Genomic DNA, 144,179 nt, shown 5'->3' with positions numbered 1-144,179 from the left:
GGGCCAAAGGAAATATCCTCCGATAATAAAGAGAAAGAAGCTTTCTGAGAAACTTCTTTGTGTTCTGTGAAATCATGTCACAGAGTTACAGCTTGCCCCTCAAGAAGCCTTTCGCTAAGACAGTTCTTGTTGAAATGGCAAAGTGATATTTGGAAGCCCATAGAGGGCTCGGGTGAAAAAGGAAATAACCTCAGATGAAATCTGGAAAGAAGCTTTCTGAGAAACTGCTTAGTGTTCTGTGACTTCCACTCACAGAGTTACATCAGTATTTCGTGGATCTCATTGCTAGCCTTATTTCTGTGGAATCTGATAGCAGATATTTCGGATCCCTTTGAAGACTGGAGGGCCAAGGAAATATCCTCCGATAACATAGAGAAAGAAGCTTTCTGAGAAACTTCTTTGTGTTCTGTGAAACAATCTCACAGAGTTGCAGCTTTCCCCTCAAGAAGCCTTTAGCTAAGACAGTTCTTGTGGAATTGGCAAAGTGATATTTGGAAGCCCATAGAGGGCTATGGTGAAAAAGGAAATATCCTCAGATGAAATCTGGAAAGCAGCTTTCTGAGAAACTGCTTAGTGTTCTGTTAATTCATCTCACAGATTTACATCTGCATTTCGTGGTTCTCTTTGCTAGCCTTATTTCTGTGGAATCTGAGAACAGATATTTCTCATCCCTTTGAGAAATATAGGGCCAAAGGAAATATCCTCCGATAACAAAGAGTAAGAAGCTTTCTGAGACACTTCTTTGTGTTCTGTGAAATCATCTCACAGAGTTACAGCTTTCCCCTCAAGAAGCCTTTCGCTAAGACAGTTCTTGTGGAATTGGCAAAGTGATATTTGGAAGCCCATAGAGGTCTATGTTGAAAAAGGAAATATCCTCCGATGAAAGCTGGAAAGAAGCTTTCTGAGAAACTGCTTAGGTTTCTCTTCATTCATCTCACAGAGTTATATCTGTATTTCGTGGATGTCTTTGCTAGACTTATATCTGTGGAATCCGAGAACAGATATTTCGGATCCCTTTGAAGATTATAGGGCCAAAGGAAATATCCTCCGATAACAAAGAGAAAGAAGCTTTCTGAGAAACTTCCTTGTGTTCTGTGAAATCATCTCACAGAGTTACAGCATCCCCTCAAGAAGCCTTTCGCTAAGACAGTTCTTGTGGAATTGGCAAAGTGATATTTGGAAGCCCACAGAGGGCTGTGGAAAAAAAGAAATATCCTCACAAAATCTGGAAAGAAGCTTTCTGAGAAACTGCTTAGTGTTCTGTGACTTCCACTCACAGAGTTACATCTGTATTTCGTGGATCTCTTTGCTAGCCTTATTTCTGTGGAATCTGAGAACAGATATTTCGGATCCCTTTGAAGACTGGAGGGCCAAGGAAATATCCTCCGATAACAAAGACAAAGAAGCTTTCTGAGAAACTTCTTTGTGTTCTGTGAAATCATCTCACAGAGTTACAGCATTCCCCTCAAGAAGCCTTTCGCTAAGACAGTTCTTGTGGAATTGTAAAAGTGATATTTGGAAGCCCATAGAGGGCTATGGTGAAAAAGGAAATATCCTCAGATGAAATCCGGAAAGAAGTTTTCTGAGAAAATGCTCAGTGATGAGTGACTTCCACTCACAGAGTTACATCTGTATTTCGTGGATCTCTTTGCTAGCCTTATTTCTGTGGAATCTGAGAACAGATATTTCGGATCCCTTTGAAGACTATAGGGCCAAAGGAAATAACCTCCGATAACAAAGACAAAGAAGCTTTCTGAGAAACTTCTTTGTGTTCTGTGAAATCATCTCACAGAGTTACAGCTTTCCCCTCAAGAAGCCTTTCGCTAAGACAGTTCTTGGGGAATTGGCAAAGTGATATTTGGAAGCCTGTAGAGGGCTATGGTGAAAAAGGAAATATCCTCAGATGAAATCTGGAAGGAAGCTTTCTGAGAAACTGCTTAGTGTTCTGTTAATTCATCTCACAGAGTTACATCTGTATTTCGTGGATCTCTTTGCTAGCCTTATTTCTGTGGAATCAGAGAACGGGTATTTCAGATCCCTTTGAAGACTATAGGGCCAAAGGAAATATCCTCCGATAACAAAGAGAAAGAAGCTTTCTGAGAAACTTCTTTGTGTTCTGTGAAATCATCTCACAGAGTTACAGCTTTCCACTCAAGAAGCCTTTCGCTAAGACAGTTCTTGTGGAATTGGCAAAGTGATATTTGGAAGCCCATAGAGGGCAATGTTGAAAAAGGAAATATCCTGAGATGAAATGTGGAAAGAAGCTTTCTGAGAAACTGCTTAGTGTTCTGTGACTTCCATTCACAGAATTACATCTGTATTTCGTGGATCTCTTTGCAAGCCTTATTTTTGTGGAATCTGAGAACAGATATTTTGGAACCCTTTGAAGACTATAGGTCCAAAGGAAATATCCTCCGATAACAAAGAGAAAGAAGCTTTCTGAGAAACTTCTTTGTGTTCCGTGAAATCATCTCACAGAGTTACAGCTTTTCCCTCAAGAAGCCTTTCGCTAAGACTGTTCTTGTGTAATTGGGAAAGTGATATTTGAAAGCCCAGAGAGGGCTATGGTGAAAAAGGAAATATCCTCAGATGAAATCTGGAAAGAAGCTTTCTGAGAAACTGCTTAGTGTTCTGTTAATTCATCTCACAGAGTTACATCTGTATTTCGTAGATAGATCTCTTGCTAGCCTTATTTCTGTGGAATCTGAGAACGGATACTTGGGATTCCTTTGAAGACTATAGGGCCAAAGGAAATATACTCCGAAAACAAAGAGAAAGAAGTTTTCTGAGAAACTTCTTTGTGTTCTGTGAAATCATCTCACAGAGTTACAGCTTTCCCCTCTAGCACCCTCTCGCTAAGACAGTTCTTGTGGAATTGGCAAAGTGATATTTGGAAGCCCATAGAGGGCTATGGTGAAATAGGAAATATCCTGAGATGAAATCTGGAAGAAGTTGTCTGAGAAACTGCTTAGTGTTCTGTTAATTCATCTCACAGAGTTACATCTGTATTTCGTGGATCTCTTTCCTAGCCTTATTTCCGTGGAATCTGAGAACAGATATTTCGTATCCCTTTGAAGACTATAGGGCCAAAGGAAATATCCTGCGATAACAAAGGGAAAGAAGCTTTCTGAGAAACTTCTTTGTGTTCTGTGAAATCATCCCACAGAGTTACATCGTTCCCCTCAAGACGCCTTTCGCTGAGAGATTTCTTGTGGAATTGGCAAAGTGATATTTGGAAGCCCATAGAGGACTATGGTGAAAAAGGAAATATCCTCAGATGAAATCTGGAAAGAAGCTTTATGAGAAACTGCTTAGTTTTCTGTTAATTCATCTCACAGATTTACATCTGTATTTCGTAGATCTCTTTCCTAGCCTTATTTCTGTGGAATCTGAGAACAGATATTTCGGATCCCTTTGAAGGCTATAGGGCCAAGGGAAATATCCTCCGATAACAAAGAGAAAGAAGCTTTCTGAGAAACTTCCTTGTGTTCTGTGAAGTCATCTCACAGAGTTACAGCTTTCCCCTCCAGAAGTCTTTCGCTAAGACAGTTCTTGTGGAATTGACAAAGTGATATTTGGAAGCCCATGGAGAGCTATGTTGAAAAAGGAAATATCCTCAGATGAAATCTGGAAAGAAGCTTTCTGAGAAACTGCTTAGTGTTCTGTTAATTCATCTGACAGAGTTACATCTGTATTTCGTGGATCTCTTTCCTAGCCGTATTTCTGTGGAATCTGAGAACGGATATTTGGGATCCCTTTGAAGACTATAGGGCCAAAGAAAATATCCTCCGATAACAAAGAGAAAGAAGCTCTCGGAGAAACTTCTTTGTGTTCTGTGAAATCATCTCACAGAGTTACAGCTTTCCCCTCAAGAAGCCTTTCGCTAAGACATTTCTTGTGGAATTGGCAAAGTAATATTTGGAAGCCCATAGAGGGCTATGGTGAAAATGGAAATATCCTCAGATGAAATCTGGAAGGAATCTTTCTGAGAAACTGCTTAGTGTTCTGTTCATTCATCTCACAGAGTTATATCTGTATTTCGTGGATCTCTTTGCTAGCCTTATTTCTGTGGAATCTGAGAACAGATATTTCAGATCCCTTTGATGACTATAGGGCCAAAGGAAATATCCTCCGATAACAAAGAGAAAGAAGCTTTCTGAGACACTTCTTTGTGTTCTGTGAAATCATCTTACAGAGTTACAGCTTTCCCCTCAAGAAGCCTTTCGCTAAGACAGTTCTTGTGGAATTGGCAAAGTGATATTTGGAAGCCCATAGACGGCTATGGTGAGAAAGGAAATATCCTCAGATGAAATCTGGAAAGAAGCTTTCTGATAAACTGCTTAGGTTTCTCTTCATTCATCTCACAGAGTTATATCTGTATTTCGTGGATGTCTTTGCTAGACTTATATCTGTGGAATCCGAGAACAGATATTTCGGATCCCTTTGAAGATTATAGGGCCAAAGGAAATATCCTCCGATAACAAAGAGAAAGAAGCTTTCTGAGAAACTTCCTTGTGTTCTGTGAAATCATCTCACAGAGTTACAGCTTTCCCCTCAAGAAGCCTTTCGCTAAGACAGTTCTTGTGGAATTGGCAAAGTGGTATTTGGAAGCCCACAGAGGGCTGTGGAAAAAAAGAAATATCCTCACAAAATCTGGAAAGAAGCTTTCTGAGAAACTGCTTAGTGTTCTGTTAATTCATCTAAGCGAGTAACATCTGTATTTCGTGGATCTCTTTGCTAGACTTATTTCTGTGGAATCTGAGAACAGATATTTCGGATCCCTTTGAAGAATATAGGGCCAAAGGAAATATCCTCCGATAACAAAGAGAAAGAAGCTTTCTGAGAACCTGCTTAGTGTTCTGTTAATTCATCTCACAGAGTTACATCTGCATATCGTGGATCTCTTTGCTAGCCTTATTTCTGTGGATTCTGAGAACAGATATTTCGGATCCCTTCGAAGACTATAGGGACAAAGGAAGTATCCTCCGATAACAAAGAGAAAGAAGCTTTCTGAGAAACTTCTTTTTGTTCTGTGAAATCATCTCACAGAGTTACAGCTTTCCTCTCAAGAAGCCTTTCGCTAAGACAGTTCTTGTGGAATTGGCAAAGTGATATTTGGAAGCCCACAGAGGGCTGTGGAAAAAAAGAAATATCCTCAGAAAATCTGGAAAGAAGCTTTCTGAGAAACTGCTTAGTGTTCTGTGACTTCCACTCACAGAGTTACATCTGTATTTCGTGGATCTCTTTGCTAGCCTTATTTCTGTGGAATCTGAGAACAGATATTTCGGATCCCTTTGAAGACTGGAGGGCCAAGGAAATATCCTCCGATAACAAAGACAAAGAAGCTTTCTGAGAAACTTCTTTGTGTTCTGTGAAATCATCTCACAGAGTTACAGCTTTCCCCTCAAGACGCCTTTCGCTAAGACAGTTCTTGTGGAATTGGCAAAGTGATATTTGGAAGCCCATAGAGGGCTATGGTGAAAAAGGAAATATCCTCAGATGAAATCTGGAAAGAAGCTTTCTGAGAAACTGCTTAGTGTTTTGTTGACTCATCTCACAGAGTCACATCTGTATTTCGTGGATCTCTTTGCTAGCCTTATTTCTGAGGAATCTGAGAACAGATATTTCTCATCCCTTTGAGAACTATAGGGCCAAAGGAAATATCCTCCGATAACAAAGAGAAAGAAGCTTTCTGAGAAACTTCTTTGTGTTCCCTGAAATCTTCTCACAGAGTTACAGCTTTCCCCTCAAGAAGCCTTTCGCTAAGACAGTTCTTGTGGAATTGGCGAAGTGATATTTGGAAGCCCCTAGAGGGCTACGGTGAAAAGGGAAATATCCTCAGATGAAATCTGGAAAGAAGCTTTCGGAGAAACTGCTTAGTGTTCTGTTAATTCATCTAAGCGAGTTACATCTGTATTTCGTGAATCTCCTTGCTAGCCTTATTTCTGTGGAATCTGAGAACAGATATTTCGGAACCCTTTGAAGACTATAGGGCCAAAGGAAATATCCTCCGATAACAAAGAGAAAGAAGCTTTCTGAGAAACTGCTTAGTGTTCTGTTAATTCATCTCACAGAGTTACATCTGCATATCGTGGATCTCTTTGCTAGCCTTATTTCTGTGGATTCTGAGAACAGATATTTCGGATCCCTTCGAAGACTATAGGGACAAAGGAAGTATCCTCCGATAACAAAGAGAAAGAAGCTTTCTGAGAAACTTCTTTGTGTTCTGTGAAATCATCTCACAGAGTTACAGCTTTCCCCTCAAGAAGGCGTTCGCTAAGACAGTTCTTGTGGAATTGGCAAAGTGATATTTGGAAGCCCATAGAGGGCTATGGTGAAAAAGGAAATATCCTCAGATGAAAGCTGGAAAGAAGCTTTCTGAGAAACTGCTTAGTGTTCTGTTAATTCATCTGACAGAGTTACATCTGTATTTCGTGGATCTCTTTGCTAGCCTTATTTCTGTGGAATCTGAGAACAGATATTTCTCATCCCTTTGAGAACTATAGATCCAAAGGAAATATCCTCTGATAACAAAAAATAAGAAGCTTTCTGAGAAACTTCTTTGCGTTCCATGAAATCATCTCACAGAGTTACAGCTTTCCACTCAAGAAGACTTTCGCTAAGACAGTTCTTGAGGAATTGGCAATGTGATATTTGGAAGCCCATAGAGGGCTATGGTGAAAAGGGAAATATCCTCATATGTAATCTGGAAAGAAGCTTTCTGAGAAAATGCTTAGTGTTCTATTAATTCATCTAAGCGGGTTACATCTGTATTTCGTGGATCTCTTTGCTAGCCTTATTTCTGTGGAATCTGAGAACAGATATTTCTGATTCCTTTGAAGACTATAGGGCCAAAAGAAATATGTTCCGATAACAAAGAGAAAGAAGCTTTCTGAGAAACTACTTTGTGTTCTGTGAAATCATCTCAGAGAGTTACAGCTTTCCCCTCAAGAAGCCTTTCGCTAAGACAGTTCTTGTGGAATTGGCAAAGTGATATTTGGAAGCCCATAGAGGGCTATGGTGAAAAAGAAATTAACCTCAGATGAAATCTGGGAAGATGATTTCTGAGAAACTGCCCAGTGTTCTGTTAATTCATCTCACACAGTTACATCTGTATTTCGTGGATCTCTTTGCTAGCCTTATTTCTGTGGAATCTGAGAACAGATATTTCTCATCCCTTTGGGAACTATAGGTCCAAAGGAAATATCCACTGATAACAAAGAGAAAGAAGCTTCTGAGAAACTTCTTTGGGTTCCATGAAATCATCTCACAGACTTACAGCTTTCCCCTCAAGAAGCCTTTCGCTAAGACAGTTCTTGGGGAATTGTCAAAGTGATATTTGGAAGCCCATAGTGGGCTATGGTGAAAAAGGAAATATCCTCAGATAAAATCTGGAAAGAAGATTTCTCAGAAAATACTTAGTGTTCTGCTAATTCATCTCACAGAGTTACATCTGTATTTCATGGATCCCTTTGTTAGCCTTATTTCTGTGGATATCTGAGAACAGATATTTTTTATCCCTTTGAAGACTATAGGGCCAAAGGAAATATCCTCCGATAACAAGGAGAAAGAGCTTTCTGAGAAACTTCTTTGTGTTCTGTGAAATCATCTCACAGAGTTACAGCTTTCCCCTCAAGAAGCCTTTCGCTAAGACAGTTCTTGTGGAATTGGCCAAGTGATATTTGGAAACCCATTGAGGGCTATGGTGAAAAAGGAAATATACTCAGATGAAATCTGGAAAGAAGCTTTCTGAAAAACTGCTCAGTGTTCTGTTAATTCATCTCACAGAGTTACATCTGTATTTCGTGGATCTCTTTGCTAGCCGTATTTCTGTGGAATCTGAGAACGGATATTTGGGATCCCTTTGAAGACTATAGGGCCAAAGGAAATATCCTCCCATAACAAAGAGAAAGAAGCTTTCTGAGAAACTTCTTTGTGTTCTGAGAAATCATCTCACAGAGTTACAGCTTTCCCCTCAAGAAGCCTTTCGCTAAGACAGTTCTTGTGGAATTGGCAAAGTGATATTTGGAAGCCGATAGAGGGGAATGTTGAAAAAGGAAATATCCTGAGATGAAACGTGGAAAGAAGCTTTCTGAGAAACTGCTTAGTGTTCTGTGACTTCCATTCACAGAATTACATCTGTATTTCGTGGATCTCTTTGCAAGCCTTATTTTTGTGGAATCTGAGAACAGATATTTTGGAACCCTTTGAAGACTATAGGTCCAAAGGAAATATCCTCCGATAACAAAGAGAAGGAAGCTTTCTAAGAAACATCTTTGTGTTCTGTGAAATCATCTCACAGAGTTACAGCTTTCCCCTCAAGAAGCCTTTCGCTAAGACAGTTCTTGTGGAATTGGCAAAGTGATATTTGGAAGCCCATAGAGGGCTAAGGTGAAAATGGAAATATCCTCAGATGACATCTGGAAAGAAGCTTTCTGAGAAACTGCTTAATGTTCCGTTAATTCATCTCACAGAATTACATCTGTGTTTCGTGGATCTCTTTGCTAGCCTTATTTCTGTGCAATATGAGAACGGATATTTCAGATCCCTTTGAAGACTATAGGGCCAAAGGAAATATCCTCCGATAACAAAGAGAAAGAAGCTTTCTGAGAAAATTCTTTGTGCTCTGTGAAATCATCTCACAGAGTTACAGCTTTCCCCTCAAGAAGCCTTTCGCTAAGACAGTTCTTGTGGAATTGGCCAAGTGATATTTGGAAGCCCGTAGAGGGCTATGGTGTAAAAGGAAATATCCTCAGATGAAATCTGGAAAGAAGCTTTCTGAGAAACTGCTTAGTGTTCTGTTCATTCATCTCACACAGTTTCATCTTTATTTCGTGGATCTCTTTGCTAGCCTTATTTCTGTGGAATCTGAGAACAGATATTTCGGACCCCTTTGAAGACTATAGGGCCAAAGGAAATATCCTCCGATAATAAAGAGAAAGAAGCTTTCTGAGAAACTTCTTTGTGTTCTGTGAAATCATGTCACAGAGTTACAGCTTGCCCCTCAAGAAGCCTTTCGCTAAGACAGTTCTTGTTGAAATGGCACAGTGATATTTGGAAGCCCATAGAGGGCTCGGGTGAAAAAGGAAATAACCTCAGATGAAATCTGGAAAGAAGCTTTCTGAGAAACTGCTTAGTGTTCTGTGACTTCCACTCACAGAGTTACATCAGTATTTCGTGGATCTCTTTGCTAGCCTTATTTCTGTGGAATCTGATAGCAGATATTTCGGATCCCTTTGAAGACTGGAGGGCCAAGGAAATATCCTCCGATAACATAGAGAAAGAAGCTTTCTGAGAAACTTCTTTGTGTTCTGTGAAACAATCTCACAGAGTTGCAGCTTTCCCGTCAAGAAGCCTTTAGCTAAGACAGTTCTTGTGGAATTGGCAAAGTGATATTTGGAAGCCCATAGAGGGCTATGGTGAAAAAGGAAATATCCTCAGATGAAATCTGGAAAGCAGCTTTCTGAGAAACTGCTTAGTGTTCTGTTAATTCATCTCACAGATTTACATCTGCATTTCGTGGATCTCTTTGCTAGCCTTATTTCTGTGGAATCTGAGAACAGATATTTCTCATCCCTTTGAGAAATACAGGGCCAAAGGAAATATCCTCCGATAACAAAGAGAAAGAAGCTTTCTGAGACACTTCTTTGTGTTCTGTGAAATCATCTCACAGAGTTACAGCTTTCCCCTCAAGAAGAATTTCGCTAAGACAGTTCTTGTGGAATTGGCAAAGTGATATTTGGAAGCCCATAGAGGGCTATGTTGAAAAAGGAAATATCCTCAGATGAAAGCTGGAAAGAAGCTTTCTGAGAAACTGCTTAGGTTTCTCTTCATTCATCTCACAGAGTTATATCTGTATTTCGTGGATGTCTTTGCTAGACTTATATCTGTGGAATCCGAGAACAGATATTTCGGATCCCTTTGAAGATTATAGGGCCAAAGGAAATATCCTCCGATAACAAAGAGAAAGAAGCTTTCTGAGAAACTTCCTTGTGTTCTGTGAAATCATCTCACAGAGTAACAGCATTCCGCTCAAGAAGCCTTTCGCTAAGACAGTTCTTGTGCAATTGGCAAAGTGATATTTGGAAGCCCACAGAGGGCTGTGGAAAAAAAGAAATATCCTCAGAAAATCTGGAAAGAAACTTTCTGAGAAACTGCTTAGTGTTCTGTGACTTCCACTCACAGAGTTACATCTGTATTTCGTGGATCTCTTTGCTAGCCTTATTTCTGTGGAATCTGAGAACAGATATTTCGGATCCCTTTGAAGACTGGAGGGCCAAGGAAATATCCTCCGATAACAAAGACAAAGAAGCTTTCTGAGAAACTTCTTTGTGTTCTGTGAAATCATCTCACAGAGTTACAGCTTTCCCCTCAAGAAGCCTTTCGCTAAGACAGTTCTTGTGGAATTGGAAAAGTGATATTTGGAAGCCCATAGAGGGCTACGGTGAAAAAGGAAATATCCTCAGATGAAATCTGGAAAGAAGCTTTCTGAGAAAATGCTCAGTGATGTGTGACTTTCACTCACAGAGTTACATCTGTATTTCGTGGATCTCTTTGCTAGCCTTATTTCTGTGGAATCTGAGAACAGATATTTCGGATCCCTTTGAAGACTATAGGGCCAAAGGAAATAACCTCACATAACAAAGACAAAGAAGCTTTCTGAGAAACTTCTTTGTGTTCTGTGAAATCATCTCACAGAGTTACAGCTTTCCCCTCAAGAAGCCTTTCGCTAAGATAGTTCTTGCGGAATTGGCAAAGTGATATTTGGAAGCCGATAGAGGGCTATGGTGAAAAAGGAAATATCCTCAGATGAAATCTGGAAAGAAGCTTTCTGAGAAACTGCTTAGTGTTCTGTTAATTCATCTCACACAGTTACATCTGTATTTCGTGGATCTCTTTGCTAGCCTTATTTCTGTGGAATCTGAGAACAGATATTTCGGATCCCTTTGAAGACTATAGTGACAAAGGAAATATCCTCCCATAACAAAGAGAAAGAAGCTTTCTGAGAAACTTCTTTGTGTTCTGTGAAATCATCTCACAGAGTTACAGCTTTCCCCTCAAGAAGCCTTTCGCTAAGACAGTTCTTGGGGAATTGGCAAAGTGATATTTGGAAGCCTGTAGAGGGCTATGGTGAAAAAGGAAATATCCTCAGATGAAATCTGGAAGGAAGCTTTCTGAGAAACTGCTTAGTTTTCTGTTAATTCATCTCACAGAGTTACATCTGTATTTCGTGGATGTCTTTGCTAGCCTTATTTCTGTGGAATCTGAGAACAGATATTTCTCATCCCTTTGGGAACTATAGGTCCAAAGTAAATATCCACTGATAACAAAGAGAAAGAAGCTTTCTGAGAAACTTCTTTGGGTTCCATGAAATCATCTCACAGACTTACAGCTTTCCCCTCAAGAAGCCTTTCGCTAAGACAGTTCTTGGGGAATTGTCAAAGTGATATTTGGAAGCCCATAGTGGGCTATGGTGAAAAAGGAAATATCCTCAGATAAAATCTGGAAAGAAGATTTCTCAGAAAATACTTAGTGTTCTGCTAATTCATCTCACAGAGTTACATCTGTATTTCATGGATCCCTTTGTTAGCCTTATTTCTGTGGATATCTGAGAACAGATATTTCTTATCCCTTTGAAGACTATAGGGCCAAAGGAAATATCCTCCGATAACAAGGAGAAAGAGCTTTCTGAGAAACTTCTTTGTGTTCTGTGAAATCATCTCACAGAGTTACAGCTTTCCCCTCAAGAAGCCTTTCGCTAAGACAGTTCTTGTGGAATTGGCCAAGTGATATTTGGAAACCCATTGAGGGCTATGGTGAAAAAGGGAATATACTCAGATGAAATCTGGGAAGAAGCTTTCTGAAAAACTGCTCAGTGTTCTGTTAATTCATCTCACAGAGTTACATCTGTATTTCGTGGATCTCTTTGCTAGCCGTATTTCTGTGGAATCTGAGAACGGATATTTGGGATCCCTTTGAAGACTATAGGGCCAAAGGAAATATCCTCCCATAACAAAGAGAAAGAAGCTTTCTGAGAAACTTCTTTGTGTTGTGAGAAATCATCTCAGAGAGTTACAGCTTTCCCCTCAAGAAGCCTTTCGCTAAGACAGTTCTTGTGGAATTGGCAAAGTGATATTTGGAAGCCCATAGAGGGGAATGTGGAAAAAGGAAATATCCTGAGATGAAATGTGGAAAGAAGCTTTCTGAGAAACTGCTTAGTGTTCTGTGACTTCCATTCACAGAATTACATCTGTATTTCGTGGATCTCTTTGCAAGCCTTATTTTTGTAGAATCTGAGAACAGATATTTTGGAACCCTTTGAAGACTATAGGTCCAAAGGAAATATCCTCCGATAACAAAGAGAAAGAAGCTTTCTAAGAAACATCTTTGTGTTCTGTGAAATCATCTCACAGAGTTACAGCTTTCCCCTCAAGAAGCCTTTCGCTAAGACAGTTCTTGTTTAATTGGCAAAGTGATATTTGGAAGCCCATAGAGGGCTAAGGTGAAAATGGAAATATCCTCAGATGACATCTGGAAAGAAGCTTTCTGAGAAACTGCTTAATGTTCCGTTAATTCATCTCACAGAATTACATCTGTGTTTCGTGGATCTCTTTGCTAGCCTTATTTCTGTGGAATCTGAGAACGGATATTTCAGATCCCTTTGAAGACTATAGGGCCAAAGGAAATATCCTGCGATAACAAAGAGAAAGAAGCTTTCTGAGAAACTTCTTTGTGTTCTGTGAAATCATCTCACAGAGTTACAGCTTTCCCCTCAAGAAGCCTTTCGCTAAGACAATTCTTGGGGAATTGGCAAAGTGATATTTGGAAGCCTGTAGAGGGCTATGGTGAAAAAGGAAATATCCTCAGATGAAATCTGGAAGGAAGCTTTCTGAGAAACTGCTTAGTGTTCTGTTAATTCATCTCACAGAGTTACATCTGTATTTCGTGGATGTCTTTGCTAGCCTTATTTCTGTGGAATCTGAGAACAGATATTTCTCATCCCTTTGGGAACTATAGGTCCAAAGGAAATATCCACTGATAACAAAGAGAAAGAAGCTTTCTGAGAAACTTCTTTGGGTTCCATGAAATCATCTCACACACTTACAGCTTTCCCCTCAAGAAGCCTTTCGCTAAGACAGTTCTTGGGGAATTGTCAAAGTGATATTTGGAAGCCCATAGTGGGTTATGGTGAAAAAGGAAATATCCTCAGATAAAATCTGGAAAGAAGATTTCTCAGAAAATACTTAGTGTTCTGCTAATTCATCTCACAGAGTTACATCTGTATTTCATGGATCCCTTTGTTAGCCTTATTTCTGTGGATATCTGAGAACAGATATTTCTTATCCCTTTGAAGACTATAGGGCCAAAGGAAATATCCTCCGATAACAAGGAGAAAGAGCTTTCTGAGAAACTTCTTTCTGTTCTGTGAAATCATCTCACAGAGTTACAGCTTTCCCCTCAAGAAGCCTTTCGCTAAGACAGTTCTTGTGGAATTGGCCAAGTGATATTTGGAAACCCATTGAGGGCTATGGTGAAAAAAGGAATATACTCAGATGAAATCTGGAAAGAAGCTTTCTGAAAAACTGCTCAGTGTTCTGTTAATTCATCTCACAGAGTTACATCTGTATTTCGTGGATCTCTTTGCTAGCCGTATTTCTGTGTAATCTGAGAACGGATATTTGGGATCCCTTTGAAGACTATAGGGCCAAAGGAAATATCCTCCCATAACAAAGAGAAAGAAGCTTTCTGAGAAACTTCTTTGTGTTCTGAGAAATCATCTCAGAGAGTTACAGCTTTCCCCTCAAGAAGCCTTTCGCTAAGACAGTTCTTGTGGAATTGGCAAAGTGATATTTGGAAGCCCATAGAGGGGAATGTTGAAAAAGGAAATATCCTGAGATGAAATGTGGAAAGAAGCTTTCTGAGAAACTGCTTAGTGTTCTGTGACTTCCATTCACAGAATTACATCTGTATTTCGTGGATCTCTTTGCAAGCCTTATTTTTGTAGAATCTGAGAACAGATATTTTGGAACCCTTTGAAGACTATAGGTCCAAAGGAAATATCCTCCGATAACAAAGAGAAAGAAGCTTTCTAAGAAACATCTTTGTGTTCTGTGAAATCATCTCACAGAGTTACAGCGTTCCCCTCAAGAAGCCTTTCGCTAAGACAGTTCTTGTTTAATTGGCAAAGTGATATTTGGAAGCCCATAGAGGGCTAAGGTGAAAATGGAAATATCCTCAGATGACATCTGGAAAGAAGCTTTCTGAGAAACTGCTTAATGTTCCGTTAATTCATCTCACAGAATTACATCTGTGTTTCGTGGATCTCTTTGCTAGCCTTATTTCTGTGGAATCTGAGAACGGATATTTCAGATCCCTTTGAAGACTATAGGGCCAAAGGAAATATCCTCCGATAACAAAGAGAAAGAAGCTTTCTGAGAAAATTCTTTGTGCTCTGTGAAATCATCTCACAGAGTTACAGCTTTCCCCTCAAGAAGCCTTTCGCTAAGACAGTTCTTGTGGAATTGGCCAAGTGATATTTGGAAGCCCGTAGAGGACTATGGTGTAAAAGGAAATATCCTCAGATGAAATCTGGAAAGAAGTTTTCTGAGAAACTGCTTGGTGTTCTGTTCATTCATCTCACAGAGTTTCATCTGTATTTCGTGGATCTCTTTGCTAGCCTTATTTCTGTGGAATCTGAGAACAGATATTTCGGACCCCTTTGAAGACTATAGGGCCAAAGGAAATATCCTCCGATAATAAAGAGAAAGAAGCTTTCTGAGAAACTTCTTTGTGTTCTGTGAATTCATGTCACAGAGTTACAGCTTGCCCCTCAAGAAGCCTTTCGCTAAGACAGTTCTTGTTGAAATGGCACAGTGATATTTGGAAGCCCATAGAGGGCTCGGGTGAAAAAGGAAATAACCTCAGATGAAATCTGGAAAGAAGCTTTCTGAGAAACTGCTTAGTGTTCTGTGACTTCCACTCACAGAGTTACATCAGTATTTCGTGGATCTCTTTGCTAGCCTTATTTCTGTGGAATCTGATAGCAGATATTTCGGATCCCTTTGAAGACTGGAGGGCCAAGGAAATATCCTGCCATAACATAGAGAAAGAAGCTTTCTGAGAAACTTCTTTGTGTTCTGTGAAACAATCTCACAGAGTTGCAGCTTTCCCCTCAAGAAGCCTTTAGCTAAGACAGTTCTTGTGGAATTGGCAAAGTGATATTTGGAAGCCCATAGAGGGCTATGGTGAAAAAGGAAATATCCTCAGATGAAATCTGGAAAGCAGCTTTCTGAGAAACTGCTTAGTGTTCTGTTAATTCATCTCACAGATTTACATCTGCATTTCGTGGATCTCTTTGCTAGCCTTATTTCTGTGGAATCTGAGAACAGATATTTCTCATCCCTTTGAGAAATATAGGGCCAAAGGAAATATCCTCCGATAACAAAGAGAAAGAAGCTTTCTGAGAAACTTCTTTGTGTTCTGTGAAATCATCTCACAGAGTTACAGCTTTCCCCTCAAGAAGCCTTTCGCTAAGACAGTTCTTGTGGAATTGGCAAAGTGATATTTGGAAGCCCATAGAGGGCTATGTTGAAAAAGGAAATATCCTCAGACGAAAGCTGGAAAGAAGCTTTCTGAGAAACTGCTTAGGTTTCTCTTCATTCATCTCACAGAGTTATATCTGTATTTCGTGGATGTCTTTGCTAGACTTATATCTGTGGAATCCGAGAACAGATATTTCGGATCCCTTTGAAGATTATAGGGCCAAAGGAAATATCCTCCGATAACAAAGAGAAAGAAGCTTTCTGAGAAACTTCCTTGTGTTCTGTGAAATCATCTCACAGAGTAACAGCATTCCGCTCAAGAAGCCTTTCGCTAAGACAGTTCTTGTGCAATTGGCAAAGTGATATTTGGAAGCCCACAGAGGGCTGTGGAAAAAAAGAAATATCCTCAGAAAATCTGGAAAGAAACTTTCTGAGAAACTGCTTAGTGTTCTGTGACTTCCACTCACAGAGTTACATCTGTATTTCGTGGATCTCTTTGCTGGCCTTATTTCTGTGGAATCTGAGAACACATATTTCGGATCCCTTTGAAGACTGGAGGGCCAAGGAAATATCCTCCGATAACAAAGACAAAGAAGCATTCTGAGAAACTTCTTTGTGTTCTGTGAAATCATCTCACAGAGTTACAGCTTTCCCCTGAAGAAGCCTTTCGCTAAGACAGTTCTTGTGGAATTGGAAAAGTGATATTTGGAAGCCCATAGAGGGCTACGGTGAAAAAGGAAATATCCTCAGATGAAATCTGGAAAGAAGCTTTCTGAGAAAATGCTCAGTGATGTGTGACTTCCACTCACAGAGTTACATCTGTATTTCGTGGATCTCTTTGCTAGCCTTATTTCTGTGGAATCTGAGAACAGATATTTCGGATCCCTTTGAAGACTATAGGGCCAAAGGAAATAACCTCTGATAACAAAGACAAAGAAGCTTTCTGAGAAACTTCTTTGTGTTCTGTGAAATCATCTCACAGAGTTACAGCTTTCCCCTCAAGAAGCCTTTCGCTAAGACAGTTCTTGTGGAATTGGCAAAGTGATATTTGGAAGCCGATAGAGGGCTATGGTGAAAAAGGAAATATCCTCAGATGAAATCTGGAAAGAAGCTTTCTGAGAAACTGCTTAGTGTTCTGTTAATTCATCTCACACAGTTACATCTGTATTTCGTGGATCTCTTTGCTAGCCTTATTTCTGTGGAATCTGAGAACAGATATTTCGGATCCCTTTGAAGACTATAGGGACAAAGGAAATATCCTCCCATAACAAAGAGAAAGAAGCTTTCTGAGAAACTTCTTTGTGTTCTGTGAAATCATCTCACAGAGTTACAGCTTTCCCCTCAAGAAGCCTTTCGCTAAGACAGTTCTTGGGGAATTGGCAAAGTGATATTTGGAAGCCTGTAGAGGGCTATGGTGAAAAAGGAAATATCCTCAGATGAAATCTGGAAGGAAGCTTTCTGAGAAACTGCTTAGTGTTCTGTTAATTCATCTCACAGAGTTACATCTGTATTTCGTGGATCTCTTTGCTAGCCTTATTTCTGTGGAATCAGAGAACGGGTATTTCAGATCCTTTGAAGACTATAGGGCCAAAGGAAATATCCTCCGATAACAAAGAGAAAGAAGCTTTCTGAGAAACTTCTTAGTGTTCTGTGAAATCATCTCACAGAGTTACAGCTTTCCACTCAAGAAGCCTTTCGCTAAGACAGTTCTTGTGGAATTGGCAAAGTGATATTTGGAAACCCATAGAGGGCAATGTTGAAAAAGGAAATATCCTGAGATGAAATGTGGAAAGAAGCTTTCTGAGAAACTGCTTAGTGTTCTGTGACTTCCATTCACAGAATTACATCTGTATTTCGTGGATCTCTTTGCAAGCCTTATTTTTGTGGAATATGAGAACAGATATTTTGGAACCCTTTGAAGACTATAGGTCCAAAGGAAATATCCTCCGATAACATAGAGAAAGAAGCTTTCTGAGAAACTTCTTTGTGTTCCGTGAAATCATCTCACAGAGTTACAGCTTTTCCCTCAAGAAGCCTTTCGCTAAGACTGTTCTTGTGTAATTGGGAAAGTGATATTTGGAAGCCCAGAGAGGGCTATGGTGAAAAAGAAAACATCCTCAGATGAAATCTGGAAAGAAGCTTTCTGAGAAACTGCTTAGTGTTCTGTTAATTCATCTCACAGAGTTACATCTGTATTTCGTAGATCTCTTGCTAGCCTTATTTCTGTGGAATCTGAGAACGGATATTTGGGATTCCTTTGAAGACTATAGGGCCAAAGGAAATATCCTCCGAAAACAAAGAGAAAGAAGTTTTCTGAGAAACTTCTTTGTGTTCTGTGAAATCATCTCACAGAGTTACAGCTTTCCCCTCTAGCACCCTCTCGCTAAGACAGTTCTTGTGGAATTGGCAAAGTGATATTTGGAAGCCCATAGAGGGCTATGGTGAAATAGGAAATATCCTGAGATGAAATCTGGAAAGAAGTTGTCTGAGAAACTGCTTAGTGTTCTGTTAATTCATCTCACAGAGTTACATCTGTATTTCGTGGATCTCTTTCCTAGCCTTATTTCCGTGGAATCTGAGAACAGATATTTCGGATCCCTTTGAAGACTATAGGGCCAAAGGAAATATCCTGCGATAACAAAGGGAAAGAAGCTTTCTGAGAAACTTCTTTGTGTTCTGTGAAATCATCCCACAGAGTTACAGCGTTCCCCTCAAGACGCCTTTCACTGAGAGATTTCTTGTGGAATTGGCAACGTGATATTTGGAAGCCCATAGAGGACTATGGTGAAAAAGGAAATATCCTCAGATGAAATCTGGAAAGAAGCTTTATGAGAAACTGCTTAGTTTTCTGTTAATTCATCTCACAGATTTACATCTGTATTTCGTAGATCTCTTTCCTAGCCTTATTTCTGTGGAATCTGAGAACAGATATTTCGGATCCCTTTGAAGGCTATAGTGCCAAGGGAAATATCCTCCGATAACAAAGAGAAAGAAGCTTTCTGAGAAACTTCCTTGTGTTCTGTGAAGTCATCTCACAGAGTTACAGCTTTCCCCTCAAGAAGTCTTTCGCTAAGACAGTTCTTGTGGAATTGACAAAGTGATATTTGGAAGCCCATGGAGAGCTATGTTGAAAAAGGAAATATCCTCAGATGAAATCTGGAAAGAAGCTTTCTGAGAAACTGCTTAGTGTTCTGTTAATTCATCTGACAGAGTTACATGTGTATTTCTTGGATCCCTTTGCTAGCCTTATTTCTGTGGAATGTGAGAACAGATATTTCCGATCCCTTTGAAGACTATAGGGCCAAAGGAAATATCCTCCGATAACAAAGAGAAAGAAGCTTTCTGAGAAACTTCTTTGTGTTTGAAATCATCTCACAGAGCTACAGCTTTCCCCCAAGAAGCCTTTCGCTAAGACATTTCTTGTGGAATTGGCAAACTAATATTTGGAAGCCCATAGAGGGCTATGGTGAAAATGGAAATATCCTCAGATGAAATCTGGAAGGAAGCTTTCTGAGAAACTGCTTAGTGTTCTGTTCATTCATCTCACAGAGTTACATCTGTATTTCGTGGATCTCTTTGCTAGCCTTATTTCTGTGGAATCTGAGAACAGATATTTCAGATCCCTTTGAAGACTATAGGGCCAAAGGAAATATCCTCCGATAACAAAGAGAAAGAAGCTTTCTGAGACACTTCTTTGTGTTCTGTGAAATCATCTTACAGAGTTACAGCTTTCCCCTCAAGAAGCCTTTCGCTAAGACAGTTCTTGTGGAATTGGCAAAGTGATATTTGGAAGCCCATAGAGGCCTATGGTGAAAAAGGAAATATCCTCAGATGAAAGCTGGAAAGAAGCTTTCTGAGAAACTGCTTAGGTTTCTCTTCATTCATCTCACAGAGTTATATCTGTATTTCGTGGATGTCTTTGCTAGACTTATATCTGTGGAATCCGAGAACAGATATTTCGGATCCCTTTGAAGATTATAGGGCCAAAGGAAATATCCTCCGATAACAAAGAGAAAGAAGGTTTCTGAGAAACTTCCTTGTGTTCTGTGAAATCATCTCACAGAGTTACAGCTTTCCCCTCAAGAAGCCTTTCGCTAAGACAGTTCTTGTGGAATTGGCAAAGTGGTATTTGGAAGCCCACAGAGTGCTGTGGAAAAAAAGAAATATCCTCACAAAATCTGGAAAGAAGCTTTCTGAGAAACTGCTTAGTGTTCTGTTAATTCATCTAAGCGAGTAACATCTGTATTTCGTGGATCTCTTTGCTAGACTTATTTCTGTGGTATCTGAGAACAGATATTTCGGATCCCTTTGAAGAATATAGGGCCAAAGGAAATATCCTCTTATAACAAAGAGAAAGAAGCTTTCTGAGAAACTGCTTAGTGTTCTGTTAATTCATCTCACAGAGTTACATCTGCATATCGTGGATCTCTTTGCTAGCCTTATTTCTGTGGATTCTGAGAACAGATATTTCGGATCCCTTCGAAGACTATAGGGACAAAGGAAGTATCCTCCGATAACAAAGAGAAAGAAGCTTTCTGAGAAACTTCTTTGTGTTCTGTGAAATCATCTCACAGAGTTACAGCTTTCCCCTTGAGAAGCCTTTCGCTAAGACAGTTCTTGTGGAATTGGCAAAGTGATATTTGGAAGCCCATAGAGGGCTATGGTGAAAAAGGAAATATCCTCAGATGAAAGCTGGAAAGAAGCTTTCTGAGAAACTGCTTAGTGTTCTGTTAATTCATCTCACAGAGTTACATCTGTATTTCGTGGATCTCTTTGCTAGCCTTATTTCTGTGGAATCTGAGAACAGATATTTCTCATCCCTTTGAGAACTATAGATCCAAAGGAAATATCCTCTGATAACAAAGAGTAAGAAGCTTTCTGAGAAACTTCTTTGCGTTCCATGAAATCATCTCACAGAGTTACAGCTTTCCTCTCAAGAAGCCTTTCGCTAAGACAGTTCTTGTGGAATTGGCAAAGTGATATTTGGAAGCCCATAGAGGGCTATGGTGAAAAAGAAATTATCCTCAGATGAAATCTGGGAAGATGCTTTCTGAGAAACTGCTTAGTGTTCTGTTAATTCATCTCACACAGTTACATCTGTATTTCGTGGATCTCTTTGCTAGCCTTATTTCTGTGGAATCTGAGAACCCATATTTCGGATCCCTTTGAAGACTATAGGGCCAAAGGAAATATACTCCGATAACAAAGAGAAAGAAGCTTTCTGAGAAACTTCTTTGTGTTCCGTGAAATCAGCTCACAGAGTTTTAGCTTTCCACTCAAGAAGCCTTTCGCTAAGACAGTTCTTGTGGAATTGGCAAAGTGATATTTGGCAGCCCATAGAGGGCTATGGTGAAAAAGGAAATATCCTCAGATGAAATCTGGAAAGAAGCTTTCTGAGAAACTGCTTAGTGTTCTGTTAATTCATCTCACAGAGTTACATCTGTATTTCGTGGATCTCTTTGCTAGCCTTATTTCTGTGGAATCTGAGAACAGATATTTCGGATCCCTTTGAAGACTATAGTGACACAGGAAATATTCCTCCCATAACAAAGAGAAAGAAGCTTTCTGAGAAACTTCTTTGTGTTCTGTGAAATCATCTCACAGAGTTACAGCTTTCCCCTCAAGAATCCTTTATGTAAGACAATTCTTGTGGAATTGGCAAAGTGATATTTGGAAGCCCATAGAGGGCTACGGTGAAAATGGAAATATCCTCAGATGAAATATGGAAAGAAGCTTTCTGAGAAACTGCTCAGTGTTCTGTTAATTTATCTGACAGAGTTACATATGTATTTCGTGGATCTCTTTGCTAGCCTTATTTCTCTGCAATCTGAGAACCGATATTTCGGATCCCTTTGAAGACTATAGGGCCAAAGGAAATATCCTCCGATAACAAAGAGAAAGAAGCCTTCTGGGAAACTTCTTTGTGTTCCGTGAAATCATCTCACGGAGTTACAGCTTTTCCCTCAAGAAGCCTTTCGCTAAGACACTTCTTGTGGAATTGGCAAAGTGATATTTGGAAGCCCATAGAGGGCTATGCTGAAAAAGGAAATATCCTCAGATGAAATCGGGAAAGAAACTTTCTGAGAAACTGCTTAGTGTTCTGTTAATTCATCTCACAGAGTTACATCTGTATTTCGTGGATCTCTTTGCTAGCCTTATTTCTGTGGAATCTGAGAACAGATATTTCTCATCCCTTTGGGAACTATAGGTCCAACGGAAATATCCACTGATAACAAAGAGAAAGAAGCTTTCTGAGAAACTTCTTTGGGTTCCATGAAATCATCTCACAGACTTACAGCTTTTCCCTCAAGAAGCCTTTCACTAAGACAGTTCTTGGGGAATTGTCAAAGTGATATGTGGAAGCCCATAGTGGGCTATGGTGAAAAAGGAAATATCCGCAGATAAAATCTGGAAAGAAGATTTCTCAGAAAATACTTAGTGTTCTGCTAATTCATCTCACAGAGTTACATCTGAATTTCATGGATCCCTTTGTTAGCCTTATTTCTGTGGAATCTGAGAACGGATATTTCAGATCCCTTTGAAGACTATAGGGCCAAAGGAAATATCCTCCTATAACAAAGAGAAAGAAGCTTTCTGAGAAACTTCTTAGTGTTCTGTGAAATCATCTCACAGAGTTACAGCTTTCCACTCAAGAAACCTTTCGCTAAGACAGTTCTTGTGGAATTGGCAAAGTGATATTTGGAAGCCCATAAAGGGCAATGTTGAAAAAGGAAATATCCTGAGATGAAATGTGGAAAGAAGCTTTCTGAGAAACTGCTTAGTGTTCTGTGACTTCCATTCACAGAATTACATCTGTATTTCGTGGATCTCTTTGCAAGCCTTATTTTTGTGGAATCTGAAAACAGATATTTTGGAACCCTTTGAAGACTATAGGTCCAAAGGAAATATCCTCCGATAACAAAGAGAAAGAAGCTTTCTAAGAAACATCTTTGTGTTCTGTGAAATCATCTCACAGAGTTACAGCTTTCCCCTCAAGAAGCCTTTCCCTAAGACAGTTCTTGTGGAATTGGCAAAGTGATATTTGGAAGTCCATAGAGGGCTATCGTGAAAATGGAAATATCCTCAGATGAAATCTGGAAAGAAGCTTTCTGAGAAACTGCTTAATGTTCCGTTAATTCATCTCACAGAATTACATCTGTATTTCGTGGATCTCTTTGCTAACCTTATTACTGTGGAATCTGAGAACGGATATTTCAGATCCCTTTGAAGACTATAGGGCCAAAGGAAATATCCTCCGATAACAAAGAGAAAGAAGCTTTCTGAGAAACTTCCTTGTGTTCTGTGAAATCATCTCACAGAGTAACAGCATTCCCCTCAAGAAGCCTTTCGCTAAGACAGTTCTTGTGCAATTGGCAAAGTGATATTTGGAAGCCCACAGAGGGCTGTGGAAAAAAAGAAATATCCTCAGAAAATCTGGAAAGAAACTTTCTGAGAAACTGCTTAGTGTTCTGTGACTTCCACTCACAGACTTACATCTGTATTTCGTGGATCTCTTTGCTGGCCTTATTTCTGTGGAATCTGAGAACAGATATTTCGGATCCCTTTGAAGACTGGAGGGCCAAGGAAATATCCTCCGATAACAAAGACAAAGAAGCTTTCTGAGAAACTTCTTTGTGTTCTGTGAAATCATCTCACAGAGTTACAGCTTTCCCCTGAAGAAGCCTTTCGCTAAGACAGTTCTTGTGGAATTGGAAAAGTGATATTTGGAAGCCCATAGAGGGCTACGGTGAAAAAGGAAATATCCTCAGATGAAATCTGGAAAGAAGCTTTCTGAGAAAATGCTCAGTGATGTGTGACTTCCACTCACAGAGTTACATCTGTATTTCGTGGATCTCTTTGCTAGCCTTATTAACGTGGAATCTGAGAACAGATATTTCGGATCCCTTTGAAGACTATAGGGCCAAAGGAAATAACCTCTGATAACAAAGACAAAGAAGCTTTCTGAGAAACTTCTTTGTGTTCTGTGAAATCATATCACAGAGTTACAGCTTTCCCCTCAAGAAGCCTTTCGCTAAGACAGTTCTTGTGGAATTGGCAAAGTGATATTTGGAAGCCGATAGAGGGCTATGGTGAAAAAGGAAATATCCTCAGATGAAATCTGGAAAGAAGCTTTCTGAGAAACTGCTTAGTGTTCTGTTAATTCATCTCACACAGTTACATCTGTATTTCGTGGATCTCTTTGCTAGCCTTATTTCTGTGGAATCTGAGAACAGATATTTCGGATCCCTTTGAAGACTATAGGGACAAAGGAAATATCCTCCCATAACAAAGAGAAAGAAGCTTTCTGAGAAACTTCTTTGTGTTCTGTGAAATCATCTCACAGAGTTACAGCTTTCCCCTCAAGAAGCCTTTCGCTAAGACAGTTCTTGGGGAATTGGCAAAGTGATATTTGGAAGCCTGTAGAGGGCTATGGTGAAAAAGGAAATATCCTCAGATGAAATCTGGAAGGAAGCTTTCTGAGAAACTGCTTAGTGTTCTGTTAATTCATCTCACAGAGTTACATCTGTATTTCGTGGATCTCTTTGCTAGCCTTATTTCTGTGGAATCAGAGAACGGGTATTTCAGATCCTTTGAAGACTATAGGGCCAAAGGAAATATCCTCCGATAACAAAGAGAAAGAAGCTTTCTGAGAAACTTCTTAGTGTTCTGTGAAATCATCTCACAGAGTTACAGCTTTCCACTCAAGAAGCCTTTCGCTAAGACAGTTCTTGTGGAATTGGCAAAGTGATATTTGGAAACCCATAGAGGGCAATGTTGAAAAAGGAAATATCCTGAGATGAAATGTGGAAAGAAGCTTTCTGAGAAACTGCTTAGTGTTCTGTGACTTCCATTCACAGAATTACATCTGTATTTCGTGGATCTCTTTGCAAGCCTTATTTTTGTGGAATATGAGAACAGATATTTTGGAACCCTTTGAAGACTATAGGTCCAAAGGAAATATCCTCCGATAACATAGAGAAAGAAGCTTTCTGAGAAACTTCTTTGTGTTCCGTGAAATCATCTCACAGAGTTACAGCTTTTCCCTCAAGAAGCCTTTCGCTAAGACTGTTCTTGTGTAATTGGGAAAGTGATATTTGGAAGCCCAGAGAGGGCTATGGTGAAAAAGAAAATATCCTCAGATGAAATCTGGAAAGAAGCTTTCTGAGAAACTGCTTAGTGTTCTGTTAATTCATCTCACAGAGTTACATCTGTATTTCGTAGATCTCTTGCTAGCCTTATTTCTGTGGAATCTGAGAACGGATATTTGGGATTCCTTTGAAGACTATAGGGCCAAAGGAAATATCCTCCGAAAACAAAGAGAAAGAAGTTTTCTGAGAAACTTCTTTGTGTTCTGTGAAATCATCTCACAGAGTTACAGCTTTCCCCTCTAGCACCCTCTCGCTAAGACAGTTCTTGTGGAATTGGCAAAGTGATATTTGGAAGCCCATAGAGGGCTATGGTGAAATAGGAAATATCCTGAGATGAAATCTGGAAAGAAGTTGTCTGAGAAACTGCTTAGTGTTCTGTTAATTCATCTCACAGAGTTACATCTGTATTTCGTGGATCTCTTTCCTAGCCTTATTTCCGTGGAATCTGAGAACAGATATTTCGGATCCCTTTGAAGACTATAGGGCCAAAGGAAATATCCTGCGATAACAAAGGGAAAGAAGCTTTCTGAGAAACTTCTTTGTGTTCTGTGAAATCATCCCACAGAGTTACAGCGTTCCCCTCAAGACGCCTTTCGCTGAGAGATTTCTTGTGGAATTGGCAACTTGATATTTGGAAGCCCATAGAGGACTATGGTGAAAAAGGAAATATCCTCAGATGAAATCTGGAAAGAAGCTTTATGAGAAACTGCTTAGTTTTCTGTTAATTCATCTCACAGATTTACATCTGTATTTCGTAGATCTCTTTCCTAGCCTTATTTCTGTGGAATCTGAGAACAGATATTTCGGATCCCTTTGAAGGCTATAGGGCCAAGGGAAATATCCTCCGATAACAAAGAGAAAGAAGCTTTCTGAGAAACTTCCTTGTGTTCTGTGAAGTCATCTCACAGAGTTACAGCTTTCCCCTCAAGAAGTCTTTCGCTAAGACAGTTCTTGTGGAATTGACAAAGTGATATTTGGAAGCCCATGGAGAGCTATGTTGAAAAAGGAAATATCCTCAGATGAAATCTGGAAAGAAGCTTTCTGAGAAACTGCTTAGTGTTCTGTTAATTCATCTGACAGAGTTACATGTGTATTTCTTGGATCCCTTTGCTAGCCTTATTTCTGTGGAATGTGAGAACAGATATTTCCGATCCCTTTGAAGACTATAGGGCCAAAGGAAATATCCTCCGATAACAAAGAGAAAGAAGCTTTCTGAGAAACTTCTTTGTGTTTGAAATCATCTCACAGAGCTACAGCTTTCCCCCAAGAAGCCTTTCGCTAAGACATTTCTTGTGGAATTGGCAAACTAATATTTGGAAGCCCATAGAGGGCTATGGTGAAAATGGAAATATCCTCAGATGAAATCTGGAAGGAAGCTTTCTGAGAAACTGCTTAGTGTTCTGTTCATTCATCTCACAGAGTTACATCTGTATTTCGTGGATCTCTTTGCTAGCCTTATTTCTGTGGAATCTGAGAACAGATATTTCAGATCCCTTTGAAGACTATAGGGCCAAAGGAAATATCCTCCGATAACAAAGAGAAAGAAGCTTTCTGAGACACTTCTTTGTGTTCTGTGAAATCATCTTACAGAGTTACAGCTTTCCCCTCAAGAAGCCTTTCGCTAAGACAGTTCTTGTGGAATTGGCAAAGTGATATTTGGAAGCCCATAGAGGGCTATGGTGAAAAAGGAAATATCCTCAGATGAAAGCTGGAAAGAAGCTTTCTGAGAAACTGCTTAGGTTTCTCTTCATTCATCTCACAGAGTTATATCTGTATTTCGTGGATGTCTTTGCTAGACTTATATCTGTGGAATCCGAGAACAGATATTTCGGATCCCTTTGAAGATTATAGGGCCAAAGGAAATATCCTCCGATAACAAAGAGAAAGAAGGTTTCTGAGAAACTTCCTTGTGTTCTGTGAAATCATCTCACAGAGTTACAGCTTTCCCCTCAAGAAGCCTTTCGCTAAGACAGTTCTTGTGGAATTGGCAAAGTGGTATTTGGAAGCCCACAGAGGGCTGTGGAAAAAAAGAAATATCCTCACAAAATCTGGAAAGAAGCTTTCTGAGAAACTGCTTAGTGTTCTGTTAATTCATCTAAGCGAGTAACATCTGTATTTGGTGGATCTCTTTGCTAGACTTATTTCTGTGGTATCTGAGAACAGATATTTCGGATCCCTTTGAAGAATATAGGGCCAAAGGAAATATCCTCCGATAACAAAGAGAAAGAAGCTTTCTGAGAAACTGCTTAGTGTTCTGTTAATTCATCTCACAGAGTTACATCTGCATATCGTGGATCTCTTTGCTAGCCTTATTTCTGTGGATTCTGAAAACAGATATTTCGGATCCCTTCGAAGACTATAGGGACAAAGGAAGTATCCTCCGATAACAAAGAGAAAGAAGCTTTCTGAGAAACTTCTTTGTGTTCTGTGAAATCATCTCACAGAGTTACAGCTTTCCCCTTGAGAAGCCTTTCGCTAAGACAGTTCTTGTGGAATTGGCAAAGTGATATTTGGAAGCCCATAGAGGGCTATGGTGAAAAAGGAAATATCCTCAGATGAAAGCTGGAAAGAAGCTTTCTGAGAAACTGCTTAGTGTTCTGTTAATTCATCTCACAGAGTTACATCTGTATTTCGTGGATCTCTTTGCTAGCCTTACTTCTGTGGAATCTGAGAACAGATATTTCTCATCCCTTTGAGAACTATAGATCCAAAGGAAATATCCTCTGATAACAAAGAGTAAGAAGCTTTCTGAGAAACTTCTTTGCGTTCCATGAAATCATCTCACAGAGTTACAGCTTTCCACTCAAGAAGCCTTTCGCTAAGACAGTTCTTGTGGAATTGGCAAAGTGATATTTGGAAGCCCATAGAGGGCTATGGTGAAAAAGAAATTATCCTCAGATGAAATCTGGGAAGATGCTTTCTGAGAAACTGCTTAGTGTTCTGTTAATTCATCTCACACAGTTACATCTGTATTTCGTGGATCTCTTTGCTAGCCTTATTTCTGTGGAATCTGAGAACCCATATTTCGGATCCCTTTGAAGACTATAGGGCCAAAGGAAATATCCTCCGATAACAAAGAGAAAGAAGCTTTCTGAGAAACTTCTTTGTGTTCCGTGAAATCAGCTCACAGAGTTTTAGCTTTCCACTCAAGAAGCCTTTCGCTAAGACAGTTCTTGTGGAATTGGCAAAGTGATATTTGGCAGACCATAGAGGGCTATGGTGAAAAAGGAAATATCCTCAGATGAAATCTGGAAAGAAGCTTTCTGAGAAACTGCTTAGTGTTCTGTTAATTCATCTCACAGAGTTACATCTGTATTTCGTGGATCTCTTTGCTAGCCTTATTTCTGTGGAATCTGAGAACAGATATTTCGGATCCCTTTGAAGACTATAGTGACACAGGAAATATTCCTCCCATAACAAAGAGAAAGAAGCTTTCTGAGAAACTTCTTTGTGTTCTGTGAAATCATCTCACAGAGTTACAGCTTTCCCCTCAAGAATCCTTTATGTAAGACAATTCTTGTGGAATTGGCAAAGTGATATTTGGAAGCCCATAGAGGGCTACGGTGAAAATGGAAATATCCTCAGATGAAATCTGGAAAGAAGCTTTCTGAGAAACTGCTTAGTGTTCTGTTAATTTATCTGACAGAGTTACATATGTATTTCGTGGATCTCTTTGCTAGCCTTATTTCTGTGCAATCTGAGAACCGATATTTCGGATCCCTTTGAAGACTATAGGGCCAAAGGAAATATCCTCCGATAACAAAGAGAAAGAAGCCTTCTGGGAAACTTCTTTGTGTTCCGTGAAATCATCTCACGGAGTTACAGCTTTTCCCTCAAGAAGCCTTTCGCTAAGACACTTCTTGTGGAATTGGCAAAGTGATATTTGGAAGCCCATAGAGGGCTATGCTGAAAAAGGAAATATCCTCAGATGAAATCGGGAAAGAAACTTTCTGAGAAACTGCTTAGTGTTCTGTTAATTCATCTCACAGAGTTACATCTGTATTTCGTGGATCTCTTTGCTAGCCTTATTTCTGTGGAATCTGAGAACAGATATTTCTCATCCCTTTGGGAACTATAGGTCCAACGTAAATATCCACTGATAACAAAGAGAAAGAAGCTTTCTGAGAAACTTCTTTGGGTTCCATGAAATCATCTCACAGACTTACAGCTTTTCCCTCAAGAAGCCTTTCGCTAAGACAGTTCTTGGGGAATTGTCAAAGTGATATGTGGAAGCCCATAGTGGGCTATGGTGAAAAAGGAAATATCCGCAGATAAAATCTGGAAAGAAGATTTCTCAGAAAATACTTAGTGTTCTGCTAATTCATCTCACAGAGTTACATCTGAATTTCATGGATCCCTTTGTTAGCCTTATTTCTGTGGAATCTGAGAACGGATATTTCAGATCCCTTTGAAGACTATAGGGCCAAAGGAAATATCCTCCTATAACAAAGAGAAAGAAGCTTTCTGAGAAACTTCTTAGTGTTCTGTGAAATCATCCACAGAGTTACAGCTTTCCACTCAAGAAGCCTTTCGCTAAGACAGTTCTTGTGGAATTGGCAAAGTGATATTTGGAAGCCCATAAAGGGCAATGTTGAAAAAGGAAATATCCTGAGATGAAATGTGGAAAGAAGCTTTCTGAGAAACTGCTTAGTGTTCTGTGACTTCCATTCACAGAATTACATCTGTATTTCGTGGATCTCTTTGCAAGCCTTATTTTTGTGGAATCTGAGAACAGATATTTTGGAACCCTTTGAAGACTATAGGTCCAAAGGAAATATCCTCCGATAACAAAGAGAAAGAAGCTTTCTAAGAAACATCTTTGTGTTCTGTGAAATCATCTCACAGAGTTACAGCTTTCCCCTCAAGAAGCCTTTCGCTAAGACAGTTCTTGTGGAATTGGCAAAGTGATATTTGGAAGCCCATAGAGGGCTATCGTGAAAATGGAAATATCCTCAGATGAAATCTGGAAAGAAGCTTTCTGAGAAACTGCTTAATGTTCCGTTAATTCATCTCACAGAATTACATCTGTATTTCGTGGATCTCTTTGCTAACCTTATTTCTGTGGAATCTGAGAACGGATATTTCAGATCCCTTTGAAGACTATAGGGCCAAAGGAAATATCCTCCGATAACAAAGAGAAAGAAGCTTTCTGAGAAACTTCTTTGTTTTCTGTGAAATCATCTCACAGAGTTACAGCTTTCGCCTCAAGAAGCCTTTCGCTAAGACAGTTCTTGTGGAATTGGCAAAGTGATATTTGGAAGCCCATAGAGGGCTACGGTGAAAAAGGAAATATCCTCAGATAAAATGTGGAAAGAAGCTTTCTGAGAAATTGCTCAGTGTTCTGTTAATTCATCTCACAGAGTAACATCTGTATTTCGTGGATCTCTTTGCTAGCCTTATTTCTGTTGAATCTGAGAACAGATATTTCGGAACTCTTTGAAGACCACAGGGCAAAAGGAAATATCCTCCGATAACAAAGAGAAAGAAGCTTTCTGAGAAACTTCTTAGTGTTCTGTGAAATCATCTCACAGAGTTACAGCTTTCCCCTCAAGAAGCCTTTCGCTAAGATAGTTCTTGTGGAATTGGCAAATGATATTTGGAAGCCCCTAGAGGGCAAAGGTGAAAAAGGAAATATCCTCAGATGAAATCTGGAAAGAAGCTTTCTGAGAAACTGCTTAGTGTTCTCTGACATCCACTCACAGAGTTACATCTGTATTTCGTGCATCTCTTTGCTACCCTTATTTCTGTGGAATCTGAGAACATATATTTCGGATCCCTTTGAAGACCACAGGGCCAAAGAAAATATCCTCCGATAACAAAGAGAAAGAAGCTTTCTGAGAAACTTCTTAGTGTTCTGTGAAATCATCTCTCAGAGTTACAGCTTTCCCCTCAAGAAGCCTTACGCTAAGATAGTTCTTGTGGAATTGGCAAAGTGATATTTGGAAGCCCATAGAGGGCTATGGTGAAAAAGGAAATATCCTCAGATGAAATCTGGAGAGAAGCTTTCTGAGAAACTGCTTCTTGTTCTGTTAATTCATCTCCCAGAGTTACATCTGTATTTCGTGGATCTCTTTGCTAGCCTTATTTCTGTGGAATCTGAGAACGGATATTTGGGATCCCTTTGAAGACTATAGGGCCAAAGGAAATATCCTCCGATAAAAAAGAGAAAGAAGTTTTCTGAGAAACTTCTTTGTGTACTGTGAAATCATCTCACAGAGTTACAGCTTTCCCCTCAAGAAGCCTTTCGCTAAGACAGTTCTTGTGGAATTGGTAAAGTGATATTTGGAAGTCCATAGAGGGCTATGGTGAAAAAGGAAATATCCTCAGATGAAATCTAGAAGGAAGCTTTCTGAGAAACTGCTTAGTGTTCTGTTAATTCATCTCACAGTGTTACATCTGCATTTCGTGGATGTCTTTGCTAGCCTTATTTCTGTGGAATCTGAGAACAGATATTTCTCATCCCTTTGAGAACTATAGGTCCAAAGGAAATATCCTCTGATAACAAAGAGAAAGAAGCTTTCTGAGAAACTTCATTGTGTTCCATGAAATCATCTCACAGAGTTACAGCTTTCCCCTCAAGAAGCCTTTCGCTAAGACAGTTCTTGTGGAATTGGCAAAGTGATATTTGGAAGCCCATAGAGGGCTATGGTGAAAAGGGAAATATGCTCAGATGAAATCTGGAAAGAAGCTTTCTGAGAAACTGCTTAGTGTTCTGTTAATTCATCTAAGCGGGTTACATCTGTATTTCATGGATCTCTTTGCTAGCCTTATTTCTGTGGAATCTGAGAACAGGGATTTCGGATCCCTTTGAAGGCTATAGGGCCAAAGGAAATATCCTCCGATAACAAAGAGAAAGAAGCTTTCTGAGAAACTTCATTGTGTTCCATGAAATCATCACACAGAGTTACAGCGTTCCCCTCAAGACACCTTTCGCTGAGAGATTTCTTGTGGAATTGGCAAAGTGATATTTGGAAGCCCATAGAGGACTATGGTGAAAAGGGAAATATCCACAGATGAAATCTGGAAAGAAGCTTTCTGAGAAACTGCTTAGTGTTCTGTTAATTCATCTCACAGAGTTACATCTGTATTTCGTGGATCTCTTTCCTAGCCTTATTTCTGTGGAATCTGAGAACAGATATTTCGGATCCCTTTGAAGGCTATAGGGCCAAAGGAAATATCCTCCGATAACAAAGAGAAAGAAGCTTTCTGAGAAACTTCCTTGTGTTCTGTGAAGTCATCTCACAGAGTTACAGCTTTCCCCTCAGGAAGTCTTTCGCTAAGACAGTTCTTTTGGAATTGACAAAGTGATATTTGGAAGCCCATGGAGAGCTATGTTGAAAAAGGAAATATCCTCAGATGAAATCTGGAAAGAAGCTTTCTGAGAAACTGCTTAGTGTTCTGTTAATTCATCTGACAGAGTTACATCCGTATTTCTTGGATCTCTTTGCTAGCCTTATTTCTGTGGAATGTGAGAACAGATATTTCCGATCCCTTTGAAGACTATAGGGCCAAAGGAAATATCCTCCGATAACAAAGAGAAAGAAGCTTTCTGAGAAACTTCTTTGTGTTTGAAATCATCTCACAGAGTTACAGCTTTTCCCTCAAGAAGCCTTTCGCTAAGACAGTTCTTGTGGAATTGGCAAAGTGATATTTGGAAGCCCTTAGAGGGCTATGCTGAAAAAGGATATATCCTCAGATGAAATCTGGAAAGAAGCTTTCTGAGAATCTGCTTAGTGTTCTGTTAATTCATCTCACAGAGTTACATCTGTATTTCGTGGATCTCTTTGCTAGCCCTATTTCTGTGGAATCTGAGAACGGATATTTGGGATCCCTTTGAAGACTATAGGGCCAAAGGAAATATCCTCCCATAACAAAGAGAAAGAAGCTTTCTGAGAAACTTCTTTGTGTTCTGTGAAATCATCTCACAGAGTTACAGCTTTCCCCTCAAGAAGCCTTTCGCTAAGACAGTTCTTGGGGAATTGGCAAAGTGATATTTGGAAGCCTGTAGAGGGCTATGGTGAAAAAGGAAATATCCTCAGATGAAATCTGGAAGGAAGCTTTCTGAGAAACTGCTTAGTGTTCTGTTAATTCATCTCACAGAGTTACATCTGTATTTCGTGGATCTCTTTGCTAGCCTTATTTCTGTGCAATCAGAGAACGGATATTTCAGATCCCTTTGAAGACTATAGGGCCAAAGGAAATATCCTCCGATAACAAAGAGAAAGAAGCTTTCTGAGAAACTTCTTTGTGTTCCGTGAAATCATCTCACAGAGTTACAGCTTTTCCCTCAAGAAGCCTTTCGCTAAGACTGTTCTTGTGTAATTGGGAAAGTGATATTTGGAAGCCCAGAGAGGGCTATGGTGAAAAAGGAAATATCCTCAGATGAAATCTGGAAGGAAGCTTTCTGAGAAACTGCTTAATGTTCTGTTAATTCACCTCACAGAGTTACATCTGTATTTCGTAGATCTCTTGCTAGCCTTATTTCTGTGCAATCTGAGAACGGATATTTGGGATTCCTTTGAAGACTATAGGGCCAAAGGAAATATCCTCCGAAAACAAAGAGAAAGAATTTTTCTGAGAAACTTCTTTGTGTTCTGTGAAATCATCTCACAGAGTTACAGCTTTCCCCTCTAGCACCCTCTCGCTAAGACAGTTCTTGTGGAATTGGCAAAGTGATATTTGGAAGCCCATACAGGGCTATGGTGAAAAAGGAAATATCCTGAGATGAAATCTGGAAAGAAGTTGTCTGAGAAACTGCTTAGTGCTTTGTTAATTCATCTCACAGAGTTACATCTGTATTTCGTGGATCTCTTTCCTAGCCTTATTTCCGTGGAATCTGAGAACAGATATTTCGGATCCCTGTGAAGACTATAGGGCCAAAGGAAATATCCTGCGATAACAAAGGGAAAGAAGCTTTCTGAGAAACTTCTTTATGTTCTGTGAAATCATCCCACAGAGTTACAGCGTTCCGCTCAAGACGCCTTTCACTGAGAGATTTCTTGTGGAATTGGCAAAGTGATATTTGGAAGCCCATAGAGGACTATGGTGAGAAAGGAAATATCCTCAGATGAAATCTGGAAAGAAGCTTTATGAGAAACTGCTTAGTTTTCTGTTAATTCATCTCACAGAGTTACATCTGTATTTCGTGGATCTCTTTCCTAGCCTTATTTCTGTGGAATCTGAGAACAGATATTTCGGATCCCTTTGAAGGCTATAGGGCCAAAGGAAATATCCTCCGATAACAAAGAGAAAGAAGCTTTCTGAGAAACTTCTTTGTGTTTGAAATCATCTCACAGAGTTACAGCTTTTCCCTCAAGAAGCCTGTCGCTAAGACAGTTCTTGTGGAACTGGCAAAGTGATATTTGGAAGCCCTTAGAGGGCTATGCTGAAAAAGGATATATCCTCAGATGAAATCTGGAAAGAAGCTTTCTGAGAATCTGCTTAGTGTTCTGTTAATTCATCTCACAGAGTTACATCTGTATTTCGTGGATCTCTTTGCTAGCCGTATTTCTGTGGAATATGAGAACGGATATTTGGGATCCCTTTGAAGACTATAGGGCCAAAGAAAATATCCTCCGATATCAAAGAGAAAGAAGCTTTCGGAGAAACTTCTTTGTGATCTGTGAAATCATCTCACAGAGTTACAGCTTTCCCCTCAAGAAGCCTTTCGCTAAGACATTTCTTGTGGAATTGGCAAAGTAATATTTGGAAGCCCATAGAGGGCTATGGTGAAAATGGAAATATCCTCAGATGAAATCTGGAAGGAAGCTTTCTGAGAAACTGCTTAGTGTTCTGTTCATTCATCTCACAGAGTTACATCTGTATTTCGTGGATCTCTTTGCTAGCCTTATTTCTGTGGAATCTGAGAACAGATATTTCAGATCCCTTTGAAGACTATAGGGCCAAAGGAAATATCCTCCGATAACAAAGAGAAAGAAGCTTTCTGAGACACTTCTTTGTGTTCTGTGAAATCATCTCACAGAGTTACAGCTTTCCCCTCAAGAAGCCTTTCGCTAAGACAGTTCTTGTGGAATTGGCAAAGTGATATTTGGAAGCCCATAGAGGGCTATGGTGAAAAAGGAAATATCCTCAGATGAAAGCTGGAAAGAAGCTTTCTGAGAAACTGCTTAGGTTTCTCTTCATTCATCTCACAGAGTTATATCTGTATTTCGTGGATGTCTTTGCTAGACTTATATCTGTGGAATCCGAGAACAGATATTTCGGATCCTTTTGAAGATTATAGGGCCAAAGGAAATATCCTCCGATAACAAAGAGAAAGAAGCTTTCTGAGAAACTTCCTTGTGTTCTGTGAAATCATCTCACAGAGTTACAGCTTTCCCCTCAAGAAGCCTTTCGCTAAGACAATTCTTGTGGAATTGGCAAAGTGATATTTGGAAGCCCACAGAGGGCTGTGGAAAAAAAGAAATATCCTCACAAAATCTGGAAAGAAGCTTTCTGAGAAACTGCTTAGTGTTCTGTTAATTCATCTAAGCGAGTTACATCTGTATTTCGTGGATCTCCTTGCTAGACTTATTTCTGTGGAATCTGAGAACAGATATTTCGGATCCCTTTGAAGAATATAGGGCCAAAGGAAATATCCTCCGATAACAAAGAGAAAGAAGCTTTCTGAGAAACTGCTTAGTGTTCTGTTAATTCATCTCACAGAGTTACATCTGCATATCGTGGATCTCTTTGCTGGCCTTATTTCTGTGGATTCTGAGAACAGGTATTTCGGATCCCTTCGAAGACTATACGGACAAAGGAAGTATCCTCCGATAACAAAGAGAAAGAAGTTTTCTGAGAAACTTCTTTGTGTTCTGTGAAATCATCTCACAGAGTTACAGCTTTCCCCTCAAGAAGCCTTTCGCTAAGACAGTTCTTGTGGAATTGGCATAGAGATATTTGGAAGCCCATAGAGGGCTATGGTGAAAAAGGAAATATCCACAGATGAAAGCTGGAAAGAAGCTTTCTGAGAAACTGCTTAGTGTTCTGTTAATTCATCTCACAGAGTTACATCTGTATTTCGTGGATCTCTTTGCTAGCCTTATTTCTGTGAAATCTGAGAACAGATATTTCTCATCCCTTTGAGAACTATAGATCCAAAGGAAATATCCTCTGATAACAAAGAGTAAGAAGCTTTCTGAGAAACTTCTTTGCGTTCCATGAAATCATCTCACAGAGTTACAGCTTTCCACTAAAGAAGCCTTTCGTTAAGACAGTTCTTGTGGAATTGGCAAAGTGATATTTGGAAGCCCATAGAGGGCTATGGTGAAAATGGAAATATCCTCAGATGTAATCTGGAAAGAAGCTTTCTGAGAAACTGCTTAGTGTTCTGTTAATTCATCTAAGCGGGTTACATCTGTATTTCGTGGATCTCTTTGCTAGCCTTATTTCTGTGGAATCTGAGAACAGATATTTCTGATCCCTTTGAAGACTATAGGGCCAAAAGAAATATGTTCCGATAACAAAGAGAAAGAAGCTTTCTGGGAAACTTCTTTGTGTTCTGTGAAATCATCTCACAGAGTTACAGCTTTCCCCTCAAGAAGCCTTTCGCTAAGACAGTTCTTGTGGTATTGGCAAAGTGATATTTGGAAGCCCATCGAGGGCTATGGTGAAAAAGAAATTATCCTCAGATGAAATCTGGGAAGATGCTTTCTGAGAAACTGCTTAGTGTTCTGTTAATTCATCTCACACAGTTACATCTGTATTTCGTGGATCTCTTTGCTAGCCTTATTTCTGTGGAATCTGAGAAGAGATATTTCGGATCCCTTTGAAGACTATAGGGCCAAAGGAAATATCCTCCGATAACAAAGAGAAAGAAGCTTTCTGAGAAACTTCTTTGGGTTCCATGAAATCATCTCACAGACTTACAGCTTTCCCCTCAAGAAGCCTTTCGCTAAGACAGTTCTTGGGGAATTGTCAAAGTGATATTTGGAAGCCCATATAGGGCTATGGTGAAAAAGGAAATATCCTCAGATAAAATCTAGAAAGAAGGTTTCTCAGAAAATACTTAGTGTTCTGCTAATTCATCTCACAGAGTTACATCTGTATTTCATGGATCCCTTTGTTAGCCTTATTTCTGTGGAATCTGAGAACGGATATTTCAGATCCCTTTGAAGACTATAGGACCAAAGGAAATATCCTCCGATAACAAAGAGAAGGAAGCTTTCTGAGAAACTTCTTAGCGTTCTGTGAAATCATCTCACAGAGTTACAGCTTTCCACTCAAGAAGCCTTTCGCTAAGACAGTTCTTGTGGAATTGGCAAAGTGATATTTGGAAGCCCATAGAGGGCAATGTTGAAAAAGGAAATATCCTGAGATGAAATGTGGAAAGAAGCTTTCCGAGAAACTGCTTAGTGTTCTGTGACTTCGATTCACAGAATTACATCTGTATTTCGTGGATCTCTTTGCAAGCCTTATTTTTGTGGAATCTGAGAACAGATATTTTGGAACCCTTTGAAGACTATAGGTCCAAAGGAAATATCCTCCGATAACAAAGAGAAAGAAGCTTTCTAAGAAACATCTTTGTGTTCTGTGAAATGATCTCACAGAGTTACAGCTTTCCCCTCAAGAAGCCTTTCGCTAAGACAGTTCTTGTGGAATTGGCAAAGTGATATTTGGAAGCCCATAGAGGGCTATGGTGAAAATGGAAATATCCTCAGATGAAATCTGGAAAGAAGCTTTTTGAGAAACTGCTTAATGTTCCGTTAATTCATCTCACAGAATTACATCTGTATTTCGTGGATCTCTTTGCTAACCTTATTTCTGTGGAATCTGAGAACGGATATTTCAGATCCCTTTGAAGACTATAGGGCCAAAGGAAATATCCTCCGATAACAAAGAGAAAGAAGCTTTCTGAGAAACTTCCTTGTTTTCTGTGAAATCATCTCAAAGAGTTACAGCTTTCGCCTCAAGAAGCCTTTCGCTAAGACAGTTCTTGTGGAATTGGCAAAGTGATATTTGGAAGCCCCTAGAGGGCTACGGTGAAAAAGGAAATATCCTCAGATGAAATCTGGAAAGAAGCTTTCTGAGAATCTGCTTAGTGTTCTCTTAATTCATCTCACAGAGTTACATCTGTATTTCGTGGATCTCTTTGCTAGCCTTATTTCTGTGGAATCTGAGAACAGATATTTCTCATCCCTTTGGGAACTATAGGTCCAAAGGAAATATCCACTGATAACAAAGAGAAAGAAGCTTTCTGAGAAACTTCTTTGGGTTCCATGAAATCATCTCACAGACTTACAGCTTTCCCCTCAAGAAGCCTTTCGCTAAGACAGTTCTTGGGGAATTGTCAAAGTGATATTTGGAAGCCCATATAGGGCTATGGTGAAAAAGGAAATATCCTCAGATAAAATCTAGAAAGAAGGTTTCTCAGAAAATACTTAGTGTTCTGCTAATTCATCTCACAGAGTTACATCTGTATTTCATGGATCCCTTTGTTAGCCTTATTTCTGTGGAATCTGAGAACGGATATTTCAGATCCCTTTGAAGACTATAGGGCCAAAGGAAATATCCTCCGATAACAAAGAGAAAGAAGCTTTCTGAGAAACTTCTTAGCGTTCTGTGAAATCATCTCACAGAGTTACAGCTTTCCACTCAAGAAGCCTTTCGCTAAGACAGTTCTTGTGGAATTGGCAAAGTGATATTTGGAAGCCCATAGAGGGCAATGTTGAAAAAGGAAATATCCTGAGATGAAATGTGGAAAGAAGCTCTCTGAGAAACTGCTTAGTGTTCTGTGACTTCCCTTCACAGAATTACATCTGCATTCCGTGGATCACTTTGCAAGCCTTATTTTTGTGGAATCTGAGAACAGATATTTTGGAACCCTTTGAAGACTATAGGTCCAAAGGAAATATCCTCCGATAACAAAGAGAAAGAAGCTTTCTGAGAAACTTCTTTGTGTTCTGTTAATTCATCTCACAGAGTTACATCTGCATATCGTGGATCTCTTTGCTGGCCTTATTTCTGTGGATTCTGAGAACAGGTATTTCGGATCCCTTCGAAGACTATACGGACAAAGGAAGTATCCTCCGATAACAAAGAGAAAGAAGTTTTCTGAGAAACTTCTTTGTGTTCTGTGAAATCATCTCACAGAGTTACAGCTTTCCCCTCAAGAAGCCTTTCGCTAAGACAGTTCTTGTGGAATTGGCATAGAGATATTTGGAAGCCCATAGAGGGCTATGGTGAAAAAGGAAATATCCACAGATGAAAGCTGGAAAGAAGCTTTCTGAGAAACTGCTTAGTGTTCTGTTAATTCATCTCACAGAGTTACATCTGTATTTCGTGGATCTCTTTGCTAGCCTTATTTCTGTGAAATCTGAGAACAGATATTTCTCATCCCTTTGAGAACTATAGATCCAAAGGAAATATCCTCTGATAACAAAGAGTAAGAAGCTTTCTGAGAAACTTCTTTGCGTTCCATGAAATCATCTCACAGAGTTACAGCTTTCCACTAAAGAAGCCTTTCGTTAAGACAGTTCTTGTGGAATTGGCAAAGTGATATTTGGAAGCCCATAGAGGGCTATGGTGAAAATGGAAATATCCTCAGATGTAATCTGGAAAGAAGCTTTCTGAGAAACTGCTTAGTGTTCTGTTAATTCATCTAAGCGGGTTACATCTGTATTTCGTGGATCTCTTTGCTAGCCTTATTTCTGTGGAATCTGAGAACAGATATTTCTGATCCCTTTGAAGACTATAGGGCCAAAAGAAATATGTTCCGATAACAAAGAGAAAGAAGCTTTCTGGGAAACTTCTTTGTGTTCTGTGAAATCATCTCACAGAGTTACAGCTTTCCCCTCAAGAAGCCTTTCGCTAAGACAGTTCTTGTGGTATTGGCAAAGTGATATTTGGAAGCCCATCGAGGGCTATGGTGAAAAAGAAATTATCCTCAGATGAAATCTGGGAAGATGCTTTCTGAGAAACTGCTTAGTGTTCTGTTAATTCATCTCACACAGTTACATCTGTATTTCGTGGATCTCTTTGCTAGCCTTATTTCTGTGGAATCTGAGAAGAGATATTTCGGATCCCTTTGAAGACTATAGGGCCAAAGGAAATATCCTCCGATAACAAAGAGAAAGAAGCTTTCTGAGAAACTTCTTTGGGTTCCATGAAATCATCTCACAGACTTACAGCTTTCCCCTCAAGAAGCCTTTCGCTAAGACAGTTCTTGGGGAATTGTCAAAGTGATATTTGGAAGCCCATATAGGGCTATGGTGAAAAAGGAAATATCCTCAGATAAAATCTAGAAAGAAGGTTTCTCAGAAAATACTTAGTGTTCTGCTAATTCATCTCACAGAGTTACATCTGTATTTCATGGATCCCTTTGTTAGCCTTATTTCTGTGGAATCTGAGAACGGATATTTCAGATCCCTTTGAAGACTATAGGACCAAAGGAAATATCCTCCGATAACAAAGAGAAGGAAGCTTTCTGAGAAACTTCTTAGCGTTCTGTGAAATCATCTCACAGAGTTACAGCTTTCCACTCAAGAAGCCTTTCGCTAAGACAGTTCTTGTGGAATTGGCAAAGTGATATTTGGAAGCCCATAGAGGGCAATGTTGAAAAAGGAAATATCCTGAGATGAAATGTGGAAAGAAGCTTTCCGAGAAACTGCTTAGTGTTCTGTGACTTCGATTCACAGAATTACATCTGTATTTCGTGGATCTCTTTGCAAGCCTTATTTTTGTGGAATCTGAGAACAGATATTTTGGAACCCTTTGAAGACTATAGGTCCAAAGGAAATATCCTCCGATAACAAAGAGAAAGAAGCTTTCTAAGAAACATCTTTGTGTTCTGTGAAATGATCTCACAGAGTTACAGCTTTCCCCTCAAGAAGCCTTTCGCTAAGACAGTTCTTGTGGAATTGGCAAAGTGATATTTGGAAGCCCATAGAGGGCTATGGTGAAAATGGAAATATCCTCAGATGAAATCTGGAAAGAAGCTTTTTGAGAAACTGCTTAATGTTCCGTTAATTCATCTCACAGAATTACATCTGTATTTCGTGGATCTCTTTGCTAACCTTATTTCTGTGGAATCTGAGAACGGATATTTCAGATCCCTTTGAAGACTATAGGGCCAAAGGAAATATCCTCCGATAACAAAGAGAAAGAAGCTTTCTGAGAAACTTCCTTGTTTTCTGTGAAATCATCTCAAAGAGTTACAGCTTTCGCCTCAAGAAGCCTTTCGCTAAGACAGTTCTTGTGGAATTGGCAAAGTGATATTTGGAAGCCCCTAGAGGGCTACGGTGAAAAAGGAAATATCCTCAGATGAAATCTGGAAAGAAGCTTTCTGAGAATCTGCTTAGTGTTCTCTTAATTCATCTCACAGAGTTACATCTGTATTTCGTGGATCTCTTTGCTAGCCTTATTTCTGTGGAATCTGAGAACAGATATTTCTCATCCCTTTGGGAACTATAGGTCCAAAGGAAATATCCACTGATAACAAAGAGAAAGAAGCTTTCTGAGAAACTTCTTTGGGTTCCATGAAATCATCTCACAGACTTACAGCTTTCCCCTCAAGAAGCCTTTCGCTAAGACAGTTCTTGGGGAATTGTCAAAGTGATATTTGGAAGCCCATATAGGGCTATGGTGAAAAAGGAAATATCCTCAGATAAAATCTAGAAAGAAGGTTTCTCAGAAAATACTTAGTGTTCTGCTAATTCATCTCACAGAGTTACATCTGTATTTCATGGATCCCTTTGTTAGCCTTATTTCTGTGGAATCTGAGAACGGATATTTCAGATCCCTTTGAAGACTATAGGGCCAAAGGAAATATCCTCCGATAACAAAGAGAAAGAAGCTTTCTGAGAAACTTCTTAGCGTTCTGTGAAATCATCTCACAGAGTTACAGCTTTCCACTCAAGAAGCCTTTCGCTAAGACAGTTCTTGTGGAATTGGCAAAGTGATATTTGGAAGCCCATAGAGGGCAATGTTGAAAAAGGAAATATCCTGAGATGAAATGTGGAAAGAAGCTCTCTGAGAAACTGCTTAGTGTTCTGTGACTTCCCTTCACAGAATTACATCTGCATTCCGTGGATCACTTTGCAAGCCTTATTTTTGTGGAATCTGAGAACAGATATTTTGGAACCCTTTGAAGACTATAGGTCCAAAGGAAATATCCTCCGATAACAAAGAGAAAGAAGCTTTCTGAGAAACTTCTTTGTGTTCCGTGAAATCATCTCACAGAGTTACAGCTTTTCCCTCAAGAAGCCTTTCGCTAAGACTGTTCTTGTGTAATTGGGAAAGTGATATTTGGAAGCCCAGAGAGGGCTATGGTGAAAAAGGAAATATCCTCAGATAAAATCTGTAAAGAAGCTTTCTGAGAAACTGCTTAGTGTTCTGTTAATTCATCTCACAGAGTTACATCTGTATTTCGTAGATCTCTTGCTAGCCTTATTTCTGTGGAATCTGAGAACGGATATTTGGGATTCCTTTGAAGACTATACGGCCAAAGGAAATATCCTCCGAAAACAAAGAGAAAGAATTTTTCTGAGAAACTTCTTTGTGTTCTGTGAAATCATCTCACAGAGTTACAGCTTTCCCCTCTAGCACCCTCTCGCTAAGACAGTTCTTGTGGAATTGGAAAAGTGATATTTGGAAGTCCATACAGGGCTATGGCGAAAAAGGAAATATCCTGAGATGAAATCTGGAAAGAAGTTGTCTGAGAAACTGTTTAGTGTTCTGTTATTTCATCTCACAGAGTTACATCTGTATTTCGTGGATCTCTTTCCTAGCCTTATTTCCGTGGAATCTGAGAACAGATATTTCGGATCCCTTTGAAGACTATAGGGCCAAAGGAAATATCCTGCGATAACAAAGGGAAAGAAGCTTTCTGAGAAACTTCTTTGTGTTGTGTGAAATCATCCCACAGAGTTACAGCGTTCCGCTCAAGACGCCTTTCGCTGAGAGATTTCTTGTGGAATTGGCAAAGTGATATTTGGAAGCCCATAAAGGACTATGGTGAGAAAGGAAATATCCTCAGATGAAATCTGGAAAGAAGCTTTATGAGAAACTGCTTAGTTTTCTGTTAATTCATCTCACAGAGTTACATCTGTATTTCTTGGATCTCTTTCCTAGCCTTATTTCTGTGGAATCTGAGAACAGATATTTCGGATCCCTTTGAAGGCTATAGGGCCAAAGGAAATATCCTCCGATAACAAAGAGAAAGAAGCTTTCTGAGAAACTTCCTTGTGTTCTGTGAAGTCATCTCACAGAGTTACAGCTTTCCCCTCAAGGAGTCTTTCGCTAAGACAGTTCTTGTGGAATAGACAAAGTGATATTTGGAAGCCCATGGAGAGCTATGTTGAAAAAGGAAATATCCTCAGATGAAATCTGGAAAGAAGCTTTCTGAGAAACTGCTTAGTGTTCTGTTAATTCATCTGACAGAGTTACATCTGTATTTCGTGGATCTCTTTCCTAGCCTTATTTCTGTGGAATCTGAGAACAGATATTTCAGATCCCTTTGAAGACTATAGGGCCAAAGGAAATATCCTCCGATAACAAAGAGAAAGAAGCTTTCTGAGATAGTTCTTTGTGTTTGAAATCATCTCACAGAGTTACAGCTTTTCCCTCAAGAAGCCTTTCGCTAAGACAGTTCTTGTGGAACTGGCAAAGTGATATTTGGAATCCCTTAGAGGGCTATGCTGAAAAAGGATATATCCTCAGATGAAATCTGGAAAGAAGCTTTCTGAGAATCTGCTTAGTGTTCTGTTAATTCATCTCACAGAGTTACATCTGTATTTCGTGGATCTCTTTGCTAGCCGTATTTCTGTGGAATCTGAGAACGGATATTTGGGATCCCTTTGAAGACTATAGGGCCAAAGAAAATATCCTCCGATATCAAAGAGAAAGAAGCTTTCGGAGAAACTTCTTTGTGATCTGTGAAATCATCTCACAGAGTTACAGCTTTCCCCTCAAGAAGCCTTTCGCTAAGACATTTCTTGTGGAATTGGCAAAGTAATATTTGGAAGCCCATAGAGGGCTATGGTGAAAATGGAAATATCCTCAGATGAAATCTGGAAGGAAGCTTTCTGAGAAACTGCTTAGTGTTCTGTTCATTCATCTCACAGAGATACATCTGTATTTCGTGGATCTCTTTGCTAGCCTTATTTCTGTGGAATCTGAGAACAGATATTTCAGATCCCTTTGAAGACTATAGGGCCAAAGGAAATATCCTCCGATAACAAAGAGAAAGAAGCTTTCTGAGACACTTCTTTGTGTTCCGTGAAATCATCTCACAGAGTTACAGCTTTCCCCTCAAGAAGCCTTTCGCTTAGACAGTTCTTGTGGAATTGGCAAAGTGATATTTGGAAGCCCATAGAGGGCTATGGTGAAAAAGGAAATATCCTCAGATGAAAGCTGGAAAGAAGCTTTCTGAGAAACTGCTTAGGTTTCTCTTCATTCATCTCACAGAGTTATATCTGTATTTCGTGGATGTCTTTGCTAGACTTATATCTCTGGTATCCGAGAACAGATATTTCGGATCCCTTTGAAGATTATAGGGCCAAAGGAAATATCCTCCGATAACAAAGAGAAAGAAGCTTTCTGAGAAACTTCCTTGTGTTCTGTGAAATCATCTCACAGAGTTACAGCTTTCCCCTCAAGAAGCCTTTCGCTAAGACAGTTCTTGTGGAATTGGCAAAGTGATATTTGGAAGCCCACAGAGGGCTGTGGAAAAAAAGAAATATCCTCACAAAATCTGGAAAGAAGCTTTCTGAGAAACTGCTTAGTGTTCTGTTAATTCATCTAAGCGAGTTACATGTGTATTTCGTGGATCTCCTTGCTAGACTTATTTCTGTGGAATCTGAGAACAGATATTTCGGATCCCTTTGAAGAATATAGGGCCAAAGGAAATATCCTCCGATGACAAAGAGAAAGAAGCTTTCTGAGAAACTGCTTAGTGTTCTGTTAATTCATCTCACAGAGTTACATCTGCATATCGTGGATCTCTTTGCTAGCCTTATTTCTGTGGATTCTGAGAACAGGTATTTCGGATCCCTTCGAAGACTATAGGGACAAAGGAAGTATCCTACGATAACAAAGAGACAGAAGCTTTCTGAGAAACTTCTTTGTGTTCTGTGAAATCATCTCACAGAGTTACAGCTTTCCCCTCAAGAAGCCTTTCGCTAAGACAGTTCTTGTGGAATTGGCAAAGAGATATTTGGAAGCCCATAGAGGGCTATGGTGAAAAAGGAAATATCCACAGATGAAAGCTGGAAAGAAGCTTTCTGAGAAACTGCTTAGTGTTCTGTTAATTCATCTCACAGAGTTACATCTGTATTTCGTGGATCTCTTTGCTAGCCTTATTTCTGTGTAATCTGAGAACAACTATTTCTCATCCCTTTGAGAACTATAGATCCGAAGGAAATATCCTCTGATAACAAAGAGTAAGAAGCTTTCTGAGAAACTTCTTTGCGTTCCATGTAATCATCTCACAGAGTTACAGCTTTCCACTCAAGAAGCCTTTCGTTAAGACAGTTCTTGTGGAATTGGCAAAGTGATATTTGGAAGCCCATAGAGGGCTATGGTGAAAATGGAAATATCCTCAGATGTAATCTGGAAAGAAGCTTTCTGAGAAACTGCTTAGTGTTCTGTTAATTCATCTAAGCGGGTTACATCTGTATTTCGTGGATCTCTTTGCTAGCCTTATTTCTGTGGAATCTGAGAACAGATATTTCTGATCCCTTTGAAGACTATAGGGCCAAAAGAAATATGTTCCGATAACAAAGAGAAAGAAGCTTTCTGAGAAACTTCTTTGTGTTCTGTGAAATCATCTCACAGTGTTACAGCTTTCCCCTCAAGAAGCCTTTCGCTAAGACAGTTCTTGTGGTATTGGCAAAGTGATATTTGGAAGCCCATAGAGGGCTATGGTGAAAAAGAAATTATCCTCAGATGAAAACTGGGAAGATGCTTTCTGAGAAACTGCTTAGTGTTCTGTTAATTCATCTCACACAGTTACATCTGTATTTCGTGGATCTCTTTGCTAGCCTTATTTCTGTGGAATCTGAGAAGAGATATTTCGGATCCCTTTGAAGACTATAGGGCCAAAGGAAATATCCTCCGATAACAAAGAGAAAGAAGCTTTCTGAGAAACTTCTTTGTGTTCCGTGAAATCAGCTCACAGAGTTTTAGCTTTCCACTCAAGAAGCCTTTCACTAAGACAGTTCTTGTGGAATTGGCAAAGTGATATTTGGCAGCCCATAGAGGGCTATAGTGAAAAAGGAAATATCCTCAGATGAAATCTGGAAAGAAGCTTTCTTAGAAACTGCTTAGTGTTCTGTTAATTCATCTCACAGAGTTACATCTGTATTTCGTGGATCTCTTTGCTAGCCTTATTTCTGTGGAATCTGAGAACAGATATTTCGGATCCCTTTGAAGACTATAGTGACAAAGGAAATATCCTCCCATAACAAAGAGAAAGAAGCTTTCTGAGAAACTTCTTTGTGTTCTGTGAAATCATCTCACAGAGTTACAGCTTTCCCCTCAAGAATCCTTTAGGTAAGACAATTCTTGTGGAATTGGCAAAGTGATATTTGGAAGCCCATAGAGGGCTACGGTGAAAATGGAAATATCCTCAGATGAAATCTGGAAAGAAGCTTTCTGAGAAACTGCTCAGTGTTCTGTTAATTCATCTCACAGAGGTACATATGTATTTCGTGGATCTCTTTGCTAGCCTTATTTCTGTGCAATCTGAGAACCGATATTTCTGATCCCTTTGAAGACTATAGGGCCAAAGGAAATATCCTCCGATAACAAAGAGAAAGAAGCTTTCTGGGAAACTTCTTTGTGTTCCGTGAAATCATCTCACAGAGTTACAGCTTTTCCCTCAAGAAGCCTTTCGCTAAGACACTTCTTGTGGAATTGGCAAAGTGATATTTGGAAGCCCATAGAGGGCTATGGTGAAAAAGGAAATATCCTCAGATGAAATCTGGAAAGAAGATTTCTGAGAAACTGCTTAGTGTTCTGTTAATTCATCTCACAGAGTTACATCTGTATTTCGTGGATCTCTTTGTTAGCCTTATTTCTGTGGAATCTGAGAACAGATATTTCTCATCCCTTTGGGAACTATAGGTCCAAAGGAAATATCCACTGATAACAAAGAGAAAGAAGCTTTCTGAGAAACTTCTTTGGGTTCCATGAAATCATCTCACAGACTTACAGCTTTCCCCTCAAGAAGCCTTTCGCTAAGACAGTTCTTGGGGTATTGGCAAAGTGATATTTGGAAGCCCATAGAGGGCTACGGTGAAAAAGGAAATATCCTCAGATAAAATGTGGAAAGAAGGTTTCTGAGAAATTGCTCAGTGTTCTGTTAATTCATCTCACAGAGTAACATCTGTATTTCGTGGATCTCTTTGCTAGCCTTATTTCTGTTGAATCTGAGAACAGATATTTCGGAACCCTTTGAAGACCACAGGGCAAAAGGAAATATCCTCCGATAACAAAGAGAAAGAAGTTTTCTGAGAAACTTCTTTGTGTTCCGTGAAATCATCTCACCGAGTTACAGCATTCCCCTCAAGAAGCCTTTCGCTAAGACAGTTCTTGTGGAATTGGCGAAGTGATATTTGGAAGCCCATAGAGGGCTATGGTGAAAAAGGAAATATCCTCAGATGAAATCTGGAAAGAAGCTTTTTGAGAAACTGCTTAGTGTTCTGTTAATTCATCTGAGAGAGTTACAACTGTTTTTCGTGGATCTCTTTCCTAGCCTTATTTCTGTGCCATCTGAGAAAAGATATTTCGGATCCCTTTGAACACTATAGGGCCAAAGGAAATATCCTCCGATAACAAAGAGAAAGAAGGTTTCTGACAAACTTCTTTGTGTTCTGTGAAATCATCTCACAGAGTTACAGCTTTCCCCTCAAGAAGCCTTTCGCTAAGACAGTTTTTGCGGTATTGGCAAAGTGATATTTGGAAGCCCATCGAGGGCTATGGTGAAAAAGAAATTATCCTCAGATGAAATCTGGGAAGATGCTTTCTGAGAAACTGCTTAGTGTTCTGTTAATTCATCTCACAGAGTTACATCTGTATTTCGTGGATCTCTTTGCTAGCCTTATTTCTGTGGAATCTGAGAACAGATATTTCGGATCCCTTTGAAGACTATAGGGCCAAAGGAAATATCCACCGATAACAAAGAGAAAGAAGCTTTCTGAGAAACTTCTTTGTGTTCCGTGAAATCAGCTCACAGAGTTTTAGCTTTCCACTCAAGAAGCCTTTCGCTAAGACAGTTCTTGTGGAATTGGCAAAGTGATATTTGGCAGCCCATAGAGGGCTATAGTGAAAAAGGAAATATCCTCAGATGAAATCTGGAAAGAAGATTTCTGAGAAACTGCTTAGTGTTCTGTTAATTCATCTCACAGAGTTACATCTGTATTTCGTGGATCTCTTTGCTAGCCTTATTTCTGTGGAATCTGAGAACAGATATTTCGGATCCCTTTGAAGACTATAGTGACAAAGGAAATATCCTCCCATAACAAAGAGAAAGAAGCTTTCTGAGAAACTTCTTTGTGTTCTGTGAAATCATCTCACAGAGTTACAGCTTTCCCCTCAAGAATCCTTTAGGTAAGACAATTCTTGTGGAATTGGCAAAGTGATATTTGGAAGCCCATAGAGGGCTACGGTGAAAATGGAAATATCCTCAGATGAAATCTGGAAAGAAGATTTATGAGAAACTGCTCAGTGTTCTGTTAATTCATCTCACAGAGGTACATATGTATTTCGTGGATCTCTTTCCTAGCCTTATTTCTGTGGAATCTGAGAACAGATATTTCGGATCCCTTTGAAGGATATAGGGCCAAAGGAAATATCCTCCGATAACAAAGAGAAAGAAGCTTTCTGAGAAACTTCCATGTGTTCTGTGAAGTCATCTCACAGAGTTACAGCTTTCCCCTCAAGAAGTCTTTCGCTAAGACAGTTCTTGTGGAATTGACAAAGAGATATTTGGAAGCCCATGGAGAGCTATGTTAAAAAAGGAAATATCCTCAGATGAAATCTGGAAAGAAGCTTTCTGAGAAACGGCTTAGTGTTCTGTTAATTCATCTGACAGAGTTACATCTGTATTTCGTGGATCTCTTTGTTAGCCTTATTTCTGTGGAATCTGAGAACAGATATTTCAGATCCCTTTGAAGACTATAGGGCCAAAGGAAATATCCTCCGATAACAAAGAGAAAGAAGCTTTCTGAGAAACTTCTTTGTGTTTGAAATCATCTCACAGAGTTACAGCTTTTCCCTCAAGAAGCCTTTCGCTAAGACAGTTCTTGTGGAACTGGCAAAGTGATATTTGGAAGCCTTTAGAGGGCTGTGCTGAAAAAGGATATATCCTCAGATGAAATCTGGAAAGAAGCTTTCTGAGAATCTGCTTAGTGTTCTGTGAATTCATCTCACAGAGTTACATCTGTATTTCGTGGATCTCTTTGCTAGCCGTATTTCTGTGGAATCTGAGAACGGATATTTGGGATCCCTTTGAAGATATAGGGCCAAAGAAAATATCCTCCGATATCAAAGAGAAAGAAGCTTTCTGAGACACTTCTTTGTGTTCTGTGAAATCATCTCACAGAGTTACAGCTTTCCCCTCAAGAAGCCTTTCGCTAAGACAGTTCTTGTGGAATTGGCAAAGTGATATTTGGAAGCCCATAGAGGGCTATGGTGAAAAAGAAAATATCCTCAGATGAAAGCTGGAAAGAAGCTTTCTGAGAAACTGCTTAGGTTTCTCTTCATTCATCTCACAGAGTTATATCTGTATTTCGTGGCTGTCTTTGCTAGACTTATATCTGTGGTATCCGAGAACAGATATTTCGGATCCCTTTGAAGATTATAGGGCCAAAGGAAATATCCTCCGATAACAAAGAGAAAGAAGCTTTCTGAGAAACTTCCTTGTGTTCTGTGAAATCATCTCACAGAGTTACAGCTTTCCCCTCAAGAAGCCTTTCGCTAAGACAGTTCTTGTGGAATTGGCAAAGTGATATTTGGAAGCCCACAGAGGGCTGTGGAAAAAAAGAAATATCCTCACAAAATCTGGAAAGAAGCTTTCTGAGAAACTGCTTAGTGTTCTGTTAATTCATCTAAGCGAGTTACATCTGTATTTCGTGGATCTCCTTGCTAGACTTATTTCTGTGGAATCTGAGAACAGATATTTCGGATCCCTTTGAAGACTATAGGTCCAAAGGAAATATTCTCCGATAACAAAGGGAAAGAAGCTTTCTGAGAAACCTCGTTGTGTTCTGTGAAATCATCTCACAGAGTTACAGCTTTCCCCTCAAGAAGCCTTTCGCTAAGACAGTTCTTGTGGAATTGGCAAAGGGATATTTGGAAGCCCATAGAGGGCTATGGTGAAAAAGGAAATATCCTCAGATGCAATCTGGAAAGAAGCTTTCTGAGAAACTGCTCAGTGATCTGTTAATTCATCTCAAAGAGTTAGATCTGCATTTCGTGGATCTCTTTGCCAGCCTTATTTCTGTGGAATCTGAGAACAGATATTTCGGATCTCTTTGAAGACTATAGGGCCAAAGGAAATATCCTCCGATAACAAAGAGAAAGAAGCTTTCTGAGAAACTTCTTTGTGTTCTGTGAAATAATCTCTCAGAGTTACAGCTTTCCCCTCAAGAAGCCTTTCGCTAAGACAGTTCTTGTGGAATTGGCAAAGGGATATTTGGAAGCCCATATAGGGCTATGGTGAAAAAGTAAATATCCTCAGATGAAATCTGGAAAGAAGCTTTCTGAGAAACTTCTCAGTGTTCTGTTAATTCATCTCACAGAGTTACATCTGTATTTCGTGGATCTCTTTGCTAGCCTTATTCCTGTGGAATCTGAGAACAGATATTTCGGATCCCTTTGAAGACTATAGGTCCAAAGGAAATATCCTCCGATAACAAAGAGGAAGAATCTTTCTGAGAAACTTCTTTGTGTTCTGTGAAATCATCTCACAGAGTTACAGCTTTCCCCTCTAGAATCCTTTCGCTAAGACAGTTCTTGTGGAATTCGCAAAGTGATATTTGGAAGCCATTAGAGGGCTATGGTGAAAAAGGAAGTATCCTCAGATGAAATCTGGAAAGAAGCTTTCTGAGAAACTGCTTAGTGTTCTGTGAATTCATCTCACAGAGTTACATCTGTATTTCGTGAATCTCTTTGCTAGCCTTATATCTGTGGAATCTGAGAACAGATATTTCGGATCCCTTTGAAGACTATAGGGCCAAAGGAAATATCCTCCGATCACAAAGAGAAAGAAGCTTTCTGAGAAACTTCTTTGTGTTCTGTGAAATCATCTCTCAGAGTTACAGCTTTCCCCTCAAGAAGCCTTTCGCTAAGACAGTTCTTGTGGATTTGGCAAAGTGATATTTAGAAGCCCCTAGAGGGCTATGGTGAAAAAGGAAATATCCTCAGATGAAATCAGGAAAGAAGCTTTCTGAGAAACTCTTAGTGTTCTGTTAATTCATCTCACAGAGTTACATCTGTATTTCGTGGATCTCTTTGCTAGCCTTATTTTTGTGGAATCTGAGAACAGATATTTCGGATCCCTTTGAAGAGTATAGGTCCAAAGGAAATATCCTCCGATAACAAAGAGAAAGAAGGTTTCTGAGACACTCCTTTGTGTTCTGTGAAATCATCTCACAGAGTTACAGCTTTCCCCTCAAGAAGCCTTTCGCTAAGACAGTTCTTGTGGAATTGGCAAAGTGATATTTGGAAGCCCTTAGAGGGCTATGGTGAAAAAGGAAATATCCTCAGATGAAATCTGGAAAGAAGCTTTCTGAGAACCTGCTTAGTGTTCTGTGAATTCATCTCACAGAGTTACATCTGTATTTCGTGGGTCTCTTTGCTAGCCTTATTTCTGTGGAATCTGAGAACAGATATTTCGGATCTCTTTGAAGACTATAGGGCCAAAGGAAATATCCTCCGATAACAAAGAGAAAGAAGCTTTCTGAGAAACTTCTTTGTGTTCTTCGAAATCATCTCACAGAGTTACAGCTTTCCCTCAAGAAGCCTTTCGCTAAGACAGTTCTTGTGAAATTGGCAAAGTGATATTTGGAAGCCCATAGAGGGCTATGGTGAAAAAGGAAATATCCTCAGATGAAATCTGGAAAGAAGCTTTCTGAGAAACTGCTTAGTGTTCTGTTAATTCATCTCACAGAGTTACATCTGTATTTCGTGTATCTCTTTGCTAGCCTTATTTCTGTGGAATCTGAGATCAGATATTTCGGATCCCTTTGAAGACTATAGGGCCAAAGGAAATATCCTCCGATAACAAAGAGAAAGAAGCTTTCGGAGAAACTTCTTTTTGTTCTGTGAAATCATCTCACAGAGTTACAGCTTTCCCCTCAACAAGCCTTTCGCTAAGACAGTTCTTGTGGAATTGGCAAAGTGATATTTGGTAGAACATAGAGGGCTATGGTGAAAAAGGAAATATCCTCAGATGAAATCTGGAAAGAAGCTTTCTGAGAAACCGCTTTGTGTTCTGTGACTTCCATTCAAAGAGTTACATCTGTATTTCGTGGATCTCTTTGCTAGCCTTATTTCTGTGGAATCTAAGAACAGATATTTCGGATCCCTTTGAAGACAATAGGGACAAAGGAAATATCCTCCGATAACAAAGAGAAAGAAGCTTTCTGAGAAACTTCTTTGTGTTCTGTGAAATCATCTCACAGAGTTACAGCTTTCCCCTCAAGAAGCCTTTCGCTAAGACAGTTCTTGTGGAATTGGCAAAGTGATATTTGGAAGCCCATATACGGCTATGGTGAAAAAGGAAATATCCTCAGATGAAATCTGGAAAGAAGCTCTCTGAGAAACTGCTTAGTGTTCTGTTCGTTCATCTCACTGAGTTACATCTGTATTTCGTGCATCTCTTTGCTAGCCTTATTTCTGTGGAATCTGAGAACAGATATTTCGGATCCCTTTGAAGACTATAGGTCCGAAGGAAATATAATCGGATAACAAAGAGAAAGAAGCTTTATGAGAAACTTCTTTGTGTTCTCTAAAATCATCTCACAGAGTTACAGCTTTCCCCCAAGAAGCCTTTCGCTAAGACAGTTCTTGTGGAATTGGCAAAGTGATATTTAGAAGCACCTAGAGGGCTATGGTGAAAAAGGAAATATCCACAGATGAAATCTGTAAAGAAGCTTTCTGAGAAACTGCTTAGTGTTCTGTTAATTCATCTCACAGAGTTACATCTGTATTTCGTGGATCTCTTTGCTAGCCTTATTTCTGTGGAATCTGAGAACAGATATTTCGGATCCCTTTGAAGACTATAGGGCCAAAGGAATTATCCTCCGATAACAAAGAGAAAGAAGCTTTCTGAGAAACTTCTTTGTGTTCTGTGAAATCATCTCACAGAGTTACAGCTTTCCCCTCAATAAGCCTTTCGCTAAGACAGTTCTTGTGTATTTGGCAAAGTGATATTTAGAAGCCCATAGAGGGCTATGGTGAAAAAGGAAATATCCTCAAATGAAATCTGGAAAGAAGCTTTCTGATAAACCCTTAGTGTTCTGTTAATTCATCTCTCAGTGTTACATCTGTACTTCGTGGATCTCTTTGCTAGCCTTATTTCTGTGGAATCTGAGAACAGATATTTCAGATCCCTTTGAAGACTATAGGGCCAAAGGAAATATCCTCCGATAACAAAGAGAAAGAAGCTTTCTGAGAAACTTCTTTTTGTTCTGTGAAATCATCTCACAGAGTTACAGCTTTCCCCTCAATAAGAATTTCGCTAAGACAATTCTTGTGGAATTGGCAAAGTGATATTTGGAAGCCCATAGAGGGCTATGGTGAAAAAGGAAATATCCTGAGATGAAATCTGGAAAGAAGCTTTCTGAGAAACTGCTTAGTGTTCTGTTAATTCATCTCACAGAGTTACATCTGTATTTCGTGGATGTCTTTGCTAGCCTTATTTCTGTGGAATCTGAGAACAGATATTTCGGATCCCTTTGAAGACAATAGGGCCAAAGGAAATATCCTCCGATAACAAAGAGAAAGATGCTTTCTGAGAAACTTCTTTGTGTTCTGTGAAATCATCTCACAGAGTTACAGCTTTCCCCTCAAGAAGCCTTTCGCTAAGACAGTTCTTGTAAAATTGGCAAGGTGATATTTGGAAGCCCATAGAGGGCTAATGTGAAAAAGGAAATATCCTCACATGAAATCTGGAAAGAAGCTTTCTGAGAAGCCGCTTAGTGTTCTGTGACTTCCACTCACAGAGTTACATCTGTATTTCGTGGATCTCTTTCATAACCTTATTTTTGTGGAATCTGAGAACAGATATTTCTGATCCCTTTGAAGACTATAGGGCAAAGGAAATATCCTCCGATAACAAAGAGAAAGAAGCTTTCTGAGAAACTTCTTTGTGTTCTGTGAAATCATCTCACAGAGTTACAGCTTTCCCCTCAAGAAGGCTTTCGCTAAGACAGTTCTTGTGGAATTGGCAAAGTGATATTTGGAAGCCCATAGAGGGCAATGGTGAAAAAGGAAATATCCTCAGATGAAATCTGGAAAGAAGATTTCTGAGAAACTGCTTAGTGTTCTGTTAATTCATCTCACAGAGTTACATTTGTATTTCGTGGATCTCTTTGCTAGCCTTATTTCTGTGGAATCTGAGAACAGAGATTTCGGATCCCTTTGAAGACTATAGGGCCAAAGGAAATATTCTCCGATAACAAAGAGAAAGACATTTTCTGAGAAACCTCGTTGTGTTCTGTGAAATCATCTCACAGAGTTACAGCTTTACCCTCAAGAAGCCTTTCGGTAAGACTGTTCTTGTGGAATTGGCAAAGTGATATTTGGTAGCCCATAGAGGGCTATGGTGAAAAAGGAAATATCCTCAGATGAAATCTGGAAAGAAGCTTTCTGAGAAGCCGCTTAGTGTTCTGTGACTTCCACTCACAGAGTTACATCTGTATTTCGTGGATCTCTTTGCTAGCCTTATTTCTGTGGAATCTGAGAACTGATGTTTCGGATCCCTTTGAAGACTATAGGGACAAAGGAAATATCCTCCGATAACAAAGAGGAAGAATCTTTCTGAGAAATTTCTTTTTGTTCTGTGAAATCATCTCACAGAGTTACAGCTTTCCCCTCAACAAGCCTTTCGCTAAGACAGTTCTTGTGGAATTGGCAAAGTGATATTTGGTAGCCCATAGAGGGCTATGGTGAAAAAGGAAATATCCTCAGATGAAATCTGGAAAGAAGCTTTCTGAGAAACCGCTTTGTTTTCTGTGACTTCCATTCAAAGAGTTACATCTGTATTTCGTGGATCTCTTTGCTAGCCTTATTTCTGTGGAATCTAAGAACAGATATTTCGGATCCCTTTGAAGACAATAGGGACAAAGGAAATATCCTCCGATAACAAAGAGAAAGAAGCTTTCTGAGAAACTTCTTTGTGTTCTGTGAAATCATCTCACAGAGTTACAGCTTTCCCCTCAAGAAGCCTTTCGCTAAGACAGTTCTTGTGGAATTGGCAAAGTGATATTTGGAAGCCCATAGAGGGCTATGGTGAAAAAGGAAATATCCTCAGATGAAATATGGAAAGAAGCTTTCTGAGAACCTGCTTAGTGTTCTGTGAATTCATCTCACAGAGTTACATCTGTATTTCGTGGATCTCTTTGCTAGCCTTATTTCTGTGGAATCTAAGAACAGATATTTCGGATCCCTTTGAAGACAATAGGGACAAAGGAAATATCCTCCGATAACAAAGAGAAAGAAGCTTTCTGAGAAACTTCTTTGTGTTCTGTGAAATCATCTCACAGAGTTACAGCTTTCCCCTCAAGAAGCCTTTCGCTAAGACAGTTCTTGTGGAATTGGCAAAGTGATATTTGGAAGCCCATATACGGCTATGGTGAAAAAGGAAATATCCTCAGATGAAATCTGGAAAGAAGCTCTCTGAGAAACTGCTTAGTGTTCTGTTCATTCATCTCACTGAGTTACATCTGTATTTCGTGCATCTCTTTGCTAGCCTTATTTCTGTGGAATCTGAGAACAGATATTTCGGAACCCTTTGAAGACTATAGGTCCAAAGGAAATATAATCCGATAACAAAGAGAAAGAAGCTTTCTGAGAAACTTCTTTGTGTTCTGTAAAATCATCTCACAGAGTTACAACTTTCCCCTAAAGAAGCCTTTCGCTAAGACAGTTCTTGTGGAATTGGCAAAGTGATATTTAGAAGCACCTAGAGGGCTATGGTGAAAAAGGAAATATCCAGAGATGAAATCTGTAAAGAAGCTTTGTGAGAAACTGCTTAGTGTTCTGTTAATTAATCTCACAGAGTTACATCTGTATTTCGTGGATCTCTTTGCTAGCCTTATTTCTGTGGAATCTGAGAAGAGATATTTCGGATCCCTTTGAAGACTATAGGGCCAAAGGAATTATCCTCCGATAACAAAGAGAAATAAGCTTTCTGAGAAACTTCTTTGGGTTCTGTGAAATCATCTCACAGAGTTACAGCTTTCCCCTCAAAAAGCCTTTCGCTAAGACAGTTCTTGTGTATTTGGCAAAGTGATATTTAGAAGCCCATAGAGGGCTATGGTGAAAAAGGATATATCCTCAAATGAAATCTGGAAAGAAGCTTTCTGATAAACCCTTAGTGTTCTGTTAATTCATCTCTCAGAGTTACATCTGTATTTCGTGGATCTCTTTGCTAGCCTTATTTCTGTGGAATCTGAGAACAGATATTTCGGATCCCTTGGAAGACTATAGGGCCAAAGGAAATATCCTCCGATAACAAAGAGAAAGAAGCTTTCTGAGAAACTTCTTTGTGTTCTGTGAAATCATCTCACAGAGTTACAGCTTTCCCCTCAATAAGAATTTCGCTAAGACAGTTCTTGTGGAATTGGCAAAGTGATATTTGGAAGCCCATAGAGGGCTATGGTGAAAAAGGAAATATCCTGAGATGAAATCTGGAAAGAAGCTTTCTGAGAAACTGCTTAGTGTTCTGTTAATTCATCTCACAGAGTTACATCTGTATTTCGTGGATCTCTTTGCTAGCCTTATTTCTGTGGAATCTGAGAACAGATATTTCGGATCCCTTTGAAGACAATAGGGCCAAAGGAAATGTCCTCCGATAACAAAGAGAAAGAAGCTTTCTGAGAAACTTCTTTGTGTTCTGTGAAATCATCTCACAGAGTTACAGCTTTCCCCTCAAGAAGCCTTTCGCTAAGACAGTTCTTGTAAAATTGGCAAGGTGATATTTGGAAGCCCATAGAGGGCTAATGTGAAAAAGGAAATATCCTCAGATGAAATCTGGAAAGAAGCTTTCTGAGAAGCCGCTTAGTGTTCTGTGACTTCCACTCACAGAGTTACATCTGTATTTCGTGGATCTCTTTCATAACCTTATTTCTGTGGAATCTGAGAACAGATATTTCGGATCCCTTTGAAGACTATAGGGCAAAGGAAATATCCTCCGATAACAAAGAGAAAGAAGCTTCCTGAGAAACTTCTTTGTGTTCTGTGAAATCATCTCACAGAGTTACAGCTTTCCCCTCAAGAAGCCTTTCGCTAAGACAGTTATTGTGGAATTGGCAAAGTGATATTTGGAAGCCCATAGAGGGCTATGGTGAAAAAGGAAATATCCTCAGATGAAATCTGGAAAGAAGATTTCTGAGAAACTGCTTAGTGTTCTGTTAATTCATCTCACAGAGTTACATTTGTATTTCGTGGATCTCTTTGCTAGCCTTATTTCTGTGGAATCTGAGAACAGAGATTTCGGATCCCTTTGAAGACTATAGGGCCAAAGGAAATATTCTCCGATAAAAAAGAGAAAGAAGTTTTCTGAGAAACCTCGTTGTGTTCTGTGAAATCATCTCACAGAGTTACAGCTTTACCCTCAAGAACCCTTTCGCTAAGACTGTTCTTGTGTAATTGGCAAAGTGATATTTGGAAGCCCATATATGGCTATGGTGAAAAAGGAAATATCCTCAGATGAAATCTGGAAAGAAGGTCTCTGAGAAACTGCTTAGTGTTCAGTTCATTCATCTCACTGAGTTACATCTGTATTCGTGCATCTCTTTGCTAGCCTTATTTCTGTGGAATCTGAGAACAGATATTTCGGATCCCTTTGAAGACTATAGGTCCAAAGGAAATATAATCCGATAACAAAGAGAAAGAAGCTTTCTGAGAGACTTCTTTGTGTTCTGTAAAATCATCTCACAGAGTTACAGCTTTCCCCTAAAGAAGCCTTTCGCTAAGACAGTTCTTGTGGAATTGGCAAAGGGATATTTGGAAGCCATTAGAGGGCTATGGTGAAAAAGTAAATATCCTCAGATGAAATCTGGAAAGAAGCTTTCTGAGAAACTGCTTAGTGTTCTGTGAATTCTTCTCTCAGAGTTACATCTGTATTTCGTGGATCTCTTTGCTAGCCTTATTTCTGTGGAATCTGAGACCAGATATTTCGGATCCCTTTGAAGACTATAGGGACAAAGGAAATATCCTCCGATAACAAAGAGAAAGAAGGTTTCTGAGAAATTTCATTGTGTTCTGTGAAATCGTCTCTCAGAGTTACAGCTTTCCGTTCAAGAAGCGTTTCGCTAAGACAGTTTTTGTGGAGTTGGCAAAGTGATATTTGGAAGTCCTTAGAGGGCTATGGGGAAAAAGGAAATATCCTCAGATGAAATCTGGAAAGAAGCTTTCTGAGAAACTGCTTAGTATTCTGTTGATTAATCTCTCAGATTTACATCTGTATTTCGTGAATCTCTTTGCTAGCCTTATATCTGTGGAATCTGAGAACAGATATTTCGGATCCCTTTGAAGACTATAGGGCCAAAGGAAATATCCTCCGATCACAAAGAGAAAGAAGCATTCTGAGAAACTTCTTTGTGTTCTGTGAAATCATCTCACAGAGTTACAGCTTTCCCCTCAAGAAGCCTTTCGCTAAGACAGTTCTTGTGGATTTGGCAAAGTGATATTTAGAAGCCCCTAGAGGGCTATGGTGAAAAAGGAAATATCCTCAGATGAAATCAGGAAAGAAGCTTTCTGAGAATCTCTTAGTGTTCTGTTAATTTATCTCACAGAGTTACAACTGTATTTCCTGGATATCTTTGCTAGCGTTATTTCTGTGGAATCTGAGAACAGATATTTCGGATCCCTTTGAAGACTATAGGGCCAAAGGAAACACCCTCCGATAACAAAGAGAAAGAAGCTTTCTGAGAAATTTCTTTGTGTTCTGTGAATTCATCTCACAGAGTTACAGCTTTCCCCTCAAGAAGCCTTTCGGTAAGACTGTTCTTGTGGAATTGGCAACGTGATATTTGGAACCCCCTAGAGGGCTATGGTGAAAAAGGAAATATCCTTAGATGAAATATGGAAAGAAGCTTTCTGAGACGCCGCTTAGTGTTCTGTGACTTCCACTCACAGTGTTACATCTGTATTTCGTGGATCTCTTTGCTAGCCTTATTTCTGTGGAATCTGAGAACAGATGTTTCAGCTCCCTTTGAAGACTATAGGGACAAAGGAAATATTCTCCGATAACAAAGAGAAAGAAGCTTTCTGAGAAACTTCTTTGTGTTCTGTGAAATCATCTCACAGAGTTACAGCTTTCCCCTCAAGAAGCCTTTCGCTAAGACAGTTATGGTGGAATTGGCAAAGGGATATTTGAAGCCCATAGAGGGCTATGGTGAAAAAGGAAATATCCTCAGATGAAATCTGGAAAGAAGCTTTCTGTGAAATTGCTCAGTGTTCTGCTAATTCATCTCAAAGAGTTACATCTGTATTTCTTGGATCTCTTGGCTAGCCTTATTTCTGTGGAATCTGAGAACAGATTTTTCGGAACTCTTTGAAGACTAAAGGGCCAAAGGAAATATCCTCCGATAACAAAGAGAAACAAGCTTTCTGAGAAACTTCTTTGAGTTCTGTAAAATCATCTCACAGAGTTACAGTTTTCCCCTCAAGAAGCCTTTCGTTAAGACAGTTCTTGTGGAATTGGCAAAGTGATATTTGGAAGCCCATAGAGGGCTATGGTGAAAAAGGAAATATCCTCAGATGAAATCTGGAAAGAAGCTTTCTGAGAAGCCGCTTAGTGTTCTGTGACTTACACTCACAGAGTTACATCTGTATTTCGTGGATCTCTTTGCTAGCCTTATTTCTGTGGAATCTGAGAACTGATGTTTTGGATCCCTTTGAAGACTATAGGGACAAAGGAAATATCCTCCGATAACAAAGAGGAAGAATCTTTCTGAGAAACTTCCTTGTGTTCTGTGAAATCATCTCACAGAGTTACAGCTTACCCCTCTAGAAGCCTTTCGCTAAGACAGTTCTTGTGGAATTGCAAAGTGATATTTGGAAGTCCATATAGGTCTATGGTGAAAAAGGAAATATCCTCAGATGAAATCTGGAAAGAAGATTTCTGAGAAGCCGCTTAGTGTTCTGTGACTTCCGCTCACAGAGTTACATCTGTATTTCGTGGATCTCTTTGCTAGCCTTATTTCTGTGGAATCTGAGAACTGATGTTTTGGATCCCTTTGAAGACTATAGGGACAAAGGAAATATCCTCCGATAACAAAGAGGAAGAATCTTTCTGAGAAACTTCCTTGTGTTCTGTGAAATCATCTCACAGAGTTACAGCTTACCCCTCTAGAAGCCTTTCGCTAAGACAGTTCTTGTGGAATTGCAAAGTGATATTTGGAAGCCCATATAGGTCTATGGTGAAAAAGGAAATATCCTCAGATGAAATCTGGAAAGAAGTTTTCTGAGAAGTCGCTTAGTGTTCTGTTAATTCATCTCTCAGAGTTACATCTGTATTTCGTGGATCTCTTTGCTAGCCTTATTTCTGTGGAATCTGCGAACAGATATTTCGGATCCCTTTGAAGACTATAGGGCCAAAGGAAATATCCTCCGATAACAAAGAGAAAGAAGCTTTCTGAGACACTTCTTTGTGTTCTGTGAAATCATCTCTCAGAGTTACAGCTTTCCCCTCAAGAAGCCTTTCGGTAATACTGTTCTTGTGGAATTGGCAAAGTGATATTTGGAACCCCTAGAGGGCTATGGTGAAAAAGGAAATATCCTCAGATGAAATCTGGAAAGAAGCTTTCTGAGAAACCGCTTAGTGTTCTGTGACTTCCACTCAGAGAGTTACATCTGTATTTCGTGGATCTCTTTGCTAGCCTTATTTCTGTGGAATCTGAGAACTGATGTTTCGGATCCCTTTGAAGACTATAGGGACAAAGGAAATATCCTCCGATAACAAAGAGAAAGAAGGTTTCTGAGAAACTACTTTGTGTTCTGTGAAATCATCTCACAGAGTTACAGCTTTCCCCTCAAGAAGCCTTTCGCTAAGACAGTTCTTGTGGAATTGGCAAAGGGATATTTGGAAGCCCATAGAGGGCTATGGTGAAAAAGGAAATATCCTCAGATGCAATCTGGAAAGAAGCTTTCTGAGAAACTGCTTAGTGTTCTGTTAATTCATCTCAAAGAGTTACATCTGTATTTCGTGGATCTCTTTGCTACCCTTATTTCTGTGGAATCTGAGAACAGATATTTCGGATCTCTTTGAAGACTATAGGGCCAAAGGAAATATCCTCCGATAACAAAGAGAAAGAAGCTTTCTGAGAAACTTCTTTGTGTTCTGTGAAATCATCTCTCAGAGTTACAGCTTTCCCCTCAAGAAGCCTTTCGATAAGACAGTTCTTGTGGAATTGGCAAAGGGATATTTGGAAGCCCATATTGGGCTATGGTGAAAAAGGAAATATCCTCAGATGAAATATGGAAAGAAGCTTTCTGAGAAACTTCTCAGTGTTCTGTTAATTCATCTCACCGAGTTACATCTGTATTTCGTGGATCTCTTTGCTCGCCTTATTTCTGTGGAATCTGACAACAGATATTTCGGATCCCTTTGAAGACTATAGGTCCAAAGGAAATATCCTCCGATAACAAAGAGGAAGAATCTTTCTGAGAAACTTCTTTGTGTTCTGTGAAATCATCTCACAGAGTTACAGCTTTCCCCTCTAGAATCCTTTCGCTAAGACAGTTCTTGTGGAATTGGCAAAGTGATATTTGGAAGCCATTAGAGGGCTATGGTGAAAAAGTAAATATCCTCAGATGAAATCTGGAAAGAAGCTTTCTGAGAAACTGCTTAGTGTTCTGTGAATTCTTCTCACAGAGTTACATCTGTATTTCGTGGATCTCTTTGCTAGCCTTATTTCTGTGGAATCTGAGAACAGATATTTCGGATCCCTTTGAAGACTATAGGGCCAAAGGAAATATCCTCCGATCACGAAGAGAAAGAAGCATTCTGAGAAACTTCTTTGTGTTCTGTGAAATCATCTCACAGAGTTACAGCTTTCCCCTGAAGAAGCCTTTCGCTAAGACAGTTCTTGTGGATTTGGCAAAGTGATATTTAGAAGCCCCTAGAGGGCTATGGTGAAAAAGGAAATATCCTCAGATGAAATCAGGAAAGAAGCTTTCTGAGAATCTCTTAGTGTTCTGTTAATTTATCTCACAGAGTTACAACTGTATTTCCTGGATCTCTTTGCTAGCGTTATTTCTGTGGAATCTGAGAACAGATATTTCGGATCCCTTTGAAGACTATAGGGCCAAAGGAAACACCCTCCGATAACAAAGAGAAAGAAGCTTTCTGAGAAATTTCTTTGTGTTCTGTGAATTCATCTCACAGAGTTACAGCTTTCCCCTCAAGAAGCCTTTCGGTAAGACTGTTCTTGTGGAATTGGCAACGTGATATTTGGAACCCCCTAGAGGGCTATGGTGAAAAAGGAAATATCCTTAGATGAAATATGGAAAGAAGCTTTCTGAGACGCCGCTTAGTGTTCTGTGACTTCCACTCACAGTGTTACATCTGTATTTCGTGGATCTCTTTGCTAGCCTTATTTCTGTGGAATCTGAGAACAGATGTTTCAGCTCCCTTTGAAGACTGTAGGGACAAAGGAAATATTCTCCGATAACAAAGAGAAAGAAGCTTTCTGAGAAACTTCTTTGTGTTCTGTGAAATCATCTCACAGAGTTACAGCTTTCCCCTCAAGAAGCCTTTCGCTAAGACAGTTATGGTGGAATTGGCAAAGGGATATTTGAAGCCCATAGAGGGCTATGGTGAAAAAGGAAATATCCTCAGATGAAATCTGGAAAGAAGCTTTCTGTGAAATTGCTCAGTGTTCTGTTAATTCATCTCAAAGAGTTACATCTGTATTTCTTGGATCTCTTGGCTAGCCTTATTTCTGTGGAATCTGAGAACAGATTTTTCGGAACTCTTTGAAGACTAAAGGGCCAAAGGAAATATCCTCCGATAACAAAGAGAAACAAGCTTTCTGAGAAACTTCTTTGTGTTCTGTAAAATCATCTCACAGAGTTACAGTTTTCCCCTCAAGAAGCCTTTCGTTAAGACAGTTCTTGTGGAATTGGCAAAGTGATATTTCGAAGCCCATATAGGGCTATGGTGAAAAAGGAAATATCCTCAGATGAAATTTGGAAAGAAGCTTTCTGAGAAACTGCTTAGTGTTCTGTGAATTCATCTCACAGGTTACATCTGTATTTCGTGGATCTCTTTGCTAGCCTTATTTCTGTGGAATCTGAGAACAGATATTTCGGATCCCTTTGAAGACTATAGGGCCAAAGGAAATATCCTCCGATAACAAAGAGGAAGAATCTTTCTGAGAAACTTCTTTGTGTTCTGTGAAATCAACTCTCAGATTACAGCTTTCCCCTCTAGAAGCCTTTCGCTAAGACAGATCTTGTGGAATTGGCAAAGTGATATTTGGAAGCCCATAGAGGGCCAATGTGAAAAAGGAAATATCCTCACATGAAATCTGGAAAGAAGCTCTCTGAAAAACTGCTTAGTGTTCCGTTCATTCATCTCACAGAGTTACATCTGTGTTTCGTGAATCTCTTTGCTGGCCTTATTTCTGTGGAATCTGAGAATAGATATTTCGGATCCCTTTGAAGACTATAGGGCCAAAGGAAATATCCTCCGATAACAAAGAGAGAAGCTTTCTCAGAAACTTCTTTGTGTTCTGTGAAATCGTTTCACAGAGTTGCAGCTTTCCCCTCAAGAAGCCTTTCGCTAAGACAGTTCTTGTGGAATTGGCAAAGTGATATTTGGAAGCCCATAGAGGGCTATGGTGAAAAAGGAAATATCCTGCGAAGAAATCTGGAAAGAAGATTTCTGAGAAACTCCTTAGTGTTCTGTTAATTCATCTCACAGAGTTACATCTGTATTTCATGGATCTCTTTGCTAGCCTTATTTCTGTGGAATATGAGAACAGATATTTTGGATCCCTTTGAAGACTATAGGTCCAAAGGAAATATCCTCCGATAACAAAGAGAAAGAAGCTTTCTGAGAAACTTCTTTGTGTTCTGTGAAATCATCTCACAGAGTTACAGCTTTCCCCTCAAGAAGCCTTTCGCTAAGACAGTTCTTGTAAAATTGGCCAGGTGATATTTGGAAGCCCATAGAGGGCTATGGTGAAAAAGGAAATATCCTCAGATGAAATCTGGAAAGAAGCTTTCTGAGAAGCCGCTTACTGTTCTGTGACTTCCACTCACCGAGTTACATCTGTATTTCGTGCATCTCTTTCATAACCTTATTTCTGTGGAATCTGAGAACAGATATTTCGGATCCCTTTGAAGACTATAGGGCAAAGGAAATATCCTCCGATAACAAAGAGAAAGAAGCTTTCTGAAAAACTTCTTTGTGTTCTGTGAAATCATCTCACAGAGTTACAGCTTTCCCCTCAAGAAGGCTTTCGCTAAGACAGTTCTTGTGGAATTGGCAAAGTGATATTTGGAAGCCCATAGAGGGCTATGTTGAAAAAGGAAATATCCTGAGATGAAATCTGGAAAGAAGCTTTCTGAGAAACTGCTTAGTGTTCTGTTAATTCATCTCACAGAGTTACATCTGTATTTCGTGGATCTCTTTGCTAGCCTTATTTCTGTGGAATCTGAGAACAGATATTTCGGATCTCTTTGAAGACTATAGGGCCAAAGGAAATATCCTAAGATAACAAAGAGAAAGAAGCTTTCTGAGAAACTTCTTTGTGTTCTGTGAAATCATCTCACAGAGCTACAGCTTTCCCCTCAAGAAGCCTTTCGCTAAGACAGTTCTTGTAAAATTGGCAAGGTGATATTTGGAAGCCCATAGAGGGCTAATGTGAAAAAGGAAATATCCTCAGATGAAATTTGGAAAGAAGCATTCTGAGAAGCCGCTTAGTGTTCTGTGACTTCCACTCACAGAGTTACATCTGTATTTCGTGGATCTCTATCATAACCTTATTTCTGTGGAATCTGAGAACAGATATTTCGGATCCCTTTGAAGACTATAGGGCAACGGAAATATCCTCCGATAACAAAGAGAAAGAAGCTTTCTGAGAAACTTCTTTGTGTTCTGTGAAATCATCTCACAGAGTTACAGCTTTCCCCTCAAGAAGCCTTTCGGTAAGACTGTTCTTGTGGAATTGGCAAAGTGATATTTGGAAGCCCATATAGGGCTATGTTGAAAAAGGAAATACCTCAGAAGAAATCTGGAAAGAAGCTTTCTGAGAAGCCGCTTAGAGTTCTGTTAATTCATCTCTCAGAGTTACATCTGTATTTCGTGGATCTCTTTGCTAGCCTTATTTCTGTGGAATCTGAGAACAGATATTTCAGATCCCTTTGAAGACTATAGGGCCAAAGGAAATAACCTCCGATAACAAAGAGAAAGAAGCTGTCTGAGAAACTTCTTTGTGTTGTGTGAAATCATCTCACAGAGTTACAGCTTTCCCCTCAAGAAGCCTTTCGAAAAGACAGTTCTTGTGGATTTGGCAACGTGATATTTAAAAGCCCCTTGAGGGCTATGGTGAAAAAGGAAATATCCACAGATGAAATCTGGAAAGAAGCTTTCTGAGAAACTCTTAGTGTTCTGTTTATTCATCTCACAGAGTTACATCTGTATTTCGTGGATCTCTTTGCCAGCCTTATTTCTGTGGAATCTGAGAACAGATATTTCGGATCCCTTTGAAGACTATAGGGCCAAAGGAAATATCCTCCGATAACAAAGAGAAAGAAACCTTCTGAGAAACTTCTTTGTGTTCTGTGAAATCATCTCACAGAGTTACAGCTTTCCCCTCAAGAAGCCTTTCGCTAAGACAGTTCTTGTAAAATTGGCAAGGTGATATTTGGAAGCCCATAGAGTGCTATGGTGAAAAAGGAAATATCCACAGATGAAATCTGGAAAGAAGCTTTCTGAGAAGCCGCTTACTGTTCTGTGACTTCCACTCACAGAGTTACGTCTGTATTTCGTGGATCTCTTTCATAACCTTATTTCTGTGGAATCTGAGAACAGATATTTCGGGTCCCTTTGAATACTATAGGGCAAAGGAAATATTCTCCGATAACAAAGAGAAAGAAGCTTTCTGAGAAACTTCTTTGTGTTCTGTGAAATCATCTCACAGAGTTACAGCTTTCCCCTCAAGAAGCCTTTCGCTAAGACAGTTCTTGTGGAATTGGCAAAGTGATATTTGGAAGCCCATAGAGGGCTAGGGTGAAAAAGGAAATATCCTCAGATGAAATCTGGAAAGAAGATTTCTGAGAAACTGCTTAGTGTTCTGTTAATTCATCTCACAGAGTTACATCTGTCTTTCGTGGATCTCTTTGCTAGCCTTATTACTGTGGAATCTGAGAACAAATATTTCGGATCCCTTTGAAGACTATAGGTCCAAAGGAAATATTCTCCGATAACAAAGAGAAAGAAGCTTTCTGAGAAACCTCGTTGTGTTCTGTGAAATCATCTCACAGAGTTACAGCTTTCCCCTCAAGAAGCCTTTAGGTAAGACTGTTCTTGTGGAATTGGCAAAGTGATATTTGGAAGCCCGTAGAGGGCTATGGTGAAAAAGGAAATATCCTCAGATGAAACATGGAAAGAAGCTTTCTGAGAAACCGCTTAGTGTTCTGTGACTTCCACTCACAGTGTTACATCTGTATTTCGTGGATCTCTTTGCTAGCCTTATTTCTGTGGAATCTGAGAACTGATGTTTCGGATCCCTTTGAAGACTATAGGGACAAAGGAAATATCCTCCGATAACAAAGAGAAAGAAGCTTTCTGAGAAACTACTTTGTGTTCTGTGAAATCATCTCACAGAGTTACAGCTTTCCCCTCAAGAAGCCTTTCGCTAAGACAGTTCTTGTGGAATTGGCAAAGTGATATTTGGAAGCCCATAGAGGGCTATGGTGAAAAAGGAAATATCCTCAGATGAAATCTGGAAAGAAGCTTTCTGAGAAACTGCTCAGTGTTCTGTTAATTCATCTCAAAGAGTTACATCTGTATTTCGTGGATCTGTTTGCTAGCCTTATTTCTGTGGAATCTGAGAACAGATATTTCGGATCTCTTTGAAGACTATAGGGCCAAAGGAAATATCCTCCGATAACAAAGGGAAAGAAGCCTTCTGAGAAACTTCTTTGTGTTCTGTGAAATCATCTCTCAGAGTTACAGCTTTCCCCTCAAGAAGCCTTTCGCTAAGACAGTTCTTGTGGAATTGGCAAAGGGATATTTGGAAGCCCATATAGGGCTATGGTGAAAAAGGAAATATCCTCAGATGAAATCTGGAAAGAAGCTTTCTGAGAAACCGCTTAGTGTTCTGTGACTTCCACTCAAAGAGTTAAATCTGTATGTCGTGTATCTCTTTGCTAGCCTTATTTCTGTGGAATGTGAGAACAGATATTTGGGATCCCTTGAAGACTATACGGCCAGAGGAAATATCCTCCGATAACAAAGAGAAAGAAGGTTTCTGAGAAACTTCTTTGTGTTCTGTGAAATCATCTCACAGAGTTACTGCTTTCCCCTCAAGAAGCCTTTCGCTAAGACAGTTCTTGTGGAATTGGCAAAGTGATATTTGGTAGCCCATAGAGGACTATGTTGAAAAAGGAAATATCCTCAGATGAAATCTGGAAAGAAGCTTTCTGAGAAACTGCTTAGTGTTCTGTTAATTCATCTCACAGAGTTACATCTGTATTTCATGGATCTCTTTGCTAGCCTTATTTCTGTGGAATTTGAGAACAGATATTTTGGATCCCATTGAAGACTATAAGGCCAAAGGAAATATCCTGCGATAACAAAGAGAAAGAAGCTTTCTGAGAAACTTCTTTGTGTTCTGTGTAATCATCACACAGAGTTACAGCTTTCCCGTCAAGAAGCCTTTCGCTAAGACAGTTCTTGTGGAATTGGCAAAGTGATATTTGGTAGCCCTTAGAGGGCTATGGTGAAAAAGGAAATATCCTCAGATGAAATCTAGAAAGAAGCTTTCTGAGAAACCGCTTTTTGTTCTGTAACTTCCACTCAAAGAGTTTCATCTGTATTTCGTGGATCTCTTTGCTAGCCTTATTTCTGTGGAATCTGAGAACAGATATTTCGGATACCTTTGAAGACTATAGGGACAAAGGAAATATCCTCCGATAACAAAGAGAAAGAAGCTTTCTCAGAAATTTCACTGTGTTCTGTGAAATCATCTCTCAGAGTTACAGCTTTCCCCTCAAGAAGCCTTTCGCTAAGACAGTTCTTGTGGAATTGGCAAAGTGATATTTGGAAGCCCTTAGAGGGCTATGGTGAAAAAGGAAATATCCTCAGATGAAATCTGGAAAGAAGCTTTCTGAGAAACTGCTTAGTATTCTGTTGATTAATCTCTCAGAGTTACATCTGTATTTCGTGGTTCTCTTTGATAGCCTTATTTCTGTGGAATCTAAGAACAGATATTTCGGATCCCTTTGAAGACTATAGGGCCAAAGGAAATATCCTCCGATAACAAAGAGAAAGAAGCTTTCTGAGAAACTTCTTTGTGTTCTGTGAAATCATCTCACAGAGTTACAGCTTTCCCCTCAAGAAGCCTTTCGCTAAGACAGTTCTTGTGTATTTGGCAAAGTAATATTTAGAAGCCCCTAGAGGGCTATGGTGAAAAAGGAAATATCCTCAGATGAAATCTGGAAAGAAGCTTTCTGATAAACTCTTAGTGTTCTGTTAATTCATCTCACAGAGTTACATGTGTATTTCGTGGATCTCTTTGCTAGCCTTATTTCTGTGGAATCTGAGAACAGATAATTCGGATCCCTTTGAAGACTATAGGGACAAAGGAAATATCCTCCGATAACAAAGAGAAAGAAGCTTTCTGAGAAACGTCTTTGTGTTCTGTGAAATCATCGCACAGAGTTGCAACTTTCCCCTCAAGAAGCCTTTCGCTAAGACAGTTCTTGTGGAATTGGCAAAGTGATATTTGGAAGCCCATAGAGGGCTATGGTGAAAAAGGAAATATCCTCAGATGAAATCTGGAAAGAAGCTTTCTGAGAAGCCGCTTAGTGTTCTGTGACTTCCACTCACAGAGTTACATCTGTATTTCGTGGATCTCTTTGCTAGCCTTATTTCTGTGGAATCTGAGAACTGATGTTTTGGATCCCTTTGAAGACTATAGGGACAAAGGAAATATCCTCCGATAACAAAGAGGAAGAATCTTTCTGAGAAACTTCCTTGTGTTCTGTGAAATCATCTCACAGAGTTACAGCTTACCCCTCTAGAAGCCTTTCGCTAAGACAGTTCTTGTGGAATTGCAAAGTGATATTTGGAAGCCCATATAGGTCTATGGTGAAAAAGGAAATATCCTCAGATGAAATCTGGAAAGAAGCTTTCTGAGAAACTGCTTAGTGTTCTGTTAATTCATCTCACAGAGTTACATCTGTATTTCGTGGATCTCTTTGCTAGCCTTATTTCTGTGGAATCTGAGAACAGATATTTCGGATCCCTTTGAAGACAATAGGGCCAAAGGAAATATCCTCCGATAACAAAGAGTAAGATGCTTTCTGAGAAACTTCTTTGTGTTCTGTGAAATCATCTCACAGAGTTACAGCTTTCCCCTCAAGAAGCCTTTCGCTAAGACAGTTCTTGTAAAATTGGCAAGGTGATATTTGGAAGCCCATAGAGGGCTAATGTGAAAAAGGAAATATCCTCACATGAAATCTGGAAAGAAGCTTTCTGAGAAGCCGCTTAGTGTTCTGTGACTTCCACTCACAGAGTTACATCTGTATTTCGTGGATCTCTTTCATAACCTTATTTTTGTGGAATCTGAGAACAGATATTTCGGATCTCTTTGAAGACTATAGGGCCAAAGGAAATATCCTCCGATAACAAAGAGAAAGAAGCTTTCTGAGAAAATTCTTTGTGTTCTGTGAAATCATCTCTCAGAGTTACAGCTTTCCCCTCAAGAAGCCTTTCGCTAAGACAGTTCTTGTGGAATTGGCAAAGGGATATTTGGAAGCCCATATTGGGCTATGGTGAAAAAGGAAATATCCTCAGATGAAATCTGGAAAGAAGCTTTCTGAGAAACTTCTCAGTGTTCTGTTAATTCATCTCACCGAGTTACATCTGTATTTCGTGGATCTCTTTGCTCGCCTTATTTCTGTGGAATCTGAAAACAGATATTTCGGATCCCTTTGAAGACTATAGGTCCAAAGGAAATATCCTCCGATAACAAAGAGGAAGAATCTTTCTGAGAAACTTCTTTGTGTTCTGTGAAATCATCTCACAGAGTTACAGCTTTCCCCTCAAGAAGCCTTTCGGTAAGACTGTTCTTGTGGAATTGGCAAAGTGATATTTGGAAGCCCATAGAGGGCTATGGTGAAAAAGGAAATATCCTCAGATGAAATCTGGAAAGAAGCTTTCTGAGAAGCCGCTTAGTGTTGTGTGACTTCCACTCACAGAGTTACATCTGTATTTCGTGGATCTCTTTGCTAGCCTTATTTCTGTGGAATCTGAGAACTGATGTTTTGGATCCCTTTGAAGGCTATAGGGACAAAGGAAATATCCTCCGATAACAAAGAGGAAGAATCTTTCTGAGAAACTTCCTTGTGTTCTGTGAAATCATCTCACAGAGTTACAGCTTACCCCTCTAGAAGCCTTTCGCTAAGACAGTTCTTGTGGAATTGCAAAGTGATATTTGGAAGCCCATATAGGTCTATGGTGAAAAAGGAAATATCCTCAGATGAAATCTGGAAAGAAGCTTTCTGAGAAGCCGCTTAGTGTTCTGTGAATTCATCTCACAGAGTTACATCTGTATTTCGTGGATCTCTTTGCTAGCCTTATTTCTGTGGAATCTGAGAACTGATGTTTTGGATCCCTTTGAAGACTATAGGGACAAAGGAAATATCCTCCGATAACAAAGAGGAAGAATCTTTCTGAGAAACTTCCTTGTGTTCTGTGAAATCATCTCACAGAGTTACAGCTTACCCCTCTAGAAGCCTTTCGCTAAGACAGTTCTTGTGGAATTGCAAAGTGATATTTGGAAGCCCATATAGGTCTATGGTGAAAAAGGAAATATCCTCAGATGAAATCTGGAAAGAAGTTTTCTGAGAAGCCGCTTAGTGTTCTGTTAATTCATCTCTCAGAGTTACATCTGTATTTCGTGGATCTCTTTGCTAGCCTTATTTCTGTGGAATCTGCGAACAGATATTTCGGATCCCTTTGAAGACTATAGGGCCAAAGGAAATATCCTCCGAAAACAAAGAGAAAGAAGGTTTCTGAGAAACTACTTTGTGTTCTGTGAAATCATCTCACAGAGTTACAGCTTTCCCCTCAAGAAGCCTTTCGCTAAGACAGTTCTTGTGGAATTGGCAAAGGGATATTTGGAAGCCCATAGAGGGCTATGGTGAAAAAGGAAATATCCTCAGATGAAATCTGGAAAGAAGCTTTCTGAGAAACTGCTTAGTGTTCTGTTAATTCATCTCAAAGAGTTACATCTGTATTTCGTGGATCTCTTTGCTACCCTTATTTCTGTGGAATCTGAGAACAGATATTTCGGATCTCTTTGAAGACTATAGGGCCAAAGGAAATATCCTCCGATAGCAAAGAGAAAGAAGCTTTCTGAGAAACTTCTTTGTGTTCTGTGAAATCATCTCTCAGAGTTACAGCTTTCCCCTCAAGAAGCATTTCGCTAAGACAGTTCTTGTGGAATTGGCAAAGGGATATTTGGAAGCCCATATTGGGCTATGGTGAAAAAGGAAATATCCTCAGATGAAATCTGGAAAGAAGCTTTCTGAGAAACTTCTCAGTGTTCTGTTAATTCATCTCACCGAGTTACATCTGTATTTCGTGGATCTCTTTGCTCGCCTTATTTCTGTGGAATCTGAGAACAGATATTTCGGATCCCTTTGAAGACTATAGGTCCAAAGGAAATATCCTCCGATAACAAAGAGGAAGAATCTTTCTGAGAAACTTCTTTGTGTTCTGTGAAATCATCTCACAGAGTTACAGCTTTCCCCTCTAGAATCCTTTCGCTAAGACAGTTCTTGTGAAATTGGCAAAGTGATATTTGGAAGCCATTAGAGGGCTATGGTGAAAAAGGAAATATCCTCAGATGAAATCTGGAAAGAAGCTTTCTGAGAAACTGCTTAGTGTTCTGTGAATTCTTCTCACAGAGTTACATCTGTATTTCGTGGATCTCTTTGCTAGCCTTATTTCTGTGGAATCTGAGACCAGATATTTCGGATCCCTTTGAAGACTATAGGGACAAAGGAAATATCCTCCGATAACAAAGAGAAAGAAGGTTTCTGAGAAATTTCATTGTGTTCTGTGAAATCATCTCTCAGAGTTACAGCTTTCCCCTCAAGAAGCGTTTCGCTAAGACAGTTTTTGTGGAGTTGGCAAAGTGATATTTGGAAGTCCTTAGAGGGCTATGGGGAAAAAGGAAATATCCTCAGATGAAATCTGGAAAGAAGCTTTCTGAGAAACTGCTTAGTATTCTGTTGATTAATCATTCAGAGTTACATCTGTATTTCGTGAATCTCTTTGCTAGCCTTATATCTGTGGAATCTGAGAACAGATATTTCGGATCCCTTTGAAGACTATAGGGCCAAAGGAAATATCCTCCGATCACAAAGAGAAAGAAGCATTATGAGAAACTTCTTTGTGTTCTGTGAAATCATCTCACAGAGTTACAGCTTTCCCCTCAAGAAGCCTTTCGCTAAGACAGTTCTTGTGGATTTGGCAAAGTGATATTTAGAAGCCCCTAGAGGGCTATGGTGAAAAAGGAAATATCCTCAGATGAAATCAGGAAAGAAGCTTTCTGAGAATCTCTTAGTGTTCTGTTAATTTATCTCACAGAGTTACAACTGTATTTCCTGGATCTCTTTGCTAGCGTTATTTCTGTGGAATCTGAGAACAGATATTTCGGATCCCTTTGAAGACTATAGGGCCAAAGGAAACACCCTCCGATAACAAAGAGAAAGAAGCTTTCTGAGAAATTTCTTTGTGTTCTGTGAATTCATCTCACAGAGTTACAGCTTTCCCCTCAAGAAGCCTTTCGGTAAGACTGTTCTTGTGGAATTGGCAACGTGATATTTGGAACCCCCTAGAGGGCTATGGTGAAAAAGGAAATATCCTTAGATGAAATATGGAAAGAAGCTTTCAGAGACGCCGCTTAGTGTTCTGTGACTTCCACTCACAGTGTTACATCTGTATTTCGTGGATCTCTTTGCTAGCCTTATTTCTGTGGAATCTGAGAACAGATGTTTCAGCTCCCTTTGAAGACTATAGGGACAAAGGAAATATTCTCCGATAACAAAGAGAAAGAAGCTTTCTGAGAAACTTCTTTGTGTTCTGTGAAATCATCTCACAGAGTTACAGCTTTCCCCTCAAGAAGCTTTTCGCTAAGACAGTTATGGTGGAATTGGCAAAGGGATATTTGAAGCCCATAGAGGGCTATGGTGAAAAAGGAAATATCCTCAGATGAAATCTGGAAAGAAGCTTTCTGTGAAATTGCTCAGTGTTCTGTTAATTCATCTCAAAGAGTTACATCTGTATTTCTTGGATCTCTTGGCTAGCCTTATTTCTGTGGAATCTGAGAACAGATTTTTCGGAACTCTTTGAAGACTAAAGGGCCAAAGGAAATATCCTCCGATAACAAAGAGAAACAAGCTTTCTGAGAAACTTCTTTGTGTTCTGTAAAATCATCTCACCGAGTTACAGTTTTCCCCTCAAGAAGCCTTTCGTTAAGACAGTTCTTGTGGAATTGGCAAAGTGATATTTGGAAGCCCATATAGGGCTATGGTGAAAAAGGAAATATCCTCAGATGAAATCTGGAAAGAAGCTTTCTGAGAAACTGCTTAGTGTTCTGTGAATTCATCTCACAGGTTACATCTGTATTTCGTGGATCTCTTTGCTAGCCTTATTTCTGTGGAATCTGAGAACAGATATTTCGGATCCCTTTGAAGACTATAGGGCCAAAGGAAATATCCTCCGATAACAAAGAGGAAGAATCTTTCTGAGAAACTTCTTTGTGTTCTGTGAAATCAACTCTCAGATTACAGCTTTCCCCTCTAGAAGCCTTTCGCTAAGACAGATCTTGTGGAATTGGCAAAGTGATATTTGGAAGCCCATAGAGGGCCAATGTGAAAAAGGAAATATCCTCACATGAAATCTGGAAAGAAGCTCTCTGAAAAACTGCTTAGTGTTCTGTTCATTCATCTCACAGAGTTACATCTGTGTTTCGTGAATCTCTTTGCTGGCCTTATTTCTGTGGAATCTGAGAATAGATATTTCGGATCCCTTTGAAGACTATAGGGCCAAAGGAAATATCCTCCGATAACAAAGAGAAAGAAGCTTTCTGAGAAACTTCTTTGTGTTCTGTGAAATCGTTTCACAGATTTGCAGCTTTCCCCTCAAGAAGCCTTTCGCTAAGACAGTTCTTGTGGAATTGGCAAAGTGATATTTGGAAGCCCATAGAGGGCTATGGTGAAATAGGAAATATCCTCAGATGAAATCTGGAAAGTAGCTTTCTGAGAAACCGCTTAGTGTTCTGTTAATTCATCTCACAGAATTACATCTTTATTTCGTGGATCTCTTTGCACGCCTTATTTCTGTGGAATCAGAGAACAGATATTTCCGATCCCTTTGAAGACTATAGGGCCAAAGGAAATATCCTCCGATAACAAAGAGAAAGAAGCTTTCTGAGAAACTTCTTTGTGTTCTGTGAAATTATCTCACAGAGTTACAGCTTCCCCTCAAGAAGCCTTTCGCTAAGACATTTTCTCTGGTATAGGCAAGGTGATATTTGGAAGCCCCTAGAGGGCTATGGTGAAAAAGGAAATATCCTCAGATGAAATCTGGAAAGAAGCTTTCTGAGAAACTGCTTAGTGATCTGTCCATTCACCTCACAGAGTAACATCTGTATTTCGTGGATCTCTTTGCTAGCCTTATTTCTGTGGAATCTGAGATCAGATATTTCGGATCCCTTTGAAGACTATAAGGCCAAAGGAAATATCCTCCTATAAAAAAGAGAAAGAAGCTTTCTGAGAAACTTCTTTGTGTTCTGTGAAATCATCTCACAGAGTAACAGCTTTCCCCTCAAGAAGCCTATCGCTGAGACAGTTCTTGTGGAATTGGCAAAGTGATATTTGGAAGCCCATAGAGGGCTATGGTGAAAAAGGAAATATCCTCAGATGAAATCTGGAAAGAAGCTTTCTGAGAAACTGCTTAGTGTTCTGTTAATTCATCTCACAGAGTTACATATGTATTTCGTGGATCTCTTTGCTAGCCTTATTTCTGTGGAATCTGAGATCAGATATTTCGGATCCCTTTGAAGACTATAAGGCCAAAGGAAATATCCTCCTATAAAAAAGAGAAAGAAGCTTTCTGAGAAACTTCTTTGTGTTCTGTGAAATCATCTCACAGAGTTACAGCTTTCTCCTCAAGAAGCCTTTCGCTAAAAGAGTTCTTGTGGAATTTGCAAAGTGATATTTGGAAGCCCATAGAGGGCTATGGTGAAAAAGGAAATATCCTCAGATGAAATCTGGAAAGAAGCTTTCAGAGAAACTGCTTAGTGTTCTGTTAATTCATCTCACAGAGTTATATCTGTATTTCGTGGATCTCTTTGCTAGCCTTATTTCTGTGGAATCTGAGAACAGATATTTCGGAACCCTTTGAAGACTGTAGGGCCAAAGGAAATATCCTCCGATAACAAAGAGAAAGAAGCTTTCTGAGAAACTTCTTTGTGTTCTGTGAAATCATCTCACAGAGTTAGAGCTTTCCCCTCAAAAAGCCTTTCTATAAGACAGTTCTTGTGGAATTGGCAACGTGATATTTGGAAGCCCATAGAGGGCTACGGTGAATAAGGAAATATCCTCAGATGAAATCTGGAAAGAAGCTTTGTGAGAAACTGCTTAGTGTTCTGTTAATTCATCTCACACAGTTACATCTGTATTTCGTGGATCTCTTTGCTAGCCTTATTTCTGTGGAATCTGAGAAGAGATATTTCGAATGCCTTTGAAGACTATAGGGTCAAAGGAAATATCCTCCTATAAAAAAGAAAAAGAAGCTTTCTGAGAAACTTCTTTGTGTTCTTTGAAATCATCTCACAGAGTTACAGCTTTCTCCTCAAGAAGCCTTTCGCTAAAAGAGTTCTTGTGGAATTCGCAAAGTGATATTTGGAAGCCCATAGAGCGCTATGGTGAAAAGGGAAATATCCTCACATGAAATCTGGAAAGAAGCTTTCTGAGAAACCGCTTAGTGTTCTGTGACTTCCCCTCACAAAGTTACATCTGTATTTCGTGGATCTCTTTGCTAGCCTTATTTCTGTGGAATCTGAGAACAGATATTTCGGATCGCTTTGAAGACTATAGGGCCAAAGGAAATATCCTCCGATAACAAGGAGAAAGAAGCTTTCTGAGAAACTTCTTTGTGTTCTGTGAAATCATCTCACAGAGTTACAGCTTTCGCCTCAAGAAGCCTTTCGCTAAGACAGTTCTTGTGGAATTGGCAAAGTAATATTTGGAAGCCCTTAGAGGGCTATGGTGAACAAGGAAATGTCCTCAGATGAAATCTGGAAAGAAGCCTTCTGAGAAAATGCTTAGTGTTCTTTGACTTCTACTCACAGAGTTACATCTGTATTTCGTGGATCTCTTTGCTAGCCTTATTTCTGTGGAATCTGAGAACAGATATTTCGGATCCCTTTGAAGACTATAGGGCCATAGAAATATCCTCCGATAACAAAGAGAAAGAAGCTTTCTGAGAAACTTCTTTGTTTTCTGTGAAATCATGTCACAGAGTTACAGCTTTCCCCTGAAGAATCCTATCGCTAAGACAGTTCTTGTGGAATTGGCAAAGTGATATTTCGGAGCCCCTAGAGGGCAATGGTGAAAAAGGAAATATCCTCAGATGAAATCTGGAAAGAAGCTTTCTGAGAAACTGCTTAGTGATCTGTTCATTCAGCTCACAGAGTTACATCTGTATTTCGTGGATCTCTTTGCTAGCCTTATTTCTGTGGAATCTGAGAACAGATATTTCGGATCCCTTTGAAGACTATAGGGCCATAGAAATATCCTCCGATAACAAAGAGAAAGAAGCTTTCTGAGAAACTTCTTTGTGTTCTGTGAAATCATCTCACAGAGTTACAGCTACCCCTCAAGAAGCCTTTCGCTAAGACAGTTCTTGTGGTATTGGCAAAGTGATATTTGGAAGCCTATATAGGGCTACGGTGAGAAAGGAAATATCCTCAGATGAAATCTGGAAAGAAGCTTTCTGAGAATCCGCTTAGTGTTCTGTGACTTCCACTCACAGAGTTACATCTGTATTTCGTCGATCTTCTTGCTAGGCTTATTTCTGTGGAATCTGAGAACAGATATGTCGGATCCCTTTGAAGAGTATAAGGCCAAAGGAAATATCCTCCTATAAAAAAGAGAAAGAAGCTTTCTGAGAAACTTCTTTGTGTTCTTTGAAATCATATCACAGAGTTACAGCTTTCCCCTCAAGAAGCCTTTCGCTAAGACAGTTCTTGTGGAATTCGCAAAGTGATATTTGGAAGCCCATAGAGGGCTATGGTGAAATAGGAAATATCCTCAGATGAAATATGGAAAGAAGCTTTCTGAGAAACTGCTTAGTGTTCTGTTAATTCATCTCACAGAGTTACATCTGTATTTCGTGGATCTCTTTGCTAGCCTTATTTCTGTGGAATATGAGAACAGATATTTCGGATCCCTTTGAAGACTATAAGGCCAAAGGAAATATCCTCCTATAACAAAGAGACAGAAGTTTTCTGAGAAATTTATTTGTGTTCTGTGAAATCATCTCACAGAGTTACAGCTTTCACTTGAAGAAGCCTTTCGCTGGGACAGTTCTTGTGGCATTGGCAAAGTGATATTTGGAAGCCCATAGAGGGCTAAGGTGAAAAAGGAAATATCCTCAGATGAAATCTGGAAAGAAGTTTTCTGAGAAACCGCTTAGTGTTCTGTGACTTCCACTCACAGAGTTACATCTGTATTTCGTGGATCTCTTTGCTAGCCTTATTTCTGTGGAATCTGAGATCAGATATTTCGGATCCCTTTGAAGACTATAGGGCCAAAGGAAATATCCTCCGATAACAAAGAGAAAGAAGGTTTCTGAGAAACTTCTTTGTGTTCTGTGAAATCATCTCACAGAGTTACAGCTTTCCCCTCAAGAAGCCTTTTGCTAAGACAGTTCTTGTGGAATTGGCAAAGTGATATTTGGAAGCCCATAGAGGGCTATGGTGAAAAAGGAAATATCCTCAGATGAAATCTGGAAAGAAGCTTTCTGAGAAACTGCTTAGTGTTCTGTTAATTCATCTCACAGTGTTACATCTGTATTTCGTGATTCTCTTTGCTAGCCTTATTTCTGTGGAATCTGAGAACAGATATTTCGGATCCCTTTGAAGACTATAGGGCCAAAGGAAATATCCTCCGATAACAAAGAGAAAGAAGCTTTCTGAGAAACTTCTTTGTGTTCTTTGAAATCATCTCACAGATTTACAGCTTTCCCCTTAAGAAGCCTTTCGCTAAGACAGTTCTGTGGAATTGGCAAAGTGATATTTGGAAGCCCATAGAGGGCTATGGTATAAAATGAAATATCCTCAGATGAAATCTGGAAAGAAGCTTTCTGAGAAACTGCTTAGTGTTCTGTTAATTCATCTCACAGTGTTACATCTGTATTTCGTGGATCTCTTTGCTGGCCTTATTTCTGTGGAATCTGAGATCAGATATTTCGGATCCCTTTGAAGACTCTAGGGCCAAAGGAAATATCCTCCGATAACAAAGAGAAAGAAGCTTTCTGAGAAACTTCTTTGTGTTCTGTGAAATCATCTCACAGAGTTACAGCTTTCACTTGAAGAAGCCTTTCGCTGGGACAGTTCTTGTGGCATTGGCAAAGTGATATTTGGAAGCCCATAGAGGGCTAAGGTGAAAAAGGAAATATCCTCAGATGAAATCTGGAAAGAAGTTTTCTGAGAAACCGCTTAGTGTTCTGTGACTTCCACTCACAGAGTTACATCTGTATTTCGTCGATCTCTTTGCTAGCCTTATTTCTGTGGAATCTGAGTACAGATATTTCGGATCCCTTTGAAGACTATAGGGCCAAAGATAATATCCTCCGATAACAAAGAGAAAGAAGCTTTCTGAGAAACTTCATTGTGTTCTGTGAAATCATCTCACAGAGTTACAGCTTTCCCCTCAAGAAGCCTTTCGCTAAGACAGTTCTTGTGGAATTGGCAAAGTGATATTTGGAAACCCAAAGACGGCTATGGTGAAAAAGGAAATATCCTCAGATGAAATCTGGAAAGAAGCTTTCTGGGAAACTGCTTAGTGTTCTGTTAATTCGTCTCACAGAGTTACATCTGTATTTCGTGGATCACTTTGCTAGCCTTATTTCTGTGGAATCTGATAACAGATATTTCGGATACCTTTGAAGACTATAGGGCCAATGGAAATATCATCCGATAACAAAGAGAAAGAAGCTTTCTGAGAAACTTCTTTGTGTTCTGTGAAATCATCTCACAGAGTTACAGCTTTCCCCTCAAGAAGCCTTTCGCTAAGACAGTTCTTGTGGAATTGGCAAAGTGATATTTGGAAGCCCACAGAGGGCTATGGTGAAAAAGGAAATATCCTCAGATGAAATCTGGAAAGAAGCTTTCTGAGAAAATGCTTAGTGTTCGGTTAATTCATCTCACAGAGTTACATCTGTATTTCGTGGATCTCTTTGCTAGCCTTATTTCTGTGGAATCTGAGAAGAGATATTTCGGATCCCTTTGAAGACTATTGGGCCAAAGGAAATATCCTCCGATAACAAAGAGAAAGAAGGTTTCTGAGAAAATTCTTTGTGTTCTGTGAAATCATCTCACAGAGTTACAGCTTTCCCCTCAAGAGGCCTTTCGCTAAGACAGTTCTTGTGGAATTGGCAAAGTGATATCTGGAAGCCCATAGAGGGCTATGGTGAAAAAGAAAATATCCTCCGATGAAATCTGGAAAGAAGCTTTCTGAGAAACTGCTTAGTGTTCTGTTAATTCATCTCACAGTGTTACATCTGTATTTCGTGATTCTCTTTGCTAGCCTTATTTCTGTGGTATCTGAGAGCAGATATTTCGGATCCCTTTGAAGACTATAGGGCAAAGGAAATATCCTCCGATAACAAAGAGAAAGAAGCTTTCTGAGAAACTTCTTTGTGTTCTGTGAAATCATCTCACAGAGTGAGAGCTTTCTCCTCAAGAAGCCTTTCGCTAAAACAGTTCTTGAGAATTCGCAAAGTGATATTTGGAAGCCCTTAGAGGGCTATGGTGAAAAAGGAAATATCCTCAGATGAAATCTGGAAAGAAGCTTTCTGAGAAACCGCTTAGTGTTCTGTGACTTCCCCTCACAGAGTTACATCTGTATTTCATGGATCTCTTTGCTAGCCTTATTTCTGTGGAATCTGAGAACAGATATTTCAGATCCCTTTGAAGACTATAGGGCCAAAGGAAATATCCTCCGATAACAAAGAGAAAGAAGGTTTCTGAGAAACTTCTTTTTGTTCTGTGAAATCATCTCACAGAGTTATAGCTTTCCCCTCAAGAAGCCTTTCGCTAAGACAGTTCTTGTGGAATTGGCAAAGTGATATTTGGTAGCCTATAGAGGGCTATGGTGAAAAAGGAAATATTCTCAGATGAAATCTGGAAAGAAGCTTTCTGAGAAACTGCTTAGTGATCTGTTCATTCACCTCACAGAGTTACATCTGTATTTCGTGGATCTCTTTGCTAGCCTTATTTCTGTGGAATATGAGAACAGATATTTCGGATCCCTTTGAAGACTATAAGGCCAAAGGAAATATCCTCCTATAACAAAGAGAAAGAAGCTTTCTGAGAAACTTCTTTGTGTTCTGTGAAATCATCTCACAGAGTTACAGCTTTCACCTCAAGAAGCCTTTCGCTGGGACACTTCTTGTGGCCTTGGCAAAGTGATATTTGGAAGCCCATAGAGGGCTAAGGTGAAAAAGGAAATATCCTCAGATGAAATCTGGAAAGAAGCTTTCTGAGAAACCGCTTAGTGTTTTGTGACTTCCACTCACAGAGTTACATCTGTATTTCGTCGATCTCTTTGCTAGCCTTATTTCTGTGGAATCTGAGAACAGATATTTCGGATCCCTTTGAAGACTATAGGGCCAAAGGAAATATCCTCCGATAACAAAGAGAAACAAGCTTTCTGAGAAACTTCATTGTGTTCTGTGAAATCATCTCACAGAGTTACAGCTTTCCCCTTCAGAAGCCTTTCGCTAAGACAGTTCTTATGGAGTTGGCAAAGTGATATTTGGAAGCCCACAGAGGGCTATGGTGAAAAAGGAAATATCCTCAGATGAAATCTGGAAAGAAGCTTTCTGAGAAACTGCTTAGTGTTCGGTTAATTCATCTCAGAGAGTTACATCTGTATTTCGTGGATCTATTTGCTAGCCTTATTTCTGTGGAATCTGAGAAGAGATATTTCGGATCCCTTTGAAGACTATAGGGCCAAAGGAAATATCCTCCGATAAAAAGAGAAAGAAGGTTTCTGAGAAACTTCTTTGTGTTCTGTGAAATCATCTCACAGAGTTACAGCTTTCCCCTCAAGAAGACTTTCGCTAAGACAGTTCTTGTGGAATTGGCAAAGTGATATCTGGAAGCCCATAGAGGGCTATGGTGAAAAAGAAAATATCCTCAGATGAAATCTGGAAAGAAGCTTTCTGAGAAACTGCTTAGTGTTCTGTTAATTCATCTCACAGTGTTACATCTGTATTTCGTGATTCTCTTTGCTAGCCTTATTTCTGTGGTATCTGAGAGCAGATATTTCGGATCCCTTTGAAGACTATAGGCAAAGGAAATATCCTCCGATAACAAAGAGAAAGAAGCTTTCTGAGAAACTTCTTTGTGTTCTGTGAAATCATCTCACAGAGTGAGAGCTTTCTCCTCAAGAAGCCTTTCGCTAAAACAGTTCTTGAGAATTCGCAAAGTGATATTTGGAAGCCCTTAGAGGGCTATGGTGAAAAAGGAAATATCCTCAGATGAAATCTGGAAAGAAGCTTTCTGATAAATCGCTTAGTGTTCTGTGACTTCCCCTCACAGAGTTACATCTGTATTTCATGGATCTCTTTGCTAGCCTTATTTCTGTGGAATCTGAGAACAGATATTTCAGATGCCTTTGAATACTATAGGGCCAAAGGAAATATCCTCTGATAACAAAGAGAAAGAAGCTTTCTGAGAAACTTCTTTTTGTTCTGTGAAATCATCTCACAGAGTTACAGCTTTCCCCTCAAGAAGCCTTTCGCTAAGACAGTTCTTGTGGAATTGGCAAAGTGATATTTGGAAGCCCTTAGAGGGCTATGGTGAAAAAGGAAATATCCTCAGATGAAATCTGGAAAGAAGCTTTCTGAGAAACTGCTTAGTGTTCTGTCCATTCACCTCACAGAGTTACATCTGTATTTCGTGGATCTCTTTGCTAGCCTTATTTCTGTGGAATCTGAGATCAGATATTTCGGATCCCTTTGAAGACTATAGGGCCAAAGGAAATATCCTCCGATAACAAAGAGAAAGAAGGTTTCTGAGAAACTTCTTTGTGTTCTGTGAAATCATCTCACAGAGTTACAGCTTTCCCCTCAAGAAGCCTTTCGGTAAGACAGTTCTTGTGGAATTGGCAAAGTGATATTTGGAAGCCCATAGAGGGCTATGGTGAAAAAGGAAATATCCTCAGATGAAATCTGGAAAGAAGCTTTCTGAGAAACTGCTTAGTGTTCTTTTAATTCATCTCACAGTGTTACATCTGTATTTCGTGATTCTCTTTGCTAGCCTTATTTCTGTGGAATCTGAGAACAGATATTTCGGATCCCTTTGAAGACTATAGGGCCAAAGGAAATATCCTCCGATAACAAAGAGAAAGAAGCTTTCTGAGAAACTTCTTTGTGTTCTTTGAAATCATCTCACAGATTTACAGCTTTCCCCTTAAGAAGCCTTTCGCTAAGACAGTTCTTGTGGAATTGGCAAAGTGATATTTGGAAGCCCATAGAGGGCTATGGTGAAAAATGAAATATCCTCAGATGAAATCTGGAAAGAAGCTTTCTGAGAAACTGCTTAGTGTTCTGTTAATTCATCTCACAGAGTTACATCTGTATTTCGTGGATCTCTTTGCCAGCCTTATTTCTGTGGAATCTGAGATCAGATATTTCGGATCCCTTTGAAGACTCTAGGGCCAAAGGAAATATCCTCCGATAACAAAGAGAAAGAAGCTTTCTGAGAAACTACTTTGTGTTCTGTGAAATCATCTCACAGAGTTACAGCTTTCACTTGAAGAAGCCTTTCGCGGGGACAGTTCTTGTGGCATTGGCAAAGTGATATTTGGAAGCCCATAGAGGGCTAAGGTGAAAAAGGAAATATTCTCAGATGAAATCTGGAAAGAAGCTTTCTGAGAAACTGCTTAGTGATCTGTTCATTCACCTCACAGAGTTACATCTGTATTTCGTGGATCTCTTTGCTAGCCGTATTTCTGTGGAATATGAGAACAGATATTTCGGATCCCTTTGAAGACTATAAGGCCAAAGGAAATATCCTCCTATAACAAAGAGAAAGAAGCTTTCTGAGAAACTTCTTTGTGTTCTGTGAAATCATCTCACAGAGTTACAGCTTTCACCTCAAGAAGCCTTTCGCTGGGATACTTCTTGTGGCCTTGGCAAAGTGATATTTGGAGCCCATAGAGGGCTAAGGTGAAAAAGGAAATATCCTCAGATTAAATCTGGAAAGAAGCTTTCTGAGAAACCGCTTAGTGTTCTGTGACTTCCACTCACAGAGTTACATCTGTATTTCGTCGATCTCTTTGCTAGCCTTATTTCTGTGGAATCTGAGAACAGATATTTCGGATCCCTTTGAAGACTATAGGGCCAAAGGAAATATCCTTCGATAACAAAGAGAAACAAGCTTTCTGAGAAACTTCATTGTGTTCTGTGAAATCATCTCACAGAGTTACAGCTTTCCCCTCAAGAAGCCGTTGGCTGAGACAGTTCTTGTGGAATTGGCAAAGTGATGTTTGGAAGCCCAAAGACGGCTATGGTGAAAAAGGAAATATCCTCAGATGAAATCTGGAAAGAAGCTTTCTGGGAAACTGTTTAGTGTTCTGTTAATTCGTCTCACAGAGTTACATCTGTATTTCGTGGATCTCTTTGCTAGCCTTATTTCTGTGGAATCTGATAACAGATATTTCGGATCCCTTTGAAGACTATAGGGCCAATGGAAATATCCTCCGATAACAAAGAGAAAGAAGCTTTCTGAGAAACTTCTTTGTGTTCTGTGAAATCATCTCACAGAGTTTCAGCTTTCCCCTCAAGAAGCCTTTCGCTAAGACAGTTCTTGTGGAATAGGCAAAGTGATATTTGGAAGCCCTTAGAGGGCTATGGTGAAAAAGGAAATATCCTCAGATGAAATCTGGAAAGAAGCTTTCTGAGAAACTGCTTAGTGTTCTTTGACTTCGACTCACAGAGTTACATCTGTATTTCGTGGATCTCTTTGCTAGCCTTGTTTCTGTGGAATCTGAGAACAGATATTTCGGATCCCTTTGAAGACTATAGGGCCAAAGGAAATATCCTCCGATAACAAAGAGAAAGAAGGTTTCTGAGAAACTTCTTTGTGTTCTGTGAAATCATCTCACAGAGTTACAGCTTACCCCTCAAGAAGCCTTTCGTTAAGACAGTTCTTGTGGAATTGGCAAAGTGATATTTGGAAGCCTATAGAGGGCTATGGTGAAAAAGGAAATATTCTCAGATGAAATCTGGAAAGAAGCTTTCTGAGAAACTGCTTAGTGATCTGTTCATTCACCTCACAGAGTTACGTCTGTATTTCGTGGATCTCTTTGCTAGCCTTATTTCTGTGGAATCTGAGAACAGATATTTCGGATCCCTTTGAAGACTATAAGGCCAAAGGAAATATCCTCCGATAACAACAGAAAGAAGCTTTCTGAGAAACTTCTTTGTGTTCTGTGAAATCATCTCACAGAGTTACAGCTTTCCCCTTAGGAAGCCTTTCGCTAAGACAGTTCTTGTGGAATTGGCCAAGTGATATTTGGAAGCCCCTAGAGGGCTATGGTGAAAAATGAAATATCCTCAGATGAAATCTGGAAAGAAGCTTTCTGAGAAACCGCTTAGTGTTCTGTGACTTCCACTCACAGAGTTACATCTGTATTTCGTCGATCTCTTTGCTAGGCTTATTTCTGTGGAATCTGAGAACAGATATGTCGGATCCCTTTGAAGAGTATAAGGCCAAAGGAAATATCCTCCTATAAAAAAGAGAAAGAAGCTTTCTGAGAAACTTCTTTGTGTTCTTTGAAATCATATCACAGAGTTACAGCTTTCCCCTCAAGAAGCCTTTCGCTAAGACAGTTCTTGTGGAATTCGCAAAGTGATATTTGGAAGCCCATAGAGGGCTATGGTGAAATAGGAAATATCCTCAGATGAAATCTGGAAAGAAGCTTTCTGAGAAACTGCTTAGTGTTCTGTTAATTCATCTCACAGAGTTACATCTGTATTTCGTGGATCTCTTTGCTAGCCTTATTTCTGTGGAATATGAGAACAGATATTTCGGATCCCTTTGAAGAATATAAGGCCAAAGGAAATATCCTCCTATAACAAAGAGAAAGAAGTTTTCTGAGAAATTTATTTGTGTTCTGTGAAATCATCTCACAGAGTTACAGCTTTCCCCTCAAGAAGCCTTTCGCTAAGACAGTTCTGGTGGAATTGGCAAAGTGATATTTGGAAGCCCATAGAGGGCTATGGTGAAAAAGGAAATATCCTCAGATGAAATCTGGAAAGAAGCTTTCTGAAAAACTGCTTAGTGTTCTGTTAATTCATCTCACAGAGTAACACCTGTATTTCGTGAATCTCTTTGCTAGCCTTATTTCTGTGGAATCTGAGAACAGATATTTCGGATCCCTTTGAAGACTATAGGGACAAAGGAATTATCCTCCGATAACAAAGAGAAAGAAGCTTTCTGAGAAACTTCTTTGTGTTCTTTGAAATCATCTCACAGATTTACAGCTTTCCCCTTAAGAAGCCTTTCGCTAAGACAGTTCTTGTGGAATTGGCAAAGTGATATTTGGAAGCCCATAGAGGGCTATGGTGAAAAATGAAATATCCTCAGATGAAATCTGGAAAGAAGCTTTCTGAGAAACTGCTTAGTGTTCTGTTAATTCATCTCACAGAGTTACATCTGAATTTCGTGGATCTCTTTGCTAGCCTTATTTCTGTGGAATCTGAGATCAGATATTTCGGATCCCTTTGAAGACTCTAGGGCCAAAGGAAATATCCTCCGATAACAAAGAGAAAGAAGCTTTCTGAGAAACTTCTTTGTGTTCTGTGAAATCATCTCACAGAGTTACAGCTTTCACTTGAAGAAGCCTTTCGCTGGGACAGTTCTTGTGGCATTGGCAAAGTGATATTTGGAAGCCCATAGAGGGCTAAGGTGAAAAAGGAAATATCCTCAGATGAAATCTGGAAAGAAGTTTTCTGAGAAACCGCTTAGTGTTCTGTGACTTCCACTCACAGAGTTACATCTGTATTTCGTGGATCTCTTTGCTAGCCTTATTTCTGTGGAATCTGAGATCAGATATTTCGGATCCCTTTGAAGACTATAGGGCCAAAGGAAATATCCTCCGATAACAAAGAGAAAGAAGCTTTCTGAGAAACTTCTTTGTGTTCTGTGAAATCATCTCACAGAGTTACAGCTTTCCCCTCAAGAAGCCTTTCGCTAAGACAGTTCTTGTGGAATTGGCAAAGTGATATTTGGAAGCCCATAGAGGGCTATGGTGAAAAAGGAAATATCCTCAGATGAAATCTGGAAAGAAGCTTTCTGAGAAACTGCTTAGTGTTCTGTTAATTCATCTCACAGTGTTACATCTGTATTTCGTGATTCTCTTTGCTAGCCTTATTTCTGTTGAATCTGAGAACAGATATTTCGGATCCCTTTGAAGACTATAGGGCCAAAGGAAATATCCTCCGATAACAAAGAGAAAGAAGCTTTCTGAGAAACTTCTTTGTGTTCTTTGAAATCATCTCACAGATTTACAGCTTTCCCCTTAAGAAGCCTTTCGCTAAGACAGTTCTTGTGGAATTGGCAAAGTGATATTTGGAAGCCCATAGAGGGCTATGGTGAAAAATGAAATATCCTCAGATGAAATCTGGAAAGAAGCTTTCTGAGAAACTGCTTAGTGTTCTGTTAATTCATCTCACAGAGTTACATCTGTATTTCGTGGATCTCTTTGCTGGCCTTATTTCTGTGGAATCTGAGATCAGATATTTCGGAACCCTTTGAAGACTCTAGGGCCAAAGGAAATATCCTCCGATAACAAAGAGAAAGAAGCTTTCTGAGAAACTTCTTTGTGTTCTGTGAAATCATCTCACAGAGTTACAGCTTTCACTTGAAGAAGCCTTTCGCTGGGACAGTTCTTGTGGCATTGGCAAAGTGATATTTGGAAGCCCATAGAGGGCGAAGGTGAAAAAGGAAATATCCTCAGATGAAATCTGGAAAGAAGTTTTCTGAGAAACCGCTTAGTGTTCTGTGACTTCCACTCACAGAGTTACATCTGTATTTCGTGGATCTCTTTGCTAGCCTTATTTCTGTGGAATCTGAGAAGAGATATTTCGGATCCCTTTGAAGACTATAGGGCCAAAGGAAATATCCTCCGATAACAAAGAGAAAGAAGGTTTCTGAGAAACTTCTTTGTGTTCTGTGAAATCATCTCACAGAGTTACAGCTTTCCCCTCAAGAAGCCTTTCGCTAAGACATTTCTTGTGGAATTGGCAAAGTGATATCTGGAAGCCCATAGAGGGCTATGGTGAAAAAGAAAATATCCTCCGATGAAATCTGGAAAGAAGCTTTCTGAGAAACTGCTTAGTGTTCTGTTAATTCATCTCACAGTGTTACATCTGTATTTCGTGATTCTCTTTGCTAGCCTTATTTCTGTGGTATCTGAGAGCAGATATTTCGGATCCCTTTGAAGACTATAGGGCAAAGGAAATATCCTCCGATAACAAAGAGAAAGAAGCTTTCTGAGAAACTTCTTTGTGTTCTGTGAAATCATCTCACAGAGTGAGAGCTTTCTCCTCAAGAAGCCTTTCGCTAAAACAGTTCTTGAGAATTCGCAAAGTGATATTTGGAAGCCCTTAGAGGGCTATGGTGAAAAAGGAAATATCCTCAGATGAAATCTGGAAAGAAGCTTTCTGAGAAACCGCTTAGTGTTCTGTGACTTCCCCTCACAGAGTTACATCTGTATTTCATGGATCTCTTTGCTAGCCTTATTTCTGTGGAATCTGAGAACAGATATTTCAGATCCCTTTGAAGACTATAGGGCCAAAGGAAATATACTCCGATAACAAAGAGAAAGAAGCTTTCTGAGAAACTTCTTTTTGTTCTGTGAAATCATCTCACAGAGTTACAGCTTTCCCCTCAAGAAGCCTTTCGCTAAGACAGTTCTTGTGGAATTGGCAAAGTGATATTTGGTAGCCTATAGAGGGCTATGGTGAAAAAGGAAATATTCTCAGATGAAATCTGGAAAGAAGCTTTCTGAGAAACTACTTAGTGATCTGTTCATTCACCTCACAGAGTTACATCTGTATTTCGTGGATCTCTTTGCTAGCCTTATTTCTGTGGAATATGAGAACAGATATTTCGGATCCCTTTGAAGACTATAAGGCCAAAGGAAATATCCTCCTATAACAAAGAGAAAGAAGCTTTCTGAGAAACTTCTTTGTGTTCTGTGAAATCATCTCACAGAGTTACAGCTTTCACCTCAAGAAGCCTTTCGCTGGGACACTTCTTGTGGCCTTGGCAAAGTGATATTTGGAAGCCCATAGAGGGCTAAGGTGAAAAAGGAAATATCCTCAGATGAAATCTGGAAAGAAGCTTTCTGAGAAACCGCTTAGTGTTTTGTGACTTCCACTCACAGAGTTACATCTGTATTTCGTCGATCTCTTTGCTAGCCTTATTTCTGTGGAATCTGAGAACAGATATTTCGGATCCCTTTGAAGACTATAGGGCCAAAGGAAATATCCTCCGATAACAAAGAGAAACAAGCTTTCTGAGAAACTTCATTGTGTTCTGTGAAATCATCTCACAGAGTTACAGCTTTCCCCTCAAGAAGCCATTCGGTGAGACAGTTCTTGTGGAATTGGCAAAGTGATATTTGGAAGCCGAAATACGGCTATGTTGAAAAAGGAAATATCCTCAGATGAAATCTGGAAAGAAGCTTTCTGGGAAACTGTTTAGTGTTCTGTTAATTCGTCTCACAGAGTTACATCTGTATTTCGTGGATCTCTTTGCTAGCCTTATTTCTGTGGAATCTGATAACAGATATTTCGGATCCCTTTGAAGACTATAGGGCCAATGGAAATATCCTCCGATAACAAAGAGAAAGAAGCTTTCTAAGAAACTTCTTTGTGTTCTGTGAAATCATCTCACAGAGTTACAGCTTTCCCCTCAAGAAGCCTTTCGCTAAGACAGTTCTTGTGGAATAGGCAAAGTGATATTTGGAAGCCCTTAGAGGGCTATGGTGAAAAAGGAAATATCCTCATATGAAATCTGGAAAGAAGCTTTCTGAGAAACTGCTTAGTGTTCTTTGACTTCTACTCACAGAGTTACATCTGTATTTCGTGGATCTCTTTGCTAGCCTTGTTTCTGTGGAATCTGAGAACAGATATTTCGGATCCCTTTGAAGACTATAGGGCCAAAGGAAATATCCTCCGATAACAAAGAGAAAGAAGGTTTCTGAGAAAGTTCTTTGTGTTCTGTGAAATCATCTCACAGAGTTACAGCTTACCCCTCAAGAAGCCTTTCGTTAAGACAGTTCTTGTGGAATTGGCAAAGTGATATTTGGAAGCCTATAGAGGGCTAAGGTGAAAAAGGAAATATTCTCAGATGAAATCTGGAAAGAAGCTTTCTGAGAAACTGCTTAGTGATCTGTTCATTCACCTCACAGAGTTACGTCTGTATTTCGTGGATCTCTTTGCTAGCCTTATTTCTGTGGAATCTGAGAACAGATATTTCAGATCCCTTTGAAGACTATAAGGCCAAAGGAAATATCCTCCGATAACAACAGAAAGAAGCTTTCTGAGAAACTTCTTTGTGTTCTGTGAAATCATCTCACAGAGTTACAGCTTTCCCCTTAGGAAGCCTTTCGCTAAGACAGTTCTTGTGGAATTGGCCAAGTGATATTTGGAAGACCCTAGAGGGCTATGGTGAAAAATGAAATATCCTCAGATGAAATCTGGAAAGATGCTTTCTGAGAAACCGCTTAGTGTTCTGTGACTTCCACTCACAGAGTTACATCTGTATTTCGTCGATCTCTTTGCTAGGCTTATTTCTGTGGAATCTGAGAACAGATATGTCGGATCCCTTTGAAGAGTATAAGGCCAAAGGAAATATCCTCCTATAAAAAAGAGAAAGAAGCTTTCTGAGAAACTTCTTTGTGTTCTTTGAAAACATATCACAGAGTTACAGCTTTCCCCTCAAGAAGCCTTTCGCTAAGACAGTTCTTGTGGAATTCGCAAAGTGATATTTGGAAGCCCATAGAGGGCTATGGTGAAATAGGAAATATCCTCAGATGAAATCTGGAAAGAAGCTTTCTGAGAAACTGCTTAGTGTTCTGTTAATTCATCTCACAGAGTTACATCTGTATTTCGTGGATCTCTTCGCTAGCCTTATTTCTGTGGAATATGAGAACAGATATTTCGGATCCCTTTGAAGACTATAAGGCCAAAGGAAATATCCTCCTATAACAAAGAGAAAGAAGTTTTCTGAGAAATTTATTTGTGTTCTGTGAAATAATCACACAGAGTTACAGCTTTCCCCTCAAGAAGCCTTTCGCTAAGACAGTTCTTGTGGAATTGGCAAAGTGATATTTGGAAGCCCATAGAGGGCTATGGTGAAAAAGGAAATATCCTCAGATGAAATCTGGAAAGAAGCTTTCTGAAAAACTGCTTAGTGTTCTGTTAATTCATCTCACAGAGTAACACCTGTATTTCGTGAATCTCTTTGCTAGCCTTATTTCTGTGGAATCTGAGAACTGATATTTCGGATCCCTTTGAAGACTATAGGGACAAAGGAATTATCCTCCGATAACAAAGAGAAAGAAGCTTTCTGAGAAACATCTTTGTGTTCTGTGAAATCATCTCACAGAGTTACAGCTTTCCCCTCAAGAAGCCTTTCGCTAAGACAGTTCTTGTGAAACTGGCAAAGTGATATTAGGAAGCCCTTAGAGGGCTATGGTGAAAAAGGAAATATCCTCAGATGAAATCTGGAAAGAAGCTTTCTGAGAAACTGCTTAGTGTTCTTTGACTTCTACTCACAGAGTTACATGTGTATTTCGTGGATCTCTTTGCTAGCCTTATTTCTGTGGAATCTGAGAACAGATATTTCGGATCCCTTTGAAGACTATAGGGCCAAAGGAAATATCCTCCGATAACAAAGAGAAAGAAGCTTTCTGAGAAACATCTTTGTGTTCTGTGAAATCATCTCACAGAGTTACAGCTTTCGCCTCAAGAAGCCTTTCGCTAAGACAGTTCTTGTGGAATTGGCAAAGTGATATTTGGAAGCCCTTAGAGGGCTACGGTGAAAAAGGAAATATCCTCAGATGAAATCTGGAAAGAAGCTTTCTGAGAAACTGCTTAGTATTCTGTTCATTCATCTCATAGAGATACATCTGTATTTCGTGGATCTCTGTGCTAACCTTATTTATGTGGAATCTGAGAACAGATATTTCGGATCCCTTTGAAGACTATAGGGCCAAAGGAAATATCCTCTGATAACAAAGAGAAAGAAGCTTTCTGAGAAACTTCTTTGGGTTCTGTGAAATCATCTCACAGAGTTACAGCTTTCCGCTCAAGAAGCCTTTCAATAAGACAGTTCTTGTGGAATTGGCAAAGTGATATTTGGAAGCCCATAGAGGGCTATGGTGAAAAAGGAAATATCCTCAGATGAAATCTGGAAAGAAGCTTTCTCAGAAACGGCTTAGGGTTCTCTTAATTCATCTCACAGAGTTACATCTGTATTTCGTGGATCTCTTTGCTAGCCTTATTACTGTGGAATCTGAGAACAGATATTTCAGATCCCTTTGAAGACTATAGGGTCAAAGGAAATATCCTCCGATAACAAAGAGAAAGAAGCTTTCTTAGAAACTTCTTTGTGTTCTGTGAAATCATCTCACAGAGTAACAGCTTTCCCCTCAAGAAGCCTTTCGCTAAGACAGTTCTTGTGGAATTGGCAAAGTGATATTTGGAAGCCCTTAGAGGGCTGTGGTGAAAAAGGAAATATCCTCATATGAAATCTGGAAAGAAGCTTTCTGAGAAACTGCTTAGTGTTCTGTTAATTCATCTCACAGAATTACATCAGTATTTCGTGGACCTCTTTGCTAGCCTTATTTCTCTGGAATCTGAGAACAGATAATTCGGATCCTTTGAAGACTCTAGGGCCAAAGGAAATCTGCACCGATAACAAAGAGAAAGAAGCTTTCTGAGAAACTTCTTTGTGTTCTGTGAAATCATCTCACAGAGTTTCAACTTTCCCCTCAAGAAGCCTTTCGCAAAGACAGTTCTTGTGGAATTGGCAAGGTGATATTTGGAAGCCCATAGAGGGCTATGGTGAAAAAGGAAATATCCTCAGATGAAATCTGGAAAGAAGATTTCTGAGAAACTGCTTAGTGTTCTGTGACTTCCACTCACAAGTCACTTCTGTATTTCGTTGATCACTTTGCTGGCCTTATTTCTGTGGAATCTCAGAACACATATTTCGGATCCCGTTGAAGACTATACGGCCAAAGGAAATATCCTCCGATAACAAAGGGAAAGAAGCTTTCTGAGAAACTTCTTTGTGTTCTCTGAAATCATTCACAGAGTTACAGCTTTCCCCTCAAGAAGCCTTTCGCTAAGACAGTTCTTGGGGAAATGGCAAAGTGATATTTGGAAGCCCATAGAGGGCTATGGTGAAAAAGGAAATATCCTCAGATGAAATCTGGAAAGAAGATTTCTGAGAAACTGATTAGTGTTCTGTTCATTCATCTCAGAGAGTTACATCTGTATTTCTTGAAGCTCTTTGCTAGCCTTATTTCTGTGGAATATGAGAACAGATATTTCGGATCCCTTTGAAGGCTATAGGGCCAATGGAAATATCCTCCGATAACAAAGAAAAGAAGCTTTCTGAGAAACTTCTTTGTGTTCTGTGATATCATCTCACAGAGTTACAGCTTTCCCATTAAGAAGCCTTTCGCTAAGACAGTTCTTGTGGAATTGGCATAGTGATATTTGGAAGCCCATGGAAGGCTATAGTGAAAAAGGAAATATCCTCAGATGAAATCTGGAAAGAAGCTTTCTGAGAAACTGCTTAGTGTTCTTTGACTTCTACTCACAGAGTTACACCTGTATTTCGTGGATCTCTTTGATAGCCTTATTTCTGTGGAATCTGAGAACAGATATTTTGGATCCCTTTGAAGACTCTAGGGCCAAAGGAAATATCCTCCGATAACAAAGAGAAAGAAGCTTTCTGAGAAACTTCTTTGTGTTCTGTGAAATCATCTCACAGAGTTACAGCTTTCCGCTCAAGAAGCCTTTCGCTAAGACAGTTCTTGTGGAATTGGCAAAGTGATATTTGGAAGCCCATAGAGGGCTATGTTGAAAAAGGAAATATCCTCAGATGACATCTGGAAAGAAGCTTTCTGAGAAACTGCTTAGTGTTCTGTTAATTCATCTCACAGAGTTACATCTGTATTTCGTGGATCTCTTTGCTAGCCTTGTTTCTGTGGAATCTGAGAAGAGATATTTCGGATCCCTTCGAAGACTATAGGGCCAAAGGAAATATCCTCCGATAACAAAGAGAAAGAAGCTTTCTGAGAAACTTCTTTGTGTTCTGTGAAATCATCTCACAGACTTACAGCTTTCCCCTCAAGAAGCCTTTCACTAAGGCAGTTCTTGTGGAATTGGCAAAGTGATATTTGGAAGCCCTTAGAGGGCTATGGTGAAAAAGGAAATATCCTCAGATGAAATCTGGAAAGAAGCTTTTTGAGAAACTGCTTAGTGTTCTGTTTATTCATCTCACAGAGTTACATCTGTATTTCGTGGATCTCTTTGCTAGCCATATTTCTGTGGAATCTGAGAACAGATATTTCGGATCCCTTTGAAGACTCTAGGTCCAAAGGAAATATCCTCGATAACAAAGACAAAGAAGCTTTCTGAGAAACTTCTTTGTGTTCTGTGAAATCATCTCAAAGAGTTACAGCTTTCCCCTCAAGAAGCCTTTCGCTAAGACAGTTCTTGTGGAATTGGCAAAGTGATATTTGGAAGCCCTTAGAGGGCTGTGGTGAAAAAGGAAATATCCTCAGATGAAATCTGGAAAGAAGCTTTCTGAGAAACTGCTTAGTGTTCTTTGTCTTCTACTCACAGAGTAACATCTGTATTTCGTGAATCTCTTTGCTAGTCTTATTTCTGTGGAATCTGAGAACAGATATTTCGGAAACCTTTGAAGACTATAGGGCTAAAGGAAATATCCTCCGATAAAAAAGAGAAAGAAGCTTTCTGAGAAACTTCTTTGTGTTCTGTGAAATCACCTCACAGAGTTACAGCTTTCCCCTCAAGAAGCCTTTCGCTGAGACAGTTCTTTTGGAATTGGCAAAGTGATATTTGGAAGCCCATAGAGGACTGTGGTGAAAAAGGAAATATCCTCAGGTGAAATCTGAAAAGAAGCTATCAGAGAAACAGCTTAGTGATCTGTGACTTCCACTCACAGAGTTACATCTGTATTTCGTGGATCTCCTTGTTAGCCTTATTTCTGTGGAATCTGAGAACAGATAATTCGGATCCCTTGGAAGACAATAGGGCCAAAGGAAATATCCTCCGATAACAAAGAGAAAGAAGCTTTCTGAGAAACTTCATTGTGTTCTGTGAAATCATCTCACAGAGTTACAGCTTTCCCCTCAAGAAGTCTTTCGCTAAGACAGTTCTTGTGGAATTGGCAAAGTGATATATGGAAGCCCATACAGGGCTATGGTGAAAAAGGAAATATCCTCTGATGAAATATGGAAAGAAGCTTTCTGAGAAACTGCTTAGTGTTCTGTGACTACCACTCACACAGTTACATCTGTATTTCGTGGATCTCTTTGCTAGCCTTATTTCTGTAGAATCTGAGAACAGATATTTCGGATCCCTTTGAAGACTATATGGCCAAAGGAAATATCCTCTGATAACAAAGAGAAAGAAGCTTTCTGAGAAACTTCTTTGTGTTCTGTGAAATCATCTCACAGAGTTACATCTTTCCCCTCAAGAAGCCTTTCGCTAAGATAGTTCTTGTGGAATTGGCAAAGTGATATTAGGAAGCCCATAGAGGGCTGTGGTGAAAAAGGAAATATCCTCAGATGAAATCTGGAAAGAAGCTTTCTGAGAAACTGCTTAGTGTTCTGTTAATTCATCTCACAGAATTACATATGTATTTCTTGGATCTCTTTGCTAGCCTTATTTCTGTGGAATCTGAGAACAGATATTTCGGATCCCATTGTAGATTCCAGGGCCAAAATAAATATCCTCCGATAACAAAGAGAAAGAAGCTTTCTGAGAAAATTCTTTGTGTTCTGTGAAATCATCTCACAGAATTACAGCTTCCCCTCAAGAAGCCTTTCGCTAAGACACTTCTTGTGGAATTGGCAAAGTGATATTTGGAAGCTCGTAGAGAGCTATGGTGAAAAATTAAATATCCTCAGATGAAATCTGGAAAGGAGCTTTCTGAGACACCGCTTAGTGTTCTGTGACTTCCACTCACAGAGTTACATCTGTATTTCGTGGATCTCTTTGCTAGCCTTATTTCTGTGGAATCTGAGAACAGATATTTCAGATCCCTTTGAATAATATAGGGCCAAAGGAAATATCCTCCGATAACAAAGAGAAAGAAACTTTCTGAGAAACTTCTTTGTGTTCTGTGAAATCATCTCACAGAGTTACAGCTTTCCCCTTAAGAAACCTTTCGCTAAGACTGTTCTTGTGGAATTGGCAAAGTTATATTTGGAAGCCCATACAGGGCTATGGTGAAAAAGGTAATATCTACGATGAAATCTTGAAATAATCTTTCTGAGATACCGCTTAGTGTTCTGTGACTTCCAATCACAGAGTTACATCTGTATTTCGTGGATCTCTTTGCTAGCCTTATTTCTGTTTAATCTGAGAACAGATATTTCGGATCCCTTTGAAGACTATAGGGCCAAAGGAAATATCCTACGATAACAAAGAGAAAGAAGCTTTCTGAGAAACTTCTGTGTGTTCTGTGAAATCATCTCACAGAGTTACAGCTTTCCCCTCAAGAAGCCTTTCGGTAAGACAGTTCTTGTGGAATTGGCAAAGTGATATTTGGAAGCCCATAGAGGGCTATGGTTAAAAATTAAATATCCTCAGATGAAATCTGGAAAGAAGCTTTCTGAGAAACCGCTTAGTGTTCTGTGACTTCCACTCACAGAGTTACATCTGTATTTCGTGGATCTCTCTGCTAGCCTTATTTCTGTGGAATCTGTGAACAGATATTTCGGATCCCTTTGAAGACTAGAGGGCCAAAGGAAATATCCTCCAATAACAAAGAGAAAGAAGCTTACTGAGAAACTTCTTTGTTTTCTGTGAAATCATGTCACTGAATACAGCTTTGTCCTCAAGAAGCCTTTCGTTAAGACAGTTCTTGTGGAATTGGCAAAGTGATATTTGGAAGCCCATAGAGGGCTATGGTGAAAAAGGAAATATCCTCAGATGAAATCTGGAAAGAAGCTTTCTGAGAAACTGCTTAGTGTTCTGTTAATTCATCTCACAGACTTACATCTGTATTTCGTGGATCTCCGTGCTAGCCTTATTTCTGTGGAACCTGTGAACAGATATTTCGGATCCCTTTGAAGACTATAGGGCTAAGGAAATATCCTCCGATAACAAAGATAAAGAACTTTTCTGAGAAACTTCTTTGTGTTCTGTGAAATCATCTCACAGCGTTATAGCTTTCCCCTCAAGAAGCCTTTCGCTAAGTCAGTTCTTGTGGAATTGGCAAAGTGATATTTGGAAGCTCAAAGAGGGATAAGGTGAAAAAGGAAATATCCTCAGATGAAATCTGGAAAGAAGCTTTCTGAGAAACCGCTTAGGGTTCTGTGACTTCCACTCACAGAGTTACATCTGTGTTTCGTGGATCTCTTTGCTAGCCTTATTTCTGTGGAATCTGAGAACAGATATTTCAGATCCCTTTGAATAATATAGGGCCAAAGGAAATATCCTCCGATAACAAAGAGAAAGAAACTTTCTGAGAAACTTCTTTGTGTTCTGTGAAATCATCTCACAGAGTTACAGCTTTCCCCTTAAGAAACCTTTCGCTAAGACTGTTCTTGTGGAATTATCAAAGTTATATTTGGAAGCCCATACAGGGCTATGGTGAAAAAGGTAATATCTAAGATGAAATCTTGAAATAATCTTTCTGAGATACCGCTTAGTGTTCTGTGACTTCCAATCACAGAGTTACATCTGTATTTCGTGGATCTCTTTGCTAGCCTTATTTCTGTTTAATCTGAGAACAGATATTTCGGATCCCTTTGAAGACTATAGGGCCAAAGGAAATATCCTCCGATAACAAAGAGAAAGAAGCTTTCTGAGAAACTTCTGTGTGTTCTGTGAAATCATCTCACAGAGTTACAGCTTTCCCCTCAAGAAGCCTTTCGCTAAGACAGTTCTTGTGGAATTGGCAAAGTGATATTTGGAAGCCCATAGAGGGCTATGGTTAAAAATTAAATATCCTCAGATGAAATCTGGAAAGAAGCTTTCTGAGAAACTGCTTAGTGTTCTGTTAATTCATCTCACAGACTTACATCTGTATTTCGTGGATCTCGCTGCTAGCCTTATTTCTGTGGAATCTGTGAACAGATATTTCGGATCCCTTTGAAGTCTATAGGGCTAAGGAAATATCCTCCGATAACAAAGATAGAGAACTTTTCTGAGAAACTTCTTTGTGTTCTGTGAAATCATCTCACAGCGTTATAGCTTTCCCCTCAGAAGCCTTTCGCTAAGACAGTTCTTGTGGAATTGGCAAAGTGATATTTGGAAGCTCAAAGAGGGATAAGGTGAAAAAGGAAATATCCTCAGACGAAATCTGGAAAGAAGCTTTCTGAGAAACCGCTTAGTGTTCTGTGACTTCCACTCACAGAGTTACATCTGTATTTCGTGGATCTCTTTGCTAGCCTTATTTCTGTGGAATCTGAGAACAGATATTTCGGATCCCTTTGAAGACTAGAGGGCCAAAGGAAATATCCTCCAATAACAAAGAGAAAGAAGCTTACTGAGAAACTTCTTTGTTTTCTGTGAAATCATGTCACTGAATACAGCTTTGTCCTCAAGAAGCCTTTCGCTCAGACAGTTCTTGTGGAATTGGCAAAGTGATATTTGGAAGCCCATAGAGGGCTATGGTGAAAAAAGAAATATCCTCAGATGAAATCTGGAAAGAAGCTTTCTGAGAAACTGCTTAGTGTTCTGTTAATTCATCTCACAGACTTACATCTGTATTTCGTGGATCTCCGTGCTAGCCTTATTTCTGTGGAATCTGTGAACAGATATTTCGGATCCCTTTGAAGACTATAGGGCTAAGGAAATATCCTCCGATAACAAAGATAAAGAACTTTTCTGAGAAACTTCTTTGTGTTCTGTGAAATCATCTCACAGCGTTATAGCTTTCCCCTCAAGAAGCCTTTCGCTAAGTCAGTTCTTGTGGAATTGGCAAAGTGATATTTGGAAGCTCAAAGAGGGATAAGGTGAAAAAGGAAATATCCTCAGATGAAATCTGGAAAGAAGCTTTCTGAGAAACCGCTTAGGGTTCTGTGACTTCCACTCACAGAGTTACATCTGTGTTTCGTGGATCTCTTTGCTAGCCTTATTTCTGTGGAATCTGAGAACAGATATTTCAGATCCCTTTGAATAATATAGGGCCAAAGGAAATATCCTCCGATAACAAAGAGAAAGAAACTTTCTGAGAAACTTCTTTGTGTTCTGTGAAATCATCTCACAGAGTTACAGCTTTCCCCTTAAGAAACCTTTCGCTAAGACTGTTCTTGTGGAATTATCAAAGTTATATTTGGAAGCCCATACAGGGCTATGGTGAAAAAGGTAATATCTAAGATGAAATCTTGAAATAATCTTTCTGAGATACCGCTTAGTGTTCTGTGACTTCCAATCACAGAGTTACATCTGTATTTCGTGGATCTCTTTGCTAGCCTTATTTCTGTTTAATCTGAGAACAGATATTTCGGATCCCTTTGAAGACTATAGGGCCAAAGGAAATATCCTCCGATAACAAAGAGAAAGAAGCTTTCTGAGAAACTTCTGTGTGTTCTGTGAAATCATCTCACAGAGTTACAGCTTTCCCCTCAAGAAGCCTTTCGCTAAGACAGTTCTTGTGGAATTGGCAAAGTGATATTTGGAAGCCCATAGAGGGCTATGGTTAAAAATTAAATATCCTCAGATGAAATCTGGAAAGAAGCTTTCTGAGAAACTGCTTAGTGTTCTGTTAATTCATCTCACAGACTTACATCTGTATTTCGTGGATCTCGCTGCTAGCCTTATTTCTGTGGAATCTGTGAACAGATATTTCGGATCCCTTTGAAGTCTATAGGGCTAAGGAAATATCCTCCGATAACAAAGATAGAGAACTTTTCTGAGAAACTTCTTTGTGTTCTGTGAAATCATCTCACAGCGTTATAGCTTTCCCCTCAGAAGCCTTTCGCTAAGACAGTTCTTGTGGAATTGGCAAAGTGATATTTGGAAGCTCAAAGAGGGATAAGGTGAAAAAGGAAATATCCTCAGACGAAATCTGGAAAGAAGCTTTCTGAGAAACCGCTTAGTGTTCTGTGACTTCCACTCACAGAGTTACATCTGTATTTCGTGGATCTCTTTGCTAGCCTTATTTCTGTGGAATCTGAGAACAGATATTTCGGATCCCTTTGAAGACTAGAGGGCCAAAGGAAATATCCTCCAATAACAAAGAGAAAGAAGCTTACTGAGAAACTTCTTTGTTTTCTGTGAAATCATGTCACTGAATACAGCTTTGTCCTCAAGAAGCCTTTCGCTCAGACAGTTCTTGTGGAATTGGCAAAGTGATATTTGGAAGCCCATAGAGGGCTATGGTGAAAAAAGAAATATCCTCAGATGAAATCTGGAAAGAAGCTTTCTGAGAAACTGCTTAGTGTTCTGTTAATTCATCTCACAGACTTACATCTGTATTTCGTGGATCTCCGTGCTAGCCTTATTTCTGTGGAATCTGTGAACAGATATTTCGGATCCCTTTGAAGACTATAGGGCTAAGGAAATATCCTCCGATAACAAAGATAAAGAACTTTTCTGAGAAACTTCTTTGTGTTCTGTGAAATCATCTCACAGCGTTATAGCTTTCCCCTCAAGAAGCCTTTCGCTAAGTCAGTTCTTGTGGAATTGGCAAAGTGATATTTGGAAGCTCAAAGAGGGATAAGGTGAAAAAGGAAATATCCTCAGATGAAATCTGGAAAGAAGCTTTCTGAGAAACCGCTTAGGGTTCTGTGACTTCCACTCACAGAGTTACATCTGTGTTTCGTGGATCTCTTTGCTAGCCTTATTTCTGTGGAATCTGAGAACAGATATTTCAGATCCCTTTGAATAATATAGGGCCAAAGGAAATATCCTCCGATAACAAAGAGAAAGAAACTTTCTGAGAAACTTCTTTGTGTTCTGTGAAATCATCTCACAGAGTTACAGCTTTCCCCTTAAGAAACCTTTCGCTAAGACTGTTCTTGTGGAATTGGCAAAGTTATATTTGGAAGCCCATACAGGGCTATGGTGAAAAAGGTAATATCTAAGATGAAATCTTGAAATAATCTTTCTGAGATACCGCTTAGTGTTCTGTGACTTCCAATCACAGAGTTACATCTGTATTTCGTGGATCTCTTTGCTAGCCTTATTTCTGTTTAATCTGAGAACAGATATTTCGGATCCCTTTGAAGACTATAGGGCCAAAGGAAATATCCTCCGATAACAAAGAGAAAGAAGCTTTCTGAGAAACTTCTGTGTGTTCTGTGAAATCATCTCACAGAGTTACAGCTTTCCCCTCAAGAAGCCTTTCGCTAAGACAGTTCTTGTGGAATTGGCAAAGTGATATTTGGAAGCCCATAGAGGGCTATGGTTAAAAATTAAATATCCTCAGATGAAATTTGGAAAGAAGCTTTCTGAGAAACTGCTTAGTGTTCTGTTAATTCATCTCACAGACTTACATCTGTATTTCGTGGATCTCTCTGCTAGCCTTATTTCTGTGGAATCTGTGAACAGATATTTCGGATCCCTTTGAAGACTATAGGGCTAAGGAAATATCCTCCGATAACAAAGATAGAGAACTTTTCTGAGAAACTTCTTTGTGTTCTGTGAAATCATCTCACAGCGTTATAGCTTTCCCCTCAAGAAGCCTTTCGCTAAGACAGTTCTTGTGGAATTGGCAAAGTGATATTTGGAAGCTCAAAGAGGGATAAGGTGAAAAAGGAAATATCCTCAGACGAAATCTGGAAAGAAGCTTTCTGAGAAACCGCTTAGTGTTCTGTGACTTCCACTCACAGAGTTACATCTGTATTTCGTGGATCTCTTTGCTAGCCTTATTTCTGTGGAATCTGAGAACAGATATTTCGGATCCCTTTGAAGACTAGAGGGCCAAAGGAAATATCCTCCAATAACAAAGAGAAAGAAGCTTACTGAGAAACTTCTTTGTTTTCTGTGAAATCATGTCACTGAATACAGCTTTGTCCTCAAGAAGCCTTTCGCTCAGACAGTTCTTGTGGAATTGGCAAAGTGATATTTGGAAGCCCATAGAGGGCTATGGTGAAAAAGGAAATATCCTCAGATGAAATCTGGAAAGAAGCTTTCTGAGAAACTGCTTAGTGTTCTGTTAATTCATCTCACAGACTTACATCTGTATTTCGTGGATCTCCGTGCTAGCCTTATTTCTGTGGAATCTGTGAACAGATATTTCGGATCCCTTTGAAGACTATAGGGCTAAGGAAATATCCTCCGATAACAAAGATAAAGAACTTTTCTGAGAAACTTCTTTGTGTTCTGTGAAATCATCTCACAGCGTTATAGCTTTCCCCAGAAGAAGCCTTTCGCTAAGTCAGTTCTTGTGGAATTGGCAAAGTGATATTTGGAAGCCCCAAGAGGGATAAGGTGAAAAAGGAAATATCCTCAGATGAAATCTGGAAAGAAGCTTTCTGAGAAACCGCTTAGGGTTCTGTGACTTCCACTCACAGAGTTACATCTGTGTTTCGTGGTTCTCTTTGCTAGCCTTATTTCTGTGGAATCTGAGAACAGATATTTCAGATCCCTTTGAATAATATAGGGCCAAAGGAAATATCCTCCGATAACAAAGAGAAAGAAACTTTCTGAGAAACTTCTTTGTGTTCTGTGAAATCATCTCACAGAGTTACAGCTTTCCCCTTAAGAAACCTTTCGCTAAGACTGTTCTTGTGGAATTGGCAAAGTTATATTTGGAAGCCCATACAGGGCTATGGTGAAAAAGGTAATATCTAAGATGAAATCTTGAAATAATCTTTCTGAGATACCGCTTAGTGTTCTGTGACTTCCAATCACAGAGTTACATCTGTATTTCGTGGATCTCTTTGCTAGCCTTATTTCTGTTTAATCTGAGAACAGATATTTCGGATCCCTTTGAAGACTATAGGGCCAAAGGAAATATCCTCCGATAACAAAGAGAAAGAAGCTTTCTGAGAAACTTCTGTGTGTTCTGTGAAATCATCTCACAGAGTTACAGCTTTCCCCTCAAGAAGCCTTTCGCTAAGACAGTTCTTGTGGAATTGGCAAAGTGATATTTGGAAGCCCATAGAGGGCTATGGTTAAAAATTAAATATCCTCAGATGAAATCTGGAAAGAAGCTTTCTGAGAAACTGCTTAGTGTTCTGTTAATTCATCTCACAGACTTTCATCTGTATTTCGTGGATCTCTCTGCTAGCCTTATTTCTGTGGAATCTCTGAACAGATATTTCGGATCCCTTTGAAGACTATAGGGCTAAGGAAATATCCTCCGATAACAAAGATAGAGAACTTTTCTGAGAAACTTCTTTGTGTTCTATGAAATCATCTCACAGCGTTATAGCTTTCCCCTCAAGAAGCCTTTCGCTAAGACAGTTCTTGTGGAATTGGCAAAGTGATATTTGGAAGCTCAAAGAGGGATAAGGTGAAAAAGGAAATATCCTCAGACGAAATCTGGAAAGAAGCTTTCTGAGAAACCGCTTAGTGTTCTGTGACTTCCACTCACAGAGTTACATCTGTATTTCGTGGATCTCTTTGCTAGCCTTATTTCTGTGGAATCTGAGAACAGATATTTCGGATCCCTTTGAAGACTAGAGGGCCAAAGGAAATATCCTCCAATAACAAAGAGAAAGAAGCTTACTGAGAAACTTCGTTGTTTTCTGTGAAATCATGTCACTGAATACAGCTTTGTCCTTAAGAAGCCTTTCGCTCAGACAGTTCTTGTGGAATTGGCAAAGTGATATTTGGAAGCCCATAGAGGGCTATGGTGAAAAAAGAAATATCCTCAGATGAAATCTGGAAAGAAGCTTTCTGAGAAACTGCTTAGTGTTCTGTTAATTCATCTCACAGACTTACATCTGTATTTCGTGGATCTCCGTGCTAGCCTTATTTCTGTGGAATCTGTGAACAGATATTTCGGATCCCTTTGAAGACTATAGGGCTAAGGAAATATCCTCCGATAACAAAGATAAAGAACTTTTCTGAGAAACTTCTTTGTGTTCTGTGAAATCATCTCACAGCGTTATAGCTTTCCCCTCAAGAAGCCTTTCGCTAAGTCAGTTCTTGTGGAATTGGCAAAGTGATATTTGGAAGCTCAAAGAGGGATAAGGTGAAAAAGGAAATATCCTCAGATGAAATCTGGAAAGAAGCTTTCTGAGAAACCGCTTAGGGTTCTGTGACTTCCACTCACAGAGTTACATCTGTGTTTCGTGGATCTCTTTGCTAGCCTTATTTCTGTGGAATCTGAGAACAGATATTTCAGATCCCTTTGAATAATATAGGGCCAAAGGAAATATCCTCCGATAACAAAGAGAAAGAAACTTTCTGAGAAACTTCTTTGTGTTCTGTGAAATCATCTCACAGAGTTACAGCTTTCCCCTTAAGAAACCTTTCGCTAAGACTGTTCTTGTGGAATTGGCAAAGTTATATTTGGAAGCCCATACAGGGCTATGGTGAAAAAGGTAATATCTAAGATGAAATCTTGAAATAATCTTTCTGAGATACCGCTTAGTGTTCTGTGACTTCCAATCACAGAGTTACATCTGTATTTCGTGGATCTCTTTGCTAGCCTTATTTCTGTTTAATCTGAGAACAGATATTTCGGATCCCTTTGAAGACTATAGGGCCAAAGGAAATATCCTCCGATAACAAAGAGAAAGAAGCTTTCTGAGAAACTTCTGTGTGTTCTGTGAAATCATCTCACAGAGTTACAGCTTTCCCCTCAAGAAGCCTTTCGCTAAGACAGTTCTTGTGGAATTGGCAAAGTGATATTTGGAAGCCCATAGAGGGCTATGGTTAAAAATTAAATATCCTCAGATGAAATCTGGAAAGAAGCTTTCTGAGAAACTGCTTAGTGTTCTGTTAATTCATCTCACAGACTTTCATCTGTATTTCGTGGATCTCTCTGCTAGCCTTATTTCTGTGGAATCTGTGAACAGATATTTCGGATCCCTTTGAAGACTATAGGGCTAAGGAAATATCCTCGGATAACAAAGATAGAGAACTTTTCTGAGAAACTTCTTTGTGTTCTGTGAAATCATCTCACAGCGTTATAGCTTTCCCCTCAAGAAGCCTTTCGCTAAGACAGTTCTTTTGGAAATGGCAAAGTGATATTTGGAAGCTCAAAGAGGGATAAGGTGAAAAAGGAAATATCCTCAGACGAAATCTGGAAAGAAGCTTTCTGAGAAACCGCTTAGTGTTCTGTGACTTCCACTCACAGAGTTACATCTGTATTTCGTGGATCTCTTTGCTAGCCTTATTTCTGTGGAATCTGAGAACAGATATTTCGGATCCCTTTGAAGACTAGAGGGCCAAAGGAAATATCCTCCAATAACAAAGAGAAAGAAGCTTACTGAGAAACTTCTTTGTTTTCTGTGAAATCATGTCACTGAATACAGCTTTGTCCTCAAGAAGCCTTTCGCTCAGACAGTTCTTGTGGAATTGGCAAAGTGATATTTGGAAGCCCATAGAGGGCTATGGTGAAAAAGGAAATATCCTCAGATGAAATCTGGAAAGAAGCTTTCTGAGAAACTGCTTAGTGTTCTGTTAATTCATCTCACAGACTTACATCTGTATTTCGTGGATCTCCGTGCTAGCCTTATTTCTGTGGAATCTGTGAACAGATATTTCGGATCCCTTTGAAGACTATAGGGCTAAGGAAATATCCTCCGATAACAAAGATAAAGAACTTTTCTGAGAAACTTCTTTGTGTTCTGTGAAATCATCTCACAGCGTTATAGCTTTCCCCTCAAGAAGCCTTTCGCTAAGTCAGTTCTTGTGGAATTGGCAAAGTGATATTTGGAAGCTCAAAGAGGGATAAGGTGAAAAAGGAAATATCCTCAGATGAAATCTGGAAAGAAGCTTTCTGAGAAACCGCTTAGGGTTCTGTGACTTCCACTCACAGAGTTACATCTGTGTTTCGTGGATCTCTTTGCTAGCCTTATTTCTGTGGAATCTGAGAACAGATATTTCAGATCCCTTTGAATAATATAGGGCCAAAGGAAATATCCTCCGATAACAAAGAGAAAGAAACTTTCTGAGAAACTTCTTTGTGTTCTGTGAAATCATCTCACAGAGTTACAGCTTTCCCCTTAAGAAACCTTTCGCTAAGACTGTTCTTGTGGAATTGGCAAAGTTATATTTGGAAGCCCATACAGGGCTATGGTGAAAAAGGTAATATCTAAGATGAAATCTTGAAATAATCTTTCTGAGATACCGCTTAGTGTTCTGTGACTTCCAATCACAGAGTTACATCTGTATTTCGTGGATCTCTTTGCTAGCCTTATTTCTGTTTAATCTGAGAACAGATATTTCGGATCCCTTTGAAGACTATAGGGCCAAAGGAAATATCCTCCGATAACAAAGAGAAAGAAGCTTTCTGAGAAACTTCTGTGTGTTCTGTGAAATCATCTCACAGAGTTACAGCTTTCCCCTCAAGAAGCCTTTCGCTAAGACAGTTCTTGTGGAATTGGCAAAGTGATATTTGGAAGCCAATAGAGGGCTATGGTTAAAAATTAAATATCCTCAGATGAAATCTGGAAAGAAGCTTACTGAGAAACTGCTTAGTGTTCTGTTAATTCATCTCACAGACTTTCATCTGTATTTCGTGGATCTCTCTGCTAGCCTTATTTCTGTGGAATCTGTGAACAGATATTTCGGATCCCTTTGAAGACTATAGGGCTAAGGAAATATCCTCCGATAACAAAGATAGAGAACTTTTCTGAGAAACTTCTTTGTGTTCTGTGAAATCATCTCACAGCGTTATAGCTTTCCCCTCAAGAAGCCTTTCGCTAAGACAGTTCTTGTGGAATTGGCAAAGTGATATTTGGAAGCTCAAAGAGGGATAAGGTGAAAAAGGAAATATCCTCAGACGAAATCTGGAAAGAAGCTTTCTGAGAAACCGCTTAGTGTTCTGTGACTTCCACTCACAGAGTTACATCTGTATTTCGTGGATCTCTTTGCTAGCCTTATTTCTGTGGAATCTGAGAACAGATATTTCGGATCCCTTTGAAGACTAGAGGGCCAAAGGAAATATCCTCCAATAACAAAGAGAAAGAAGCTTACTGAGAAACTTCGCTGTTTTCTGTGAAATCATGTCACTGAATACAGCTTTGTCCTCAAGAAGCCTTTCGCTCAGACAGTTCTTGTGGAATTGGCAAAGTGATATTTGGAAGCCCATAGAGGGCTATGGTGAAAAAGGAAATATCCTCAGATGAAATCTGGAAAGAAGCTTTCTGAGAAACTGCTTAGTGTTCTGTTAATTCATCTCACAGACTTACATCTGTATTTCGTGGATCTCCGTGCTAGCCTTATTTCTGTGGAATCTGTGAACAGATATTTCGGATCCCTTTGAAGACTATAGGGCTAAGGAAATATCCTCCGATAACAAAGATAAAGAACTTTTCTGAGAAACTTCTTTGTATTCTGTGAAATCATCTCACAGCGTTATAGCTTTCCCCTCAAGAAGCCTTTCGCTAAGTCAGTTCTTGTGGAATTGGCAAAGTGATATTTGGAAGCTCAAAGAGGGATAAGGTGAAAAAGGAAATATCCTCAGATGAAATCTGGAAAGAAGCTTTCTGAGAAACCGCTTAGGGTTCTGTGACTTCCACTCACAGAGTTACATCTGTGTTTCGTGGATCTCTTTGCTAGCCTTATTTCTGTGGAATCTGAGAACAGATATTTCGGATCCCTTTGAAGACTATAGGGCCAAAGGAAATATCCTCCGATAACAAAGAGAAAGAAGCTTTCTGAGAAACTTCTTTGTGTTCTGTGAAATCATCTCACAGAGTTACAGCTTTCCCCTCAAAAAGCCTTTCGCTAAGAGAGTTCTTGTGGAATTGGCAAAGTGATATTTGGAAGCCCATAGAGGGCTGTGTTGAAAAAGGAAATATCCTCAGATGAAATCTGGAAAGAAGCTTTCTGCAAAACTGCTTAGTGTTCTGTTAATTCATCTCACTGAGTTACATGTGTATTTCGTGGATTTCTTTGCTAGCCTTATTTCTGTGGAATCTGAGAACAGATATTTCGGATCCCTTTGAAGACTAGAGGGCCACAGGAAATATCCTCCGATAACAAAGAGAAAGAAGCTTTCTGAGAAACTTCTTTGTGTTCTGTGAAATTATCTCACAGAATACAGCTTTGCCCTCAAGAAGCCTTTCGCTGAGACAGTTCTTGTGGAATTGGCAAAGTGATATTTGGAAGCCCATAGAGGGCTATGGTGAAAAAGGAAATATCCTCAGATGAAATCTGGAAAGAAGCTCTCTGAGAAACTGCTTAGTGTTCTGTTCATTCATCTCACAGAGTTACATCTGTCTTTCGTGGATCTCTTTGCTAGCCTTATTTCTGTGGAATCTGAGAACAGACATTTCGGATCCCTTTGAAGACTATAGGGCCAAAGGAAATATCCTCCGATAACAAAGAGAAAGAAGCTTTCTGAGAAACTTCTTTGTGTTCTCTGAAATCATTCACAGAGTTACAGCTTTCCCCTCAAGAAGCCTTTCGCTAAGACAGTTCTTGGGGAAATGGCAAAGTGATACTTGGAAGCCCATAGAGGGCTATGGTGAAAAAGCAAATATCCTCAGATGAAATCTGGAAAGAAGCTTTCTGAGAAACCGCTTAGTGTTCTGTGACTTCCACTCACAGAGTTACAGGTGTATTTCGTGGATCTCTTTGCTAGCCTTATTTCTGTGGAATCTGAGAATAGATATTTCGGATCCCTTTGAAGACTCTGGGGCCAAAGGAAATATCCTCCGATAACAAAGAGAAAGAAGCTTTCTTAGAAACTTCTTTGTGTTCTGTGAAATCATCTCTCAGAATACAGCTTTGCCCTCAAGAAGCCTTTCGCTGAGACAGTTCTTGTGGAATTGGCAAAGTGATATTTGGAAGCCCATAGAGGGCTTTGGTGAAAAAGGAAATATCCTCAGATGAAATCTGGAAAGAAGCTCTCTGAGAAACTGCTTAGTGTTCTCTTCATTCATCTCACAGAGTTACATCTGTCTTTCGTGGATCTCTTTGCTAGCCTTATTTCTGTGGAATCTGAGAACAGATATTTCGGATCCCTTTGAAGACTATAGGGCTAAGGAAATATCTTCCGATAACAAAGATAAAGAACTTTTCTGAGAAACTTCTTTGTGTTCTGTGAAATCATCTCACAGCGTTACAGCTTTCCCCACAAGAAGCCTTTCGCTAAGACAGTTCTTGTGGAATTGGCAAAGTGATATTTGGAAGCGCCTAGAGGGCTAAGGTGAAAAAGGACATATCCTCAGATGAAATCTGGAAAGAAGCTTTCTGAGAAACTGCTTAGTGTTCTGTTAATTCATCTCACAGAATTACATCTGTATTTCATGGATCTCTTTGCTAGCCTTATTTCTGTGGAATCTGAGAACTGATATTTCGGATCCCTTTGAAGACTATAGGGAAAAAGGAAATATCCTCCGATAACAAAGAGAAAGAAGCTTTCTGAGAAACTTCTTTGTGTTCTGTGAAATCATCTCACAGAGTTACAGCTTTCCCCTCAAGAAGCCTTTCGGTAAGACAGTTCTTGTGGAATTGGCAAAGTGATATTTGGAAGGCCATAGAGGGTTATGGTGAAAAAGGAAATATCCTCAGATGAAATCTGGAAAGAAACTTTCTGAGAAACTGCTTAGTGTTCTGTCAATTCAACTCACAGTGTTACATCTGTATTTCGTGGATCTGTTTGCTAGCCTTATTTCTGAGGAAACTGAGAACAGATATTTCGGATCCCTTTGAAGACTATAGGGAAAAAGGAAATATCCTCTGATAACAAAGAGAAAGAATCTTTCTGAAAAAATTCTTTGTGTTCTGTGAAATCATCTCACAGAGTTACAGCTTTCCCCTCAAGAAGCCTTTCGCTAAGACAGTTCTTGTGGAATTGACAATGTGATATTTGGAAGCCCTTAGAGGGCTGTGGTGAAAAAGGAAATATCCTCAGATGAAATCTGGAAAGAAGCTTTCTGAGAAACCGCTTAGTGTTCTGTGACTTCCACTCACAGAGTTACATGTGTATTCCGTGGATCTCTTTGCAAGCCTTATTTCTGTGGAATCTGAGAACAGACATTTCGGATCCCTTTGAAGACTATAGGGCCAAAGGAAATATCCTCCGATAACAAAGAGAAAGAAGCTTTCTGAGAAACTTCTTTGTGTTCTCTGAAATCATTCACAGAGTTACAGCTTTCCCCTCAAGAAGCCTTTCGCTAAGACAGTTCTTGGCGAAATGGCAAAGTGATACTTGGAAGCCCATAGAGGGCTATGGTGAAAAAGCAAATATCCTCAGATGAAATCTGGAAAGAAGCTTTCTGAGAAACCGCTTAGTGTTCTGTGACTTCCACTCACAGAGTTACAGGTGTATTTCGTGGATCTCTTTGCTAGCCTTATTTCTGTGGAATCTGAGAACAGATATTTCGGATCCCTTTGAAGACTATAGGGCCAAAGGAAATATCCTCCGATAACAAAGAGAAAGAAGCTTTCTGAGAAACTTCTTTGTGTTCTGTGAAATCATCTCACAGAGTTACAGCTTTCCCCTCAAAAAGCCTTTCGCTAAGAGAGTTCTTGTGGAATTGGCAAAGTGATATTTGGAAGCCCATAGAGGGCTATGGTGAAAAAGGAAATATCCTCAGATGAAATCTGGAAAGAAGCTTTCTGAGAAACCGCTTAGTGTTCTGTGAATTCATCTCACAGAGTTACAACTGTATTTCGTGGATCTCTTTGCTAGCCTTATTTCTGTGGAATCTGAGAACAGATATTTCGGATCCCTTTGAATACTATAGGGCCAAAGGAAATATCCTCCGATAACAAAGAGAAAGAAGCTTTCTGAGAAACTTCTTTGTATTCTGTGAAATCATCTCACAGAGTTACAGCTTTCCCCTCAAGAAGCCTTTCGATAAAACAGTTCTTGTGGAATTGGCAAAGTGACATTTGGAAGCCCTGAGGGCTATGGTGAAAAAGGAAATATCCTCAGATGAAATCTGGAAAGAAGCTTTTTGAGAAAGGGCTTAGGGTTCTGTTCATTCATCTCACAGAGTTACATCTGTATTTCGTGGATCTCTTTGCTAGCCTTATTTATGTGGAATCTGAGACCAGATATGTCGGATCCCTTTGATGACTATAGGGCCAAAGGAAATATCCTCCGATAACAAAGAGAAAGAAGCTTTCTGAGAAACTTCTTTGTGTTCTGTGAAATCATCTCACAGAGTTACAGCTTTCCCCTCAAGAAGCCTTTCGCTAAGACAGTACTTGTGGAATTGGCAAAGTGATATTTGGAAGCCCATAGAGGGCTATCGTGAAAAAGGAAATATCCTCAGATGAAATCTGGTTAGAAGCTTTCTGAGAAACTGCTTAGTGTTCTGTTAATTCATCTCACAGAGTTACATCTGTATTTCGTGGATCTCTTTGCTAGCCTTATTTCTGTGGAATCTGAGAACAGATATTTAGGATCCATTTGAAGACTATAGTGCCAAAGCAAATATCCTCCTATAACAAAGAGAAAGAAGCTTTCTTTGAAACTTCTTTGTGTTCGGTGAAATCATCTCACAGAGTTACAGCTTTCCCCTCAAGAAGCCTTTCGCTAAGTCAGTTCTTGTGGAATTGGCAAAGTGATATTTGGAAGCAAATGGAGGGCTATGGTGAAAAAGGAAATATCCTCAGATGAAATCTGGAAAGAAGCTTTCTGAGAAACCGCTTAGTGTTCTGTGACTTCCACTCACAGAGTTACATCTGTATTGCGTGGATCTCTTTCATAGCCTTATTTCTGTGGAATCTGAGAACAGATATTTCGGATCCCTTTGAAGACTATAGGGCCAAAGGAAATATCCTCCGATAACAAAGAGAAAGAAGCTTTCTGAGAAACTTCTTTGTGTTCTGTGAAATCATCTCACAGAGTTACAGCTTTACCCTCAAGAAGCCTTTCGCTAAGACAGTTCTTGTGGAATTGGCAAAGTGATATTTGGAAGCCCATAGAGGGCTATGGTGAAAAAGGAAATATCCTCAGATGAAATATGGAAAGAAGCTTTCTGAGAAACCGCTTAGTGTTCTGTGACTCCCACTCAGAGAGTTACATCTGTATTTCGTGGATCTCTCTGCTAGCCTTATTTCTGTGGAATCTGAGAACAGATATTTCGGATCCCTTTGAAGACTATAGGGCCAAAGGAAATATCCTCCGATAACAAAGAGAAAGAAGCTTTCTGAGAAATTTCTTTGTGTTCTGTGAAATCATCTCACAGAGTTACAGCATTCCCCTCAAGAAGCCTTTCACTAAGACAGTTCTTGTGGAATTGGCAAAGTGATATTTGGAAGCCCATAGAGGGCTATGGTGAAAAAGGAAATATCCTCAGATGAAATCCGGAAAGAAGCTTTCTGAGAAACTGCTTAGTGTTCTGTGAATTCATGTCACAGAGTTACATCTGTATTTCGTGGATCTCTTTGCTAGCCTTATTTCTGTGGAATCTGAGAACAGATATTTCGGATCCCTTTGCAGACTATAGGGCCAAACAAAATATCCTCCGATAACAAAGAGAAAGAAGCTTTCTGAGAAACTTCTTTGTGTTCTGTGAAATCATCTCACAGAGTTACAGCTTTCCCCTCAAGAAGCCTTCCGCTAAAACAGTTCTTGTGGAATTGGCAAAGAGATATTTGGAAGCCCATAGAGGGCAAAGGTGAAAAAGGAAATATCCTCAGATGAAATCTGGAAAGAAGCTTTCTGAGAAGCCGCTTCGTGTTCTGTGACTTCCACTCACAGAGTTACATCTGTATTTCATGGATCTCTTTCATAGCCTTATTTCTGTGGAATCTGAGAACAGATATTTCGGATCCCTTTTATGACTATAGGGCCAAAGGAAATATCCTCCGATAACAAAGAGAAAGAAGCTTTCTGAGAAACTTCTTTGTGTTCTGTGAAATCATCTCACAGAGTTACAGCTTTCCCCTGAAGAAGCCTTTCGCTAAGACAGTTCTTGTGGAAATGCCAAAGTGATATTTGGAAGCCCATAGAGGGCAATGGTGAAAAAGGAAATATCCTCAGTTGTAATCTGGAAAGAAGCTTTCTGAGAAGCCGCTTAGTGTTCTGTGAATTCCACTCACTGAGTTACATTTGAATTTCGTGGATTTCCTTCATAACCTTTTTTCTGCGGAATCTGAGAACAGATATTTCGGATCCCTTTGAAGACTATAGGGCCAAAGGAAATATCCTCCGATATCAAATAGAAAGAAGCTTTCTGAGAAACTTCTTTGTGTACTGTGAAATCATCTCACAGAGTTACAGCTGTCCCCTCAAGAAGCCTTTCGCTAAGAGAGTTCGTGTGGAATTGGCAAAGTGATATTTGGAAGCCCATAGAGGACTATGGTGAAAAAGGAAATATCCTCAGATGAAATCTGGAAAGAAGCTTTCTGAGAAACCGCTTAGTTTTCTGTGAATCCCACTCACAGAGTTACATCTGTATTTCGTGGATCTCTTTGCTAGCCTTATTTCTGTGGAATCTGAGAACAGATATTTCGGATCCCTTTGAAGACTATAGGGCCAAAGGAAATATCCTCTGATAACAAAGAGAAAGAAGCTTTCTGAGAAAATTCTTTGTGTTCTGTGAAATCATCTCACAGAGTTACAGCTTTCCCCTCAAGTAGCCTTTCGCTAAGACAGTTCTTGTGGAATTGTCAAAGTGATATTTGGAAGCCCATAGAGCGCGATGGTGAAAAAGGAAATATCCTCAGATGAAATCTGGAAAGAAGCTTTCTGAGAAACCGCTTAGAGTTCTGTGACTTCCACTCACAGATATACATGTGTATTTCGTGCATCTCTTTGCTAAGCTTATTTCTGTGGAGTCTGAGAACAGGTAGTTCGGATCCCTTTGAAGACTATAGGGCCAAATGAAATATCCTCCGATAACAAAGAGAAAGAAGCTTTCTGAGAAACTTCTTTGTGTTCTGTGAAATCATCTCACAGAGTTACAGCTTTCCCCTCAAGAAGCCTTTCGCTAAGACAGTTCTTGTGGAATTCGCAAAGTGATATTTGTAAGCCCATAGAGCGCTAGGGAGAAAAAGGAAATACCTCAGATGAAATCTGGAAAGAAGCTTTCTGAGAAACCGCTTAGTGTTCTGTGACTCCCACTCACAGAGTTACATCTGTATTTCGTGGATCTCTTTGCTAGCCTTATTTCTGTGGAATCTGAGAACAGATATTTCGGATCCCTTTGAAGACTATAGGGCCAAAGGAAATATCCTCTGACATCAAAGAGAAAGAAGCTTTCTGAGAAAATTCTTTGTGTTCTGTGAAATCATCTCACAGAGTTACAGCTTTCCCCTCAAGAAGCCTTTCGCTAAGACAGTTCTTGTGGAATTGCCAAAGTGATGTTTGGAAGCCCATAGAGCGCTATGGTGAAAAAGGAAATATCCTCAGATGAAATCTGGAAAGAAGCTTTCTGAGAAACCGTTCAGTGTTCTGTGACTTTCACTCACAGAATTACATCTGTATTTCGTGGATCTCTTTGCTAGCCTTATTTCTGTGGAATCTGAGACCAGATATTTCGGATCCCTGTGAACACTATAGGGCCAAAGGAAATATCCTCAGATAACAAAGAGAAAGAAGGTTTCTGAGAAATTTCTTTGTGTTCTGTGAAATCATCTCACAGAGTTACAGCTTTCCCCTCAAGAAGGCTTTCGCTAAAACAGTTCTTGTGGAATTGGCAAAGTGATATTTGGAAGCCCTTAGAGGGCTATGGTAAAAAAGGAAATATCCTCAGATGAAATCTGGAAAGAAGCTTTCTGAGAAACCGCTTAGTGTTCTGTGACTTCCACTCACAGAGTTACATCTGTATTTCGTGGGTCTCTTTGCTAATCTTATTTCTGTGGAATCTGAGAACAGATATTTCGATCCCTTTGAACACTATAGGGCCAAAGGAAATATCCTCAGATAACAAAGAGAAAGAAGCTTTCTGAGAAATTTCTTTGTGTTCTGTGAAATCATCTCACAGAGTTACAGCTTTCCCCTCAAGAAGCCTTTCGCTAAGACAGTTCTTATGGAATTGGCAAAGTGATATTTGGAAGCCCATAGAGGGCTATGGTGAAAAAGGAAATATCCTCAGATGAAATCTGGAAAGAAGCTTTCTGAGAAACTGCTTAGTGTTCTGTTAATTCATCTCACAGAGTTACATCTGTATTTCGTGGATCTCTTTGCTAGCCTTATTTATGTGGAATCTGAGAACAGATATTTGGGATCCCTATGAAGGCTATAGGGCGAAAGGAAATATCCTCCGATAACAAAGAGAAAGAAGCTTTCTGAGAAATTTCTTTGTGTTCTGTGAAATCATCTCACAGAGTTACAGCTTTCCCCTCAAGAAGCCTTTCGCTAAGACAGTTCTTGTGGAATTGGCAAAGTGATATTTGGAAGCCCTTAGAGGGCTATGGTGAAAAAGGAAATATCCTCAGATGAAATCTGGAAAGAAGCTTTCTGAGAAACTGCTTAGTATTCTGTTAATTAATCTCAAAGAGTTCCATCTGTATTTCTTAAATCTCTTTGATACCCTTATTTCTGTGGAATCTGAGAACAGATATTTCGGATCCCTTTAAAGACTATAGGGCCCAAGGAAATATCCTCCGATAACAAAGAGAAAGAAGCTTTCTGAGAAACTTCTTTGTGTTCTGTGAAACCATCTGACAGAGATACAGCTTTCCCCTCAAGAAGCCTTTCGCTAAGACAGTTCTTGTGGAATTGGCAAAGTGATATTTGGAAGCCCTTAGAGGGCCATGGTGAAAAAGGAAAGATCCTCAGATGAAATCTGGAAAGAAGTTTTCTGAGAAACTGCTTAGGGTTCTGATAATTCATCTCACAGATTTACATCTGTATTTCGTGGATGTCTTTCCTAGCCTTATTTCTTTGGAATCTGAGAACAGATATTTCGGATCCCTTTGAAGACTATAGGGCCAAAGGAAATATCCTCCAATAACAAAGAGAAAGAAGCTTTCTGAGAAACTTCTTTGTGTTCTGTGAAATCATCTCACAGAGTTACAGCTTTCTCCTCAAGAAGCCTTTCGCTAAAACAGTTCTTGTGGAATTGGCAAAGTGATATTTGGAAGCCCATAGAGGGCTATGGTGAAAAAGGAAATATCCTGAGATGAAATCTGGAAAGAAGCTTTCTGAGAAACTGCTCAGTGTTCTGTTCATTCATCTCACAGAGTTATATCTGTATTTCGTGGATCTCTTTGCTAGCCTTATTTCTGTGGAATCTGGGAACGGATATTTCAGATCCCTTTGAAGACTATAGGGCCAAAGGAAATATCCTCCGATAACAAAGAGAAAGAAGCTTTCTGAGAAACTTCTTTGTGTTCTGTGAAATCATCTCACAGAGTTACAGCTTTCCCCTCAAGAAGCCTTTCGCTAAGACAGTTCTTTTGGAATTGGCAAAGTCATATTTGTAAGCCCATAGAGCGCTAGGGTGAAAAAGGAAATACCTCAGATGAAATCTGGAAAGAAGCTTTCTGAGAAACCGCTTAGTGTTCTGTGACTCCCACTCACAGAATTACATCTGTATTTCGTGGATCTCTTTGCTAGCCTTATTTCTGTGGAATCTGAGAACAGATATTTCGGATCCGTTTGAACACTATAGGGCCAAAGGAAATATCCTCCGATAAAAAAGAGAAAGAAGCTTTCTGAGAAATTTCTTTGTGTTCTGTGAAATCATCTCACAGAGTTACAGCATTCCCCTCAAGAAGCCTTTCACTAAGACAGTTCTTGTGGAATTGGCAAAGTGATATTTGGAAGCGCTGAGGGCTATGGTGAAAAAGGAAATATCCTCAGATGAAATCTGGAAAGAAGCTTTCTGAGAAGCCGCTTCGTGTTCTGTGACTTCCACTCACAGAGTTACATCTGTATTTCATGGATCTCTTTCATAGCCTTATTTCTGTGGAATCTGAGAACAGATATTTTGGATCCCTTTGATGACTATAGGGCCAAAGGAAATATCCTCCGATATCAAAGAGAAAGAAGCTTTCTGAGAAACTTCTTTGTGTTCTGTGAAATCATCTCACAGAGTTACAGCTTTCCCCTCAAGAAGCCTTTCGCTAAGAGAGTTCGTGTGGAATTGGCAAAGTGATATTTGGAAGCCCATAGAGGGCTATGGTGAAAAAGGAAATATCCTCAGATGTAATCTGGAAAGAAGCTTTCTGAGAAACTGCTCAGTGTTCTGTTAATTCATCTCACAGAGTAATATCTGTATTTCGTGGATCTCTTTGCTAGCCTTATTTCTGTGGAATCTGAGAACGGATATTTCAGATCCCTTTGAAGACTATAGGTCCAAAGGAAATATCCTCCGATAACAAAGAGAAATAAGCTTTCTGAGAAACTTCTTTGTGTTCTGTGAAATCATCTCACAGAGTTACAGCTTTCCCCTCAAGAAGCCTTTCGCTAAGATAGTTCTTGTGGAATTGGCAAAGTGATATTTGGAAGCCCATAGAGCGCTATGGTGAAAAAGGAAATATCCTCAGATGAAATCTTGAAAGAAGCTTTCTGAGAAACCGTTCAGTGTTCTGTGACTTCCACTCACAGAGTTACATCTGTATTTCGTGGATCTCTTTGCTAGCCTTATTTCTGTGGAATCTGAGACCAGATATTTCGGATCCCTGTGAACACTATAGGGCCAAAGGAAATATCCTCAGATAACAAAGAGAAAGAAGCTTTCTGAGAAATTTCTTTGTGTTCTGTGAAATCATCTCACAGAGTTACAGCTTTCCCATCAAGAAGCCTTTCGCTAAGACTTTTCTTGTGGAATTGGCAAAGTGATATTTGGAAGCCCATAGAGGGCTATGGTGAAAAAGGAAATATCCTCAGATGAAATCTGGAAAGAAGCTTTCTGAGAAGCCGCTTAGTATTCTGTGACTTCCACTCACAGAGTTACATCTGTATTTCGTGGATCTCTTTGCTAGCCTTATTTCTGTGGAATCTGAGAACAGATATTTCGGATCCCTTTTTAGACTGTAGGGCCAAAGGAAATATCCTCCGATAACAAAGAGAAAGAAGCTTTCTGAGAAACTTCTTTGTGCTCTGTGAAATCAGCTCACAGAGATTCAGCTTTCCCCTCAAGAAGCCTTTCGCTAAGACAGTTCATGTGGAATTGGCAAAGTGATATTTGGAAGCCCATAGAGGGCTATGGTGAAAAGGGAAGTATCCTCAGATGAAATCTGGAAAGAAGCTTTCTGAGAAACTGCTTAGTGTTCTGTGACTTCCACTCACAGAGTTATATCTATATTTCGTGGATCACTTTGCTTGCCTTATTTCTGTGGAATCTGAAAACAGATATTTCGGATCCCTTTGAAGACTATATGGCCAAAGTTAATATCCTCCGATAACAAAGACAAAGAAGCTTCCTGAGAACATTCTTTGTGTTTTGTGAAATCATCTCACAGAGTTAGAGCTTTCCCCTCAGGAAGCCTTTCGCTAAGACGGTTCTGAGGAATTGGCAAAGTGATATTTGGAAGCCCATAGAGGACTACGGTGAAAAAGGAAATATCCTCAGATGAAATATGGAAAGAAGCTTTCTGAGAAACTGCTTAGTGTATTCTGACTTCCACTCACAAGTTACATCTGTATTTCGTGGATCTCTTTGCTGACCTTATTTATGTGGAATCTGAGAACACATATTTCGGATCCCTATGAAGACTATAGGGCGAAGGAAATATCCTCCGATAACAAAGAGAAAGAAGCTTTCTGAGAAACTTCTTTGTGTTCTGTGAAATCATCTCACAGACTTACAGCTTTCAGCTCAAGAAGCCATTCGCTAAGACAGTTCTTGTGGAATTTTCAAAGTGATATTTGGAAGCCCATAGAGGGCTACGGTGAAAAAGGAAATATCCGCAGATGAAATCTGGGAAGAAGCTTTCTGAGAAACTGCTTAGTGTTCTGTTAATTCATTTCACAGAGTTACATCTGTATTTCGTGGATCTCTTTGCTAGCCTTATTTCTGTGGAATCTGAGAACTGATATTACAGATCTCTTTGAAGACTAGAGGGCCAAAGGAAATATCCTCCGATAACAAAGAGAAAGAAGCTTTCTGAGAAACTTCTTTGTGTCTGTGAAATCATCTCAGAGAGTTTCAGCGTTCCCCTCAAGAAGCATTTCGCTAAGACAGTTCTTGTGGAAGTGGCAAAGTGATATTTGGAAGCCCATAGAGGGCTATGTTGAAAAAGGAAATATCCTCACATGAAATCTGGAAAGAAGCTTTCTGAGAAACTGCTTAGTGTTCTGTGACTTCCACTCACAGAGTTACATCTGTATTTCGTGGATCTCTTTGATAGCCTTATTTCTGTGGAATCTGAGAACAGCTATTTCGGATCCCTTTGAAGACTATAGGTCCAAAGGAAATATCCTCCGATAACAAAGAGAGAGAAGCTTTCTGAGAAACTTCTTTGTGTTCTGTGAAATCATCTCACAGAGTTACAGCTTTCCGCTCAAGAAGCCTTTCGCTAACACAGTTCTTGTGGAATTGGCAAAGTGATATTCGGAAGCCCATAGTGGGCAATGTTGAAAAAGGAAATATCCTCAGATGAATTCTGGAAAGAAGCTTGCTGAGAAACTGCTTAGTGTTCTCTGACTTCCACTCACAAGTTACATCTGTATTTCGTGGATTTCTCTGCTGGCCTTATTTCTGTGGAATCTGAGAACAGATATTTCAGATCTCTTTGAAGACTATAGGGCCAAATTAAATATCCTCGGATAACAAAGAGAGAGAAGCTTTCTGAGAAACTTCTTTGTGTTCTGTGAAATCATCTCACAGAGTTAGAGCTTTCCCCTCAAGAAGCCTTTCGCTAAGACAGTTCTTCTGGAATTGGCAAAGTGATATTTGGAAGCCCATAGAGGGTTATGGTGAAAAATTAAATATCCTCAGATGAAATCTGGAAAGAAGCTTTCTGGGAAACTGCTATGTTATGTGTGACTTCCACTCACAGAGTTATATCTGTATTTCATGGATCTCTTTGCTAGCTTATTTCTGTGGAATCTGAGAACAGATATTTCGGATGCCTTTGAAGAATATAGGGCCAAAGGAAGTATCCTCCGATAACAATGAGAAAGAAGTTTTCTGAGAAACTTCTTTGTGTTCTGTGAAATCATCTCACAGAGTTACAGCTTTCCCCTCAAGAAGACTTTCGCTGAGATAGTTGTTTTGGAATTGGCAAAGTGATATTTGGAAGCCCATAGAGGGCTATGGTGAAAAAGGAAATATCCTCAGATGAAATCTGGAAAGAAGCTTTCTGAGAAACTGCTTAGTGTTCTGTTCATTCATCTCACAGGGTTACATCTATATTTCGTGGATCTCTTTGCTAGCCTTATTTCTGTGGAATCTGAGAACAGGTATTTCGGATCCCTTTGAAGACTAGAGGGCCAAAGGAAATATCCCCCGATAACAAAGAGAAAGAAGCTTTCTGAGAAACTTCTTTGTGTTCTGTGAAATCATCTCACAGAGTTACAGCTTTCCCCTCAAGAAGCCTTTCGCTAAGACAGTTCTTGTGGAATTGGAAAGGTAATATTTGGAAGCCCATAGAGGGCTATGGTGAAAAAGGAAATATCCTCAGATGAAATCTGCAAAGAAGTTTTCTGAGAAACTGCTAAGTGTTCTGTTAATTCATCTCACAGAGTTACATCTGTATTTCGTGGATCTCTCTGCTGGCCTTATTTCTGTGGAATCTGAGAACACATATTTCGGCTCCCTTTGAAGACTATAGGGCCAAAGGAAATATCCTCCGATAACAAAGAGAAAGAAGCTTTCTGAGAAACTTCTTTGTGTTGTGTGAAATCATCTCACAGAGTTACAGCTTTCCCGTCAAGAAGCCTTTCGCTAAGACAGTTCTTGTGGAATTGGCAAAGTGATATTTGGAAGCCCATAGAGGGCTACGGTGAAAAAGGAAATATCCTCAGATGAAATCTGGAAAGAAGCTTTCTGAGAAACTGCTTAGTGTTCTCTGACTTCCACTCACAGAGTTACATCTGTATTTCTTGAATCTCTTTGCTGGCCTTATTTCTGTGGAATCTGAGAACAGATATTTCAGATCCCTTTGAAGACTATAGGGCCAAAGGAAATATCCTCGAATTACAAACAGAAAGAAGCTTTCTGAGAAACTTCTTTGTGTTCTGTGAAATCATCTCACAGAGTTACAGCTTTCCCCTCAAGAAGCCTTTCGCTAAGACAGTTCTTGTGGAATTGGCAAAGTGATATTTGGAAGCCCATAGAGGGCTATGTTGAAAAAGGAAATATCCTCAGATGAAATCTGAAAGAAGCTTGCTGAGAAACTGCTTAGTGTTCTCTGACTTCCACTCACAAGTTACATCTGTATTTCGTGGATCTCTTTGCTGTCCTTATTTATGTGGAATCTGAGAACACATATTTCGGATCCCTATGAAGACTATAGGGCGAAGGAAATATCCTCCGATAACAAAGAGAAAGAAGCTTTCAGAGAAACTTCTTTGTGTTCTGTGAAATCATCTCACAGACTTACTGCTTTCCGCTCAAGAAGCCTTTCGCTAAGACAGTTCTTGTGGAATTTTCAAAGTGATATTTGGAATCCCATAGAGGGCTATGGTGAAAAAGGAAATATCCGCAGATGAAATCTGGGAAGAAGCTTTCTGAGAAACTGCTTAGTGTTCTGTTAATTCATGTCACAGTGTTACATCTGTATTTCGTGGATCTCTTTGCTAGCCTTATTTCTGTGGAATCTGAGAACTGATATTTCAGATCCCTTTGAAGACTAGAGGGCCAAAGGAAATATCCTCCGATAACAAAGAGAAAGAAGCTTCCTGAGAAACTTCTTTGTGTTCTGTGAAATCATCTCACATAGTTACAGCTTTCACCTCAAAGAGCCTTTCGGTAAGACAGTTCTTGTGGAATTGGCAAAGTGATATTTGGAAGCCCATAGACGGCTATGGTGAAAAAGGAAATATCCTCAGATGAAATCTGGAAAGAAGCTTTCTGAGAAACTGTTTGTGTTCTCTGACTTCCACTCACAAGTCATATCTGTATTTCTTGGATCTCCTTGCTGGCCTTATTTCTGTGGAATCTGAGAACACATACTTCGGATCCCTTTGAAGACTATAGGGCCAAAGGAAATATCCTCCGATAACAAAGAGAAAGAAGCTTTCTGAGAAACTTTTTTGTGTTCTGTGAAATCATCTCACAGAGTTACAGCTTTCCCCTCAAGAAGCCTTTCGCTGAGACAGTTCTTGTGGATTTGGCAAAAGGATATTTGGAAGCCCTTAGAGGGCTATGGTGAAAAAGGAAATATCCTCAGATGAAATCTGGAAAGAAGCTTTCTGAGAAACTGCTTAGTGTGCTGTTACTTCCACTCACAGAGTTACATCTGTATTTCGTGGATCTCTTTGCTAGCCTTATTTCTGTGGAATCTGAGAACAGATATTTCGGATCCCTTTAAAGTCTATAGGGCCAAAGGAAATATCCTCCGATAACAAATAGAAAGAAGCTTTCTGAGAAACTTCTTTGTGTCTGTGAAATCATCTCACAGAGTTACAGCGTTCCCCTCAAGAAGTCTTTCGCTAAGACAGTTCTTGTGGAATTTTCAAAGTGATATTTGGAAGCCCTTAGAGGGCTATGTTGAAAAAGGAAATATCCGCAGATGAAATCTGGAAAGAAGCTTTCTGAGAAACTGCTTAGTGTTCTGTTAATTCATTGCACCGAGTTACATCTGTATTTCGTGGATCTCTTTGCTAGCCTTATTTCTTTGGAATCTGAGAACAGATATTTCAGATCCCTTTGAAGACTAGAGGGCCAAAGGAAATAAACTCCGATAACAAAGAGAAAGATGCTGCCTGAGAAACTTCTTTGTGTTCTGTGAAATCATCTCACAGAGTTACAGCTATCCCCTCAAGAAGCCTTTCGCTAAGACAGTTCTTGTGAATTGGCCAAGTGATATTTGGAAGCCCATAGAGGGCTATGGTGAAAAAGGAAATATCCTCAGATGAAATCTGGAAAGAAGCTTTTTGAAAAACTGCTTAGTGTTCTCTGACTTCCACTCACTAGTCACATCTGTATTTCGTGGATCTCCTTGCTGGCCTTATTTCTGTGGAATCTGAGAACACATATTTCGGACCCCTTTGAAGACTAGAGGGCCAAAGGAAATATCCTCCGATAACAAATAGAAAGAAGCTTTCTGAGAAACTTCTTTGTGTCTGTGAATTCATCTCACAGAGTTACAGCGTTCCCCTCAAGAAGTCTTTCGCTAAGACAGTTCTTGTGGAATTTTCAAAGTGATACTTGGAAGCCCTTAGAGGGCTATGTTGAAAAAGGAAATATCCGCAGATGAAATCTGGAAAGAAGCTTTCTGAGAAACTGCTTAGTGTTCTGTTAATTCATTGCACAGAGTTACATCTGTATTTCGTGGATCTCTTTGCTAGCCTTATTTCTGTGGAATCTGAGAACAGATATTTCAGATCCCTTTGAAGACTAGAGGGCCAAAGGAAATATCCTCCGATAACAAAGAGAAAGATGCTTCCTGAGAAACTTCTTTGTGTTCTGTGAAATCATCTCACAGAGTTACAGCTATCCCCTCAAGAAGCCTTTCGCTAAGACAGTTCTTGTGGAATTGGCCAAGTGATATTTGGAAGCCCATAGAGGGCTGTGGTGAAAAAGGAAATATCCTCAGATGAAATCTGGAAAGAAGCTTTCTGAGAAACTGCTTAGTGTTCTCTGACTTCCACTCACAGAGTTACATCTGTATTTCGTGGATCTCTTTGCTAGCCTTATTTCTGTGGAATCTGAGAACAGATATTTTGGATCCCTTTGAAGACTATAGGGCCAAAGGAAATATCCTCCGATAACAAAGAGAAAGAAGGTTTCTAAGAAACTTCTTTGTGTTCTGTGAAATCACCTCACAGAGTTACAGCTTTCCCCTCAAGAAGCCTTTCGCTAAGACAGTTCTTGTGGAATTGGCAAAGTGATATTTGGAAGCCCATAGAGGGCTATGGTGAAAAAGGAAATATCCTCAGATGAAATCTGGAAAGAAGCTTTCTGGGAAACTGCTCTGTGATGTGTGACTTCCACTCACAGAGTTATATCTACATTTCATGGATCTCTTTGCTAGCCTTATTTCTGTGGAATCTGAGAACAGATATTTCGGATCCCTTTGAAGACTATATGGCCAAAGTTAATATCCTCCGATAACAAAGAGAAGGAAGCTTTCTGAAAAATTTCTTTGTGTACGGGCTATGGTGAAAAAGGAAATATCCGCAGATGAAATCTGGAAAGAAGCTTTCTGAGAAACTGCTTAGTGTTCTGTGACTTCCACTCACAGAGTTACATCTGTATTTCGTGGATCTCTTTGATAGCCTTATTTCTGTGGAATCTGAGAACAGATATTTCAGATCACTTTGAAGTCTAGAGGGCCAAAGGAAATATCCTCCGATAACAAAGAGAAAGAAGCTTTCTGAGAAACTTCTTTGTGTTCTGTGAAATCATTTCACAGAGTTACAGCTTTCCCCTCAAGAAGCCTTTCGCCAAGACAGTTCTTGTGGAAATTGCAAAGTGATATTTCGAAGCCCATAGAGGGCTATGGTGAAAAAGGAAATATCCGCAGATGAAATATGGAAAGAAGCTTTCTGAGAAAATGCTTAGTGTGCTGTGACTTCCACTCACAGAGTTACAACTGTATTTCGTGGATCTCTTTGCTAGCCTTATTTCTGTGGAATCTGAGAACAGATATTTCGGATCCCTTTGAAGACTAGAGGGCCAAAGGAAATATCCTCCGATAACAAAGAGAAAGAAGCTTTCTGAGAAACTTCTTTGTGTTCTGTGAAATCATCTCACAGAGTTACAGCTTTCCCCTCAAGAAGTTTTTCGCTAAGACAGTTCTTGTGGAATTGGCAAAGTGATATATGGAACCCCTAGAGGGCTATGGTGAAATAGGAAATATCCTCACATGAAATCTGGAAAGAAGCTTTCTGAGAAACTGCTTAGTGTTCTGTGACTTCCACTCACAGAGTTACATCTGTATTTCGTGGATCTCTTTGCTAGCCTTATTTCTGTGGAATCTGAGAACAGATATTTCGGATCCCTTTGAAGAATATAGGGCCAAAGTTAATTTCCTCCTATAAAAAAGTGAAAGAAGCTTTCTGAGAAACTTCTTAGTGTTCTGTGAAATCATCTCACAGAGTTAGAGCTTTCCTCTCAAGAAGCCTTTCGCTAAGACAGTTCTTCTGGAATTGGCAAAGTGTTATTTGGAAGCCCATAGAGGGCTATCGTGAAAAAGGAAATATCCTCATATGAAATCTGGAAAAAAGCCTTCTGAGAAACTGCTTAGTGTTCTCGGACTTCCACTCACAAGTCACATCTGTATTTCGTGGATCTCTTTGCTTGCCTTATTTCTGTGGAATCTGAGAACACATATTTCTGATCCCTTTGAAGAGTATAGGGCCAAAGGAAATATCCTCCGATAACAAAGAGAAAGAAGCTTTCTGAGAAACTTCTTTGTGTTCTGTGAAATCATCTCACAGAGTTACAGATTTCCCCTCAAGAAGCCTTTCGCTAAGACAGTTCTTGTGGAATGGGCAAAGTGATATTTGGAAGCACATAGAGGGCTATGGTGAAAAAGGTAATATCCGCAGGTGAAATCTGGAAAGAAGCTTTCTGAGAAACTGCTTAGTGTTCTGTGACTTCCACTCACAGAGTTACATCTGTATTTCGTGGATCTCTTTGACAGCCTTATTTCTCTGGAATCTGAGAACAGATATTTCGGATCCCTTTGAAGACTAGAGGGCCAAAGGAAATATCCTCCGATAACAAAGAGAAAGAAGCTTTCTGAGAAACTTCTTTGTGTTCTGTGAAATCATCTCACAGAGTTACAGCTTTCCCCTCAAGAAGTTTTTCGCTAAGACAGTTCTTGTGGAATTGGCAAAGTGATATTTGGAAGCCCGTAGAGGGCTATGGTGAAAAAGGAAATATCCTCACATGAAATCTGGAAAGAAGCTTTCTGAGAAACTGCCTAGTTTTCTGTTAATTCATCTCACAGAATTACATCTGTATTTCGTGGATCTCTTTGCTAGCCTTATTTCTGTGGAATCTGAGAACAGATATTTCAGATCACTTTGAAGTCTAGAGGGCCAAAGGAAATATCCTCCGATAACAAAGAGAAAGAAGCTTTCTGAGAAACTTCTTTGTGTTCTGTGAAATCATCTCACAGAGTTACAGCTTTCCCCTCAAGAAGCCTTTCGCTAAGACAGTTCTTGTGGAATTGGCAAAGTGATATTTGGAAGCCCATAGAGGGCTATGGTGAAAAAAGAAATATCCTCACATGAAATCCGGAAAGAAGCTTTCTGCGAAACTGCCTAGTGTTCTGTTAATTCATCTCACAGAGTTACATCTGTATTTCGTGGGTCTCTTTGCTAGCCTTATTTCTGTGGAATCTGAGAACAGATATTTCGGATCCCTTTGAAGACCATAGGGCCAAAGTTAATATCCTCCGATAACAAAGAGAAAGAAGCTTTCTGAGAAATTTCTTTGTGTTCGGGCTAAGGTGAAAAAGGAAATATCCTCACATGAAATCTGGAAAGAAGCCTTCTGAGAAACTGCTTAGTGTTCTGTTAATTCATCTAACAGAGTTACATCTGTATTTCTTGGTTGTCTTTCCTAGCCTTATTTCTGTGGAATCTGAGAACAGATATTTCGGATCCCTTTGAAGACTAGAGGGCCAAAGGAAATATCCTCCGATAACAAAGACAAAGAAGCTGTCTGAGAAACTTCTTTGTGTTCTCTGAAATCATCTCACAGAGTTACAGCTTTCCCCTCAAGAAGCCTTTCACTAAGACAGTTCATGTGGAATTGGCAAAGTGATATATGGAAGCCCATAGAGGGCTATGGTGATAATGGAAATATCCCCAGATGTAATCTGGAAACAAGCTTTCTGAGAAACTGCTTAGTGTTGTCTGACTTCCACTCACAAGTCACATCGGTATTTCGTCGATCTCTTTGCTGCATTATTTCTGTGAAATCTGAGAACACATATTTCGTATCCCTTTGAAGACTATAGGGCCAAAGTTAATATCCTCCGATAACAAAGAGAAGGAAGCTTTCTGAGAAATTTCTTTGTGTACGGGCTATGGTGAAAAAGGAAATATCCGCAGATGAAATCTGGAAAGAAGCTTTCTGAGAAACTGCTTAGTGTTCTGTGACTTCCACTCACAGAGTTACATCTGTATTTCGTGGATCTCTTTGATAGCCTTATTTCTGTGGAATCTGAGAACAGATATTTCAGATCCCTTTGAAGACTAGAGGGCCAAAGGAAATATCCTCCGATAACAAAGAGAAAGATGCTTCCTGAGAAACTTCTTTGTGTTCTGTGAAATCATCTCACAGAGTTACAGCTATCCCCTCAAGAAGCCTTTCGCTAAGACAGTTCTTGTGGAATTGGCCAAGTGATATTTGGAAGCCCATAGAGGGCTGTGGTGAAAAAGGAAATATCCTCAGATGAAATCTGGAAAGAAGCTTTCTGAGAAACTGCTTAGTGTTCTCTGACTTCCACTCACAGAGTTACATCTGTATTTCGTGGATCTCTTTGCTAGCCTTATTTCTGTGGAATCTGAGAACAGATATTTTGGATCCCTTTGAAGACTATAGGGTCAAAGGAAATATCCTCCGATAACAAAGAGAAAGAAGGTTTCTAAGAAACTTCTTTGTGTTCTGTGAAATCACCTCACAGAGTTACAGCTTTCCCCTCAAGAAGCCTTTCGCTAAGACAGTTCTTGTGGAATTGGCAAAGTGATATTTGGAAGCCCTTAGAGGGCTATGGTGAAAAAGGAAATATCCTCAGATGAAATCTGGAAAGAAGCTTTCTGGGAAACTGCTCTGTGATGTGTGACTTCCACTCACAGAGTTATATCTACATTTCATGGATCTCTTTGCTAGCCTTATTTCTGTGGAATCTGAGAACAGATATTTCGGATCCCTTTGAAGACTATATGGCCAAAGTTAATATCCTCCGATAACAAAGAGAAGGAATCTTTCTGAAAAATTTCTTTGTGTACGGGCTATGGTGAAAAAGGAAATATCCGCAGATGAAATCTGGAAAGAAGCTTTCTGAGAAACTGCTTAGTGTTCTGTGACTTCCACTCACAGAGTTACATCTGTATTTCGTGGATCTCTTTGATAGCCTTATTTCTGTGGAATCTGAGAACAGATATTTCAGATCACTTTGAAGTCTAGAGGGCCAAAGGAAATATCCTCCGATAACAAAGAGAAAGAAGCTTTCTGAGAAACTTCTTTGTGTTCTGTGAAATCATTTCACAGAGTTACAGCTTTCCCCTCAAGAAGCCTTTCGCCAAGACAGTTCTTGTGGAAATTGCAAAGTGATATTTCGAAGCCCATAGAGGGCTATGGTGAAAAAGGAAATATCCGCAGATGAAATATGGAAAGAAGCTTTCTGAGAAACTGCTTAGTGTGCTGTGACTTCCACTCACAGAGTTACAACTGTATTTGGTGGATCTCTTTGCTAGCCTTATTTCTGTGGAATCTGAGAACAGATATTTCGGATCCCTTTGAAGACTAGAAGGCCAAAGGAAATATCCTCCGATAACAAAGAGAAAGAAGCTTTCTGAGAAACTTCTTTGTGTTCTGTGAAATCATCTCACAGAGTTACAGCTTTCCCCTCAAGACTTTTTTCGCTAAGACAGTTCTTGTGGAATTGGCAAAGTGATATATGGAACCCCTAGAGGGCTATGGTGAAATAGGAAATATCCTCACATGAAATCTCGAAAGAAGCTTTCTGAGAAACTGCTTAGTGTTCTGTGACTTCCACTCACAGAGTTACATCTGTATTTCGTGGATCTCTTTGCTAGCCTTATTTCTGTGGAATCTGAGAACAGATATTTCGGATCCCTTTGAAGAATATAGGGCCAAAGTTAATTTCCTCCTATAAGAAAGTGAAAGAAGCTTTCTGAGAAACTTCTTAGTGTTCTGTGAAATCATCTCACAGAGTTAGAGCTTTCCTCTCAAGAAGCCGTTCGCTAAGACAGTTCTTCTGGAATTGGCAAAGTGTTATTTGGAAGCCCATAGAGGGCTATCGTGAAAAAGGAAATATCCTCATATGAAATCTGGAAAAAAGCCTTCTGAGAAACTGCTTAGTGTTCTCGGACTTCCACTCACAAGTCACATCTGTATTTCGTGGATCTCTTTGCTTGCCTTATTTCTGTGGAATCTGAGAACACATATTTCTGATCCCTTTGAAGAGTATAGGGCCAAAGGAAATATCCTCCGATAACAAAGAGAAAGAAGCTTTCTGAGAAACTTCTTTGTGTTCTGTGAAATCATCTCACAGAGTTACAGATTTCCCCTCAAGAAGCCTTTCTCTAAGACAGTTCTTGTGGAATGGGTAAAGTGATATTTGGAAGCACATAGAGGGCTATGGTGAAAAAGGTAATATCCGCAGGTGAAATCTGGAAAGAAGCTTTCTGAGAAACTGCTTAGTGTTCTGTGACTTCCACTCACAGAGTTACATCTGTATTTCGTGGATCTCTTTGACAGCCTTATTTCTCTGGAATCTGAGAACAGATATTTCGGATCCCTTTGAAGACTAGAGGGCCAAAGGAAATATCCTCCGATAACAAAGAGAAAGATGCTTCCTGAGAAACTTCTTTGTGTTCTGTGAAATCATCTCACAGAGTTACAGCTTTCCCCTCAAGAAGCCTTTCACTAAGACAGTTCATGTGGAATTGGCAAAGTGATATATGGAAGCCCATAGTGGGCTATGGTGATAATGGAAATATCCCCAGACGTAATCTGGAAACAAGCTTTCTGAGAAACTGCTTAGTGTTCTCTGACTTCCACTCACAAGTCACATCGGTATTTCGTCGATCTCTTTGCTGCATTATTTCTGTGGAATCTGAGAACACATATTTCGGATCCCTTTGAAGACTATAGGGCCAAAGTTAATATCCTCCGATAACAAAGAGAAGGAAGCTTTCTGAGAAATTTCTTTGTGTACGGGCTATGGTGAAAAAGGAAATATTCGCAGATGAAATCTGGAAAGAAGCTTTCTGAGAAACTGCTTAGTGTTCTGTGACTTCCACTCACAGAGTTACATCTGTATTTCGTGGATCTCTTTGGTAGCCTTATTTCTGTGGAATCTGTGAACAGATATTTCTGATCCCTTTGAAGACTAGAGGGCAAAAGGAAATATCCTCCGATAACAAAGAGAAAGAAGCTTTATGAGAAACTTCTTTGTGTTCTGTGAAATCATCTCACAGAGTTACAGCTTTCCCCTCAAGAAGTTTTTCGCTAAGACAGTTCTTGTGGAATTGGCAAAGTGATATTTGGAAGCCCGTAGAGGGCTATGGTGAAAAAGGAAATATCCTCACATGAAATCTGGAAAGAAGCTTTCTGAGAAACTACTCAGTGTTCTGTTAATTCATCTCACAGAGTTACATCTGTATTTCGTGGATCTCTTTGCTAGCCTTATTTCTGTGGAATCTGAGAACACATATTTCGGATCCCTTTGAAGACTATAGGGCCAAAGAAAATATTCCACAAAAACAAAGAGAAAGAAGCTTTCTGAGAAACTTCTTTGTGTTCTGTGAAATTATCTCACAGAGTTAGAGCTTTCCCCTCGAGAAGCCTTTCGCTAAGACAGTTCTTGTGGAATTGGCAAAGTGATATTTGGAAGCCCATAGAGGGTTATGGTGAAAAATTAAATATCCTCAGATGAAATCTGGAAAGAAGCTTTCTGGGAAAATGCTCTGTGATGTGTGACTTCCACTCACAGAATTATATCTGTATTTCATGGATCTCTTTGCTAGCCTTATTTCTGTGGTATCTGAGAACAGATATTTCGGATCCCTTTGAAGACTACACGGCCAAAGGTAATATCCTCCGATAACAAAGAGAAAGAAGCTTCCTGAGAAACTTCTTTGTGTTCTGTGAAATCATCTCAAAGAGTTACAGCGTTCCCATCAAGAAGCCTTTCGCTAAGACAGTTCTTGTGGAAGTGGCAAAGTGATATTTGGAAGCCCATAGAGGGCTATGGTGAAAAAGGAAATATCCTCCGATGAAATCTGGAAAGAAACTTTCTTATTAACTGCTCAGAGTTCTCTGACTTCCACTCACAAGTTACATCTGTATTTCGTGGATCTATTTGCTAGCCTTATTTCTGTGGAATCTGAGAACAGATATTTCGGATCCCTTTGAATACTATAGGGCCAAAGGAAATATCCTCCGATAACAAAGAGAATGAAGCTTTCTGAAAAACTTCTTTGTGTTCTGTGAAATCATTTCTCAGAGTTACAGCTTTCCCCTCAAAAAGCCTTTCGCCAAGACAGTTCTTGTGGAATTTGGAAGGTGATATTTCGAAGCCCATAGAGGGCTAGGGTGAAAAAGGAAATATCCGCAGATGAAATATGGAAAGAAGCTTTCTGAGAAACTGCTTAGTGTGCTGTGACTTCCACTCACAGAGTTACATCTGTATTTCGTGGATCTCTTTGCTAGCCTTATTTCTGTGGAATCTGAGAACAGATATTTCGGATCCCTTTGAAGACTAGAGGGCCAAAGGAAATATCCTCCGATAACAAAGAGAAAGAAGTTTTCTGAGAAACTTCTTTGTGTTCGGTGAAATCATCTCACAGAGTTACAGCTTTCCCCTCAAGAAGCCTTTCGCTAAGACAGTTCTTGTGGAATTGGCAAAGTGATATTTGGAACCCCTAGAGGGCTATGGTAAAATAGGAAATATCCTCACATGAAATTTGGAAAAAAGCTTTCTGAGAAACTGCTTAGTGTTCTGTGACTTCCACTCACAGAGTTACATCTGTATTTCGTGGATCTCTTTGCTTGCCTTATTTCTGTGGGAACTGAGAATACATATTTCTGATCCCTTTGAAGACTGTAGGGCCAAAGCAAATATCCTCCGATAACAAAGAGAAAGAAGCTTTCTGAGAAACTTCTTTGTGTTCTGTGAAATCATCTCACAGAGTTACAGATTTCCCCTCAAGAAGCCTTTCGCTAAGACAGTTCTTGTGGAATTGGTAAAGTGATATTTGGAAGCCCATAGAGGGCTATGGTGAAAAAGGAAATATCCGCAGATGAAATCTGGAAAGAAGCTTTCTGAGAAACTGCTTAGTGTGCTGTGACTTCCACTCACAGAGTTACATCTGTATTTCGTGGATCTCTTTGCTAGCCTAATTTCTGTGGAATCTGAGAACAGATATTTCGGATCACTTTGAAGACTATAGAGCCAAAGGTAATATCCTCCGATAACAAAAAGAAAGAAGCTTCCTGAGAAACTTCTTTGTGTTCTGCGAAATCATCTCACAGAGTTACAGCTTTCCCTGAAAAAACCTTTCGCTAAGATAGTTCTTGTGTAATTGTCAAAGTGATACTTGGAAACCCATAGAGGGCTATGGTGAAAATGAAATATCCTCAGATGAAATCTGGAAAGAAGCTTTCTGAGAAACTGCTTAGTGTTCTGTTCATTCATCTCACAGAGTTACATCTGTATTTCGTGGATCTCTTTGCTAGCCTTATTTCTGTGGAATCTGAGAAGAGATATTTCGGATCCCTTTGAAGACTAGAGGGCCAATGGAAATATCCTCCGATAACAAAGAGAAAGAAGCTTTCTGAGACACTTCTTTGTGTTCTGTGAAATCATCGCACAGAGTTACAGCTTTCCCCTCAAGAAGCCTTTCGCTAAGACAGTTCTTTTGGAATTGGCAAAGTGATATTTGGAAACCCGTAGAGGGCTATGGTGAAAAAGGAAATATCCTGAGATGAAATCTGGAAAGAAGCTTTCTGAGAAACTGCTTAGTGTTCTGTTAATTCATGTCACAGAGTTACGTCTGTATTTCGTGGATCTCTTTGCTGGCCTTATTTCTGTGGAATCTGAGAACACATATTTCGGATCTCTTTGAAGACTATAGGGCCAAAGAAAATATCCCACAATAACAAAGAGAAAGAAGCTTTCTGAGAAACTTCTTTGTGTTCTGGGAAATTATCTCACAGAGTTAGAGCTTTCCCCTCGAGAAGCCTTTCGCTAAGACAGTTCTTGTGGAATTGGCAAAGTGATATTTGGAAGCCCAAAGAGGCCTATGGTGAAAAAGGAAATATCCGCAGATGAAATTTGGAAAGAAGCTTTCTGATTAACTGCTTAGTGTTCTGTGACTTCCACTCAGAGAGTTACTTCTGTATTTCGTGGATCTCTTGGCTACCCTTATTTCTGTGGAATCTGACAACAGATATTTAGGATCCCTTTGAAGACTATAGGGCCAAAGGAAATATAATCCGGTAACAAAGAGAAAGATACTTTCTGAGAAACTTCTTTGTGTCTGTGAAATCATCTCAGAGAGTTACAGCGTTCCCCTCAAGAAGCCTTTCGCGAAGACAGCTCTTGTGGAATTGGCAAAGTGATATTTGGAAGCCCATAGAGGGTTATGGTGAAAAATTAAATATCCTCAGATGAAATCTGGAAAGAAGCTTTCTGGGAAACTGCTCTGTGATGTGTGACTTCCACTCACAGAGTTATATCTGTATTTCATGGATCTCTTTGCTAGCCTTATTTCTGTGGAATCTGAGAACAGATAATTCGGATCCCTTTGAAGACTACACGGCCATAGGAATATAATCCGATAACAAAGAGAAAGAAGCTTCCTGAGAAACTTCTTTGTGTTCTGTGAAATCATCTCACAGAGTTAGAGCTTTCCCCTCAAGAAGTGTTTCGCTAAGTCAGTTCTTGTGGAATTAGCAAGTGATATTTGGAAGCCCATAGAGGGCTATGGTGATAAAGTAAATATCCGCAGATGAAATCTGGAAAGAAGCTTTCTGAGAAACTGCTTAGTGTTTTGTGACTTCCACTCACAGAGTTACATCTGTATTTCGTGGTTCTCTTTGCTAGCCTTATTTCTGTGGAATCTGAGAACAGATATTTCGGATCCCTTTGTAGACTAGAGGGCCAAAGGAAATATCCTCCGATAACAAAGAGAAAGAAGGTTTCTGAGAAACTTCTTTGTGTTCTGTGAAATCATCTCACAGAGTTACAGCTTTCCCCACAAGAAGCCTTTCGCTAAGACAGTTCTTGTGGAATTGGCAAAGTGATATTTGGAATCCCATAGAGGGCTATGGTGAAAAAGGAAATATCCTCCGATGAAATCTGGAAAGAAGCTTTCTTATTAACTGCTCAGAGTTCTCTGACTTCCACTCACAAGTTACATCTGTATTTCGTGGATCTATTTGCTAGCCTTATTTCTGTGGAATTTGAGAACAGATATTTCGGATCCCTTTGTAGTCTATAGGGCCAAAGGAAATATCCTCCGATAACAAAGAGAAAGAAGCTTTCTGAGAAACTTCTTTGTGTTCTGTGAAATCATTTCACAGAGTTACAGCTTTCCCCTCAAGAAGCCTTTTACCAAGACAGTTCTTGTGGAATTTGCAAAGTGATATTTCGAAGCCCATAGAGGGCTATGGTGAAAAAGGAAATATCCTCAGATGAATACTGGAAAGAAGCTTTCTGAGAAACTGCTTAGTGTTCTCTGACTTCCACTCACAAGTTACATCTGTATTTCGTGGATCTCTTTGCTGGCCTTATTTCTGTGGAATCTGAGAACACTAATTTTAGTTCCCTTTGAAGACTATAGGGCCAGAGGAAATATCCTCCGATAACGAAGAGAAAGAAGCTTTCTGAGAAACTTCTTTGTGTTCTGTGAAATCATCTTACAGAGTTACAGCTTTCCCCTCAAGAAGCCTTTCGCTAAGACAGTTCTTGTGAAATTTTCAAAGTGATATTTGGAAGCCCATAGAGGGCTATGGTGAAAAAGGAAATATCCGCAGACGAAATCTGGAAAGAAGCTTTCTGAGAAACTGCTTAGTGTTCTGTTAATTCATTTCACAGAGTTACATCTGTATTTCGTGGATCTCTTTGCTAGCCTTATTTCTGTGGAATCTGAGAACTGACATTTCAGATCCCTTTGAAGACTATAGGGCCAAAGGAAATATCCTCCGACAACAAAGAGAAAGAATGTTTCTGAGAAACTTCTTTGTGTTCTGTGAAATCATCACACAGAGTTACAGCTTTCCCCTCTAGAAGCCTTTCGCGAAGACAGTTCTTGTGGATTTGGCAAATGATATTCGGAAGCCCATAGAGGGCTATGGTGAAAAAGGAAATATCCTCAGATGAAATCTGGAAAGAAGGTTTCTGAGAAACTGCTTAGTGTTCTCGGACTTCCACTCACAAGTCACATCTGTATTTCGTGGATCTCTTTGCTAGCCTTATTTCTGTGGAATCTGAGAACATATATTTCGGATCCCTTTGAAGACAATAGGGCCAAAGGAAATATCCTCGAATAACAAAGAGAAAGAAGCTTTGTGAGTAACTTCTTTGGGTTCTGTGAAATCATTTCACAGAGTTACAGCTTTCCCCTCAAGAAGCCTTTGGCTAAGACAGTTCTTGTGGAATTGGCAAAGTGATATTTGGAAGCCCATAGAGGGTTATGGTGAAAAATTAAATATCCTTAGATGAAATCTGGAAAGAAGCTTTCTGGGAAACTGCTCTGTGATGTGTGACTTCCACTCACAGAGTTACATCTGTATTTCGTGGATCTCTTTGCTAGCCTTATTTCTGTGGCATCTGAGAACAGATATTTCGGATCCCATTGAAGACTCTAGGGCCAAAGTTAATATCCTCCGATAACAAAGCGAAAGAAGCTTTCTGAGAAACTTCTTTGTGTTCTGTGAAATCATCTCACAGAGTTAGAGCTTTCCCCTCAAGAAGCATTTCGCTAAGACAGTTCTTGTGGAATTGGCAAAGTGATATTTGGAAGCCCATAGAGGGCAATGGTGAAAAAGGAAATATCCTCAGATGAAATCTGGAAAGAAGCTTTCTGAGAAACTGCTTAGTGTTCTCTAACTTCCACTCACAAGTCACATCTGTATTTCGTGGTTCTCTTTGGTGGCCTTATTTCTGTGGAATCTAAGAACACATATTTCGGATCCCTTTGAAGACTATAGGGCCAAAAGTAATATCCTCCGATAACAAAGAGAAAGAACCTTTCGAGAAACTTCTTTGTGTTCTGTGAAATCATCTCACAGAGTTACAGCTTTCACCTCAGGAAGCCTTTCGCTAAGACAGTTCTTGTGGAATTGGCAAAGTGATATTTGGAAGCCCATAGAGGGCTATGGTGAAAAAGGAAATAACCCCAGATGAAATCTGGAAAGAAGCTTTCTGAGAAACTGCTTAGTGTTCTGTTAATTCATATCACAGAGTTACATCTGTATTTCGTGGATCTCTTTGCTAGCCTTATTTCTGTGGAATCTGAGAACAGATATTTCGGATCCCTTTGAAGACTATAGGGCCAAAGTTAATATCCTCTGATAACAAGGAGAAAGAAGCTTTCTGAGAAACTTCTTTGTGTTCTCAGAAATCATCTCACAGAGATAGAGCTTTCCCCTCAAGAAGCCTTTCGCTAAGACAGTTCTTGTGGAATTGGCCAAGTGATATTTGGAAGCCCATTGAGGGTTACTGTGAAAAAAGAAATATCCTCAGATGAAATCTGGAAAGAGGCTTTCTGATTAACTGCTTAGTGTTCTGTGACTTCCATTCAAAAGTTACATGTGTATTTCGTGGATCTCTTAGCTAGCCTTATTTCTGTGGAATCTGAGAACACATATTTCGGATCCCTTTGAAGACTATAGGATCAAAGGAAATAACCTCCGATAACAAAGAGAAAGAAGCTTTCTGAGAAACTTCTTTGTGTTCTGTGAAAACATCTCACAGAGTTACAGCTTTCCCCTCAAGAAGCCATTCGCTAAGACAGTTCTTGTGGAATTGGCAAAGTGATATTTGGAAGCCCATAGAGGGCTATGGTGAAAAAGGAAATATCCTCACATGAAATCTGGAAAGAAGCTTTCTGAGAAAGTGCTTAGTGTTCTGTTAATTCATCTCTCAGAGTTGCATCTGTATTTCGTGGATCTCTTTCCTAGCCTTATTTCTGTGGAATCTGCGAACAGATATTTCGGATCCCTTTGAAGACTATAGGGCCAAAGTTAATATCCTCCGATAACAAAGAGAAAAAAGCTTCCTGAGAAACTTCTTTGTGTTCTGTCAAATCATCTCACAGAGTTACAGCTTTCCCCTCAAGAAGCCTTTCGCTAAGACAGTTCTTGTGGAATTGGCAAAGTGATATTTGGAATCCCTTAGAGGGCTATGGTGAAAAAGGAAATATCCGCAGATGAAATCTGGAAAGAAGCTTTCTGGGAAAATGCTCTGTGATGTGTGACTTCCACTCACAGAATTATATCTGTATTTCATGGATCTCTTTGCTAGCCTTATTTCTGTGGTATCTGAGAACAGATATTTCGGATCCCTTTGAAGACTACACGGCCAAAGGTAATATCCTCCGATAACAAAGAGAAAGAAGCTTCCTGAGAAACTTCTTTGTGTTCTGTGAAATCATCTCAAAGATTTACAGCGTTCCCATCAAGAAGCCTTTCGCTAAGACAGTTCTTGTGGAAGTGGCATAGTGATATTTGGAAGCCCATAGAGGGCTATGGTGAAAAAGGAAATATCCTCCGATGAAATCTGGAAAGAAACTTTCTTATTAACTGCTCAGAGTTCTCTGACTTCCACTCACAAGTTACATCTGTATTTCGTGGATCTATTTGCTAGCCTTATTTCTGTGGAATCTGAGAACAGATATTTCGGATCCCTTTGAATACTATAGGGCCAAAGGAAATATCCTCCGATAACAAAGAGAATGAAGCTTTCTGAAAAACTTCTTTGTGTTCTGTGAAATCATTTCTCAGAGTTACAGCTTTCCCCTCAAAAAGCCTTTCGCCAAGACAGTTCTTGTGGAATTTGGAAGGTGATATTTCGAAGCCCATAGAGGGCTAGGGTGAAAAAGGAAATATCCGCAGATGAAATATGGAAAGAAGCTTTCTGAGAAACTGCTTAGTGTGCTGTGACTTCCACTCACAGAGTTACATCTGTATTTCGTGGATCTCTTTGCTAGCCTTATTTCTGTGGAATCTGAGAACAGATATTTCGGATCCCTTTGAAGACTAGAGGGCCAAAGGAAATATCCTCCGATAACAAAGAGAAAGAAGTTTTCTGAGAAACTTCTTTGTGTTCGGTGAAATCATCTCACAGAGTTACAGCTTTCCCCTCAAGAAGCCTTTCGCTAAGACAGTTCTTGTGGAATTGGCAAAGTGATATTTGGAACCCCTAGAGGGCTATGGTAAAATAGGAAATATCCTCACATGAAATTTGGAAAAAAGCTTTCTGAGAAACTGCTTAGTGTTCTGTGACTTCCACTCACAGAGTTACATCTGTATTTCTTGGATCTCTTTGCTTGCCTTATTTCTGTGGGAACTGAGAATACATATTTCTGATCCCTTTGAAGACTGTAGGGCCAAAGCAAATATCCTCCGATAACAAAGAGAAAGAAGCTTTCTGAGAAACTTCTTTGTGTTCTGTGAAATCATCTCACAGAGTTACAGATTTCCCCTCAAGAAGCCTTTCGCTAAGACAGTTCTTGTGGAATTGGTAAAGTGATATTTGGAAGCCCATAGAGGGCTATGGTGAAAAAGGAAATATCCGCAGATGAAATCTGGAAAGAAGCTTTCTGAGAAACTGCTTAGTGTGCTGTGACTTCCACTCACAGAGTTACATCTGTATTTCGTGGATCTCTTTGCTAGCCTAATTTCTGTGGAATCTGAGAACAGATATTTCGGATCATTTGAAGACTATAGAGCCAAAGGTAATATCCTCCGATAACAAAAAGAAAGAAGCTTCCTGAGAAACTTCTTTGTGTTCTGCGAAATCATCTCACAGAGTTACAGCTTTCCCCTGAAAAAACCTTTCGCTAAGATAGTTCTTGTGTAATTGTCAAAGTGATACTTGGAAACCCATAGAGGGCTATGGTGAAAATGAAATATCCTCAGATGAAATCTGGAAAGAAGCTTTCTGAGAAACTGCTTAGTGTTCTGTTCATTCATCTCACAGAGTTACATCTGTATTTCGTGGATCTCTTTGCTAGCCTTATTTCTGTGGAATCTGAGAAGAGATATTTCGGATCCCTTTGAAGACTAGAGGGCCAATGGAAATATCCTCCGATAACAAAGAGAAAGAAGCTTTCTGAGACACTTCTTTGTGTTCTGTGAAATCATCGCACAGAGTTACAGCTTTCCCCTCAAGAAGCCTTTCGCTAAGACAGTTCTTTTGGAATTGGCAAAGTGATATTTGGAAACCCGTAGAGGGCTATGGTGAAAAAGGAAATATCCTGAGATGAAATCTGGAAAGAAGCTTTCTGAGAAACTGCTTAGTGTTCTGTTAATTCATGTCACAGAGTTACGTCTGTATTTCGTGGATCTCTTTGCTGGCCTTATTTCTGTGGAATCTGAGAACACATATTTCGGATCTCTTTGAAGACTATAGGGCCAAAGAAAATATCCCACAATAACAAAGAGAAAGAAGCTTTCTGAGAAACTTCTTTGTGTTCTGGGAAATTATCTCACAGAGTTAGAGCTTTCCCCTCGAGAAGCCTTTCGCTAAGACAGTTCTTGTGGAATTGGCAAAGTGATATTTGGAAGCCCAAAGAGGCCTATGGTGAAAAAGGAAATATCCGCAGATGAAATTTGGAAAGAAGCTTTCTGATCAACTGCTTAGTGTTCTGTGACTTCCACTCAGAGAGTTACTTCTGTATTTCGTGGATCTCTTGGCTACCCTTATTTCTGTGGAATCTGACAACAGATATTTAGGATCCCTTTGAAGACTATAGGGCCAAAGGAAATATAATCCGGTAACAAAGAGAAAGATACTTTCTGAGAAACTTCTTTGTGTCTGTGAAATCATCTCAAAGAGTTACAGCGTTCCCCTCAAGAAGCCTTTCGCGAAGACAGCTCTTGTGGAATTGGCAAAGTGATATTTGGAAGCCCATAGAGGGTTATGGTGAAAAATTAAATATCCTCAGATGAAATCTGGAAAGAAGCTTTCTGGGAAACTGCTCTGTGATGTGTGACTTCCACTCACAGAGTTATATCTGTATTTCATGGATCTCTTTGCTAGCCTTATTTCTGTGGAATCTGAGAACAGATAATTCGGATCCCTTTGAAGACTACACGGCCATAGGAATATAATCCGATAACAAAGAGAAAGAAGCTTCCTGAGAAACTTCTTTGTGTTCTGTGAAATCATCTCACAGAGTTAGAGCTTTCCCCTCAAGAAGTGTTTCGCTAAGTCAGTTCTTGTGGAATTAGCAAGTGATATTTGGAAGCCCATAGAGGGCTATGGTGATAAAGTAAATATCCGCAGATGAAATCTGGAAAGAAGCTTTCTGAGAAACTGCTTAGTGTTTTGTGACTTCCACTCACAGAGTTACATCTGTATTTCGTGGTTCTCTTTGCTAGCCTTATTTCTGTGGAATCTGAGAACAGATATTTCGGATCCCTTTGTAGACTAGAGGGCCAAAGGAAATATCCTCCGATAACAAAGAGAAAGAAGGTTTCTGAGAAACTTCTTTGTGTTCTGTGAAATCATCTCACAGAGTTACAGCTTTCCCCACAAGAAGCCTTTCGCTAAGACAGTTCTTGTGGAATTGGCAAAGTGATATTTGGAATCCCATAGAGGGCTATGGTGAAAAAGGAAATATCCTCCGATGAAATCTGGAAAGAAGCTTTCTTATTAACTGCTCAGAGTTCTCTGACTTCCTCTCACAAGTTACATCTGTATTTCGTGGATCTATTTGCTAGCCTTATTTCTGTGGAATTTGAGAACAGATATTTCGGATCCCTTTGTAGTCTATAGGGCCAAAGGAAATATCCTCCGATAACAAAGAGAAAGAAGCTTTCTGAGAAACTTCTTTGTGTTCTGTGAAATCATTTCACAGAGTTACAGCTTTCCCCTCAAGAAGCCTTTCACCAAGACAGTTCTTGTGGAATTTGCAAAGTGATATTTCGAAGCCCATAGAGGGCTATGGTGAAAAAGGAAATATCCTCAGATGAATACTGGAAAGAAGCTTTCTGAGAAACTGCTTAGTGTTCTCTGACTTCCACTCACAAGTTACATCTGTATTTCGTGGATCTCTTTGCTGGCCTTATTTCTGTGGAATCTGAGAACACTAATTTTGGTTCCCTTTGAAGACTATAGGGCCAGAGGAAATATCCTCCGATAACGAAGAGAAAGAAGCTTTCTGAGAAACTTCTTTGTGTTCTGTGAAATCATCTTACAGAGTTACAGCTTTCCCCTCAAGAAGCCTTTCGCTAAGACAGTTCTTGTGAAATTTTCAAAGTGATATTTGGAAGCCCATAGAGGGCTATGGTGAAAAAGGAAATATCCGCAGACGAAATCTGGAAAGAAGCTTTCTGAGAAACTGCTTAGTGTTCTGTTAATTCATTTCACAGAGTTACATCTGTATTTCGTGGATCTCTTTGCTAGCCTTATTTCTGTGGAATCTGAGAACTGACATTTCAGATCCCTTTGAAGACTATAGGGCCAAAGGAAATATCCTCCGACAACAAAGAGAAAGAATGTTTCTGAGAAACTTCTTTGTGTTCTGTGAAATCATCACACAGAGTTTCAGCTTTCCCCTCTAGAAGCCTTTCGCGAAGACAGTTCTTGTGGATTTGGCAAATGATATTCGGAAGCCCATAGAGGGCTATGGTGAAAAAGGAAATATCCTCAGATGAAATCTGGAAAGAAGGTTTCTGAGAAACTGCTTAGTGTTCTCGGACTTCCACTCACAAGTCACATCTGTATTTCGTGGATCTCTTTGCTAGCCTTATTTCTGTGGAATCTGAGAACATATATTTCGGATCCCTTTGAAGACAATAGGGCCAAAGGAAATATCCTCGAATAACAAAGAGAAAGAAGCTTTGTGAGTAACTTCTTTGGGTTCTGTGAAATCATTTCACAGAGTTACAGCTTTCCCCTCAAGAAGCCTTTGGCTAAGACAGTTCTTGTGGAATTGGCAAAGTGATATTTGGAAGCCCATAGAGGGTTATGGTGAAAAATTAAATATCCTTAGATTAAATCTGGAAAGAAGCTTTCTGGGAAACTGCTCTGTGATGTGTGACTTCCACTCACAGAGTTACATCTGTATTTCGTGGATCTCTTTGCTAGCCTTATTTCTGTGGCATCTGAGAACAGATATTTCGGATCCCTTTGAAGACTCTAGGGCCAAAGTTAATATCCTCCGAAAACAAAGCGAAAGAAGCTTTCTGAGAAACTTCTTTGTGTTCTGTGAAATCATCTCACAGAGTTAGAGCTTTCCCCTCAAGAAGCATTTCGCTAAGACAGTTCTTGTGGAATTGGCAAAGTGATATTTGGAAGCCCATAGAGGGCAATGGTGAAAAAGGAAATATCCTCAGATGAAATCTGGAAAGAAGCTTTCTGAGAAACTGCTTAGTGTTCTCTAACTTCCACTCACAAGTCACATCTGTATTTCGTGGTTCTCTTTGGTGGCCTTATTTCTGTGGAATCTAAGAACACATATTTCGGATCCCTTTGAAGACTATAGGGCCAAAAGTAATATCCTCCGATAACAAAGAGAAAGAACCTTTCGAGAAACTTCTTTGTGTTCTGTGAAATCATCTCACAGAGTTACAGCTTTCACCTCAGGAAGCCTTTCGCTAAGACAGTTCTTGTGGAATTGGCAAAGTGATATTTGGAAGCCCATAGAGGGCTATGGTGAAAAAGGAAATAACCCCAGATGAAATCTGGAAAGAAGCTTTCTGAGAAACTGCTTAGTGTTCTGTTAATTCATATCACAGAGTTACATCTGTATTTCGTGGATCTCTTTGCTAGCCTTATTTCTGTGGAATCTGAGAACAGATATTTCGGATCCCTTTGAAGACTATAGGGCCAAAGTTAATATCCTCTGATAACAAGGAGAAAGAAGCTTTCTGAGAAACTTCTTTGTGTTCTCAGAAATCATCTCACAGAGATAGAGCTTTCCCCTCAAGAAGCCTTTCGCTAAGACAGTTCTTGTGGAATTGGCCAAGTGATATTTGGAAGCCCATTGAGGGTTACTGTGAAAAAAGAAATATCCTCAGATGAAATCTGGAAAGAGGCTTTCTGATTAACTGCTTAGTGTTCTCTGACTTCCATTCAAAAGTTACATGTGTATTTCGTGGATCTCTTAGCTAGCCTTATTTCTGTGGAATCTGAGAACACATATTTCGGATCCCTTTGAAGACTATAGGATCAAAGGAAATAACCTCCGATAACAAAGAGAAAGAAGCTTTCTGAGAAACTTCTTTGTGTTCTGTGAAAACATCTCACAGAGTTACAGCTTTCCCCTCAAGAAGCCATTCGCTAAGACAGTTCTTGTGGAATTGGCAAAGTGATATTTGGAAGCCCATAGAGGGCTATGGTGAAAAAGGAAATATCCTCACATGAAATCTGGAAAGAAGCTTTCTGAGAAAGTGCTTAGTGTTCTGTTAATTCATCTCTCAGAGTTGCATCTGTATTTCGTGGATCTCTTTCCTAGCCTTATTTCTGTGGAATCTGCGAACAGATATTTCGGATCCCTTTGAAGACTATAGGGCCAAAGTTAATATCCTCCGATAACAAAGAGAAAGAAGCTTCCTGAGAAACTTCTTTGTGTTCTGTCAAATCATCTCACAGAGTTACAGCTTTCCCCTCAAGAAGCCTTTCGCTAAGACAGTTCTTGTGGAATTGGCAAAGTGATATTTGGAATCCCTTAGAGGGCTATGGTGAAAAAGGAAATATCCGCAGATGAAATCTGGAAAGAAGCTTTCTGAGAAACTGCTTAGTGTTCTGTTAATTCATCTCACAGAGTTACATCTGTCTTTCGTGGATCTCTTTCCTAGCCTTATTTCTATGGAATCTGAGAACAGATATTTCGGATCGCTTTGAAGACTATAGGGACAAAGTTAATATCCTCCGATAAGAAAGAGAAGGAAGCTTTCTGAGAAACTTCATTGTGTTCTGTGAAATTATCTCACAGAGTTACAGCTTTCCCCTCAAGAAGCCTTTCGCTAAGACAGTACTTGTGGAAGTGGCAAAGGGATATTTGGAAACCCTTAGAGGGCTATGGTAAAAAAGGAAATATCCTCAGATGAAACCTGGAAAGAGGCTTTCTGATGAACTGCTTAGTGTTATCTGACTTCCACTCACAAGTTACATCTGTATTTCGTGGATCTCTTTCCTAGCCTTATTTCTGTGGAATCTGAGAACAGATATTTCGGATCCCTTGGAAGACTATAGGGCCAAAGGAAATATCCTGCGATAACAAAGGGAAAGAAGCTTTCTGAGAAACTTCTTTGTGTTCTGTGAAATCATCCCACAGAGTTACAGCGAACCCCTCAAGACGCCTTTCGCTGAGACATTTCTTGTGGAATTGGCAAAGTGATATTTGGAAGCCCATAGAGGACTATGGTGAAAAAGGAAATATCCTCAGATGAAATCTGGAAAGAAGCTTTATGAGAAACTGCTTAGTGTTCTGTTAATTCATCTCACAGAGTTACATCTGTATTTCGTGCATCTCTTTCCTAGCCTTATTTCTGTGGAATCTGAGAACAGATA

Source organism: Macaca mulatta, chromosome 5 (genome assembly GCF_049350105.2).
Source record: "Macaca mulatta isolate MMU2019108-1 chromosome 5, T2T-MMU8v2.0, whole genome shotgun sequence".
NCBI classification, from domain to species: Eukaryota; Metazoa; Chordata; class Mammalia; order Primates; family Cercopithecidae; genus Macaca; species Macaca mulatta.
This window is presented reverse-complemented; position numbering follows the sequence as displayed.